This window comes from Haemaphysalis longicornis, unplaced genomic scaffold (assembly GCF_048455015.1).
Source record: "Haemaphysalis longicornis isolate Haplotype H1 unplaced genomic scaffold, Haemaphysalis longicornis Haplotype H1 scaffold_16, whole genome shotgun sequence".
Classification (NCBI taxonomy): Eukaryota; Metazoa; Arthropoda; class Arachnida; order Ixodida; family Ixodidae; genus Haemaphysalis; species Haemaphysalis longicornis.
The window spans coordinates 21,435,263-21,557,035 of NW_027526266.1; the positions used below are offsets into that span (position 1 = coordinate 21,435,263).

At 46.7% G+C, this 121,773-nt stretch overlaps 3 protein-coding genes across 4 annotated transcripts; 2 read left to right on the forward strand and 1 right to left on the reverse strand.

The window, feature by feature from the left end:
• The first annotated feature begins 4,173 nt into the window (after positions 1-4,173).
• LOC144166167 (chymotrypsinogen A-like) lies at positions 4,174-33,067 on the forward strand. Its single transcript, XM_077695768.1, has 6 exons — positions 4,174-4,638; positions 16,603-16,801; positions 18,531-18,666; positions 19,258-19,402; positions 28,995-29,134; positions 32,717-33,067. The coding sequence occupies exons 1-6, from the start codon at positions 4,467-4,469 to the stop codon at positions 32,921-32,923; spliced, it is 999 nt and encodes a 332-aa protein (XP_077551894.1). The 5' UTR covers positions 4,174-4,466; the 3' UTR covers positions 32,924-33,067.
• A 12,105-nt stretch (positions 33,068-45,172) lies between these two features.
• LOC144166168 (chymotrypsinogen B-like) lies at positions 45,173-81,620 on the forward strand. Of its 2 annotated transcripts, none has more exons than XM_077695770.1 (6): positions 45,173-45,365; positions 49,146-49,417; positions 71,893-72,022; positions 74,264-74,402; positions 76,973-77,112; positions 81,272-81,620. In XM_077695770.1, the coding sequence occupies exons 2-6, from the start codon at positions 49,320-49,322 to the stop codon at positions 81,479-81,481; spliced, it is 717 nt and encodes a 238-aa protein (XP_077551896.1). In that variant the 5' UTR covers positions 45,173-45,365; positions 49,146-49,319; the 3' UTR covers positions 81,482-81,620. The 2 variants fall into 2 exon arrangements, with proteins under 2 accessions (XP_077551896.1, XP_077551895.1); XM_077695769.1 differs by having other exon boundaries at positions 49,225-49,417.
• Positions 81,621-83,173: 1,553 nt separating this feature from the next.
• Positions 83,174-94,440, reverse strand: LOC144166169 (chymotrypsinogen B-like). Its single transcript, XM_077695771.1, has 6 exons — positions 94,286-94,440; positions 93,313-93,493; positions 92,534-92,663; positions 90,013-90,157; positions 85,193-85,317; positions 83,174-83,442 (listed from the first exon to the last, which is right to left on the reverse strand). Exons 1-6 carry the CDS (start codon positions 94,344-94,346, stop codon positions 83,233-83,235), a joined length of 852 nt encoding a protein of 283 aa, XP_077551897.1. The 5' UTR covers positions 94,347-94,440; the 3' UTR covers positions 83,174-83,232.
• Positions 94,441-121,773: the final 27,333 nt, after the last annotated feature.

Consider the following 121,773-nt stretch of genomic DNA (forward strand, 5'->3'; position numbering starts at 1 on the left):
ATCCGAGGCTGACGATTCAGACGACATGTCGAAAGCGCGAGCAAGTGCGGACCATGTAAAATCGTAGCAGACGATGCGGCAAACGTTTCTGACGTCACTGAAACCATGACGTCACATTCTCCGTCCTGCATTTGAACGGCCGTTTGGCGCGCGACGACCCAATTTGAAAGTGATTGGAATTTATCCGTTTTAATTAATTCTACGCTGGCGGCTGACCGCTTTTGGTTCGATTTTTGTAATTACTGGACCACTATGTATTCTTTACAGCATAAGAACCGAAACCGAGAAATTTAGTGCCAGTACTTCTTTAACGATCGGAATGTTTGCTTTGCTATTTACAGTGGCGGTCATTTTATGTAGCACATGGCAACAGCAACGACGCTTTTATTTTGCACAATAGACCACTGGGGCGTTCGACCCAAAGAAAACTGTTGTGCACCGCGTACAGCAATGCTATATTAGGGGCTCGGGCTATCGGCCTCTCATGTCGTCGTTTCATGTCATCGTCGATGTAGTTACGGTGCTAAAATACCGGTCCACTAGTTGTCGCCTCGCGCCAGTCACGGTACTAAAACAACGGCGCACTCGTTTACGCCTCGCGCTAGAACGTAACGCGTACTAAAAGAACGCACCAGGACACCGGTTTTTCAACGCGTCACGCCAGAAAGTTTCATCTCCGTTGGCTGCTTCATCTCCGTTGGGAAAACACCAAGGCACCAAGAATACACTAATACACCACATGCTTCGCCCCTCCCTACGTTCCCGTTAGGGGAGATGGTCCGGGGTTTTTTTCGTTTACGCACTCTTTCGACCAGCTCTAATCAGGACAAAGCCAATAAAAGGTATTGCGTATGCGCCTAAATTCCGATTTATGCGAAGCATCACGTTCAACTCGGTGTTTAAGATTTGTAATTCCTTATCTTTCTTTATACTTTATTTCCCTTATTTTTTTCTACACTTGGGTGTACTGATTACCTTCCTTTGGTTTTTAAGCCTGTTATGGTTGTGCTTTTTGTTCTTCGAGTGCTCGGTAATGCATTGTTTGGCGTTAGTTTTGGTATGCACTTCCCGTTTCTAAATTGTTGCATTCACTTACAGCATCTATGCTTTTATTCTTGTGTTCTGACGAGGAAAGGTTCCGTACTTGCGTATGTAACCCAACAAAACTCCCCCCTATAAATTGGCCTCTGGAGGCTTCGGGGTTTCTAATTAAATGTCATAAATAAGGTAAGGCGAGTCTTGCTATTTCAATGGCTAGATTTGTAGCAGCAATAGTCATTACTTATTTCGTATACAAAATAGCAAAAACATTGTGCCCGCACAACTTAAGTCACTGTAAACAAAACTGTTCCCGTCAAAGCAAGACATACACCAACAGTTTTTATGTAATATTTTATATGTTTCACACCGTACTAGTACCCAGGCCTAATGATTTGAATAGAATAACTGAAAACTAAGAAAAAAAAACGATTGTAACGGCTTATTTTGGTTACATACTGCCGCTACTGTAGCATGAAGATTGCAGTGAAGAAGTCGAAACGTTGAAGAGGTTTTAAAGGTTAACTTGTTTAATTTACTGATGACATTGGTGACATTTAGCACATACGCACTTGAAACAATTACACTTATTACATAGATGAAAAAGACGGTCAAAAGACTAAGGGTACTTAGCGAAACATGGTTGGCGGGCGAAGGGCTCCCGGCGGGAGGGCACGACGACGGGCGGCAGAGTTTTTGAAGTGACCTAATGCAGGCCGCCCTCTCGCCCTCAATAGCCGGAGACGCCGCGTTATATTTGCTTGAGGGGGACGTATTGGGGGAAAAAGCGCATCCTAGAGTGTGCGGACGCCCGGGAGCAAGTCTAAGGCACACCCGCAGCCAACCAGGAAGACGCTTCTTAGCTTCATGTCCCCGCCATAGTGAAAAGGACCAAAAACACAGACACAAGGTCTCGACTCGAAAACGCGCACTCGGAGAACCACGCGTGTAAAGAAAGTAGTTTAGAAAAAACGCGCTAAAGTAAACAGGGGAAAAGGGAAGGTCGTCGGAAGAACACTGAAGACACGGAGCCCGAACGCGACCAGCGCACACGCCACGGGGGGGCATGGAACGCCGCGGCCGCGGCAACAGAAGCCGAGACGATGGCTCGCTGCCGGCAACAGCCGCGACTCTCCGTCTCTCTCTCTCTCTCTCGGTCGGTCAGCGCGCAGAGATCCACTCCGCATGCGCTTCTTAGAAAAAACGGGGCTAGGCGACCGAAGAGGGATACTACAAAATATAAAAAGCAAACGGGACGGGGGCTTCGCGACACGATAGTTCCCGGAACAATTAGTGAAAGCGGGGATAAAGTGCATTTATATTAAAGTGAAGCTTTAGTGCCCTCACTGATGCCGCTGTGCGCAATATACCCTGCAGGAGAGCCAACTTTGTCTGACGATGATGATGAATGACAGTGGGTGAAGGGAAAGAAAAAATGGCAGCATCTCCGCTCCGTGGATGATGGCGAGGGTGCGTAGTACGGGGTCTCGAAATGCCATCCAAGTTGCGCCCCGAGTGACATCCGATTTCCGCACCGACCGTCATTCGATTTGAGCCGTGAGTTGCACCTTCATTATTCCCTAAATGAAACTGCAACTCACGCCTCAAATCGAATTTCGCTTGATTTTCGCTTGATGGTGGTGTGCGCACGGATGGACGCGGACAGACATTGGGAGGTCCTACAGGATACTCCGCACCGCAACAGGCGAGGGCGTAAGCCGTTTGACTCTCGGGTGCTAACTCATGGTCGTAGCCCAAGGGGTAAAACAACTGACGCTAACTCTGTCTGGTCTACCCGACACAGGCTCGAATCCTGCCGGTGCCTGTGTCATTTTTTGCGATTGTAAATGCCATGCGCACGGACGTGGACGGACACTGTGCGGTCCTAAGGTACTGCGCACCTAAAAACAGTTGCCGTGGCCGAAATTGAACCCCGGAACCTCGCGTTATGAAGCCGGCGTCTATCCGGTTGCTCCATTTCGACATGGTCAAAGCGAGCGACACGCCGCAGGTACGGATTCACACCACACGCCCCAAACCAAAACGTAAGGCCTACGGAGTGCAAATGTGGGAGCTGCAGTGGGTATTTTATAAACGTTTTGCGAACCTGCATAAGTTGCACATACTCGCAGTGCGGGATTGACCAACCCAAAAATCGAGCACGAGAAAGGTTCGCGTTCAACCATCGTCGTCGTTAGACAGAGGGGTGCAATTTTTAAACTGCCGTTCGCCCTTAAGGTTATTCGATAACTTTTATACTTTGAAGCACTTTCTGAACACTTCGCTAGAGAGAGACAAACGCAGGGTAAACGTTGTTTCGGCTAACCATTCCCGAATATTCGACAAGTATTCTGGACCGGCGTGATTTGGGACGGATATATCAATCCGAAAGACGCATTACTGACTTGCGCGGGCGCTCTTCCGTGCAAGTATTTAGGCATCGTCAGCTTCAAGAGCTCCTCACGACAAGAAAAGAAAATTTAAATCGCCGCCGTCCGAAACACCGGAAGGGTAAACGCAAAAAAGACATCCCCCTCGCGAGGGGCACGATCAAATGCACAGCATTTCCGAGGGGGTGCGCCGGCAAGTCGTATCTCTTGATCGCGGGACCCGTGTCGCCATCTTTTGGAAGCGCGGGACAACTTGTGGCGCTTTCGAAACAAACGAGAAATGAGTGAAGGATATAAGGCGCGTTCGGTGCATTGAAATCTGTGTCGGTTTCGTGGCTCGGTCGGTTGTGCGCCGGGCACCTTGCGTTCCGCCCGCGGCGTCATGGGTTCGAAACCGGGCGCCGGAAACTGTTATTTCTTCCTGGCTGCGGACTACGACAGGGCGCGCATGCGGACTACGACAAGGCGCGCATGCGGACTACGACAGCGCACGCCAACGCCGCGTGACATTGTGAGTTACTAAAATGCTATGCATTTAAAAAAACAAATAACCTGCGCTAAGGGTCGCTCATTCTCTGGCGTCATACAGAACAGTCCTTCCCCCTCCTCTTCCCCCCACTTCCTCGGCGGCCGATAGGAGCGGTTGCACGCGCGGGCCCTGCGCCGGCTTCGAAATACGGGAAGGCGCCAAAGCCGGCGATCCCACTTATCTCGACTCTCTCAAGACGCTTCGCCAGCGCGGTATCGCGCCCCGACCTTAGTTAAAAGCCATAAGGCTCGCAACCAGGGAGGTCAGGCCGCGCGCCGAATAGCACCCTCCAGACCACGCGAAGAAAAAGGCAGCACGTAACACACGGCTCACGAGGGCTTTCATTCTGAGGACCTGCTAGGTCACCTCGCCGATATCTGCTCTTCTTTTCTCTGGACCACGTAATACACGCCGGGTTTTTCTTCCCTCGTGGGCGCAGCTTTACACTGCTTTGGCTTCCGCTTAAGTGACCCGCTGAAAGTAATTGTCATTTTTTAAGAGTATTTTCAATGGCTAGAAGGAGAGGGCATTGCTGCTTGGCACGAACGACGTTTTCCGCCGGAGTGTTCGCACCGGCAGCGTTCCATGTGTTGCTACTGGCGTACTCCACTGGCCAAGTTCAAGCTGCCGCCGTGATCCCATCTCCGGCATCCGAGATGTCGACGACGGAGCAGGCGACCGGTGAGTGTTTCTAGACAGGAAACCCTATACTCTCTTATATTTGCAAGTCAGGCAGTGACTCTCGTGGCTTTCCCCAGTAGAGAGACGACGCTGAAACCTTAAGAAGCACGCGTCTGACATGATGTAGGCACACGTGTTCTCCACGTGTTTCTTCCCCGGGATAAAGTTGCTCACTGGGTAAATGTAAATTGTTTTGTGGTCAACTGATAAAGGACGTTTGCTCAATAGCAGACAAGATATGTAATATATCTTGGATATATTTCATATATGTTAGAAAAGCGGCGGAATGTGAGCGTGCAATGGACAATATTTATTTATGAGCAACATTGAATTAGCGCTGCCACAGCTATATTAAAGATGTTTTTATGCTAACGAGAGACCGGATTTTTTAGAATGTTGTATGATGCTAGGCGCTGTAATCAAATGAAAAACCATGACGCTGTTATATACGGAAGTATTCTTAAATGCTCTTCTTTTGTGCGGATTTCGTAGTAAAATTCGCACTGTGAGAAAAAAAGCACATCTAGAGCACTGCTGACAAAATGAATCACATTTAACGGGAAGTTGTCTAAGTATTTATGAGTCAGTGTACCTTTTTTTATTTTCAGCATTTTATTGCCATAGCCTATAAACTTCATGCAAACAGAAAAAAGGCATTCGTTATTACGACAGAGGAAATATGACACGAGCCGTCCGAAATAGAATAATAAATTGCCTAGCATGTGGTTGTGGTGCATGGTGGTGGTGGTTGTTATTCTGTGGGATCAGGCGGGGTTAGCCTGGCTGGATATGCCGGCAATTGCTCCGCCCATACCTATCATGCATTTATTCTGCATAGATTCAATATACCTAAAAAGAGTGAAAACTACTATTCTCAGAATCAGTGGCCCTATATTCCCTTGCACAGCGTGAACCCACAAACAAGTCCTTTATCGAAACCTTTCGCGGAATATATATGTATTAGCAGTTGGGTATTTCACTGCATGTTGGCAGAACTTTATTCCCAAAAGGTTGCTTCAAACTTAAGTCTAGAAATACTTTATGGACCTATTACGTGCAACACTGCCACAGTGCAAGTGGAGCTTCAATTATTTTTTCTTTAACAACGCCTTCGATCAAGAAATGCATTGACATCTCTCCCAACAACAAAATTATTTTAACCTCTGAAGTGTGCCACAAATCTTCGCACAATGCATTTTTACCTACCAGAATTGTACGTAGGCCAGGCTACCGGCGATATGAATTAAAATCATTCTGACATGCTGTTTCGAACTTCGAAATCACACAAGAACAGCAGGCGTCGAACCTGTATCCGGGTAAATATGCCTGTGCAATAAGGTGCAAAAAAGTTGAGTTAACACACCAAAGTATGGGCAATAGGTCCCTCAACTAAATGTAAAACTCTTGTGACACCTGTTTTTTAACTATGCTGATATACCTAGTTTCTAGTGAAATTGGAGAAACCAGTATAATCATACTAACCCAATTTAAAGATTGTTTCGCCATTTTAGAAGCAGGGCATATTAACAGCAGGCGCACTTTTTGCGTTCTTTTACCACGTGTTTTGTGGACGTTGCTTACCTGAAATTAAGCCCTGTTGGTTTCAAATTCTTCAATCCGACTACGAGGAATCAGCATTCCTAATTTCATTAAATTTTTAATGCAAAGCTTTCTAGCTCTACCAGCCAACGGTTCTTTCGTGGCATGCGGGACAACAAAAGCCCAACGCACCGGAGGCGGTGACGGGGGGGAGGGGGCCGAAGGGTTTCACTCACGGAGCACACTATAGATTGCGCGGCGAATTACCCAGCGTTCCCCGCGCGGAAGTTCCTGCTCGCCGGTGGTGGCGTCGGTGGTACGGCTTTGTCGTCTGCTATAGCGATGGTTGTTTTGGGCCTGTTCTGGCGCAGCTTCCCGCCCATTGAGCGCTGCCTTTGCACGGCTTGATTCACTTCTTCGACAGCACCTCCAGGGTAACCGGCACACGACGGAATTACGTATTTGTACGGCAAACATACGTTTAGTATTTGTCTGCAGGGCGGGAAAACAAAATGTAAAAACCACATGCAGATATCTGACCGCTAGAGAAACGCTACCTATTGCGTACTGCTTGTTACTAATGGGGCTCCGTTTTCTAAATTGGTGAATGCCATTTTAGTTGTGTTTTGAATGTAGCAACTGGTTTTGATTAATAACGATTATAAAAGTTCCCTCAGCTTTTTCGCAATTCTCAAACTTACTAAACTAACGAGTTTAAATTGGTATAATTGGGAATCACTAAGCTCACATGCCGAATTGTTTCGGTGTCTGTGCTTGGGTCGCGCGGTGGTGTAGCCCCAAGCTAACACATCAGGACGGCTAGTTTCCGTTGTCTCACCCTTCGAAAGACGCTCCTCTCCGTTTTCTTTATACAGACTCAAAGCGGTGGCGCCCGCCGCACAAGCCCGGCCATGGCCGACGCCGCTGCTGTGTTCGGGGTGCCCCTCCCGCGAATTCCAGTAACGGCTGGCACAATCTCTGGTTTCAGTCTTTGTAGAGCCATGTGTGTGTGAATTCAAGTGATGTCGCATCGGCAACTGTTGGAGGTGTCTTATAACTCTTTGCTTTCCAACCACCTTCACAGCCTGGATTGGAGCTATTTTTTTTTTCCTGTAGTACTAACGTGTAATCTCTTTACACTCACAGCTGTTCGAAGTGAGTGCTCTTAATGCTACAAAAGACGTTGTCGCAACCATTTTTAGCGCGACAACATATAATAAATGAAACGTCTGTCCGAGGCAACTTAGCACAGGTGATTGTGGAAGCCTTCATGTGTCATTAAACACCCACGACGCTTTCTTTCCACCTCGCGTTCTCGATGGGCTTCGTAATCTTGCTACTTGAGATGCTTTGCTTCAAGATCTGCCTTAACGCTCTCGTGCGGCTTTGACCTGTCTCCTACGAGTAGCCTCCGTTCCTTCAGCCCTGTAATAGGCGAGATGCTGCTCGGCTGTTCGTTTGTTTTGCTGTGTTATTTCGCCACCTTCATCTGTCTTGTTGTGAGGGGCCTACGGCCACCTCTCGCTACTTCCTTAGTTAAGCTAGCGTTATAGAACGCCGATGCCCATTTATCGTTCGATAAGTCACTTATTGCTTTTACAAGAAATGTATCCAAACCAGCTTAGAATAACACGTTTTCTGTACTAGTTAAACTCATGAATTCAAGCACCTCGACCACAGTACGTTGGAACAATCACTTCCGCACCCAAACCTGACAGGCTATTCACCGCGTGCCCGAGTGGCAAAAAATGACAAAGCTGACAGTGCGAATCGTCTAACCATGCGCGTAGCAGTCCAGAAACACGCGTGGCGGAGCTCTGTTTATCTGCGTTATAAAGGTCGACGCATTCAACAGAATGCCCCGGTCAAGGTCGGCTGATTCAGCGTCGGAATCGTGGGACAGAACACGATCTCTGTGGGAGTAATGCGGCCTCCGAAACATGATGTGGCGGTCAATGAACATGCATATTGCATGTACATTCATCTGGACTGCGCACGAAACTTCAGTGTCACTGGAGTGCGTCAACTAGGAGCTATATGCAGTGATTACAAAGCGGCCCTTTCACGCCGAGCGACTGCAGCTAAACATTGCTCCACTGCTGAGTCAGCTGAATGAAGTGTGCTGCTTGTTATCCTGTGATCAATGTGGCGGAGAATATCTGCTTATCCATCCTGGAAACCATTCATATACAAAATGCCTGGGTGACATGCAAAAATCATATGGCCAGGCTATCCTTGACAGTAATTTGGATTTTGGCGAACACCGCTCTGTGTAGCTTTATACGGCTTTTTTTTCACTCTTGCTGTACTCTGCACAAGGATTGACACGAGGTTATTATCTCCTTTTTTTAGTTAAACATTTTCATGATAGAAAATTCTCATTTTGGACTTGGTCGAGAGCACAAACATTAGGCCGAATTCAGCCTATTAGATGTACTGGAAGCGCTAAACCAGTTGAGAATGGTAAAATCAAATCAAATGGTTCCCAAGAATGTGACAACACTGAATCTACATCTCTAAACGAAAATGATGTGACCCAAAATTTCTATAAAAATTGCGTGCAAGAAATCGTCACCAGCAACACTTTGTACGATTACACAACAAGGGGCTTCCAGTAGATTTACGTGCAGCTATGTCGCAATGAACTTTCTCTGTGGCAATGGCATCGGAGTGTTGTATAATCATTTCAGGTGATAATAATAAGGAACACGATTCTCGCTTTAGAATTATTCGCATCACGTCGAGTTGATGATCATCGAGGGCGCGAATGATTTAAATACCGGGCGACTATAATAGCTTAAGGAGCGGACTAGGCCTTTATGAAACTTCCAAGAGAACGGGAGGCAGCGCCGGCAAACATTTGTTCACATGAAAAAATTTCCCCGCATTTCCCCGAGGGGAAGAATGTGAAAGTGCGAATGCAGGAGTTGAATTTGCGCGGTTCGGTAATGTTAGCGAAAGAGAGATCACACACACACACACAACTACAAAGAAAGAAAGATGCATTTATTCACAGACACCTATTTGTGTTGTCGTTGTACTTGATTGCTAGAGCGGATCTCAGCTTTGAAATTTCGTGTCAGTACTCCTTTAAGCGGGTGCATTAGCCCTTCTCACGCCCGATTCCTGGCCAATCCCCCACGTGGGTATGTGCCATGCACAGACACCTATTTGTGTTGTCGTTGTACTTGATTGCTAGAGCGGATCTCAGCTTTGAAATTTCGTGTCAGTACTCCTTTAAGCGGGTGCATTAGCCCTTCTCACGCCCGATTCTTGGCCAATCGCCCTAAGTGGGTATGTGCTAAAGAAATTAGGAACTCTTCTTGGCCAATCGCCCTAAGTGGGTATGTGGTGTGGACGGGCGGACGGCGGTGGACGCGTGATTCAGATTACTTGGCCAATCGCGCTAAGTGGGTATGTGCCAAAGAAATTAGGAACTCTTCTTGGCCAATCGCCCTAAGTAGGTATGTGGTGCGGACGGACGGACGGCGGTGGACGCGTGATTCAGGGTCGCTTAAGACGTGCATTCGCACTTAAAATGAGTAGTGGGAAAATTCACTACAGACACCACTTTCAAAATGATGGTAATCCCCGCCATCATGGTAATCCCCGCCCCATTCAAATAATGCCTTTCCAAGCACAATTTTTGATGCATTGAGTTCGCGGCGTTACCATTCTTCTCCTATTTTTAGTCACCACCCTTGGAAGCCATTTAATTCCACTGGTGGCCCATTGATTGTCAGTTGTCCGCATAGCATCACCATTGAATGCAATATCTTTCTCTTTATTTGAGTTGCGATATCTTCCACCCGAGTTTGCCCTCTATTCAAAGGCACTCGGTTCGTATCTCTAAGGGCCACTCTTATCATTGTTCTCTCCGTGAGCCGTTGAAAGAGATGCTGTAATCAAAAGGAGGGTATCTTTTATTACGTACAGCAGGAGGGGGTATCGGTGGAAGACCACTTACTAAACTTCCACCAAGTGGACATCACCCCATTGGAAACGGCCGCAAAGGGCATGACCTCTTTATTATAAACAGGCTCTTGTCGGTTGTATGGGCTCATTCGAACTCTGCCATTACTGCTACGTCAGTGGAAACTATAACGCACAGGAAATTCAGTTTGCCTAAAGCGAGTACACACTAACTTTGTAAAATTCTGACCACTCAAGAGAAAAAAAACTTAGGGAGGATTTTGCAGAGATATTAGGGTTCAAGAGGACCTTGGCAGGTAATTTTTAGCTAGAAGGGAATACTGGATTACCAACTGCGATCCTGCAACCACGCTCTATGATGTGACCTCGAGACAAACAATTGATCAACGCAGCGAAAAACGGCTTGTTGGCAAAGGAGTCTTCATTCGAGCGCTTTGTACTCTTGGTGGCATTTTTACCCTCGTCTTGCATATTCCTTGATAGCTTTTTATTATCCCAAGGCAAACATTTTGTTCCACCACTATAATTTAGCACATATTCTGCTGGAAACATCATCGTCAGAATTGTTAAGACTAGGATAGTATGGTCTACGGTTGCCCGACCACACAAATCTAGTAGATCTCCCTGTAATTCACATTGTAATGCACATTATGGTCAGGTAGTCAAACAAGTAGGAGTGCTGGAAAATTTTGAGAACACAATTTGATACTGCAGGTAATGTCCCAAGATACACCAAGTTTTTCACGCATAAAGCTCTAGAGAAAAGATTGTTCTACGTCGCAACAAATTCAGCGTATTTTTCAGACATTCTCCTCATATATACACAACTTCCTTGACACTTTAAGACGGCAATTTAACACTTCGGTACCCTACTGGTGATGATTTAGAAGAGATTTAACACCATTTGGAGGAACCCGAGAAAATATTTGAAATTTCAATATTAAAAATAAAAGCCATGTGTTTTAGCACTGACGCTTGAAGAGGCGCTGAGATAAAAATTAAACGGTATTTGCCAAGGCATAACCGTTATGTTATGGGTGTAAATTAAGCAGTGTGTCTCGTACAAGCACTTTTTCCTGTAGTTTGTGTGTGTTTTCTTTTGTTTCTGTGGACCTCGTTTGCGGCTGCCAAATGGACCCAAAAAAGGCAAATAATAATGGCCGAAATATGCCCAGCTGTCAATAGTTTAACTAGACATGAATACTTAAAAATAGGAATTCTTCAGAAATATGGCCGTATTTTAACACCTTTATCGGCTAGAATATAATGACATTTGTACAGCAAGTTTTTTAGCTGGAAAGCTTTCAGACATTCTGGCCTGGTTGAGCGTTTTTTCTTCTTTTCACCGTTGGTAAAGTAGTCGCACGGATACCACAAACGTCCAGTAAATCATAAGTCGCAGTTCAAATGCGGGTGATTGTCCAGAATTGCCGCCCGTAAATGTTCCTGTTTTATCGTTTTATTGTGGCAACATCTTACCGCCACTAAAAAATTTTCACAGCTAATCTTCAGGGAACTGTGGACATCTCTAATCCACAGGTCCATCTTCCTTCGATTTCTACTTATTACGAACAATAAAGTTAAATTGCCTTCGATACATTTCAACCACTATGCTTAACTTCAAAATGCAGGGTTGGATGCCGACATAAACATTTCCCAGTCGTTTCTACTCTGAGCTTAAAAAGTTGGTAAAACTGGCGCACCTTTCGCTAGTGGTGCAAGGCTGGAGGAACAGCAGAGCTGCGGGCCGACCTAGCCTCTCCCCACGCTGACAGCGGATCCAAGGAGAGAGACAGAGCAGCCGGACGACAGCACTGCAAAGTCGTTTTTGACGGCACTGTAAAGCAAACACCGATAGGAATGTACAGGGATTTATTCAGTAGCAGTCGTGTCCATCCCTTCCGTCTTCGTCTTCCGACGGCACAGCCGCGTAGGGCGAATCCTCTGGTAGTGAGTCCTCGCATAGAGTTTGCTAGAGGAAATTAGCATAGAGTTTGCTAATATATGCTAGAGGAAAAACTGGCGCCACTGTCTAGGGGAGCCGCGCTTCGGTGAACGTTTCGTCATGTAACGGGCAGGCACGTTGCACTTGTCCTTGGCATGGCTCATGAACAGGCTGGAAAGTTGGCTCTGGCTACAAAAAAGCAACAATATCACTGCAGAAGCAAAACAGCAACAATGTTACTGCATTGTTTTGTTGAACCTCCAAATTCAACCTCCAAAAAGAATATGTTAGTGACCATGTAGAAGCATAATGCACGATGAACAGAAAAAAAAATTTACCCTTTTTTGTTGGTTTTGGCTTCCAGACAAAAAAGAAGCTATAGGGCTAGCTAAGCCAAGTAAGCGAGGAACGTCGCTAGCGGCAATGGCGCCGCCCACGACGGCCCGCGACTGCAGCGCAGATTTCCCTCTAGTATATATTAGTATAAAACTCTATGCCTCCTCGCCTCGGTTCACATCCACTTCTTCGTCAACTGGTCCGGTGGAAATTTGCTTGTACCGAGTAGAGAAAATTCCTTTGAAAATTCCACTGGATGATAAATATGAAGAATTTTTTTATGGCCATGTTACAGATGCAAGCCACGAAATCACTGTTCAGCAAATATAATGAACTTCAGAAAAACAGTTGCTGTTCAGTTAGCTACCGGTTCATTTTGTGCAAGCAGCTCCATGATGAACGTAGGAAAGGGGGGAAAACTACACAATCAAGGCAAGTAAACGAATCCTATACAGCACAAATCACGTATCACGATAACCCCCCCCCCCCGCCCCAACTTGAACATTGAATCAGCCTTGACATCGAAGAAAAGGAATTGGCATTCTAAAGTGTGGGCATATTTAGGAAGCAAGTTAATATAGGCGACGATATGGACAATCTAATGCACATAACAATATGGTCGCACCCCAACGTAACGCTTGCAGCAGTTGCTCAAGGTCATAATAGTGCTTCCTACTAGAACGATTATTATTATTATTGCATGATAATTGTTCGGGTCCGTTCACAATTCCGGCTGGAGTGACAAAAGAGGCGCGATTTCTGTCGCACCAGCCAACCACCATCGTTGCTGTCGCATCGCTCAAGCAGCTGTTGCCTACAGGTCTCGAGCAATTCTTGTCGACGCGGCATCAGCGACTTCAGCAATGCGAGAAGAGTGAGAAAATTTGCGTCGCCTTTGTCGCTCCAGTCGTACGTGTGAGAGGGCCTTTACAATGACAGCTGATTTTATACGGCGACGACAATCATATGATCATGATCTTGATGATAAGCATGAAAGTTGTTATTGGTGCTTCAAGTATACAGCTGTAGTGATCTCGAACGGCAATTTAGAAGGCATACCCAGAGGGTGTATTTCTGGTGCAGGCTTACACGAAAATCACCTGCGCGTAGGAAATCTCGGCGCATATTGAATATACACAGCGGCTCAAAGCAATCCACCCCCTTCCACTATTAAAAGTCTTATACAGGAGTGAGACTTTTGGCACCACCCCGGCGGTTGTACTGAATATGAATTTCGGAGGCACCGGCCCGTTGAGTTTGTGAACAGCGACACTGTATGGCGCTATTTGTCGAATCAAACATGATACAATTAGGCTTCACATGATGTATTTGAAAAGGACAAAATTTGCTAATCTCCTTTTGACTTCCTTCGTAAAAACCGCGTCTGTAAAACGGCAACCCCAAACTCAGAGCTTGCTTATTTAGGCAATCTCAGTTTTTTATCACGCGGCAATGCGCAGGCTAAAAAAAAGCTTTGTTTTGGACCTATATTTCTAAACATTTTGTAATGTCCGCTACCATTAACCTAATACGCGTAGCAGGTGCATTGTGCTTGAAATTCCAAGAAATGCGTGCAAATGATTTGCGTAATTTTTTTATATAATCCGCAAACATGGAAAGTAGCATGTGTAATTAGGCCGGAGGTATTTTCTATACGGTGCGCTGGGAGACTCCATCTGTGTGTTGTTGTTTTTTTATTATTCTCTATCAAAGTTACCGCGCCATTAAGCGCGAAAGGGACCAAAACCGATAAGATAAAAAAAACCTGAACATAATATAATAACCGCAAAATTATTAGCCAGGATGAGTGCCTCCGAGAGAATTGTCGAAATTTCCGCAGCTAGATTGAGCAGCGCCGTAAGGGAGCCGCTGTATTGCCTAACAGCGTGAAACTTGTCGCTAGGAGAGAAGGAAGCCCTAAGGACTTCTTAAGAATTAAATGCTCCACTTAGCGAAAAAAGTTTCGTTGCTTTTGTCGTTGTCCGGTGGGAAAAATGGCCGCGCTATCAAGAGTAAAGGATTACACATGTGATCCGATGGAATTTGTACCCTGGATATGCACAGTTACCATCCCGGCGCTTTTCCAACTGTGCTATCTCCGCACACTTCCAGTGCAGAACAAAGTTGCTGTCGTTATTGTTTCTTTGTTTGTTGCGCGCACACGCACACGCACACACACACACACACACACACACACACACACACACACACACACACACACACACACACACACTATTAAGTATTAGCTAGGAATCGGCAGGTTTGTAAGGTAGTATTCACGTTTTACAAACTCCACAAAAATAGGCATTTAAATAAAAGCTATTTACATAACCACTGTTATGGCGCTCTTTTTCCGAGTTTGCTTTGCGCCATTAACATCCAACCATCATCCCCGAAAACTGTGTACAATAGTACGTGACGCACACCTGAACGTGGTGGCACATGACTAGAACGCGTTCAACCCTGCCACGCAGAACCCTGATTCCAAGGAAGCGGTGGCACGTGACAGTCTGCTTGCTGACGTAATTCGTGCTGTACGGCGAAAAAACGAAAGCGTAGAAAGAGACGCACACACGGCGCAGAACAAAAAAAGGCGGTATAAATTATTCGCACCAGAAGGTAAACAAACAAAAGCGAAGAAAGAGATACAAAGACGCTGTACCAGTAAACAAGTTGTTAGTAAGCATCGACAGGCCTTCGCCTTTACCGCACATAAGGAGACTTTTGAGTCTGAGGAGTTTTTCTTTTTGCAGGAGATGTTGATTGCAACGGTGACCTTGTTCATACAGTGGAGCCGGAGCATTTGTAAGAGTGAGCATGTGACTAACCAGCGCAGCTAGCCAGCGATATCTCACGACAGTCGCCAGCCCAAATTGTGACACTGTGCACGCACGTTATTCTGCTTATCAGCAAGATTGCGTAGGGAGTTATGAAACTGACGTCAGCCTCACAGGCAATCACCGCCGCTTGTAATCGTGAATTTTGGCACGTGGTTATCAGTAAATATCGCTGGTAGTACCACGCCATGGCATCTGGCGTCTTCACCGTCGAACACATTTTCTGTGCAGAAAGCCTAATCCTGATTAACTCAGTGTGAAGCACACGGACACGCTTACATGAACAGCCAGTTTCACAACACAGCGCCACTTTAAATCAGTTCGCTTAGTCTGCCCTCCATAGGCGGCTATTTCAAAAGAATTGCAACACATTTTAAAATATTTTCATGGTCTATAAGGTTTTCTGAACGTAGCCAACAAACGCATCTAGTCCTTAGATTAGGTAGTCAGAAAGTTTCCAGCAATGTGGTACTGTCTATTTTGATCAGATAACTCCGAAACTTGATTAAAATGTTCCGTATTTTTCTCGGTCTGGGCATTGTTTGCAGTCTCGAATGACATGTTTTAGCGATGTCATGGCTATTGGGCATGTTGCTTTAGGCTGCAGCAAATAACGCATTCCATGCCACCTTAACGAAATCGCAACAAAAGCAAAGAAGAAACTGGAAGACGTATCAGATGTGACAAGAACATGACGCAGTGTCGCACCATGCTTGCGATAACTGTAGATTTCATAGTGCTTCCAGGTTTGAAAAAAATAGTGGAAGCGTTTGTCGTATGCGTTTTGCAGCATCCCTTTATTGTGGCAACTTAGAACTAGAATTGATCGGGTATCTCTATTCCGGCCGTTCTAGGCAGAAAGCGAGGGAGAGGAACACATACTGAAGTGTTTATTTATCTTATTCGTCTAACGGTGCACCTTGCAACTTCAAACGTGACATAAGAGTAATGTAAAATTTACTGAGCCCCAGAAGAAAAATGGCATTTTAATGTGCAACGAGGAGAGCGCGCATGACTCCCACACATCCGAAAAAATTCCCACACATTCGAAAAAATTCACTCTTGCATACATGCTTTTCCGGGAGGTCACCCTGTCACCTTCACGTATTTCTATGGATTGTTTCAGCCGACATTCAGTAAAATATATACCGCAGCAGCGCATCCGTAACACACTCTTATCACCTAGGCACGCACCCAAAAGTAGTTTAAAGGTACTCCCACTGGTTGAATCTTCCATAGAAGCGTGCAAGTGCTTCTGCTCAAATTACAATAATATTGCCCTTACAACATCTGGCACAACACGCATGTCCTGCTTTCGAGGTCCAGCAGGTACAATGTGTCATAGCGTTCCACCGCGCCCTCTCTATTCCGCAGATGCAGCGGCACAGGCGCTATGCGGGCGTCCCTCGGTAGAGCCCCAACTGGAGCCCGAAGACCGAATCATGGGCGGCCAGCCTGCAGTTCCAGGCTCCTGGCCTTGGCACGTGGCCCTCCACAAGCACACCACGGGGCACAGCTGTGGCGGCGCACTCATCACCAACCGGCACATTATAACGGCTGCCCACTGCGTCTGGTGAGAGAACCTTTTGATCGCCAATGAAATGCCCGGTCTTTGGTACGACGACGCGCATACACCTCTACGGGGGCCTTGAAGCCACCATTTGTATTTCAGCCGAATAGGCACAGGCTCAGGAACATATACGCCTGTAGGTGCATGAACAGAAAAATAGTGGACAGACGTGGACAAATGAAATGCGGACACAAAAAGATCAGCCAGAATACGCATAATTGAAAAATACGTGGAGGACCCAAAGTGGTGCACTGTTGGTTTAATTGGAAAGCCATATTTCCGACCTTTTTTGCCGTAATGAAGCAACGGGATAATATGTCTTGCATGGCAATAAATCACGCTATTTGTGTGTTCTGCTTCATATTTTTGTGATCGCCTTTCATTTGTCAATGACTGTTCAAAGAGACGCAAGACGAGACACCAGGCAACTCTGACGGTCCCTTAAAGTTTATATTCTAAAACGTGGGGTTTTAGATCAGTGGATAAGAAATGACGTATTGTACTAGATTTGGCACAGCATCGCCGACAGATTCGCGCACACGTGCCTCGGAAAATTGTAGAACTCTCCTCATACGGGCTGCATGAAACCACCTAATGTTGAACGACTGTCTGGTGCTTCAGACGTGGTTTTCTTTCGGTAAAGAGTAATTTTAGGAAACCTTTAATGCACAATTTTGACACCTTCAGCCATACGTTATATCTCTTTCCAGCTTCGGTTAACCACCTCTCACTTAGTTATTGCGGCGTTATGTCACATGACACTATGGCATACTCTGAAATAAAACAAATTACTAGTAATTAGTCTCTTCCTCACATGACGTCATGAGAAGTTACGAAATTTATTACAATATACTGTCACCACTTTCTTTCATTCTAACTTATCTTGATAAAATGGCATTTCCTGCTTTTTACTTTATTTGGAAGTGTAAATTTGTAATGGCCAGGCTCAGGCTTTTGTTGAACCTAGACGTTTTTGATGTAGACACCACCCTCCCTCTATATCGAGGAACCATAGTGCATATCAACTCGGCGGGTGAGTCAGTTCCTGCAATATCGTTCTTTGCCACCGAAATGAAAAACCGTCTTTTTAAAGCGAAGCTTTCAGCCTCTCACTGCCGTCGCCTCTAGTCCGCCGGAACCCACTGCATGAACACCAAATTTCCTTAACGATGGGGATGGTCGTGGGTGAAGTGACAAAAATTTTATTCGCTTCCCGTAGTCGGAAACGAACCTGGGCCCGTCAGGTTATAAAGCAGACGTCTATCCGACTGCAGAATTCCGGCTCGGTCGAGGCAGTTTGGATATGGAGAGGGGTCATAGACGTGCAAAATTTAAACAATGCACTTTCCCGTCTAACAACGACGATGGGTCAACGCTAGGGAAGACTATAAAATGTCTTTATGAATAAAGCACTAGAGAGCACAATCGCAGTGCAGTAAACCTTCCTTCACACCACCTTATGTGTATGATAAAGTGGTGTGATGCGGGTCTGCTCGTTTTTGGGTTGGTTCGTTTGGTGTTGGACTTGATTTTCGAAATCTTCGAGTCCCCCCATCGTTATTTTTTCGAAAAAGGCGTAGTTCATTTTTAATAATAGACTCCTTTAGAAGTCGTGAGAGCAGTTATTTCTTCGCTTGAGACTTAAAAACACCTAGCATCTTCCGTTGACGAATCATTCCATCGCGTTGCTTCGCGCCGCTGCGGAAGTTTCCATCTTATTGTTTCTTCTCAGGGCGCCGCAGCCGGGCCAGCAGTACATCAAGGTTCACTTGGGTGCCCACAGCCGGGACGCTGTCCAGGGAAGTGAGATGTGGGAGGAAGTCGAAGAGATCTGCGCGCATTCAAGCTTCAAGCACAACCGGAAAACAGTGAGCTATTCGGCACGAATGCTACGTGTTTTAAATGAACGTGTAGTGTGAGCAGGAGGTAATCAGGCAAAACATGTCGAAATCCGTAAAAATGAAGGCACAAGATTGGAAGCCCCAGTCGAGTCGTGTACGCGTTTTGATGGTGATTTTTTTCGCCTTTGCCCACGTCCCTCTTCCAGCTCCGTATACTTAATGCAAACTATTTTTGTAGTGTAAGTTTTTTCGAGCATTGTGAAACGCAGATGTGAAAAAAGGCTCTGGGTTACACACGTAAATGGACGTTTTCGGTCTGCTCTCCAGTTTTTATCTCTTCTTTTCATTGCGTGGCTTTTGTTCGCGTTTTTTCGCCTAAATTAACACCTATATTAAAGCATTCCTTAAGTTTCAACAATTCGTTGTTTCCAACAATCGGCAAACTGTTGTTGTTTCTTTGTTTTCTAACTTATGGCACGCGTTCCCCGTACTGTATTCGCTCTTACACAGTATACGGTCAAAATAGGCACTTAGAGCACTCGAATTTTACGACACCTCTGTAGTTCTGTTGAGTGTTTTGACACTCCCAATCGCCTCCTCCTCGTTGTTTTTTCACAGAGCTTCCGCGGTGATATTGCCATTCTAAAATTGAAGAACAAAATCAACTTCACCAACGTGGTCCATCCCGTGTGCCTGCCGGTGAGCTACGAAGAAATTGTTGATGGCTCTCACCTATACGTCACTGGACGGGGACTTACAGGCCGTGAGTAATCCTGCGTAGAGCTGATAAATTTTAGCGTGCAAGTTTTGACGTTGTTTCGTAGCTTGGTAGACTAACGTGCATACAGCCCGAATACGCAGAGAGGTAAAGTAGGCGGCGCTTTCGGGCACTTCTGAATCACATTAGAAACTTAATCCAAACCAGATGACGACGCCAGTTAGGAATCGAACCAGTTTCGTCCCCTCGTAGGCATATTTACATTGATAACTTCAGTATAAGAGACAGTATATGAATGACGGCCTACAAAACGAATGAATGCGAATTATCGGCGCTGTATGAAAACGTCAGCATTTGGTGGGACGTTAGAACGTAAGGTTACATTTATAAGTATCCATTAAAGTAAAAAAGCGGCAACACCATATGATATCTTGACATAAAACAAAAAAGACGACAGACGTGAAGGGCATGCCACCTATTGCACGCCTTTTCCTAAAAGCCGTTCTCGTTGTTTATCCTCACTGACACACTGAAATATTGTTCAAATCCGACCCACTTCGCAGCATTGGGAGATTCATTAGCATCCAAGCTCGTTATGCTCACCTACACAAGTGTGAGGATGCGTAAGTTTGACTTATAGCACGCATAAGCTACAAAATGACATTTAGGCACACGTTAAAGACCATAAGGTAATTTAAATTAACCCGTAGATGTTAAAGTATGACGCGCCTCACAGCCTCGATATGTAGCGCATCAAAAATATTTTTTTCGGAGCCCAGCATGCTTTTGATTATCCAACCGCCTATTTTCCTGCATGTGAAAAATACTTTACACAGAAATGAAAAAAATCAGATCGTAATTGCAGTAGAATCGTGGCGGAATAGCAAAAGCCCGCTGTTGGCGCTTTACTTGCTTCCGCTCATTTGTTTCTCGAACAGAATTATCTCATGTAAGCGCACGCTGGTGATTCGTTACGGGGTGCATATTTCTCTATACGTTTAGTTATGAGAGAAACGCTCTGCGCCACAATTCATCCTTAGTTCTGTCTTAAAGCGAGACTTTGTATGGCTACGCGAAAGGAACATCCTGCGGTATCGTGTACGCAGAAAATTCTTCCGGTGCAACCACATGCGCATGCGCGAAAAAAATGAAGATGCAGCGGAGTTAGATATAACGGCGGCAGATATAGCGTGGTTTTGTGGATGACGTCGCTACATAAGAAAAACGTGCTGCTGGGCGAGTTTGCGTAAACTTTGCGGCATGGTTTTAGCGTTAAAATGGACGAACACAAGATGTTAGAGCGTAAGGTTACATTGATAAGTATCCACTAAAGTAAAAAAACAGCAAATCCGTACGAGATCGTGACATAAAATAAAACAAAAAATCGCGCCAATCCACCCCGTGAATGTGGTTGGAAAGCAAAGCTGTAAACGACACCCATAACGATTACTCATGCGACGTTACTTAAAATCACTCACATCGCTCTACAAATAGTAAAACCAGAGAGAAGTAAAATGCACTTAACCACACCATTTATTACTTCAAAGAGATATTCTTGGTAAGGTTACATCACGGCATGATGCATGAACGGTATTTGGTTGAGTTGTATTGGTGTAGAAAGAGTGGAAACTTTTTTTTATAAAATAAAAGTAAGCGCCAACGTGGTGTTAGACGATCTGACTTCTCCGTCTCTGCGCCGCGGACGGAGGCGACGAGACTTGCGGCTGAGAAGGAGGAGGAAGAAATACTTCTGTTTAGATTTCTGAACGGCCCAGAGTGCAGCCTTGGGGAGTGATTCCTTCTTCTGTGGGGCCAATATGCAGTCCGCGCGGCCTGTGTTCTGTCCACCCGCTGAAGCTGGGTAGGTAGAGAGGGCCTGGACAGCAGCATCTCCCATTGCTCTTGTTGGGTAGTTGACGGAAAGAGAGGAGGGTGCTCAGGGCTAAAGTCGCACACCCCGATTACGGGGCGGAGTATTCCTACTTCTGAGAAAAGTTTACATTCAGCTTCGTAGCGATTCGGATGCATTACGTGTAGACGCGTAGGCTGTGGGAAGGAGCCCGGATTGTATGAGCCGTAGGGTTCTCTCTGGAAAGGTCAGGGTAAGGCGAAGGTACGGTCTGTCTCAGAAGGCGATAATGCTGGATTATCTCCCTGGACGTGACAAGCGGGTGACTGTCCTCGTGCAGCTCCATAGCATGGGAGGTAAAAGCGCAGGCTTGTTGGGTGGGCGTATTTGTTGCCCTCCATTGAAGCGTGAGGCGGCGTCCAGATGAGCTGAATGGAACCGTTCGGGGAGTGGTTTTTTAGCACGCACAGTGCAGGTCAGGACACCCAACCCGACTGGTAATTCCAGTAGGCTTGCTGGGAATCGGTGACTACCCTCCGAACCCATGGTTGAGTGAGAGCCAAGGTGATGGCTGCCTCTTCTGCTGCCGTCATTTGTTGGGTCCTAAGCGAGGTAAACGCAAGGAGGTTGGTTCTGGAGGTATCCACGATGGTGGCGTGTTGCTGCCCTCGATGTTAGGAGAAGTCTGTGTAGATAACTGCATGAGCCCCACCGAGGGTAGTGTTTAGCGCTTGAGACCGTGCTTTTCGTTGACGCTCGTCATGTGAGGGGTTCATATTTCTAAGGAAAGGGAGCATCTTTAGTTTTAGTCGCCAAGAGTCTGGCAGTACGTCAAGCAGAGTGACATTATGGGCTGCCCAGCCAATCTGGCGAAGCATGCGGTTACCTACCGCAGTTCTGAGTCGGACCTTCTGGTTAGAAAGACAGCCTTCTATCAGCTCTTCCACCGTGTTGTGGAGCCCGTGCTAAGCAGCCTCAGTGTGGACGCACTCATGAGAAGACCAATGGCCTCCTCAACCGCCTTTCTAATCATTATATAAAGCATCTCTATGTCTTCCTCGTCGAGAAGAAGATAGGGGTTTGTCGTAAGGAACTCTCGAGAGGACAAAAGCTTCAATTAACCGAAAGGTACGGGATTCTTTTAGGCCTCGCTTCTTGGTTGCAACTCGCCTGATCATGTGTATGATTACATTAATGCTGTTTTTGAGGCGCTGCAAGGAGACGTCACTCTTGGTGTTTGCCTGGAAATGTAGGCCCAGGATCTTGATGCTGCGGTTTGGAGTGATGGCCTGGTCATGAAGGAGTATTTGAATGTATTCCTTGATGTGGAGTGAGGGCGGACGACAAGGAGCTGCGATTTTTTACGTGAACACTGGAGGCCACAGGCTTTAGCACATTGGCGTACTAAAAGTGAGATTCCTTGGATTGGTGTGAGCTTCCTTTAATTTTTGTAACTCTTAGCACATGAGCAAGGTGCGCACAGGGCCTCTAGATGGGCGTGAGTGGTCGTGTGACGCCTTCACGTGGCATTCAACGAGAAGGCAGGGGGTAAACCCGTAGATGTGCTTGGTGAGTACACCATTTGTCTTCCCGTGGTCGCGTGGGCTCGTAGCTGAATCGGTAAGACAACGGGCTCTCGCTTTGTTAGGCTATTAGTTCCAGGTCCGATTCCCCGCGGTGCCAGTAAATTCTTTTATTTGTTCGCTGGAGTTTTCTGGTGACACCAACGGTCGCGAAAGAACCCTTGGGGGGTAGAGGTAGAAAGCTTTGCTTTAAAACGACCCACGTGAAGGCCAGGCCAGCAAGAGGATAGGACTAGCGCCTGTTCTGTCCTCTTTCTTGTGTTCGTCCATGTTTAGCGCTAAAACTATGTCGCGACGTAGCTTCACTTTCGCATCTGCCGGCACTGGTGAGAGAGAACGTCGCAACCGAGACAGCAACACTGAGTCTCTCTTGCAGGAGAGCGCGCGCGCAGCCAGATAAAGCGGAAAGCACACCTCAGGCGAAAACGCCGGGCAGGGGCGGCGGTTGTTCGATCAGAGCAGCGCCAACCTGGAAATGACAAATGACTACAGCTTTTCCGGTTAACTACCCGGGAGCATTTTTGCTTTTTTGTGTCACTCTGGCTATCATGAAGAGCTGATACCGACGACATAAATGGCATTTCTCCTGTGCTCCCAAGTTCATTCATACATCGGCGATTCACTAGAAACATCAACATTTGCCTTGCATTCTTCTTGTTCTGCTCATTGCCCAGAATGCTTGCAAAAATTTGTGCCAATTGGTATGAAGGCAGCCATAAAATCAAGTGCATAAAAAATAGCTCTTGTGCTCACTGGACCTAGCTCGGTTGCTCATTTGTACATTGCTCAGCTTACTTGGGGAGTACATAATTAGAAAAGAAACCACCCAAGGAGTAAGAAGGTGTTCTCGGGTACTTCAGGCATTTTCGTGCTCGCTTGTTTTGAGTATGTCTGACATTTCCGTCGTGTTAAAAAACTGCTGTAGTGTGGAATAAATCGGCTATGGTCGCGGGACAGACTTCATTTACCGACCTTGCGAAAATAGTTTCCTGCTCCCCTTTCACGTGCACGCTTGACTGTACTTGGACCCATGGCTAACTGCCTCATGACCAGCCTTGCCACTTTCCTTAGCATTGATATCTGTGTCCTAAGAGGCTAAACGAAATATCTAGAGGCGTAAAACTGCGCAGAAGCTTCCTTTTTAAATTTTTTTGTTTTGTTCACCCATGCGAGATATTCATACAAAAAGCAAGAGATCTGAACCTATAATTTTCATCAAAACCTTCGTCTCTATGAGAAACAAGATGAGCACAATTGGTTCTTGATGTCATTCTGTGCAACGCTGCTCGGGTGCGTAAAAGCAAGAAGAGGAGAAAAAATGGGGAATGAACAACATGAGCAAAATAAGCAAACTTTAGATCTACGAATTTTTTGCTCGCTACACAATTAAAAAAAAAAGCACTGTTCTTCCGTTGTGATGATGAGCAGTTTGTTCAACCATTTTGTAAACTGATTTTCGGACTACTGCAGACATACTTGCCTTTATTATATTATAATGCTGCGAAATTCTCGTTCGATGTTTTATCTCGCAATCTTCCCCATCACTCTCATCCTATCTACTTTGGTTCCGGCGACGAAAGTGAGCTATACATTGAGGACATCAGACGGCGTTGTTGACACAAGCGAGGCGAAGGGTTTCACACAACCTTGATCTGATTCCCTAGTTAGAAACGGGGACACGACATATGTGGCCTGTTTACGACCTCATCGCCACACACTCAGGAGTAACAAAGATGCAAGGGTTGCCTCCATGGAAAGCAACGAGAGGTTTCAGTCCCGCCCAGTCCGATAGCTAGCTCTTCATCTTAGCGAATGGGTGCTAATGTAGCGGCTCCTAAAAAAAGATACGCTACCGGTTCACCAAAAACGTAGAATAGGAAGCAAACATTGTCATCATGCGTTCCAAGTCCCGTACGTTGGCCATCAGCAAAACCGTCCGCGCTAGAGGATTTTTAATATTTGAGTTAGTGTTCTTGCTTGTTACGGCTGACTGGACAGAAGAACCCGGTTCGTGAAGCAGCAGTGTACTGTATACATGTATAATTTGGAACTTGTAACTCTTCATTAAGTCGGTAGAAGGTATTTTACGAACCTTGCTTTGCAGAAATGTATTCTGCAAAAGCAAGAATGCTGTCCATTATAAAAAAAAACTAACACAGCATAGGTGGGTCCCGTTACTATTTACAGCCCCATTTCAAAATAATTTCGCTATTTTCGTTTGCCTGTTGAATTGTGCAACTGGAGGCACTCCTGTTTCTAGGTAATATTAAATATAATGAACCCTCCTTGGAATTTTATAAAGGTGCCGTGGCCGCACAACGACTATTACATTAGGCTCATACTCATGTAACTTTTTCTAGCATGTTGAAGACTTCATAGAAGGAAGATGATTTCGCAGCAGAACGTTAGCGTGTGTATTACTGCTTGCAGCGATGCTTATCCAATTGAGACACACGATTATAAGTGCTAGTTGGAATCGCACTTCTGCCTTTTTATGGGAGAGTTTCTAAACACAGCTTACTGCACAGAAATAGGAAAATTTTACACAGCCACTGCATTAGGAAGAGAATTGCAGTAACAAGCACCATGCGAATCCTCTGTATATATTCTTACTTCATGGCATTTGCCTTCTTTGTGAGGCAAAGGGAGGCTTCAAAAAATAATGCGTAAATGTACTAATTTGTACGGGCTAATAATGTACGGGCTGAATATACGGGCTAATGTACGGACTAAATGTACGGGCTGATAAACAGATTCCTAAGTAGGTGACGAAATACTTTTCATGCAATGGGCACCTATTACAAAAAATGAGGGCATGGAAATGAAAGCGGCCCCTAGTGCACTTCTTATTTCTGGAGCTTGCAACAATCTAAAAGTACCAAAATTTGTTTGAACACAAAGGAAGATACGAAATAGTAACCCCCAAAATTAAATATTTTAATATTCAACTGTGTCTAGGACACAGTTGAATGTGTTAGCAGTACTGCCCTTCAGTACTGCTAACACATCTTGATTTACGTCATCGCCTTCTAGAAGCGAACCTTGTTGTAATGAATATTGATATAGCGAAATATCGGCGACCGTACTAAATAGGGATTATCGTTGGTCACGCTTAATTTAAATGTCAGGTATCCTTTTTATAACGAAACCGCCATAGCCGGCACGATATCGGGTATAAGGAAGAAATATTTGGTTGACGCGAGGCTCCCAACTCGAAAGCTAGCTTTAAAACGCAAAAAAAAATAATTAGAAGATAACTGTTTCTAAAACTAGAAATGTAGAAAAGGCCATTTCGGGCACTCACACTGCGGCAACGTTCATCCTCCAGTGGTGTGAAAAGCTTCCAGACGAAGATCATGTCCTTCTTCAAATAATTACGAATTCAGGCATGCATTGTCAAACGAACTTTGATCAGTGGTTATTTTACGTTGTGATGTTTCGGACCATTTAGTTTGAAATGCCACAAGGTGCCATGGAAGAATTACCTTGTTTATGGGGGCTTCCAAGCCTAGAATAATGCGTTTTTGTATCTAGACTTCCTGCGAGAGTGATTGTGCCAATGTGTTGGAGGAGGTTTTTACCTCTAGTGTTACAAAGAATATTGGATATAGCGAACTAATTTACTGCCCCGATATTACTTCGCTATGACGAGGTTCGACTGTACAAATATACGAATATTTTGCCGCAATGTAAGAAAAGAACTACGACTTGTGTCTTAGCTTGTCGGAAAGTGATTAAAGACCGTAATAACGGGAACAGCAAACGTAGAACGTTTCCTTTATTTATGATCATGAATGAGCACGACGAATAGGTTTTCACACGAACAACTCCAGAACAAAAAGGCAAATTATTTTAGTGATAACAGGAACATAATGAGTGATTGAACCATTCTTACCTCACCATCATTGCCTCTGACATTCATAACAAAGACAGAAAATCTCGCGAGAACCAAAGGAGCAAGTTAAACTTTCCGCATTTACTCGTCCTGCGCAGAGCACTAAGTGAATAATTTTTGGGGATATGTGACAACTGCTCCGTAAACATTTGAAGCTACTGAAAGTTCAGCCAAAAACAGCCACCAGCTTTATCCGACAGCCGTTGCAGTCTGATGTTACTCTGCTCATTCTAGAGATTGTAGGTAAGATACCATCATGCGTTTCAAGAAAGCACTTCAACATATTATTTCACACGCCACGTGTTCTGGCTAACCTTTGTTTGTATACAGTAGGGGCATTCGCTGTGAATGGCTGGAATTATAATCTACCGCTTAAAAAAAGAAACTTCGTTTAGTAAGAACATTTAGCACTACTTGAATAACCGTAACAAACGCCTGTTTGTATTATTTTTCTGGGAAGTAACAGCAGGCTTTGTTCAGTAAGTAGAACCAGCATTTCGTGTTATAGCATAGCACTTATACATGTGCAACGCGCAGGCGACGTCACACAGTGTTTCGATATGTGCTCCTTACCATAAGCTTGTTTCTGCGATGTATTAAACTAAACAAAGTTTGCTGGTTCAGTCAAGACTGAGGCTCCGTTTGGTAGATAAGGTCAGCAACGATGCAGATTCAGTATTGTGTTTGCGTAGCTGGAGCTGCTCGACTAGTTTCGTAGCCCTTACTCTCGTAAACATAAAGATTAACGCAAAATTTACTTTCCCGGTTGGAAGTAATCTAATGTTACGGGAGGAAGGCGCATTATATTTCACTATTTGCAAGGCAGTCGTGACGGCCGCAGGATCTAACGTCAAGGCCGCTAGTATGAACCGCTGAGGCCCACAGTCAACCTTCGCCAATCATCATCATTCGTCAACCTTCCTCTTTGTGAATCATCAGCTGGACGTCGAAATTGTATAGAGATGGAAGACTGAAGAGGGAGATTGAACACCTTACTTGGGATGTCCCTCAACGTGCGTCGTAGTCTTTAAAATGCACTGGCTTGCATTTCAGCTACAACCTCAGTTCAGCCCGGGTTGTCCTGATCAGACAAAAATATTCATATAAAGCTGCTAGAAAACCAGCCAAGTAGTTTTGCGAGAGAACAGTCATGGAATCCCTTTCACCTGCTAACAACCTCCAATAAATGTCAAATTTCAATTCTGAACGCCAACGAGTACTGTCGGTTCATAGTGGTCGAGGGATGCATGCCGATATTAAACAGGGCGCGCGGATACCACATACCGATATTTCATACATGCTACGAGATAACAAGGACCTTAAGTTAAACATTTCTCTGCAGCGTTTAGACAAGCAACACGAAGTCCCACTGCTAAAAGTTACGCGTTCAACAATCGCCGGACCTCTCAGCGGTTTTAAAAATTAAAAATGTATGACCGCCGTTATTCTCGGAATACGATTTATTAAAAATATAATATTGAAGTACGGGAAAGGTTCCTCTTTGGCGTGATTACCTATCTTGTACTCGGCAGAAGAGACGAGCAGAGAAATTTATAAAGACTTATAAAGAGACTTATAAATCCAACCAAAAGGTGCGAGGTTGGAAGACAAATGTTCACATTATTATCCCAAATATTCATGAACATAGTATGGCTGCCAAAGCAGAACTAACGAACAAATTGCCTCTGAAGGATTCCTTGAGCGGACGCTATGTGCAGACACAATTCCACGTACACGTGCATGCCTAATGAAAGATATGGAAACGTGGGATTGACATATTCGCAACGCCATTACATTGCTAGTATACGGTAAGGTGATCTGCCATTTGCCTATGCCGACATCCATACACAAGACATATTTCCACGATCTTGGTTTTCCTCGTTTCAAAGTGGTAACTTTGGCATAAATTATGCCCCGAACATCCATCATAATCGTAAATATGCATGGGAATAGCTATCACTATCACTGGCGGTTACGGAACATTGAGGTGCTCTTAGTTGATTTTTTTAGTATTCAAGCTTCTGAATTTGCTCTATTTATGAGTGATTACCCTAGGATTATGTTTCACCAGTACCAGACCCGGTGACATATTTTAGAAAGGTGTTTTTCTAAAATGCTTTAGTGAGCCTACCTGCCTTTTTGTGGCTAATTTGATAAAATCAAACAACAGAAAACTTTTCTTACGTAACTTTTCACGGTTATTTCAGTTGCCCTTCAGTACTGCTCTCACAGTCAATAATGTTTGTACAGAAATGACGACAATATCGGCGCACGATGCACCGAATTATTCCTGTTTTCGTTTTCCAACAGGTCCTGGCAAGAGTGAAACCACAGACCTAAAGCAAACTTTAACGAAAGCCATGAGCACAGAAGCGTGCCGAGACCACAGCGGCCGCAACGTTCCACCGACAATACTCTGTGGAGGACATGATTACGGATCATCCTGTGATGTGAGTCAAAACGTATTGCCTCGTCATGGTTTCGGCTGTCAGATTTGAATAGATTTTTCAACCTTTTGTCTTTCGCGATAGGACGGTTATCGCGTCTCAATTTCTGTATGCATATTTCTCGAAGTTGCCCACTATGATTTACAACCCAAGCTGACTCTTGTAATACTTTATATCGTGTAGCAATTTTTTTGTTTCAGTAATTAGAAACTTCGCAATGTATGCTTGGCTGTTTTGTGCCTCTAAATTACGTGTATATTATTCCAAACGTTCAGTATCAAAAAAGTGCTGCCTGGCTCAGTACTGTGTTCGTCCAGTTCACCACAACCGAAATTACTATAGTTCATCGATTCCATTACGAAATTTAGGACTGTCTCCACTCCCGCCAGCATCGTTTTCTTTCACCATTACGTCTTATTTATAAAGAACAAGGTGCTGTCCCGTTGTGAGTTGGGATTCTTGGCTTGATGGGTGTTACTGGGAGAAGTGATTCGGGGCACCAAAAGCGTTGTCATTTGGGAGTACGCTATATACAACCCACCTACCATTACGTCTTATTTATAAAGAACAAGGTGCTGTCCCGTTGTGAGTTGGGATTCTTGGCTTGATGGGTGTTACTGGGAGAAGTGATTCGGGGCACCAAAAGCGTTGTCGTTTGGGAGTACGCTATATACAACCCACCTACCGTTAACTTCTCCCACTGACAAAACTATCATTGGGCGTTACCTTTAAACGGTAAGATAGGAAGTACTCAGAGCAGTGCCGTTGAGATGTAGTGTCAGCCGCGCGCTTCACCCTGGAGTTTGCTTCAAAAAATAGATCTTGCATCGTAGCAAGACTTGCCAGTCAGTACCAATTAGTGTTTCCAACTGGTGTTGTGCCAAATAGTACATTATTTATACAATAAGAAAGCCCAAACTCGCACGAAAGACTGTAATAAGCAAGGTGCAAGTGCTCTATCCACACTTCTTCCATCTGTGGATTTTCTACTGGTGTGCAGTCTTTTAATAAAAGCGGAGCTGTTTAAGCTTCAGCTTTGTCGCGTGCCGTTAGCAAAAAAATACCAAGAAAAAAAACTGCGTTGATTGTAAATGTTGTACAACCAAAGATAGGGTATTATAAAAGTGAAGCTGGCTTTCGCACCTGCTCCAGTGGGAGTACAAGGGGCATATGCGTAAGCTCACCCATTACTAGGATATTCTAAAAGCGACAGTTTTTCTTTGGCTACTAAAACGGAAAACAAAATGGCGCAGCTTGAACTACTGGTGCAAAGCCGGAAAAAATGCGGGGCTGCTGGCCGACCTGGCTTCTTCCAGCCTAGTATCCGCTGTCAGTGTGGGCGACACACTGGCACCGCCTTGTGAAATCCGGCTAAACTTGGCCTGACACCTTAAGACTTAGCCCAGCTAAGCACGAAAATCACAAAACCTAACAAAACTTAGCAAAACCTAGCAAAAGTTATCAAAACTTCGCAAAACCGGAAGAAGCTAGGCCGACCCCCAGCTCCACTGTTCCTCCAGACTTGCATTACTAGCGCAAGCTGCGCCATTTTCTTTAAATCTCATATACTCCGTAAATAAGAGATCTCACCTCTAATTTAAAAGACAAATAATATAATACTTCGGACGTGTTGCCCTTTTACGCCATGGTTGTTCTTCCTAAGACTCTTCATGAACATGTTACGATGACGCTCATGTTCTCACGGTACAAACAGTCATCAAATCATCGTCAAACTGTTTTGACGCAAGCTAGAGGCAGACGCGTTTCTGCCTCCGTGCACCTAAACGTTTCTCTTCTCTGCTCCCAATTACTTCGATTAGGCGAAGCCTAATAACGTTTCTTGCGAATAGGTGCAGATCCCCAAAAAATCTGCACATTTACTTGTTTTTTTTTAGGAGTTTGTTTCCCCATCCGCCATGTCTGCTTAAGCCCACTGAAGCGTTGGGGTTTTCTGCATGGCGGGGGATGGTCGCCGGTGTCAAGGCGTTGACCATGATGCGAAGAAGATCCCACTGATAAATTTCGGGCCATTTACCTCCGTCACCTAAATGTTCTATCTTCTTTCCTGATAAAACGTTGGAGAAAGTAAGGGGTCCGGAGTATTTTCTCTATGAACACAGCAACTTGGTAGCTATATCCGCTGTTCACATGCTAACTGAAGCGCTTTTTAAGCCTTTAGCCCGTCTGATAGTCTATTTCACGAGATGCTGCAGCAGGATGAAAGCAACAGGACGATCAACAAAGTCGCCAAACAAGCGCATCTGACTTACCGTTACGTTCTAATGAGGACGGCAGCATAATAAAATTAGGCAATAGGCGTTGCGGCCCTGGAAGGGCGTATCCGTACCCTCGCTGCGCTGGTGGAACCAATTCGATGAGCGCCGTACTAAGGCCCTCCTGCACACGGCTTGCGGAATGAACTATACATGCGATCATTTTTCTGGCGTTCTACTGTAATTATCACGCAGATATCCGTTATTTACCGGCCAATTGTCGCGATGTACACCATGATATAAGCTGGAGCTGTGAAGTAGTGCCGGGAATTAAGCGGCCTCAAAATAAACTGCCCATGTAGAACACACTTCAGTCACGAGCAGACACATTTTCTGACCAATCGTGAGACATAGGACACACACCTTTCGGAGTTTTGATTATTGGCGGCGAATAGTTTTAAAAGGGGCCACTCGGGCGGAGCGATTTCCGACAGACCGCACAAGGCTAGGCCCGCCAGTTGCATAACAACTCATTTACTTACAATACACCATATCTGAAAATCCATCAACGTTCCTCCCAAAAAAACCCCAGCCGGGGATTCTTTTTTACGGTAACTATACATTGAGTTTTGCTGCTGAGGGGGGGGGGGGGGGTGGAGAAAAGGAGGGTTAGACCTTCGCTGTTCTCGCGTCTTTCTACCCAACAAAACTTTTACCAAATGCCGTCTTGCTGTTCTCTGAACAACGCCTACAAATAGGTGGAGAATTATTCCGCACTAAATCGACAGTGCCAGTTGAACTGCGCCAGTTGCTGAATGGAAATATCAGACAAGCAAGTTATTCCTTCCACAAATTTCTTTCTTAAAACGTTATTTATCCTTGCGATGTTTCCAAAAAACTAACTTATTGGTGGGTTGAATGCTAAAGGAATTACCTAACCACCAAATTTAGAGCACTTTTTTTTTCTTGCAGAAAATTACTACTCGAAAGCCATTTCTGAGGGTGAAGCATTTGTGTACCAATCATTCAAAGTTTTTCTACATTTAATTCGTAATAATCAAGAGCATCGAGTTTCTTCAAAAGTGCGACTATTTCTTTCTTTCGAAGCGCATTAATCATTCGTTCATGTCATAGGTAATTGCAAAGCAGTAAGGTTCAGTTTCTGACCACAAACTTGTTGAAGGGTGCTCCGGATCAGGTGAAGGATTGTTTATCCCCCGCTCCTCAGTGTTGTAAGAGCAACAAAATTTGTTATGTTCATTGTGTTTTGTGCCGCGCCCACCGTGCGTATAGAAAAAAAACCTTGCACATGCATTTCCGTAAAGGCTTCTCATTGTTTTCAACATACTTTTTCCGGCTTTTTTATCCCTAGGGTGACAGCGGAGGTCCAGTTGTGCACAGGAACAATGGAACGTGGACTCTGCATGGCATCGTGGTGGGTGGGCCACAGCGGTGCGGCCAAGAAGATGAGCCGCTGTACTTCGCCAAGGTCTCTCACTATGTCCGAAATTTCATCGACGTCTACGTGAACGCCAAAACGAGCCGAAAGACATTACGCAAAATATGCAACTTCCTCTAGGTAGTGAAGATGGTATTATTGTTTATTCGTATAATATTTGTGCGCGGCTTCGACGGGCATATGCATTTTTGTGTGTGAAGTGCTATTACATTTTTGTGTTTAAAAAATCACCCGCATTCATTGCTAATAAAATCACCAACATCAGTGGAAACTCCGCGTTCTTACTTTACCCGAAGCTCGTTTTCTTACGTTGGTAAGGACCAGTAAAAATCATGAACAAGGCAAGAGAACTCAGACTGGCTTGTTTATGCATAACGCATCATTCAAGCGCCTTGTAAACAAAACCGACAGACGAGAGAGAGAGAGAGAGAGAGAGAGAGAGAGAGACGAAAAAAAATACATTGCACTGCCTTTTTCTGTTGCGCTCACTCTTTGAAATGATTGGGATTATGACGATGGTGAGGATTATTATGATGGCGGTGGTGATGTTAATGATGATGCCCGGGATGCTTTTCGCTCGTACCCATAAGGGGGGATTGGTCAAGCTTAAATCATCGACTTTACGTCGACTGAGCCCTAAAAGATTAATTTATTCTCCAGAACAAAGGGCGGGAAACAAATTCTGCTATCATAAAACACCAAATTACCCAATAAATATAGATTCCTTAGCAATTTAGCTGACGTGTAGTAGAGTGATCAGCCTAAATACATATACCGATCTCTCGTAATGCCTGCCCCAAATCTGCTTTCCCAAAAATTAAGCTGAGTGGGATGGAACTGGTCTGCTCCATATGCTCAATGGGCTCCTTCAAAAGCACCTGTCGAGCTGCCAAAAAGCGGCGGCAGTGGAGAAGAAAACGTTTACGGGACCTGCCACCGTACACACAGTTTAGAAGCGGAGAGTCGGGGTGGAATTTGTCTTTTTAGATCAGGGCTTTCCGTTTCTGGACTGTGTGAACGGCGGCTCTCGTTTAACACCGGAGTGGGGGCTCGGCCGGTAGCTTCGGGGACGGTCCTCAGGCTTACAAAGAGTGGGGTAGCCATGTTGCTGCCGCCAGTGTCCGAACTGCACCTTCTGTGTGGAGATTCTGCACCGACACCTCAATACAGGGGCATAAATTGTGCTCGAAAGTAAATGTTTCATATCAGAGCAAAACATTTTGTGCTGGCAGGTTGATAGCAAACGGCACAGCCATCCGCTTCCACCATTCATGTGACACTCTGGTTAATTTTTATCCAATGTATCTTCCAATGCGATTAGCGCTTCAACAGCTGAATATAACTTACAGCATCAGCTACAGCTCCTCGGTTTCACTCAAAGCTATGACGGCAGCGGCCGGCCGATATCAACGATACCAGCCATCAAATACCCATCTTCCATCGGCGTTGCTGATTTTGGCATCGCAAAATTTCAGGGCAACGCTGCATCTCGAACTCACCATTCAAACGCCTTTTGAATTCTGCTAAAGGACGAAATAATATTTCGCACTCTGTACAATTAACTTCGCAGTCCGAAAATCAATTTTCTCTAAACACTCTGGTTTGGGCACCCAATGATGTTCACGCCTGAGGAAAAGAAAAAGTGTGTTCGTTGTTTTCTCCATTTATATGACAGGGAAAGTGATTTAGAAAACATGCCTTCACTGCAATAAATTTTAAAACCGAAGCTACTTCCTTCTTCAGGATTACATGTTGTTGATGAAACAATTGTAAAGAAATGTCTTTAGCAGGACCTAACCTATGTTTAAAGTTGTGTGCGTGTATGACAGATTGTGAATGGACATTTTGAGTCTAAATTAGAATTTTTGAATCCCTAATTTTGCATGTTGAACCAACATCGCAGAGTTTCACAATCAGGAGCTACCAGGTTGAGACGATGTTAGGCTATACGTTACCTGGCCGCCACTTCAGAAGAGGCGCCGAGCCGAGCCTACCGAACCTGTGCCGAGAAAGTATTGGCTGCAGGTATCGCTACCGAAGCTGTGCGTGTTTTCTTGTGTTCCCGTGTGTATGCCTCGGGGTGTGTGCGTGCGAGGAAGAGGGGGGATTATGTTCATGCATTTTTAATTGCCTAAGCTTTTCATGCGGACTCACCAAGGAAATCCGTCTGTCCGTCGGTGACGTTTGGTATTTGACACTGTCGCTTTGTACGAAACCGCTGTAAAAGTAAATATAAACTCGCATATGGAAAAAAATCTATGCTTAAAAATTTGCTGGTTATGCTTGAAAATTAGGTTTGAAAATTTTCAATGATGTGATTCGTACCCGGGACTGCTGTGTCTGAATACAGGCATCTTAGCCACTACACTGCCGGGTCGTTGTCTTAGGCGGCGCAAAAGATAATCGTGGTTGTACCGTTGGCTGCCAAATGCGGCAACGATGATACAGCATCTCGCCGCAGTACACAGGAGCGACATTGAGTCACGCGGAATCTTAAATGATTGAATTCCCAGCGTACTGGTTCGTGACTCGCCCCAGTCCAGTCGGGCTTCACCTTAGCGTCTCCCCGCAGGACACAGCCTGTTCCATAACTGGAACGTTCGATAATCTGAAGAGGATCGCCTTTTTTCGGCCACTTAAACCAGAAACGTTTGGTCTGTCTGTATGTCTGTCTGTTTTTTAGAAAGAGTTTATTTGACAATACGCACAAACCTTACACTACAAATTTACAGGACACAAAACATACAAGCAAAATTTATACAGGCCTATAAATACACTGGAATGGTCAGAACAATCACGTTAATTAACCATTTGCAGTATAGGAGGAAAGCTATTGTATAACTATACAACCATATATGTCACTTTGTCCTTCGATTCGGCCTTCAGGCTAGAAGTTAAATGAATACTTGAACGAGATGTTTATATATGCAAAGCATTTCCAAACAACAGAATCTGGAAACGCATTTCATACTTGCCAACATTTTTTAGCAAAACGAAAACATCAGGCATATTTCACACAAGCTATCAATAAATAAGTGATATTCTCAGTGCTCATTCAAATAAAGCACTAGGTTGCTTGATTTTTGCGATAGCAAATAAAATGTACACGTTAAAAATAATTTTTTAACCAAAAAAATACAAAAAGGCCAGCGCTGAAGGCCGTACCTTGTGGCGTCGTTCCAAATACAACCGTAAGTAAAGTTCCAATAAGTGTCCAGCAAGGCATGGAACGCGGGAACTTCGAATTGATTTTAGCAAACCTCCTCTGTTTTATCGTTCCAGGAGCGAGACAACAGGGGAAGAACGTCAGAGGTGGGCGGGGGATAGAAGGGAGGCATTTACGTGGCAGATGCAGCAGAAGACTATCGTCTTTCGGTGACATTTGCAGCGATGCGAGCAGATACGCGGACATGTTTTTTCACCACGCGGTTCCGCCGTGGGAAAATGGACATCGCCGACCCGCGTTACCAGCGAACGCGTCCCGTTGTCTACCACACTAAGCCACCATTAAATGAGAACCAGGATGCTGAAACCCAGAAAGAAAAGGTGCGTATCCAGTGCTGAAGAAACAGCAAAGGGAAGAAACACAGTGTCGAGGTAGCTGCCAACTCTAACGGAGCCAAAAAAGATGAGGGCAGCATTGTAATGCATACAGACCGCGGCGCTACACGGAAAGCCGCCATGCACCACAAGCACTACAAATACAATCGCGTGGTTCTGAATGCCGTAGGCAACAAAGAGTGCAGTTGTACGAAAAACAGGACAAGAAAAAATGCCTCAACTACGCCTAATGCCACCGTCAACAACGCGCCGACACCCATCGTCTGAAAGAACAGTGATAGCCCATTTACAAGTTCTCTGTGGACAAGTTCCTTAAAAAGGTAATCGGAAAATCGCGTAACGTCAGTGGTAGATTGTGCTTTTGTATAAAGCGGTCATGGGCGGCGGGGACACGAACCGTAGCGCGTGCTCTTAGAAATATGGCACGAATGAAATGAGCGCGCGGGGGTTGTGGTTGGCGGAAGAGGAAAAGGAAAGGAAAGGCACTGGGGATATTTTGAGCTCGGCAGGGAGCTCACCTGCATACAACCCAGTGCAGGGGAAGGGAAGTAGAGCGGGAGTGACCGGGAAAAGTGGATAGAGGGAGAGGGAAAGAGAGAGAAAAAGGTATAAAGAGAGCCTCCAGGTCTAGAAAGCTGTCAGCCCGAGCGCATCAGTCTGGGCACTACACTCCGGGCTACAACCGCTGCGTGAGGCCGGTTATCTCCAGGTAATGGAGCAGATGGGCGAAGACTTCCCGTTGGGTTGTCTCAGGCCCCTTCGGGAACACAAGGTCCTCCATGCCGCCGCTGGGCAGGCCTCGACGCTGGAGCGCTCGGTGGAGCTCTGCTCTCGGACTCGCCTGGTGGGGGCAGAAGCAGAGTAGGTGCTCCAGCGTCTCTGGTTCCGGGGAGTCCCCACATTTAGGGGACTTCTGGCGCCCGTGTCGGTGCAGACGCTCCGCCAAAATGCAGCAGTCGAGCCGCATGCGGAGAAGCAGGCAGTGGGCATCCCCGCTAATGCGTGCCGGCAGCGGCTGTGGCGCCAGGGCACTCACAACGCGGAGGTCGAGGTGCATTGACTGCACTATGCGGGCCATGGCAGTGAGGGCCTCGATGAAGGCGTAAACGTCTTGGGAAACTGGGGCGCCCTTCTGGTAGGCCTCCCTGGCTCGGGCGTCGGCACCCTCGTTTCCCCGGATGCCACTGTGGCCCGGCCGCCAGTGGAGCCGCAGGTCGCAGCCTCGGGAAGCCACAGTGTGCAGCTTCGCTGCAAGGGAGCGCTCCGGGTAGCCGCTGCTGTTGGTGGGCTGGTCGGCTGCGTGCAGCCGCTGCACGGCAGTCCTGGAATCCGTGAGGATGGCCGCCCCCGTGTGGTTCTGGGGCCCCCTCTCGAAGAGGAGGTCGGCGGTCAGGTGCAGCGCTGCCAGCTCCGCCGGTGTGGAAGAAGTGGGGAAAGGCAGGCGGCAGTTCCGGCTGGCTCCCAGCTCAGGCACCACGCACGCATCCGCCCCCTCACCCGTGCTGTGCTTGACGGAGCCGTCCGTGAAGAGATGCAGGTTGCTGGTCAGCTCGTCCTGCAGCAGGGCGGCCGCCTCATGGCAGATGGCCTGGGGTGGTGTGGTCCGCTTCTTGCGGACCGCGTGGGGGGTCGTGGTGATCTGCAGGGCCTCCCCTGCGTCTGGTGGTGGTGGCTCTAGGCGGGGTCGGCTCGGCATCTTAATGCCCTACCCGAAGATAGTGAGCAGCACTCCCATGTGCGAGTTGGGCCGGCTACGGAACCTCTGCAGGAGCGCAGCCCCGTCGAGTGCGGTCATAAGGCGCTGGATGTGCCGCAGCCCCGTCTGCACGGCCCGCATCTCGATGGGCCAGGTACCCGCCTCTGTGTAAGTGCCCGCCACCGGGGACGTGGAGCGGAGGCCCACGCAGAGGCGGATGGCGCCGTGCTGGTCGATCTCCAGCTCCTGCCAGCGTCGGGGTCCCAGGTAGGCGGGTGGAAGCCCGTACAGCAGAGCTGCGGAGGCCATGCCGTGGAACATGCGCGGCGCCACTTGGTGTGAGCACCCATTGCGTCGAGCCAGTAGCTGCCGCACCCCTTGAGCACCCGTGCGCTGCGTGCCCGGAGGCCCTTGACGGCTGGCAGCCATGTGAGCCGGCAGGCGATGAGCAGCCCCAGGTACTTCACGGTCAGCCTCCAGGGAAGAGGCCGTCCGTTGAGTGTGATGGGCGGTGTTGCCCGTCGAGCCCTGCATCTTCCCGGGTGTAGCATAAGGGCCTGTGTTTTGGCCTCCGACAGCTTCAGGCCATGGCTATCGAGGAGGACTACAACTGCTCTCAGAGCCTCCTGAAGGCACCTCTTGACTGTGTGGCAGTATTTGGTGGGGCCATGGGTCCAAAGTGCCACGTCGTCAGCATACACCGCCACCTCCACCGGGTATCGCAATCCTGGAGGGTTGCAGTATGGGGAGGATCCAGCACCAAGTTGAATAAGAACGGGCTCAGCACGCTCCCCTGGGGCACCCCGGAGCGGACGTTTCGAACACTGCTGGTCGCCCGGCCGACCCTCACCCGCAGTGTCCGGTCACGCAGGAATGTCGGGATGTAGCCTCCGAGACTCCCCACAGTGCACATGCCGTCCAGGGCCTCCAGTATGGCCCCGTGGGCGACCATGTCGAATACCGACCACATGTCCAGCAGGAGCAGGAAGGCCAGGTCCTTGTCGTGGCGGGCCTGTTCCAGCATGGAGATGATGTCCCCCGTATATGCACTCAACCTGGTGGGCAAGGTGACAGTGCCTAGAGACAAGCCAGCGGCAAAGCATTCACAACCGAGCCAGGCTCCTTTTGGCGGCGGAGTTCAGTCGCACATTAATGTTTTCACATCCACAACTAATAATATATATCTTGGATGGCCTCGGAAAATTTTGTTGGTTGCTCTTCGGCATTCAGGTTTCAAAGCAACGTTTTACGAATCTTGTCGGGCATTTTCACCGTCGCTGTAAACTCGACCGCCTTTTCACCGCAGCTGAGCCGTACCATGGGCAACGCATCAGATGACTCGCCGGCCGCGCTCCACCGACGGCCGCTTTCATCGATGGCTTGGCGCATGCGCTCTCCGCAACTGGTTCGCACCTGACCACGTGACTCTCCGCATGCATGCGAGCTTTGCAATGAATGAGAGTGTGGCCGCGGGCCACCTTCCCTTGTCTCCAAACGGTGTCTGACCATTACGCGGATGACGCCCGGCATGCCGTTTCAGTTTTAGTTTCAGTTTCAGTTTATTGTTGCTCGGAAAACATCGCAAGCGGGACCGCAAGAGTAAACAAAGTCATGCTTTGGACGAATATTACAATATTACAGCTAAAATCAAAGGTTAGCCAAATAAATCCGAGGCTTAACCAGGCTAAGCAAAGCTTTTGCTTTTCATATCCAAGGTTAGCTGAACTAAGCTGCAGCCTTTTCTAAGTGCCGAGGCCGAACAGGCGAAGAACTCAAACCGGATGTCAAGCCGAATAGCGGCACCGTAGTACCACGGCATCACCTTCGGAAATGTCAGCAGTACTACCGACAGCATTAAAATGCAATTTTAGCCGAACTGTTTCCAAAGTCGCCGCGATTCGCCACCTTTAGTGGAATTGCGATGGCCTCACGAAAATATTACCAAACACCTTGCATGTGTCACCAATTTTCAAGAATGGACTTTACCAACAGCGAACACGATAGCGACATTGTTGATATTATGACACTTCGGTTGCGAGGCGGCCATAATACCACCTTAATAGTTGTTCCCTTTCTTCTCCCCAGCAGTCCAAAGTCCATTGTCAAGCAATTGCTACCCCTCCTTATTGGTGGAATGCATGTGTGCGTCATTACCGGCAACGAAACATGCGTCCAGTAAAGTCTCACGTGCCATATACATTTACCACCAAAAAACAACGTCATGGAATTGTCGGTTATTCGCAGTATCAGCCCTCAGACAATATAATAAGAAAACACCAACATCAGTACGTGAAGTAATACCCTTCAGAAAGAGGGTGATGCTTTAGTGCTCGGAATTATTCAATACCGTTGTTCTAAACGGAACTTACGGCAAAAAAAGAAACAGTAATTTGCTGTACTCCTTTGCGACCGCATTAAAAAAATAAACTAGTTTAAGTCAAGGTGAACGCTGTAAAGTGCTGAGCAGTGATTCGGTAGAGGGGCTGTGGCGTCCTATATTGACTAGCTTCAATGCAAGCTTGGTGTTGATATCGAAAGTAGTCAACATAGGGCTTCGCAGCCCCTGAAAACGCCCATAAAGAGGCATTGCATTGAGTTTTCATCTATTTGGGGTATTCATCCGTTATAATAATATTTTTGTTATTTTATGTTACTGTGCACTTTTTTGTGGCCTAGTAACGGCAGCGTTCGTGGCAACGGCATACCTCATAGTTCACCCCGACACTGTGCATATGAGCAACGTGTGCCTCTCTTTCGTTACACGAGGGACCCAGGTTCAATCCAGACCAGGGGAAGCGATTATCTTTTCGAAGCCTTTGCCTGCATGAAGCCGTGATCCCGGACGAGCTACAACGACAAGCCGGGCTCCCAAAGTGCTCCGCACTCAAAACAACAATAGGATAGCAAGGGTTCAGTGTGTAAGTTCCTTATCTGGCAAGATTGTGTGTCCCGCGTGGCATTAACTAGCATACCGCAGCTCCCCAATAACGACGCCATAGAGAAAGAACGAAACCCTCTGTCTGCCGTGTGCCGAACAATGCGGCCTTTCCGGCTCTTTCAAAGCGACGCTGAGGGGAGTAAAAAACACGTGTGTATTTACTCTAGCGTAATAACTTAAATTGAGGACGACTCAGCGAGAAATGGAACGGAAGATGATAGGTGTAACATTAAGGGACAAGAAGAGAGCGGAGTGGGTCAGGGAACAAACGCGTATTAAGGACATGTTAGTAGAAATTAAGAAGAAGAAATGGACGTGAGCAGGACAGGTAATGCGAAGGCAAGATAACCGTCGGCCATTGAGGGTAACAGAGTGGATCCCGAGAGAAGGCAAGCGTGGTACAGGGTGGCCGAAAGTTAGATGGGCAGATGAGATCAAGGAGTTTGCGAGGATAAATTCGTCACAGTTAGCACAGGACCGGGGTAATTGGTCAATAATAGGAGAGGTCTTTGTCCTGCAGTGGGCATAGATAGGATGATGATGATGATGATGATGATGAATAACCTATCAGATCCTTATAGTCTAAGTAGTAGTAGCGACAGTGGAGAACTTTATCTCGCAGATAATAGGTCTGTTTTCTTAGTCTAGAAGCCCTAGTGACAATTTGGCAATCTTTGCCCGGGAGAGCAGCAGATTCTAGGTGTCCAAGTCACCACTGGTCGTCAGGTTTGCCCACACAGCTCCGGAAGAGCAGAGAGGAGGAAAGAGGCTGGAGGGCTGGGCGCGTTTTACAGGGATGTGTTTTATGGTGCCTGGCTGAGAATAAAATTCACCTTCTGCGAGATACTGGGTTAAATTAAAGGCAATTTAGCCATTGAGGGTGATAAAAATTGTTCCTGTGAATTGGGAAAGAGTAGTTTCTTCGTAGTTCAACAGATTAGAATGAGGAAGAGGGTGATATTGTTACAGGGCGTGAATGTGTAAGCTATGGTCACACTTGGTTCGTTCTATTTACTCGCTTTTTAAACAAGATGCGTACGAAAACGACGCTTTCCTCGCACTGTCCTCCCCGCTGATGTTAACACGTCTGTTATGACTACGCACCAACATGCTTGCAGGGTTACGTTCAGCCTAATGCTGCCCCGTTCGGCTCTTAGGGTCTGTGCGACAACAAAATAAACGTCAATATCTAACATAACAGTCATGACATGAAAATTTTAGAAGCTGAGATCCCAAGAAATTGCAGTGCCAAATAAAACGACTTCGTTACGCTAGTGGCTGTGAAAGCCAGGAACTACGCATGTTGTTTATGCTTCTGTCACTAATTACATATAAGTAAAGTTTGCACACTTCACCTAAGCAGGGGAATTATTTATTATAGAAAAATAACTATACAACGCAGCAAATGACAACACACGAAAATTCATTTCAGTGTCTTTTTACGTCCCTGACACACATTGGCGTCTTTATATTTCGCCTGGCCCCGAAATCACGCACATCGCGACCTGTTGGGTTATATGGAGAGCGGTTCCGTTCCACTAAATGTGAGCTGTCGGAAGTGCAGAGCAGTGATTCGCCATAATCCGCTGCAGTGCGGTTATCCGCTCACTGCTACCATTCATCACACTTTTCGCCGCCTTGTCTCACTCCTGTCTTGATGAATGAAACGGAGGTTTGTCCAATGCAATTCAAATTTCCCGCCTTCACAGTGCTCGCGCATCCCCTGCCTGAAACTGCGACAACGTGAGTTCTGTTCTTTTTGTGCTTGTTTTTCCTCCCGCACGTTCCGGCGTTGGACTGCCACTTTTTTTCGCTAAGACCCAACCCTACGCGCGTTCCTAACTAAATTAACCCGGGCGCGGCCGGTTAATTACGTATATTTGGCATCAAATGTACCTGCAGTTTTCTTTGTCCTAAACAACGGTGTATGACAATCGGCAGTGGTTGCCGAGTTTCGAACGCTATGACTATATAAACCACTTGGCTTACGGAGGCTCTGTGGTACGCCGCGACTACAGAACGCCGTGTGGCTTTACTTGGCTGCAGCGAGCGACTACGATTACACGGCGAGCCCCTAAAGTGCTCTGCACTTAATACAACTGTCTTCATTTTCGCAGAACTCGTCTTTTGTGACTACCTCAACTCCATTCCACCAACAAGAGACGAGTAAAAGGACGAAATATTAAAGAAAATTGAAATTTCGCTGTACAGTAGCGTAATGTGGGCAGGAGCGGAGTAATACAAACCAGCACTAAAAACGTAGTTATCGGTGTGCTAACTGCCCTTTAACATTTAAGTGATACAATCAAACGGAAGTATAAATCACCCTACAATCACCCTGACATATTTCCTAGAGGTGGTTGCCGATCGCACAAACAACACCCTGCGACGCTATAAAAAATCGCCGGAAAGTTTGTGGGGAATCGTCACTGCATCATATGTGTTCCTTATTACCTCGACTATTTGTCTCAAATTTGCGATCACATTAGTATCAATATTATCGGGACAAATCGGTTTTTTAATGACCAAATAAGGCCGAAATTACCGAAGAACAGCACACAAAACATGGCCGACTGCCCAAAGACACGAGGTTGCTTTCCTCTTGAAGGACTCTTGGAGCGACGTTTTACCCGGTGTCCTTCCCGTCCAGGTGCGCGCACGTTACCGGCGGTTCCCCTTTTTTGTTTAAAAGTGGGAGGGGGGAGGGAGAGTACACCCGTGAGCTGGCTTCACGCGCTCAGTAAAACCTTACGGCCTGTGTACGGCTACTGGATGAAACGCACAAAGTGCGGCTTGCCACTTGCGCAACATGATTTCAGCGCACTAATTACACTGTTTGCATAAGGCGAGTAGCAAATTATGTCCCCGCTAAATGTAATTTTTGCTTGGCAATGCGTATACAGGTGTGTGCTCAGTTATAGTAGCCGAGAGAAGAGACTCAAGCTGTAAAAGATTATAATAACAATGAGACGACATGCGAGTTCTTCAATTCGTATTTTCGCAATAACTACGGCATAAATAGTGTTTGAAAAACCATGCAGGCAAAACAGGTTTGGTTCATTCGAAAAAAATACCTCGATAAAAATTTGATTCGAAAGAGTGCCTCGTTAAACCATAATGACAACACTTTTAACACATCCTTCGCTCAAATAAGCTATATAATTGGGAAAAAAAGGAATGGCCAAGCAACCCACTAGCTCATTTCCCGCAACAGAACCTATGATGTCATATGCGCCCAGCTGCGCGATTGGCTGAGGCCGGCAAAAGCAAACGCGAATTAGGCACGGCTTACAAGCTTGCCTATAGCGACCTATTTGCGCTTAAATGTAAGGCGTATTGGTTTTACAGCAGTAATAACGGTGCCGTAAACAATGAAAGTTACGAAAATACGCATAAACATAGAAGTACCGATGCGCACTACGCTTGTTCTAGCTGCACAGCACTCCGCCGCTTTGGAGTTGTCTTACACGACACTGGCCGATTGGCGTAAGCGACGTCGTCTTACGAGACCCTGTTCGTCGAGGATACCCCATGTTTCACGAAACGATTACTTCCTCCAGTAACAAAGACAAGCCAGGTGCAAATACGGTCAAAAACAAAGTCACGGTGGACGACGGTCCGTGATGATGATGATTGATGATTGAGGACTGGCGGCAAGCAAGGGTGCAGAGCCGAAAGACGCATGGGAAGTTTGTTTGAATCGCGCACTTATGACTTCATTGCCAAAGTCGCGAAAACACGATTTGGCGGGAGAATCAACATTTTAATTTAAACGGACTGATTTCTCAGTGAATACAGCATCATTTTCTGCCGTAGAAGCGCTAGGGACACTATAAAACACTAAATATTTCGAATAAAACAAACTTGTATTTTGTCCGCATGGCCCCTTTAAGTGTTCTTGTAATTTTGAGCTGTTTTCAGCAAAACACACAGAAAAATTTTGGATAGGCACTGAGTGCGTGTGTCAAAAAATCAGTTACATAGCCGCTAGCCATAGGGAGGGAAGGAGTCCTGCGCAATAGAGATATGGGTTGCGCACATCTCTGGTCACTGCCTCCCAGGGTGGTTCAAGTTTCAGCTCCACTACGTCAACGCCGGGTCGAGTTCCGTTCTCGAAACTTGCGATTAGCGCTCCTCGGCGATTGGCGCCACCGCATCAAGTCGAAACCGCGTTCACAGGCGAAGGAGGAGCAGACAGGGGGTTGCTTTGAGTTCCACAGTCGCTTCGCAACTCCGGCGTACTCATTGGGCTTGTTGACATAAGCGTTCAGCGCCCTTGGCCATCGTCATGAATTTGTTATCACTGACGATAGCGACACTTTTCGTGGTTCTTCTTGGCAGTATGACTGTGTCATCGCAAGAAACTGGTAAGCGTCACTTACGCCATTGCGTTCTTTTGTTGACGTAAACGCGTTGGGCTGACCTTTACTTGCAGGGGTTACGGGTAACGTCCGGTTCAGACTGTTGCGTGCCGGTCGTAATATTTTTAAACCATGACATCATCTCACGTCTCAGCCAACAAATTTGCAGAAACGCCATTTCCTACTCTATAGCTCCCGTTATGTCTAATGCGTCAGTAGACCAAAAATCACAAAGGAGAGTTTGCCTATGTTATGTACATATCATGAAAAAATCTCCCTCGTAGCTTCCGCAAATGGCTGCTTGCCTATCTAAATAGGCTTTCGAAAGCGAGTGATATGTCTGTGCAACAAAGTATATTGGGCAATATTACGTCCTCCGTTCCGTTGTGCTTAGATAATGGATGCCGAAAGATTACCGGTATCTCAGGTCACAAGATGTGAGGCGCCTGCTTGATGCTAGATAAGGTCGGTAACTGCATAGCGATTTCTGCACATGACGGTTTGGCGAGTTTTAGTGCTGACTTCCCGGCTACAGGACTTCAAACTTTTTATTATTAAAACAGCAGTTTCTGCGCGCTTTGCGACCACGGGTTGCAGTATCAATCTTTTTTACGGATATGATGGAGAAACACCTCTTATTTTCAACTATATTAATTTTGTGCTGTGCCTTCACACCACTGTAGAAGCCGTACGCTACACTTCGAACGAAACCAAAGCCGTTCTAATTATTGTCAGCCATCACGGTGAAAACAAACGTATAAGCTCTTACGTATTACTGATGTTAGAAAAAATGTATTTTCATTGAGCTATGTGCACTACTGTTTGCATCTTTATACGTTTCGGAGTGCGTGTCAGGACAGAAGAAAGTGCAATACGGGATATTCGTTAACCGCATTCACCACATTTGTTCAGACAATTGGCGTTGCCCACTGTTAGGTGCATTTTGATGTTATCCAAGCCACAAAAATTTACAGTATAAATTGTTTCATATATTACTAAATAATATTCACAGCAAGGTGCCGCACTGCGACAATGCCGACCGAAAGCGCAGAATTAGAAAGCACAGTATTTTCCGATTACCGTCTGTATGATGTTATTTTGTGATCCACTACTGACTGCCGATCGATGTTTTTACAAGGAGCGCCTACAGCTTAACTATCCAGGCTGTTCATGAGCAAAGTATCCTGCCTGTAACTGTTCATTAGCAAAGTTAGCGGGGTCAACTCTTTTACTGGAATCTTCAATCTTTACTGCAATTCCCAAACTCCGTTGAATTGCAACCCACACTTTTTCGCACATTTAACATTATTTTGGGGGCATTCAGGGCAACGCTCATAGGTGCCCCACACAATATATTGGCAAAGCGGTCCCATCCACATTACAAAACGTTCTCGCCTAGTGAATAGGCTTTGTGCTCGAAGGCGTAACCATTTGCGCGGCGTGACTGCAGCTGTGAACCAATCAGATGTACCTGAGAGATTGAGCCAGTGCCTTTATTGGAGGCAATGACTTCAGACGGTCAATTTAACTCGTCGAAATATAGGCGATAAACCGTTTGCGTTTCCAGCAAAGATGCCAGCAGTATTCCCTTAGTATAACAATTGAACTACCGCGTAAGACAGAGCAATGTTTTATGACCTGCGCGGTCAATACGTCCAATGCTTTTTCTTATACGCGGACCAAAAAAATCGCATCAGAAAAAAATGTCACGATTTTTTTTTATCAAACGAAGTTACCTCTTGCCTAATTACACAACTCCATTTTTCCGATACCACTTTCTAAACATACCAGGTTTACACGTCTAAAAAATACACATTTTGATTTTTACTGCTGTGGTTCACTTTACAGCGACAAACTCTTATAGAGGGCAGGCGCAGGGATTTTCTGGCGAACAAAATTTTGAATAAAATTAGATTACAGTCTCGTCATTCCATTCTCGCTGGTGTTTTCTTCTTTTTCTTTTTTCGAAAACCTTAAATTAGGCTGTTTGAAAATATTCGGGATCCACTGGCCACAAACAACATTGTACGTGAAATGACCAGAGAAACTGGACAATGAATTGCATATCCTCCAAGGTCAATCTGGTTGTGACGTATAGCGTGATAGTTTGACTTGTTGGATCTTCACGTGGTGTCCCGCACCGCAATTTAGTTCTATTTAATTACCGTCGTGTCATTCGTTCTCAAACGAGCTTTGTATTATGACAACTTCTTGCTATTCGTAGACCTAATTCATAGAATTCCGAATGTCGCCCCACTAACGTCGTTTACAATCAAAAATCGAAACATTGGGTGGTGTGTTCGCTTTTCAGGTTCCTATATCCCGACAACTTGTAATGTCGCCCGTTTTCCACAAACGCAAACTGCTGTTCAACATTTTTTAGCAATAGCGGGATACTTTCTGGCATAAGGTGGTGACGGATCAACATTTGGGCGAGTTGGTACTGGTTATGTATCATCTTGACGAAACAGCGTAAAAAACGGGGACACTAGGAGAGAAAAACAGCGTCGTCCTGTTGTCTTTCTCTCCTAGTGTCCCCGTTTTTTACGCTGTTTCGTCAAGGTGGTGACCACCGCCTCAAGCAAAGCGCTCATCTCTCGAATAAACATATCTCCGTTCTTCCAAGTCAGACTCTAGAAGGTCTACAAGAACGACAAACTGAGTGAGTTGCTACTGGTTCCTTGTAAAAAAATTACGTCCACCTCCCCTCGCGGGAACCCTGGTGTGATGCGACGCTGAAGGGGGTTCCATTGTGCGTTTCCGTTGGGTCGATTACTCGAATTGCGTGAGCAATCGTCGGGTAATGCGAGAGAGAGAGAGAGAGAGAGAGAGAGAGAGAGAGAGAGAGAGAGAGAGAGAGAGAGAGCGTAGCGCTGACGACCGTCGACTGAGAGACCGGCCGGAGCACGGCACTCCGCTTGTATGCGCAGCGCGACCGCGGAGACAGAGGGCGCTGCACATGCGCATAGCGCGCTTGCGCCGCGCGCAGCGTGCAGCGCCGCCCACCGGCGGAGTGAGAGAGCGGGCCGCACTGCGCGCGCCACAGATGTTGGGGGAGAGGGCGCGCTATCACGGCGAGAGGAGAGGGAGTGAGCGGAGGAGAGACGCGGCTGAGACAACGACGACGCAGGAAGGACAGGGCCGCCGGCAAGAGATGCTCCTCTCAGCGTCGCATCTAAAAAATACTGCGCAGAAAGACACACACAACAAAAGAAGAAACATACCTGTGTCGTATGTTTATTCTTCTGTTGTTCGTGTTTCTGAACAGTTTTTTTATATAAAAGGTCAGGGTAATATTGGTAGTTTAAATTTGAGATTTCAACCTGGCTTAGAGTTCCCAGTAAACGTTTGCAACCCGCAAACATAAGAACAAGCAGGGAGGTTTTTTTTTCTGAAAAATTTCTGTAACAGTCTTTTGGTCAAAACTCCTGTCAATGCCGTTGGATGAAACGCTTGCGCGAATCCGGCGTGTTGCCTTTGAAATATACACCGACAACGTTACTAGGTCCCCAACGCCGAGACGGGTAAAAAGACGTATAGACAGCCCCAAACGCTGAAACCGCAATACTCACTCATAAAACTAAAGTTATATTTACTGTATAACCCTGGTTGCTAATTGTTACGCATTGCATTATGGTGTAACATTATATCCAGGGCGGCAATTGTTACCACAACTGAGCCAATAGTCCAAACATGTCGTGTATCATACTTTTAGTGCGAACAGGTGCGCAGGTCCCAATGGGTAAGCAAGCTCAAATGGCACAAGTGAACAAAATTATGGTGCAGCAATTCTGCAGGAACGATACAAAATGGAGAGCATGGATCAGGGTACGAGCCCCGCACTGTGGGCGCCTTGTTGGCGCAGCCAGCGAATGCGGCCGCCCGGTGATCACAGCGGACGGTACGAGGACCTCCACCAGTGGTGAGCCGCACGACGCCGACCACGGTGTCTGGCCGTGGATGGCAGCGCTGCACCTGAACGCGCCGTCACAGAGCCACTTCTGCGACGGGATACTCATCGGCCAACGGCATGTTCTCACCGCCGCACATTGTTTGCAGTGAGTGCACATTCTTTACAACTATTTTGTGCGAAAAAAAGTTGTTTGGTTGGCGTTTTATAATCCTTGTTATCGTGCCCACTCTAGCTGAAAGCGGTGTTCAGACTACAGTTCTTCAACATAAACCATTTGCGAAACTCCGCTTCGGCGTCCGGGCCGTGCGGGTACCCTGCTTCGTCGTTGAAGCTGAGGAGCAAGTGTATTGGTGCGGAGCCTAGCGGGCCAAAACGTAACTTTGCTCAACATCACAATTTGCTCAACATCACAATCAGCACAATTTAATCAAATAAAGATTGCATTTTAAATATATAAACATTAAATACGGTATTGTTTACTTACGGGTCTGCAAGGTTTTTCGTTTGTGATTTACGTACAACTTCAACTACTTCCTGTTGACAGATGGCAGGCTTCTCAACTTGCGCCAGGCTTCTACACTGGCGCAGACTCTCCCTCACTTCCTCATAAAAAGCAAGTCGGGTTGCTTTCCTCACCGGAAGGCGCCGCTGGTGCAGCGCAGTCCGCATCCTTTCGCATAGCAACCTTCCAACTACGAAGGTATAATGCTGTCACAAAAAATGGCTCCAATCTACACTGTGAAGGTGGTTGGAAAGCAAAGCTTTAAACGACACCCACAACAATTCTTCCAGCCGTTGCGTGGAATTCGCGGGGGCGGCGTCCCGAACGCAGAAGCAGCGTCGGCCACTGCCGGGCTAGAGCGGCGGACGCCGCCGCTGTTGCCCGGCCGTGAGTCGGGAGAAACAAAACGGAGAGGTGTGTCTTTCGAAGGGTGAGATAGCAGAACCTAGCAATCCTGATGTGCTAGTTTGGGGCTACACCACCGCGCGACACAAGCGCAGACACCGAAACAATTCGGCGTGTGAGCTTAGTGATTCCCATTTATACCGATTTAAAGTAGTTCGTTTAGTAAGCTAGAGAATTTCGAGAAAGCTGAGGGAACTTTTATAATTCCTATTTATCAGAACCTGTTGCTAGTTTCCAATTTTGTTATACCTCTTAAAACAAAACTGAATTGGTATTCACCAATTTAGAAAACGGAGACCCATTTGTGGGGCTCCGTTTCTCGTTCCCGAAGAGAAAAGCAGCGTTTCTCTAGCGGCCAAATTTTTGTATTTGGTTTGTACATTTTGTTTTCCCGCCCTGCAAACCAGTCGTTAACGTATGTTTGCCGTCCGACCATTTAATTCCGTCGGGTGCGGGTTACCCTGGAGGAACTGTCGAACAAATAATGAAGCCGCGCGAAGGCAGCGCGCAATCAAAGCGAAGCCGCGCCAATTAAAACAGGCCCAAAACAACCGTCGCTCAAGCAGACGACGATCCCGCGCCGCCAGCGCCTCCCCCGGCGAGCACTCACTTCCGCGCGGGGAACGGTGGGTAAATTCGTCGCGCCATCTGCAGTGTGCTCCGTCAGTGAAACCCTTTTTTTTTTATTTGCCCGTATCGAAACGTCGTGGTTCTTTTTCCCAAGAGTGGGCTCTAAAAACCGGCCGTACACCAAACTTACTTCAATGTGGTCATAAATGCTGCAGAAAGGTAAATGCAGTTTTCACCCAGCACTACTGCGCAACTGTCCTCTCCAAAGCGTCAGTCTCACCCAAAAACATTTTCATCTTGATCAGAACGTCATATGGTTTCACCAAGCTGGGATGTGCGTTCTGTCGCTACTGATGTTTTAAAACGCTCGTGGTTATTCGTATAGAAAGAATGCCCTCTGCCTCGATGACAAACCACCGTTAAACGCTTCAAAGAAAAATACAAGCGCATGTTAAAGGTAAAGTTACGCCGCGCACGTACAGTCCTCGACAGTTCAAATGCGAACCTCGGAGTGCATGGCCGAAGATACCCGTGCCACGGGGCGGCCTCTCTAGCATCCGCCGTGGTCCCGCGTAATTCGCAACAACAGCGCCAAATCCTCCCCTAGTAGTACGTGGCGTCTGAAAAACGTTGTACTTATCGTCATGGCAACGAGTGGCGAGGGGAGAAAGGAGGTTGGTGACGTCGCGGACGCTGCTGACGTCATTTTTCCCGTGGCAGCCAGGCCGGGCCGCCGCGCGCCGGCCCCTGAAACCGTCGCTCGCCCAACTTTCGCGCCTGTCGCTGCCTCATGGGCCGCTCGGCAATGGTACCAGGCGCGAAAGTTGGACGAGCGGCGGCGATGACTCGAAATGGCCGCCGCCCGTCGTTTGTTATGTGTGCGGTAACATGTTTCATAATTGAACGAAGAAAATATGTAGGTAATAGTATGTTTTCTGGTGTCGAATTGTTGTCTTTGTGGCGATATTGATTGGAGTGTTACACAAACATTCTTTTTGCTTTGCGTTTATTCAAAATTCATATGAGGACGTCTTTGATTCGAAGTCATGAAAACACATGTACTACACTTATATATTGCACATACATTTTATGTACACAGTATTGAACTAAGCAAAAATATGACATATGCAAATTTAGGCATACCATATTATAATAGGAGAAAACGTGCTACATACACATTCACAATAACACGGTTAGGCGGGCTGGTTGGTATTCTGAATTCATGGCTGTAACTTTAGCGCAACTTTAGACGGAGACAGATACAGGTCTTCGTGTCCCTTTTTGTGTCTGTCTCCGTCTAAAGTTGCCCAAAAGTTACAGCCATGAATAAACATTTAGGTACACAATACTTGATTACGAAAGAACTTCGAAAGTTCTATTCCCTACACACGGGAGAAGAAATAAACTTGAAAGTTCCACTCATTGTATACTTATTTCTTGGGCTCACCTCGAGACAGGAATGTTCTTTAGACGTTAAAAAAATTCGTTTCAGTTCAGAGACAATAATTGGGAACCTATATCTTAAAAGAAAGCACGCACACGTATGCTTCAAGCCCTGCCTTTCGGGCGAGTTAACGCAAACTCCGAAAGAAAGCATTGACCCGCCCATTAACCTGCATACAACTTCCGAGAAATCATGTTCACACCAACAAAATGCAGCCATAAAAAACTGTTACAACACAATTACCGCACTGTAGACACTCATTGCTGGATTATATCTACGTACAAAAACAATGCGCGACCATGTGCACGTCGTAGAACACAGAACACAAATCGGAAGCACCCGTCTTTTCTTTTAATGACGCGTGAATTAACAGTCTGCTTACGGGGGGTGGGAGGGAAGGCGGAGAGGGGGGGGTGCGAAGACACCCAGAAAAAAAGCTTTCCTGTATTGTAAGCCGCAGATATCGGCCAGGTTGTTACAAGCTACCCCCTAACTCGTGTCTTGGCAGCGCCACTTATCTCACCCTGTCCGATACGGCATGACCATTCTAACCTATGGAACACCAAACCCACTCGCGATAAGATGACAAGGCGCGGGAGCGCAGTTTAGAATGAACAGAAAAGCCGGCAACGCTACTTGGTTTTATTTTTGATTTTTTTAATGAGCGAAACGCTTGCAATGGCGGCTGCAGACAACGCATGTATTTCGGTTTGGCCTTGCACTGCTTCATGTGAAAATCGACTTGCATTGAACACCGCGGTGTTACGTCAGATTTTTCGGAGCACTGAAGCAACGCTTGGCAGTAGTTTCGCCGCAAATATATGTTTTGGAGCAAGACGGCGGAGGAAAAAATGCTTCGGGCGCAGCACCTCCCTGCCACCAATCGCTGTGGTAGTAGGTACGCCGTGAACGACAAGAAGCGCCTACAGTTGAGCTTGCCTTCTTTGTGGGCAGGTGCGTCGTGATGACATTGGATGGATTGAGGAGAGTCACCGGAGGAAACGTCCAATGAAGTCGCAAACCATCCTCGACTTGGGGCCCAAACCTAGAATCATACCTGCTGCACGAAACAACAAAAAATACCTTGATAACTATACTTAATTGACGTTCAAGCAGTTACTAAGGCAATCAAAAAACGGCAAGGCCACCACAAATTGATCTTGCGAGCAAAAGTGTGTGCCAAAGACGTGTTTACTTCTACTAAAACTTTGCGTACCTGCACAGCTGGGATATATTTGCACATTAGTTACCACTTCAACACGAGTGACATGTCTCATTAACTTCACGTTACATGCGCGAAATATTTTAAAAACAGAAGAGTGCAATCGGTTGTATTTTAAGGAATTCCCTATAACTTGTACAAAGCTAATTTGCTTACCTGTCGTCTTTGGAAAAGGCGAGAAACTTGCCCGAACTGTACCGCCCTGTGTTGCTGCACCAACGCTCCTTCCTCCGCTGCCCCATATTTAGAATACATTCGAATGTATTTTATAATGCAGCGAAACTTTCAGCCCGTGGAGGGCAACCCGCGCAACCCTTCGCACGCCGGCTCGCTCACGCACGCGGTACGTACCGAACTGGCCCGCCGTGCCCACCGAGAGAAAGCAAAAAAAATATTGGCGCCGGTGAGCTGTTGCGCATGCGTGAGGAGGCGCGGAAGTGTTGACGGTGTGGAAAGAAAGAAACGCTGAGGGAAAGGGGAGGGCCACGCCGCAGCACCGTGCCGCTAGGATCGCCACAATTTCGGAAACCCAAACTAGCCAAAGTCGCCGACCAGTGCCCGTGCCGTCACCTGGCAGCGGCCGTGGAAAACGCACGGACATGCGCAGTTGAGATGGCGGGAGCGAGGCTGCGTGTCCCACTGCAATATGTTGCCCTCTCCTCGCTCGCATGCTTGCCTTGTCGCCATGCCGCAAGAGCGCTGCGAGCACTGCAAGTACTACCGCCGCTGCAGCTGAGGGTGTTGGTCGCGGTGAGAGCAATTCGGCGCTTAATTGCTTGCGGATATGGCCAGTGCTTGCGTGGGAAACACGTGCACGCTCTCGCAAGGCATACTGTTGAGCTCATTATGCTTTCTTGAAGAAAACCAACGCGCATAAATGGAGACAAAAATAAATGCATGCCACCTAACTTCTGATGGCACCACATTGTTTTGCGTTCGTGATGCAGTTGCTCGGGAATTGAACAATGAGCTGGCCGCCAACGAGAATGCGCTTTTGTGCGACGGAGTCATGGCTGAGTCACTTGGCGGATTCAGTGCTTGTAGGAAATAGATATACCACACGAATTCGTATCCAATCATATACATTAACAGCAAGCATTGTGTGAGCTGGGAAAATCACTGGCAGGATTCTAATATTCACAAGAATTTAGAAGATATGCAGGTTCAACCATTCTATAGGCCCGTTGCCCTTGCACATCAATTTTAGCGGCCCGATTTTTTCCGTTTTTTTTTTTTTTTTTTGGCAAGCACCTCACTTCTTGTAGAAATCCGCGGAGCGGGAATTACTGAGCATGGTGTGGGCGTTACCCAGGTGTCCATCGTTATTTTATCAAGTTACTGCCTTCCACATGCAAAGCTATGTCAGCAATGTGATGGCGCTCGTGTGAGCCGAGCACACCGTCGCCGCAGATACTATCTCGCGCCCCATCGCTAACAATGTTTTCAACGCTCTGGCGGCATGGCGACAAGGCAAGCATGCGAGCGAGCAGAGGGCAACATATCGCAGTGGGACACGCAGCCTCGCTCCCGTCATCTCAACTGCGCATGTCCGTGCGTTTTCCACGGATGCTGCCGGGTGACGGCACGGGTATCTTCGGCCATGCACTCCGAGGTTCGCATTTGAATTGTCCATGACTGTACTTGCGGCAGCCATACGTGTTGTTTTAAATGCGGAGCATTTCTTAGGTTCGCCTGGTCCTCCGTCGTTGATGGCGGCGCCGTCCACACTCACACTGCGCATGCGCAACTCTCCTCCTTACACCCACAGCTCCGCGATACTACAATATAAAAAAAAGAAATAGTTAGCGGCGCCCGGTTTCGATCCCACGACTCTCTGGCCGCAACGGGAGGTACGCGGTGCTCTTCCCACTACGCTACAAATCCGGGACAGGAGCAAGTGCTACGAACGCGCCTTATGTCCTTGACTCATTCAAACTACGTCAAGAAGCTACTGATACAACGAAGGCACGCGAAGCTGAACGTCAACGGAAACGACGAACTGAAAGCTTTAGAGGGGGATGCTGAATTTCCCGTGGGAAAGCTGTGGCGGGAAGCGCCACGCGCCTTGCAGCTCAACCAGCCCCGTCCGCAGCGCCTCTGATGTTGATTGTGGCAGGATGCCCCTAGGGATTGGCCAACCAAAGAATCCATCACGAGATAGGTTCGCGTTCAACCACCGTCGTCATCTTCCCGTAGGGGAACCGCCGAAGAAGAAGAAGAACGAGAAGACAAAGCTGCGAAGAGGAGGGCGTGTACATTGCTCTCAGCCGGTGCACCAATGTCAACAACCTTTACCTCACCAAAGCTGACGGAGACTACCGATTCTACCACAGAGACAACATCGACAAGAACATGATGGACGAGTTTCGGCGCCTCGAGAACCACCGCCTACTCACCGTAACACAACAGCACTTGCGTGCCTTTGCCACCGGTGTGGACCCGGACGCGGAATTCCCTCTGGCGCTAGTAAAAACCAGATCACTCAACATAACGGCAACACAATGGAACCACACGGAACCGCCACGATGCTTCGCATCCTCATCAGGGTTCCCCACGGGAAGATGGTGTAATTTTTTTTTCCCATTGTTGCAAGACTACGCCACAAACTTTGAGTCGCGAGTTCGCGAATAGGGGCCGCAATTCAGCTCTACTAGCCCGCTACTTCGCACTGTTATTAAACTGTGATTGCTGTGCGTCGTTTGCCACTCATTTATTTATATTCATATTATGTCTACATACACAAACGGCTGTGACATCTCTGCGAGGACCAATACTTGACCGCATGTGACGCCACAACCAAAAACTTCCTCCAATTGCTTCAAAAGGCAGTGCGACTAAGCAAAAGATCTAATCCAACAAATTCCCTTATATTACGTGTACTTACTTCAGTACCAGAGGAGTAACGCCCAAAAATACTCCACAGAGCGCTAATATTTAGAAAGGCGGAGACTTAGGCATGCTGGTATCTTATTGCTACAGTAACTACATAGGAACGAAAAGATGAGACACGGGATGAGGTCACACCTAACTTAAATCCAGCGTCGTCCTAAGTCTTTTCTTGTCCATGTACAGTGTTTTGCTGGTAACCACGCCGTACTTCGCCAACGGTTCGCACCTAGCTGCTGCCCACTCAGTAGGGTACACAAGGAAACAAACCACGCAATTCGAAAAATAAGACCAGTAACTTTCGGTGATACCATAACTTACGGAGTGCCACCACGCCTCGACGTCTACGAAGCACTGTACATGATGCCTTGCTAAAGTTTCCCAACCCACCGAAAGTCAGAAATCAAGTAAAATTAAATGGAGAACCAGTGAGCGCACGGATCCATGCAGAATGCCCGTTCGACGCAGAGATATGGGCTAGTTGGTCAAACGACGTCGGCATGTTAAAAAAATTGGCCGCGTATCTGCTCCTTTCGTTGCAAATGTCATCAAAAGACGATAGTCTTTATCGGCTATTGCGAAGTAAATGCCTCCCTTCGCTTTGCCGCTCACCTCTCATGTTGTTCCTCTTGCGTCGCGCTCCTCCCAAGGTAAAGACGCCAAAGGTTTGCTTAAATCATTTTAAATTTCCCGCGTTATACTGCTCCAAACCGGGTGTCTCGATGCGAACGCTGCTGTACGGCGGAGACGCGCGTTAATCGAGGCGCCCTACTTCAACGTTTATAGAACCGCGTTTCCCTACTCCACGTGCGTTGCAAGCAGAACGTGGAACCTATCTAGTGGAACCTTGCGTAACTGTTGCCGGTTGATTTCTTAAAATGGCGCAAGAAGCTATAGTGGCGCGGGCGACAGTAGGCGACGGCGAAGTGAATTCTTTTTCTGCAGTTGATGAAGTATTTAATTTCGCAAAAGCAAGCATGTTTGATTTTTTTATAAAGGAACACTGCAAATATCACTTCTGTATTGATTTGCTGTCTCATATTTGCGTAATGTCTTGTTCTTCTTCAACAATGGGGACAAGTATGAACCTTACACCGGACATAGACGGGTAGATTTAGCTGTGACTATATAAGACTAATGGGCAGGCATTGTTTTGCTTTGGCCGGGTGGCTGAATCGAGTCACAGACAGACAGACGGACAGACATACAGACATACAGACATACAGACAGACCAAAATTTCTGGGTTTAAGGAGCCCAAGAAAGACTATCGTCTTTAAAAGCGCGACAAGACGGGGACACAAGAAGCGACACTTACAGGGACACGTAGCGCTCACCCCGTGTTAGCGTCCCTTCTTGTGTCCCCGATTTGCCACGCTGTTTAGCATGTGGAAATCGACTGCCCGTTCTTTCTCCCACCTTCCTCTCAGTCCTGAATCCGCCCAGTAATGCGCACCCAGCTCATATGAAGGGAAGTGCATGCATGATATTATTGTTTTTGATTGTGGATGCACGTTGGTAAGGCAGACATAAGCAAGCATGATGAAGCCTGCAGCCGGAACTCTCTGTGGCCCTGGTAGAATTTTTGGTTCTGGCGAGATTGGGCGGAAGAATTTGAGCTTATAAATTTGCCTGTAGAAGTTCTATGATTTGTGAGCTATGATTTGTGAGCTCGTAGTAGTTCGAAGCCCATATTACTTCTGAGACCTACGAAGTGTGAACCTGCGTACTTGTTAGGTCATAAGAGTTCTGAGTCCGCATAAACTATGATTTATAGGAGTTCTCAACGCATATGCGCTCTGGGATAATATGTGCTTTCATCCCGTTTGCGTTGAGTGCCGAATGGATGCATGGGAGTCGTGAGCCCAAGGCGAGTTGTGAGTCCGCTTGAGTTCTCAGAAATTCAATAGCTCGCCCCGCCCTGCCTGAGTTCGAATAAGCGCGTATGAGAGTAAAAGCGTTGAAGGTGAGCTTGAGGGAACTGCGTGTAACTCGCCACTACTGAACTTGTGCGTGAGTGACACGTAATTTTAAAAAGCGGGAAAGGAGGCAACTTTTTTTTCTCCAACGTATATTTGAGATTGATGACCTGCATATCATTTTCGAGACATACGAATGTTCAAGTTCTTTTGAGAGTTACACCAATTATCCCATTAAGTAACTACAGCACAGGGTAACCTTTACAATACACCAACATCAATGCCCACAAGTAACACATCAACAGAGAGTTATTTCAACATTGTTTTATAGTGCAGTTGAAGAGCTACTGCTTAATTAGCTGTTGTGTCACGTTACTGCCCTAGGATATGAAGCAACAACAAGATGGGAGAGCAAACGGCGCTTTATATGGTGGCTAGACAGCGTCACAAGCATTTGGGCTAGGTCAAGGTAGCGGCAGCTGCCGCGGGAGGAGAAACTGCGCGGCCGCCGCAATCGCCACTTCACAGCGCTGCCCGGAATAAATTATTGTCGCTATTATTTCGCACATCAGGTGCCACTACCCTCTCCTTCGCCGCCGCAGCTACTAAACTTTGTTGTCCGCGTTGGGTTTCATTGTGCCATTATCTGGTCGCTCGCTCGCACATGCCGCACTGGGTCGCTTTGCTTCGTATATATATATATATATATATATATATATATATATATATACAGATAGGTCAGCAGTCTACGACGCCAAAGGCGTGGGTTCGGTCCCCACTCTGGGCGCGTGTTTTTCTTTCTTTCTTCTGTATATTTTAAAAAAAATGTTCACTTCGTTAACCGTAGTAAAAAAGAAAAGAGCCTAACCACACCCTTATGCCTCCTTTGGCGTCGTAGACTGCTGACCTATCTGTATTTCCTCAACGAGCCCCTCATTTCCTTACTATATTATTCTGCGAAACCCTAGCGAGGGTCTCGGTTCTGGCAGCCTTGATGCCTAGGTAGCATAAGAGGGCTTCCCACCAGTTACCCGCTCATGACAGGCTGTAGACGTTGGAGTCACGCCCCGGGGGTTGAAAAGAAGGTCCCCTTCTCCCCGTGTAGTCATAGTGGCGCTGGCTACCACCCTCAAGTGTCAGATACTCTTCTAGTAAATATAAATAGCCCAGAAAGTGAAGGAGAACACAGTCGCCCAGATAGCCGAATTGGTAAGGCATTCGACATGTAATCGAAAGGCGTGGGTTCGGTCCCCACTCTGGGCGCGTGTTTTTCTTTCTTCTGTATATTTAAAAAAAATGTTCACTTCGTTAACCGTAGTAAAAAAGAAAAGAGCCTAACCACTCCCCTATGCCTCCTTTGGCGTCGTAGACTGCTGACCTATCTGTATTTCCTCAACGAGCCCCTCATTTCCTTACTATATATATATATATATATATATATATATATATATATATATATATATATATATATATATATATATATATATATATATATATATATATATATATATATATATATATATGTACGGAAATGAGGGGCTCGTTGAGGAAATACAGGAAGATAGGTCAGCAGTCTACAATACAACGCCAAAGGAGGCATAGGGGTGTGGTTAGGCTCTTTTCTTTTTTTTTCTTTTGTTTTCACTACGGTTAATGAAGTAAACATTTTTTTTAAATATACAGAAAAAAGAAACAAAGAAAAACACGCGCCCAGAGTGGGGACCGAACCCACGCCTTTCGATTACATGTCGAATGCCTTACCAATTCGGCCGAATTGGTAAGGCATTCGACATGTAATCGAAAGGCGTGGGTTCGGTCCCCACTCTGGGCGCGTGTTTTTCTTTCTTTCTTTCTTCTGTATATTTAAAAAAAATGTTTACTTCATTAACCGTACTGAAAACAAAAGAAAAAAAAGAAAAGAGCCTAACCACACCCCTATGCCTCCTTTGGCGTTGTAGACTGCTGACCTATCTTCCTGTATATATATATATATATATATATATATATATATATATATATATATATATATATATATATATTGTGTTATCTGTCGTGATAGGGAGAGCATTCCGATCTAACGTGAACAGCCCAGAATAATCTTCTTGGATCTACTATGTTCTCCATGTGAATCGACGTTTCGAGAACCACGCGCGCCGAAAGATAAAAAGCCTGCAGTGCGGACGCCGGAGCATTCGATTCGACGACACTCGCCTGTGCAAGTCACTTTGTTGACCGCTGCTTCGCCGCCTCTGTATTTTTTTGAGTTGTTAGGGGAGCACAAGTTCGCTCCAATAAACGTGTTTCTCATTCAAGACAACTGCATCGTCCTTCTCTTCAAGACATCTGGTGGAGGTACTGGGTACTAAGTCTTTATGCCCTCTACGACATCTCGAAGCCGCCAAGCCAGTCCAACCAGAGAAAGCCCCCGACTGCAAGGATTGCTACCCGAGTTCGGTCTTCTGCCAGAAGGGCCCAAGAGAAGGAACGCTGCAACCAACACCATGGTGCAAGAAACAACGTCGCCAATCATCCTGCAGCAGCCCCGAGAACCGCCATCGTTCCAGGGAGCCCCCGCTGAAGATCCAGAGGAATGGTTGGAGAAGCTGGAGCGCGTGCGCATCTTCAACAGGTGGGACGACGAAGAAACTTTCCGGCATGTCTTCTTTTACTTAGAAGATGCTGCTCGAACTTGGTTCGAGAACCATGAGAGCTCTTTGACCGACTGGACTCAATTCAAAAGGGAGTTCCTTAAGACTTTCACTACCGTGGTGAGAAAACAGCGAGCTGCGCTTTTGCTTGAAACCCGAACGCAGCACCCCAACGAAGGAGTCGTGATTTTCGTTGAGGACATGAAGCGACTTTTTCGTCGTGCGGACCCTGAAATGACCGAGGAAAAGAAGCTCAGGTTTCTAATGCGAGGAGTGAAGCAAGAGCTTTTTGCTTGTCTAGTCCGTAACCCTCCGAAGACAGTGGCGGAATTCGCGTCTGAGGCGGCCCCGATGGAGAAGACGCTAGAAATTCGAACGAGGCAGTACGACCGCCCTGTCAACGCGCTGTTCTCGGAGACCATCGGTGCCGCAAATGGAAGCTCCGATACATTGCGAGAGACCATCCGAGCAGTGGTCAAGGAGGAGCTTCGGGAGCTTTTTCCAACGACGCCGCAACCTCAAGTGGCTTCCCTGACCGACGTAATCCGAGAAGAAGTCCAAAAGGCACTGGGAACTTCTACGCCATCGGAAGCACCCCGCGAACCACAAGCCATGACCTACTCCTCGGCTGTTCGTCAACCCCGCCCTGCTCCAACCCGTCGTCAAGAGGCCGAGGCATACCGCCGTCCAATGCCGCCCGCCCGACGCCTTGTAGACCAATACCAGACGCCAAGGAAGACCGACGTGTGGCGAACGCCCGATAATCGCCCGCTGTGCTACCACTGCGGAGAGGCCGACCACGCTGTCCCTACAAGAGGCTCGGTTTGCGAGGGTTCTCCGTCGACGCCCCACGCCCCCGATACGGCCAGCGCCCTGCTGAGATCGAAGAATACATCTCCAACACCAACCGAGGACCAGCCCACTTCAACCGTTCACCATCGCCCTACCCGTATCAGTCACCGAACCGCCGCAGCACTGCTGACTTCTCACGTGGAAGGTCCCCCAGCCCACGCGGGGTAAACTAAAAGCAGCAACTTCGGGAGGTAAAGTTGCACAACGGCGGAAAAATGAAAACCCTCCAACGACGCAGCGACTCGCTGAAGACCATCATTCACGACATGCCCTCAACCCGACAACCCGACCTAGCCCTAACGAGACTCCTGAACACGACGACAGCTACACGGCGCGACGCCTACCCGACCTGACCGAGACGTCCGTTGAGAAGACGACGACAACGACGATGCACAGTGCCCGACCGTCAACACGTACGAGCAGAGATACGACGCCCCGACGAACCCGGAACTCGAGGAAGACTGCATCTGACGTCAAGGTGTCCATCGACGGCTTTGACGTAGTCGCCCTCGTAGACACGGGAGCTGACTATTCGGTAATGAGCGGACCATTTGCGTCTAAACTGAAGAAAGTTATGACCAGATGGGACGGTCCGCACATACGCACAGCAGGAGGTCACCTCGTGACGCCAAGTGGAACGTGCACATCGCGCGTCACCATAGACGGCACAACGTACCCTGCGGCGTTCGTCATTCTGCCTAACTGCTCCCGCGACGTAATTCTTGGAATGGACTTTTTGATGGACAACGGTGCAATAATCGATCTGCAGACCAAGTCAATAACTTTTTCCCCCAATCACTCCATGACGCCGGAACCGAACCCCGAATGACGTGCTGCTGTAAGGATTGCCGATGATCATGTCACCCTGCCACCCCCCGCAAGCTTGATGGTCGCAGTCTACTGTGAAGATGCTGCTCCTGACGTCGACGCTATCGTAGACACCGATCAAAGGGTGCTTCTCAACCGTGGTGTGTCGGTCGCAAGAGGCATTGCGCGCTTCAAGGAACACCAATCCCACATTTTGGTTACGAATTTCACCGAGGAGTACCAGCATTTAAACAAGGGCGCGGCAATTGCATTCCTCGAAGAAGCGCAAGAAGCAAGTGACGTGATCGCGGTCGCCGACTTTGAACACACACCCGTAGAAACCTTCAAGCTCCCGCAGCCTTTCGACGTGAATCCGGCGCTACCGCAAGAACAACGGAACAAGTTATTGGCTTTGCTGCGTCGCTATAGCGAATGTTTTTCGTCGAGCGCAAAACTACGTCAGACCCCTCTAGCGAAGCACCGAATAATAACCGAAGATGGAGCCCGACCCACCCGACAGTCACCGTACCGCGTCTCTTCACACGAACGGGAAACCATCCGGACTCAAGTCGACGACATGCTCAGCGACGACATTATACAGCCCTCGAAAAGCCCCTGGGCTGCGCCCGTCGTACTCGTAAAGAAAAAAGACGGCACATTAAAGGGACACTGAAGTGAATTTGTCAAGCTCCCGTTTTAAGTGCGAATGCACTTTATAAGCGACCCCAAACCATCCACCGCCGGCGTTGGCGGCGGCGTCGGCGTCCGCAGTGCTCCTCTATAAAGAAGCAGCATCCGGCGCCAGGTTTCGATCCGCGGACTCTGCGGCCGCAGCGCGACGCTCTACCGACCAAGCCACGGACGCGACGTGATATCAGCGTTAGTGACGCGCCTTATATCTTTAACGCATTCAAACTACGTGGTCAGCGGCGTGCGTTGGCGACTCAGCGGCGTTATAGCGGCTTGATAACTGCGTGGTGTACACGTGATACTACAAACCCGATGGAAGAGATGGAAGAGAAGGCGGCGAGGCGGTGGGCTGCGGGGGCCGAGCGCAAGCGCCGCAAGCGGGCCGACAACCGTGCATTCGCACTTTCACATTCTCCCTCTCGGGGAAATGCGGGGGAATTTTTTGCTTGCACTGCGTAGACTGGCTCAAATTAGCACACTTTTCATCGTTTATCCGGTTGACAAATCGGTAATTATTTTACAAAGCGCGAAAGAAGAAAAACTACCATGCGCGGTTTGCGGCGGCCGCACCAACTAAGGCTGTGACGTTGAGAGGAGGGGCGCCGTGATTGGACGATGCCCAAGGTTAGCAATCACACAAGTTTCGGTTTCGGTTTCGGTTCTGTAAAACATAACCAATGGCTTTGTTGGATGGGCATTCTCAATATCTCAGTAATCATCGTACCGCGCTTCTGCCATGTTGTCGGCTGTAAAATGCACAAGATAAGCCTCCCAGGACGGCTTGTAGTCGTAGCATTCACTAGCCGAGACCTACGCAGCTCCTCCGCGTACCCGCAGACGCCCAAATGTCATGCGCTTTTCCCCCATATTTGGAGCTTGCCTCCCTCATGCCTGTATCGTAAAAAGCGTGTTCGCACCAGGCCAAGGGTCTGTTCATTCTGACCTGTGCCCACTGCCTGCAAGCAGTCGGTGCTTATGGCAACAGCACGCCAACGAGAACTCGCTAGCGCGCCAGTGCCAGCCTGCGCGCGTTTTGTGAACTAGTTCGTGTAGCCATGAACGTTGCGGCCCCAAAAAAGGTGAACTCAATATAGAAAACATCGGCAGAAAACAAAAAAGTTAACTTACAAAAAAAAAGCACGTTCCCGCGGGGATTCGAACTCGTGACTCGCAAAACATCTGCGGTGAAATCCTAGCGCCCCAGACCGCTAGGCTACGGAGCGGGATGCGAACGCCTTGCTAATATAGGGTATATATTGTACAACCGGTTTACACTTTTATTTAGTTTTGGTATTTCAAGCCGCTTAGGTGACTATTTGTTGCACTGCGATCGTGCAGTAAGCGTCGCCCGAGTTTCCACAGTAGCTCACGTCTAGCAATTGCATTTCGTAGACGGAAAAGCGTTCGCAGATGCGTAGTCGTGCTGCTGACCGCTGTGCTTGTTCGCCCAGCGCAAAGAAGTGCTTCCCGCGCCCTAGTTTTACGCTGTACGGTAAAAATATCAGTTGATTTTATTTCCTTAGTACCTATATTGACTTCGCTGACTCTTCTCCCGCCTTCAAGAGGCCTTATATTTTCCTACTGGCGTACCAGTCAGCGAAGCGTCGCATGTGCAGCGCTTGTGTGAAGCCACCTTGACTTGGAGCTAGATACAGTGTACAAACAAACCAAGTAAAGAAAGGCACATTCTTCCATTCACAAACGTGTCCTGGCTTCGTTTCAACTAAGCGAACGAATTGCGACCAAGCAATTTTTTTTTAACCTCCTTGATTGCGACGACCCGCCGGCGGCCGGCGGACGAGACGCTGGGCCGACTGACTCTGTCGGCAGGGGAGCCGTGCAGTAGCGAAGCCGTGGCGCAGCCAATTGCCAGCTCATCCCCTCCTGACGTCACACGAAAACGCCACAGAAAATGGGCGAGCGTAAAGAGAGGAGGACAGCGTTTTCGAATTAGTTTTTATACAAAATAAAATCGCGTAAACGCGCCTAGAGTGGTCGAAACATGGCCTGGGGACTCCGGACTACAATTTGCGCTAGTAATCCCGCAATGTTTACATTTCACTTCAGTATTCCTTTAAGGTTTTGTGTTGACTACCGGCGACTGAACAAAATCACGAAAAAGGACGTGTACCCCCTCCCCCGAATCGACGACGCCCTCGATCACCTCTGCCACGCGAAGTACTTCTCATCGATGGACCTAAAGACCGGCTACTGGCAAATTGAAGTGGACGAGAGAGACCGAGAGAAGACTGCATTTATAACCCCAGACGGCCTATACGAGTTCAAGGTGATGCCGTTTGGGCTGTGCACAGCACCAGCGACGTTTCAAAGAGTCATGGACACTGATCTAGCTGGCCTTAAGTGGCACACCTGCCTCGTATACCTCGACGACGTAGTGGTATTCGCCCGGACTTTCGACGAACACCTTGCAAGGTTGGAGTCTGTACTCGAGGCCATTCGTACGTCGGGGTTGACGCTGAAGCCTGAAAAGTGCCGTTTCGCATACGGGGAACTCAAGTTCTTGGGCCACGCCGTCAACGCCGCGGGAGTCCTACCTGACCCGGCAAAAACTTCAGCCATTGCGAACTTCCCAAGGCCGAAAGACAAGAAGGGCGTGCGAAGATTTCTCGGGCTGTGCGCATACTACCGGCGCTTCGTCGCAAACTTCGCACGCATTGCAGAGCCACTCACGCGCTTGACGAAAGATAGCACCCCTTTCAGCTGGGAAAACGACCAAGAAAAAGCATTCTGCGAGCTGCAAAAACGCCTGCAAAGACCGCCCGTGCTCGCTCATTTCGACGAAAATGCCGAGACGGAAATGCACACGGACGCCAGTGATATAGGCTTGGGTGCCGTCCTTGTCCAAAAGCAAAGCGGCTGCGAAAGGGTAATCGCCTATGCCAGCCATGGTCTGTCGAAGGAGGAGAAAAACTATTCTGCCTCTGAGAAAGAGTGCCTGGCTATTATATGGGCGATTTCAAAATTTCGCCCATACGTGTATGGACGGCCATTCAAGGTTGTAACCGACCACCATGCGCTGTGTTGGCTCGCCAATTTGAAGGACCCCTCTGGCCGTCTTGGGCGGTGGAGCTTGCGCCTGCAGGAGTTCGACGTTACAGTCGTTTATAAATCCGGCAGAAAACACTCCGACGCCGACTGCCTGTTCCGCGCCCCCGTCGACCCACCACCACAAGACGCTGACGAAGACAGCGCGTTCTTCGGGATCGTGACGGAGAACGACCTAGCCGCCCAGCAGCGTGCCGACCCCGACTTACGCGTCATAATCGAGTACCTCGAGGGATGCAACGTTGCCGTTCCTAGGACCTTCAAACGCAGCTTACCAGCATTCAGCCTGAGAAACTCCGTCCTCGTGAGGAAGAATTTCAGCCCCGGAACAAGAGCGAATTACCTTCTCGTCATCCCCGCGCACCTTCGTGACGAAATTTTGGAAGCGTGCCACGACGACCCGTCTTCCGGACATCTCGGCACAGCGCGCACTATTGGAAAAATCAAGGCGAGGTACTACTGGCCCGGCCTTACCTCTGACGTCACCCACTACGTCCGGAGCTGCCGTGACTGCCAGCGACGAAAAAAGCCGCCGACAAGACCCGCCGGACTTCTGCAACCGATCGCCGTCCCATCGAGACCATTTCAACAGATTGGAATGGACCTTTTAGGCCCGTTCCCTACGTCACGATCACAGAACAAGTGGATTGTCGTAGCGACAGACTACATGACGCGCTACGCAGAGACCGCCGCTCTTCCGAGGGGGACTGCACAAGAAGTGGCAAAGTTCTTTATAAGCCAAGTTGTGCTGCGACATGGAGCCCCGGAAGTCCTAATCACCGACCGCGGAACGGCATTTACTGCGGAGCTGATGCAAGGAGTATTACGCTACAGCAACACGGATCACCGAAGAACGACGGCGTACCACCCCCAAACGAACGGACTTACAGAACGTCTGAACAAGACAATCGCAGATATGCTGTCAATGTACGTTGACGTTGAACATAAGACTTGGGACGAAGTGCTCCCGTATGTCACGTTTGCGTACAGCACGGCTATCCAGGAGACGACGCAGCTGACGCCGTTCGAGCTTGTCTACGGTAGAAGGCCAACTACGATTCTCGACGCCATGCTTCCGCACGTAGAAGACGACGACCTCAACGCCGACGTCCACAGATATCTTCAACGTGCGGAGGAGGCCCGCCAGCTCGCTCGAGTTCGTATAACAGACCAGCAGCTGGTGGATGCGGGCCGCTACAACCTCCGACGCCGAGACGCCGAGTACCAACCAGGGGATCGTGTGTGGGTTTGGACTCCCATCCGACGACGCGGACTCAGTGAGAAGCTCCTGCGACGGTATTTCGGACCCTACCAGATTCTACGACGTGTCGGCCAACTTACCTACGAGGTGATCCCCGATGGTGATTCCGGAACATCACGACGACGCACGCGGCCCGAAGTCGTTCACGTGGTTCGCTTAAAACCTTTCTACGGACGATAACGAATTTTATTTTTATTTTTGGACTGTCGCTTATGTTAGCATCGGGTCGATGCACTCTTAGAGGGGGGGTAATGCCGCGAACCATACATTGGGTTTGTTTATTTGTGTTTTGCTTTTACCGCCCGGCTGCGCCGGTCTGTGTTATCTCTGCGCCAAGGGAAGCGCTTGTTCCATTCTTTCTTTCTGTGCCGCATGTGTTATCTGTCGTGATAGGGAGAGCATTCCGATCTAACGTGAACAGCCCAGAATAATCTTCTTGGATCTACTATGTTCTCGATGTGAATCGACGTTTCGAGAACAACGCGCGCCGAAAGATAAAAAGCCTGCAGTGCGGACGCCGGAGCATTCGATTCGACGACACTCGCCTGTGCAAGTCACTTTGTTGACCGCTGCTTCGCCGCCTCTGTATTCTTTTGAGTTGTTAGGGGAGCACAAGTTCGCTCCAATAAACGTGTTTCTCATTCAAGCCAACTGCATCGTCCTTCTCTTTGCGACAATATATATATATATATATATATATATATATATATATATATATATATATATATATATATATATATATATATATATATATAAGGTTAGAGAAAGGAAATCCTCTCCCTGAAACGTCAGTAAACTTATTTTTATTTTCTAAGTCTTTCTCGTTTGTCTCTGTCTCTACTAACCTTATTTTTTTTGCGCTCTGTGTGAGTTTTTATCGTTTCAGTCTATATATATATATATATATATATATATATATATATATATATATATATATATATGGTATATATATATATACATATATGGTAGGGGGGTGGTAGCTAGCGCCATACCGACTATATATATATATATGTATATATATATATATATATATATATATATATATATATATATATATATATATATATATATATATATATATATATATATATATATATATTGTAAGCGCGAATCTTAAATGTCCCGTCATCAGGCTCAGTATTATGACAGGCTCAGTATTATATATATAGCTCAGTATTATGACTGGCCAATACCGCCTTCGTGTTTCGTCGTCGTCGCTGCATTGGGTGCGTCCATCATCATCTCATCGCTCGTCGTCTTTCTCGGACGCGCCATCATCGCCATCGTGGTTGATCCTGTTCTGGCCAGGGTACCGCTCGTCGAATAAACGTCGTCCTCCAAGTCTCCTAGCATTGCCTCTCAATATATATATATATATATATATATATATATATATATATATATATATATATATATATATATATATATATATATATATATATATATATATATATATAAGGGTTAAAGTAAGAGTTAATGGAGAATACCTCTGCAACCTCAGATTTGCTGATGACGTTGCCTTGCTAAGTAACTCGGGGGACGAATTGCAAAGCATGCTTTCCGCACTGGGCAAACAGAGTAGAACCGTGGGCCTGAAAATTAATATGCAGAAAACTAAAGTAATGATCAATAACCTCGGGACAGCACAGCAGTTTGAGATAGGTGGCGAGGCAGTGGAAGTGGTAAGCGAATATATCTACTTAGGCCAAGTTGTGACCCCAGATCCCAACCATGAGGCAGAGATAATTAGAAGGATCAGAATGGGGTGGGGTGCATATGGCAGACATTCTCAGATAATGAATAGCAGCCTACCATTGTCGCTGAAGAAGAAAGTGTATGACAGCTGCATCTTACCGGTACTCACCTACGGGGCAGAAACTTGGAGGCTCACTAAGAGGGTTCAACTTAAATTGAGGACGACTAAGCGCGCAATGGAACGGAAGATGATAGGTGTAACATTAAGGGACAAGAAGAGAGCGGAGTGGGTCAGGGAGCAAACTGGTGTTAAAGACATATTTGTAGAAATTAAGAAGAAGAAATGGACGTGGGCAGGGCATGTAATGCGAAGGCAAGATAACCGCTGGTCATTAAGAGTAACAGAGTGGGAGGCCTTTGCCCTGCAGTGGGCGTAGATAGGCTGGTGATGATGGTGATGATATATATATATATATATATATATATATATATATATATATATATATATATATATATATATATATATATATATATATATATATATATATATATATATATATATATATATATATGTTACGTGGCGCAATAATGATGAGATGAACCATGATAGATGAGGTGATGATTTAATAGGCGTCAGCCATCTTGGCGCGATCACGGCTAAAGCACACACTGCGCTTCATCTTTTTCGAAAGTGGCCAAACATGGCGGCATGTGTAATTGTCCACTTCGTTTCTTACTCGTGACATTTCCCCCTGGTCAAGGGCGACCGCCCGGGTCGAGGCCGCGGTGTCGTGAAGAATGCGATAGACAAGCGATGCAATTCAGTGAACAGTGAGGAACTTGCCGCAACACTGGACGATGATTTCGTGGATGATGCCTGTCCCAGCTACAACGATGTCGTGAAGGCAGCGACAAAGCGTCATGTGTACTGGGAACCAGATCGGACGAGAGGGCTCGGGACACGGCATCATCGGCTTGCCTCGTCTGGTCTGAACTCATCGCGGCTGGTCTTCACGGGCTGGTCACGGGCCGGGTATACGGGGCGAGGGACGTGGTCGTTCTAGTGCTGGTCGCAGCGGGACTGAAGCTGTCGGACATGGCTCGCGTACCTTCACAGATCACGGTCAGGCCGAGAAGGTGCGAAGCTGGGGCCAGGATGGGGTGTACGCCGCACCTACACCAAAATGTTACGTGGCGGAATAACGACGAGTCGAACCGTGATTAATGAGTTGACGATTTAATGGGGGTCAGCCATATTGGCGCGAGCACGGCTATATCACACAATGTGCTTCCTCTTCTTCGAAGGTTGGCAAACATGGCGGCGTGTGTAATTCGTTTCTTCCTCATGACAATATTCTTGTAAATTTATCTTGTGGCATCTATGTCACTCAAAAAGCTGATATATATATTGAATGCGTTCTTACGGGTAATGACGTACGTGACAGAAACTTGGGGTCTCACTAATCGACTTGAAAGGAAATTAAATCGGCCCATGTGGCTATGGAAAGAAGAATGCTAAGGGTCACGCTTACGGATACGAAATAGCTGCATGGATTAGGGAACAAACTCATGTCTCGTCTGGACGACTTTCTGGCTCAAATTCAGCGAAGGAAATGGGAATGAGCGGGTCACTTTATGCGCCTTAGGGACAGCAGGTTGGCCATCCGTGTAACGGAGTGGCTGCCAATAGACCGCAAACTCAATGGGGGTTGGCCAAGGGCTCGATGGAGGAATGAGCTACGAAAATTTTGGGAGAAAGGGTGGACTCAGCTAGCACTCAATGGACGTGGCTGGCCATCTTTTAGAGAGGCCTTCATCCTGCAGTACACACGACCATTGTGATGCTGATGATCATGGTGATGATGACGATGATATATTCACACTTAGTGGCCTAGTGTCACCGTTGCTTGTACATGCAATGTAAAAGTGCACGAACAAAATGTACTCAGCTTTACTTACCAAATTATTGCCAAGAAACACATTACCGTGTATATGTTCGGCAACACAAGAAGAAATGTGCATAATGAGTAATGTTTTGATACGTACTTGTCGCAGAACCTCCCACTCTTCAAAGCTTTTCTTAACTGATTATTTACTGTCATACTAATAACCAATCCGAAATCGGTATTTTTATAGTCACAAGGGATTACGAATACATAGTAGCATTACATGCTGCAAATGCTTTTGCACACCTAACCTACAACTCACCTGTCAGACGCTTTATGGTACCTTTACTACATTTTAGACTGTCCTCACAGTTTGGTAACAAGCCTGAAAGCCTCATACATGAAGACAGTTCTGCATTCCCAAGTCGTAAAACATACCACCTTCACGAATGCGGCTTCAGAACGTTATTTCGCAAACTGCAGCACTCCATGGCCGCGACACAACCTCGGTGAGTGCCACGGCAAGCCGGAGCTGCATGTATAAATAAAATCAAACATCTTCATCGAAGTCGAAATCAATAACCGCCTTCGAAAAAATTCGTCAACAAAACTCTGAGTGCGATGTTCTTTATTTAAAAAATTGTACCGTATAATATTTGCATACTTTATTTTGGAGGTCTCGTATTCCCAGTAGTACTGTTGGCTTGACTAGAAAACTGTATTGCGGTTTCCTTTGCCAGTAAAGCAGTCTGGATTATTTCTGTTTCAGCGGCAAGCTGTCCAGCGAGATTCGCGTCCACCTTGGCTCTCACTTCACCAACGTCAGGCTGCCTGGCGAGCAGGTCATCGAGGCGTCCCAAATATGCCTGCACAAACAATTCCGGATCGGGCAAGAAATGGTAAAGATAAATGTCACAAACTCGGTCCTTCTGGTAAATTGTTAATTATTACCCTGACAGTATATATATGGAATGGTTTTGTCACATACGAATGAGCTCACCACAATATGATGCTATCAGACCAGTATTTTACCTTTTAAGTGCGTTAAGGACCGAACTTAAGTTTTTCCATAGCCGCTTCAAAACTACTTTCGTCTTGCGGTACTGAATTTTTGAAGTTTTTCTCGCTTGCTGAGTTGTTGCGGTTTGCAAGGAAGGACCTGCGTCAGGAAGAGCAAACTTCTTTGTTCCATATTTGAAATTTTGAACGTTGTACCGCTGTGAATACTTTTAATAGCAAAATGGATTCGCAATCCCATAAACAGTGGTCTCCTCCAACCTTTATCGTTAAACTAAACCTAGATATGCTTGCTTCTGATATTTATTGATTATCCAAACAGACTCTGGGGAGAAAACCCACGCTCAAGTTTTCGGGACTGGCGAACCGTGGTTCCATGGTTTTGTCTGTGAAAGCGCGTTTCGATTTTGTTGCGCGTCGAAAAAAGTTGATAAGAATATTTTTCTCGGGCAATTAGGTTTCTCAAAACTTATGCTGAGCGCCAGTCACTAATAGGCGAACCAGTTCATCCACCATACCTGCGGAAGTCTACGCACCAGTTGTTGACGGCAGCCATCGACTAGCACTTTCTAAATAATGAGTTTTTGGTAAATGTATTCAGCAGTATCCCGCCTCACAATTTGTTTCTCCAACCCTGCCTCTGTAAACGTTCCAATATATATCGCACACCTTTCTATAATGCCGCGAATGTTCTCCCGCTCCGTATATATTGTAATGGTATCTTTAAAAAATGGCGAGAAGTAACACGCAAATTATACATTTTCGTGAAAAAAGAATGCATTAATGAGTCCAAAAAAATGCTTTAAACGTTCATGTTTTTGCAACATACGACGAAGGAAGCCATATAGCGTCGACGTTTGTCACTTTGTGAGGAACTCACACTGTCACTAATATGTTCGAACCTTCGTTTACACCAGGCTATTTTAACACGTTACACGTAATTGTTTCCAGACAAGCCCGCTTATCTTCCTGATATTGTGGTGATATTCTGCTCCTTCCGACGAAGACGTGATCTTGCGTGTGCGCCTGTGCTTTGTAGCCAATCTGTTTAAGGTGTGACATTGACGCGTCTGTTATTAGTGCCAATGGAAAGTTTCGCTAGGTGCAACGATAATATTTGCAAAAAACAGCAAACCTGGTGTCTGACTTACTGATTATGCAAAAAAACACACTGCAACTAATACAGACTAACCTCGTTATAACGAACACTGATATAGGGAATTATCGGCTATAGCGAAATAAATACGAACTTTGGTAGGTCATCCTTTATTTCAGTGTCACTTAATATTTTTATAACGAAACCGAAAGCGCGAGAGTCGCGCCCGATATCGGCTATATAGCAAAAATACTTGATTCCCCCGAGGCTCTAAACTGGAAAGCTAGCGTTAAAAAGCAAAAAGAAGAAAATTAGAAGATAACAGTCCGCAAAAGTACAGTCGAAAAGGACATTTCATACGCAGACACTGTGAAAAACTTCCTCCTGCAGTGCTGTGAAAAGCTGCCAGACAAACATCACATCCTTCACCATCACATTCTTCAAAAAAATAAGTGCGCAGGCCTGTTTTGACATGCCAGCTTTGTTCTGCTGTAATTTCACGTTGTCACGTTCCAATCCATTTAGTTTGAAATGCCACAGAGACAGATAAGGATTACCTTGTTATAACATGTTCGAAGCCTGGGATAATGCGTGTTAGTATCTAGGATTTTTGCGTAAGCCAGATTGCCGGTTTCTTAATTAAAGCCGATTGTTAGCTCTATTACTGTCACAACCAATATCGGATGTAACTAAAAAAATTTACTGCCACGTTACTACTTCGCTACAACGAGGTTCGAGTGTAATGAAATTACGCGGTTCTTATAATCATACGTTCATTGAACAAGCGCCGCTGACTCATATGGGTAAGACGTAATTAGGTCGAATGAAGCTCGATATAAGATACTCCTTTTCAACTTTCTGGCATGCAAGAAGCCAGGCCACTATGGGCACCCATCTCATCCACTGATCTCCCGATATTCTTGAAAGTTTTATATCAAAGTTGCCTAAAAAATGTACCAGCTATTTATTCTGCTCTTGAATACAAAATGAGGGGTATACGTATTTGCTTTCATTTTATATCTTTCAGTATGACATAGGCATGCTAAAACTGAAAGAGGAGGCCTCCTTCAGTCGCACAGTTCAACCCGTATGTCTACCTGGAAACGATGAGGAGATTCCTGACAACTCGCAGCTCTTCACAACTGGATGGGGAAGCGCACCGCAATGTGAGTTCATTTCAGCCCAGGAATGTTAAAATAAACTGCGCATCTGCTTCGGTTTCTGCCTTTGGCTTATTCAAAGGAGTCGTACGCTTCTCAACGTAGCAAATATGTATTGCTCTTCCCAAATTAACAATGAAGCTTGCGCCTGATAAGCACTTTCTGAAACGCGTTTGTGTAGGTCAGGCAGCCAAAAAACTATCGGCATAAGCTCACTTCTGAGAAACAATCACTGTAATGACGTCCCGTGATAGTTATGTACAATTTATTAAATGCAACAGCATGTATGGACGAGGCAACGGGTACAAGACATGCCAACCACGCACTCCCTGGCGTTTTCGGGTGAATTGACCTCCGCAATTATTCAAAAACTGTCTCCCTTCAATCAGCGGAACTCCAGCGTCACAAGAGTTCACAACTACGAAGAGACACCTTGCAAAGAAAGGGCGGCAAGAAGTGAATGAATGACGTTTCGTCTTCCTTTTTATGCTCCCAACAAAAGAAAACTTACACGGGGCATTTAGGTCTGCTTAGGTGTTTGAAAGCGAAAGCAGTTGGTTTCCCTTGGCTATACTTGTCGAATACTCATTTACCTGCTACATCGAGTGTGAGTGTCCTTCTTCGTTCTCCTTTCTTCATCTTCATTCGGCCAGCGAGATCAGTCCGTTTAGTATAGCTGCTGCACCTGCATTATTTCAAGCCTGTCCTTGTCGTGTGACAAGCAATTCCTTTGCGTACCTGGTACCCGTAGTATGCTACAAATAGGGGAACAGCGCAACACTGACAGAACACAACAAGAAGAAGGTAACAACCACGAGCGCTCGTGGTTGTCACCTTCTTCTTCTTATGTTTTGTGTGTGTTGCGCTGTTCCCCTATTTGTAATCATGCACCAACTCGCCCAAGCCTTAACCCTTGCAAGCGTAATATGCTAGATGCTTCAGCAATGTCGCACCCCAGCAGGAACCACTGATGGGGATATTTTTCTTGCTGACTGTTTCTTTGAGGAGAACCTGCACATCTGAAGCTTTTTCCATACTGTCGCCTAAGTTTGAATTTCACTTCACAGCTAAGACAACTGGCTTCTATGTCACCACACCAATACATTTATAAATACTGATAAAACTGAATAGCAACACAAGGCGCGACACCTTAAGTTGAGCCCCGGTCCCTAATCGTACGAGTAATGTAGACATAGATTAACTTTCCGGTAATGAATGCCCTGTTCACATTTCGTTTTCCCAGCTGAAACAATTAGCAAAAATACAGTTTCGCTGTATGGAACAGAAATATGACTTGAAACATCGTTCTTTCTTATAGGCTTACCATCGTTTCCTACCAGGTATTATCACTTTGCTCGAATTTTATTTGACATTGCGGCAGCGGCAACAGCCCCCCGATAACTAGTAAAATAAGACGTATTTTGTGTCGTAAGCCGCCTATTAGCGTGTAACTTGAAGCAGTAAGCAGTGATCGAGGCGACCACAGCGAGCACTCAGCGTCCCTCCCACGTCACACCTATAGGACCATTCAAATGCCCATTATCGCCGTGTATTTCAGACTGCGTCACGAAAACCAGAATATCTATTTAATTTTTCATATGTTTAGTCATGAGACTAGAGCGAAAACCGAATAAACGCTGCATCTGTGTGGTAGTTTTGTGTTGGGCATTGCCCTTGTGGGCGAATTCCCAAAGTTTGTTATTACGCTATGACAGCCTTTATGCTATTATATCATTTACATGCAACTGGGGCAGAATTTGGAATTTTGCTTTGGAGTGATAAGAGTGTAAAATGCGGAAATGTGTAAAAAGGCAGACAAACACGCTGCGATCAAACGAGCCAGACGATAAATGCGCTAGGTATGTCGGAAAGGTTCGAAGTTGGGCGAAGTACAGCGAGTGAAATATATTCACTTCTTTGTGGACGATGCCCGAGCAGGGTGGCCAACATTCGCTGACTATTACGTACACAACAGCCAAAAAAGAACAACTAGGTATCCGAATATTGTTCCTTGCCGTACAAATAAAACACGTAACGAACTTTTGTGTACTTGTTTAGTCATAAATTTTCACGTTCGCGACAATTTTAAGTTCTTTCTTCGATGTTCCTGGCATCGTAGCTCAATTTTGGACGACGAAGGATGGCTAAATTATTGTTTCACAATCAATGTATTTACCATTTCGATGGTCATTACAAAATTACTGTAAAAATTTGGTAACGCGGACCAGTTGGGACATCATGCTTAAAGAGAAAAACAACGCTAAAGACAGGACAAATGGCAGCGGTGACTGCCAACTAAAGATTTATTTAAATGAAAGGGGTGTTTTAAACAAGAGTATCAGAAAGAACGTATACGAAAATAATAGCAGTACTATTAATTATAAAGTGACAGCTAATCTCCTTTTACATTAACTCCAACGAAAGATTGTTGATGCAATTCTTCCCCTTTTGGTGTATGACTAAGGCTTCGAATATCTCTCGCATGCACGTCTTGTCTTCCCCTTGTCCTGTTTTCAGCGCTGTTATCTGTTTAAAAAAATTACTGTTTAATATTGAAAACTTACCCGTTTTTGCAGGTTCCAACTGTTCCCGGGCCAAAACGCTGAAGCAGATGACAACACATTCTATAGCGAACAACCGCTGCTTAGATTACTTCAACAAGACTGCGGATCCATCTATCCTATGCAGCACAGTGCAAGAGGTGCCCTCGCTTTTTGTAAGTGCCATCAGACACCCATGTGCACAAAAAACGGAGCCGGCACCCATCGAGCCCTCCTAGTTTTTCACGGCGTTGTCGGCCTAGGCGCCAGTTAACACTGTAGTTTTTGGGGCTATGGCAGCTGTTTTTCTCGATGGAAACGTGAAGTAACGATAGAAACATCGACAGAAACCTGACATAAAGCCCGAGATCTTCAGGAGGAACATTTTGCGGGCACGTCGTTTGTGTAACAACAGTTTCCCTTCGCAGGTAACCTCAAGGTGTTTCTCGTATCCGCACCAGTGCGTATCCTAAGGGAGGTTACGAGGCTATAGCTAGACCCAGCCCGACTGAAATGTGGTCAGAAAAATTTTCAGTTGGAAACGTTTCTGTAAAATAAAACGTAGGTCCCCTTCCGCTCAACATGTACCGAGGTTCAGGACCGAGGTGCGCAAGACGGAGGTTCGTACACCAGAGGCGTATTCAGCGGCAGAGGAGAGCGGGAGCGGGCAGAGCAGGCCTCACGCCCCTGCCACAGAAAAGGGGAGACTAAATTCGCAGTTTACGCAAAAACCGAGCGTAGGGCCACTTCTGTATCTCACGATAGATTGCAATCAAGGGAAGGTAGAGCAGAAGTCGTGGTCATCCATACAGGGTGATCAAAGTTAAGTCGACAACTCTTTTTTAATTGGGCGCTTAGATCCGAGGAGACAACCCCTAAACTAAGCTTATGCACCCAGGGGACACAGAATGGAGTCGTAATTATTAGGGTTGCCGGCTTAATTACTTAAATTCAATAATTAACTGTTTAGTGGCTACCGTACGCAGGCTTGTCGGTACAGAAAAGTTAGACCCAATCGTTTTTCAACACGGTTTCATTTGGCGGCATTCTTTAATCACATCCGTAATCGAAGATATCGAAGTGCGACGTTTAATTGCCCTCCCCAAAACAGCACATGCAACACAATGAGTACCGGAGCGTAGCTTCTCCCTTTTGTGGTGTGTCTGCTGTGTACGGTGTTTTCTACACAGCAGACCTCCACAACGGGGTCTATGCCTCCACAACGAGGTGCGGCACATGCAAAAGTGATAATTGGCACCCTTTCAGTCTTGACTTGCCTAATCGCAAACTGCAGCTCTCGGAACCGCTATCGAAACACGGAACCGAGCGGCCTGTAATGATGGTAGGACCGCCACAGAAGCGAGGTGCATTGCCCCGGTCCTCATTACCTTGCATGCGTAGTCTAGCGAACGGCAATTTAATTTTGCAGCTCAGTATCTCGAAGTACGGATGCGATGGAAGAATTCTGCCAAAGGAAACTGTGTAGAAGCACGATTACGTCTAAGTTTTCAATACAAACATATCTGCTTACTGCCGCCACTAAATAGATAATTATTCAATTTTCTACATATCTACTGAGGCCTACAGGAATAATTCATGCGTGCTAATTACGCAAGTAAAAAAGGACGTTTACGCTGACAGCGTATATGTAGAGCGAACGACGGAGATAGCCCAAGCCGTCCCATTACTTAACCAGAGAGAAGACATGAAGTCAACGGGAATTGATGAGAGTGATGATAATGAGCGAACACAATACATCGGTACTGTGTCTATTTAAATGTACCCTCGGCGACAAGTTATGATTTTATGAAGTTACAATGCCTTCATCATCGGATTTCCTAAACTAAAATGTAATGCACTCCTATTACGAACTCTAAGCAGTCCTACGTATCACTTTGCATTTTTTTCTTACGAACTTGTTAAACCAAACTGCACCCTCATGCGCACGTCGTTTAGTGTGCAGTGTCCGGGATCGTAAAGCTCAGTATAGTGGCAATACCACGGCAAAAAAACTACAAATCTCGGCATCATGGTCAACAATCTTGTATATAAGGCGGATATTCCTTTGGCCCACAGTGACTAAATAAGACTATTGTACTACTCGGAAGTCGCAGCCAACAAATTCACTAATTCGGGGTTATTTCGAAGAAGAGCAGCAAACAATTTTAAGATTGTTGACATTGAGGCTACATATCAGTATCTGAGTAATAGCCCCTACACTGGCTCGCAATCCCTGAGCGAGCTTAAGCCATTCAATACAAGCCAGAATTACGCATCTATTTCAATGGGCCCCCTACGTCTTATACAATGCAAGATTTAATTCATGGTTCTGCCTCTTAGCACATGACAAAAAAACGCCTGCGTAACAAAAAAATGCCGGGCCATTTCAACTAACTGGAAAACTGAGGAAGGGCGAAGCGTGAAGTGTATAAGTGTTTTCAAAGATTGTAAGTTTCTCTCTCGCCACACGGCGTGAGCTCACTGGGCGCCGGAGAAGCGCCGGTGGGGAAAGCAATCGCGCGCTTGCTGAGGCGGCGGCGCCGTGTCTTGTGTTGAACCAGATTTAAGCAATGAAATGAGAGACAGACTGGCCGTAAGTTGCCTTCGTGTCACACGCCGCAGCATGCTAAGAAGTATGCTAAGTAGCGCGAGGTGTTGGGAAACAAACGACTGTCCCGGGGTCCCTTTCAGTACGCGTTTTTGTCCATGGATATGAAACGTTCAAGCGCGAGGCCTCGAAAAATGAGTGTCTCGGTGTATTCTTTTAGTACGCGTTTTTTCCCCAAACATTATAGTATGAGCCGTTGAAAAACGAGTGCCCTGGTGTGTTCTTTTAGTTGCCGTACGTTCTAGCGCTATAGGTGTTGCAAGACAAGTGTCACGGTGTTTTAGTACCGTAACTACTTGAGACGCCCGCAGCCCGAGCCCCTAAGGTGCTTCGCCCGTAAAACACCGCCTTTGCTGCGGATGAAAAATGGGGTCGCGCGTTGGCGGTGTGAGGTAACACAACACTCGGAGGAGCTTTCATCTGTCTACAGTCCCTGGCACTTCTTGATGCCCTACCCATGAAAGAAGACACTGCTTCGCGCTTAAAGCGCTAGGTCCATCCCCGCGTGCGGTTGCTTGTTCATACTGCCACATTCGCTGTTGCGACGGGATTTGCGATATGTCTCGGTTATGCGACGACACATCTGGGCCATGCGCTGGCAACTCCAGGTGACGAGGAGAATGCCTCAACATGTCCGCCGATTTGACCGACCAAAGAGGAAGGTGATGCGGACAACGTGGTTGGTGATCGCGTGCTCCCGACTGCCAAAATATACCACTCCCCATCGCTTGCTTCCCCGTCACAACATGCTGTTAAGCAAAGTGAACAGCTTCTAAACTTATCCGTCAAGCAAAACTAAGGATAGCGACCTTGCTGTGAGTAAACATCTTATAAGCTTTACGGCGGAAATGGGGGATTGATGTGCGTTTGGTATATACGACAAGCAACCCCTTCTTTATGCAATTGAAATGAGCACCAGGACCTGAGAACTTACTCGAAGTTCAACGCACAGTCTTTCACTTTTACTGAAACATCGTTCGCGGGAAACGTATGCCTAGACCGCTTTGTGCTTTTCTTAAAATAGCTCTTCTAGTGGTTACTAAACCTCGGTTTCTCCTCTTGCCCCCCTGCATGCAGCCATGCTTGTTTATACAGTTCCGGAAAACTGCTAGAACATCGAGATGTTCCTTAATTTTTTTGTGCAGCTGCCCGTAACGACGGGCAAAGATGTGCCAGATTTTCTTTTAAAGCGGAAGCTTTCTTAGTGGGGTTGATGGTGCCCTGCGAAAAGAACTAATGCATTTTTCCATGTACCCGCTGGTCCATCGAGAAGACCTGATCAAAGCTGTGGAAACACGGCGCGTGCGTGAAACCGGTCTTCCACTGGGTGAAAACGGTTACTCGAAAATTGCGAGGAAGGGACGGCTCTAGATAGGACAATACACGCAACCATCATGATTAAGAGTACAGTAGTATACAGTTATCTCATAAACCACGTAATGGTATATGTTTAGATCTTTCTTAGATGCGTTTTACTGGTGCGTGAAAAATCATCTAAATGGGCTTGTTCTTCGCTTGAGATTTCGGTGTTTGAAAGTTTGACGATCGATTTGACACACTTTTAGCGGCGGCTTTTATGCACGTTTGATGCACTTTTGATGTCAGAAAGCTTTCCAGCTTCTCTGAAATTTCTTTCGGAAGGGGTGGTAGAGGTTTTTTTTACCTAATTCACGTGTACTGCACACGTGCACGCTGTCTTACCTTAAATACTTGCAACATTTACGCAGGGTGACACCGGCAGCCCTGTGGTGGGTTTTTGCGCTCCCAACTACTGGGTGGTGTACGGCATTGTGTCTGACGGTCCGCATCAGAGTGACTTCGAGCACTTGCCGCTCATCACTACAAAGGTTTCCCGCTACATGGAAGAATTTATTCAGCCGTACCTGGATGCCATTGACCGCGCACACTTCCGTCGACTTTGTGGCAGTGGACGTTAAGGTCATGTGTTTATTTCTGTTTGTATTAGAGCTGCCTTCTATAACTTGCACCAGTAAATTTATCTTGACGTTATAAGACGGCCGAGACTTGAGGAATAGAAAGGTGTACACCCAATAAATGCAAACTACGAGGTTGTCACTTTGCTGCTTCTTCGCCAATTGTATACGAATGTCATTACCCATCCCATGAGCAGAACGGCCGGCGCAAAGCATGCCTGGTTAATCAAGCAGCAGCCTTTTCGTAGGCTACTGTATTACTGCGAGAGCTCTAGATGCGCCGTCTGTGAAACCTCCTGGCCGAAGGAATACACAGCCTGCAATGAAAGTTTACGGTGTGTCTCCATTGCTAGGCAACGCCCAGTTGCGTTGCGCATGCGCAGAATGGCCCACCTGCTTAGAGACATGAAGCCGAGCTAGCAAGAGAGAGGAGGGCGGGGGCCAGCCCTTCGTTCCTGGAACTGCACTGCGAACTCGCTTGGCTGTCTCTCCTCGAAACTGTACGTGTTGTGCACGTGTGCAGAGGTATTGGTGCAGTCATGAATAAAGCAAGACCATCAGCTCAGCGCTCAGTGGGGCGCTGTGCGAAGAAAGCAGAGCAGCAATGACAGCGGCCGCCACGTTCGGGGCAGTCTTTGCTTGTTGCTGCACCTGTAGTATAGATTGTTTGCATATGCATTAACCTAGAACAAGGTTTGTGCTGTGGAAATTTCGTAGCTAATTCGTGCTTACGTAACTGCCTTTAACACAACTATAACCTTACCTAAACAAGAATAATCAGGAATAACAACGCCCCGCTCTCACTCTAATTTTGGAATCGCCGTGGTAAATAACTCTAATTTTTGTCTGCCTCTACCCCGTTAATCCCAGGAAACCAAGGAAAATCTGGACTGTTATACTCATTGATTATTAAACTTCACAATATAGCGTAAGATGTCGCAGAGGCAACGCTTGCCCCTCTCGGGAGTTCCACGCACCAGCTGGCGAACGAAGACGCAACTGGAAGTGCGCGCAAGCGCCGTCACTGTTGCAACGCGTTGACATGGGAGGTTGTAGCGGTGGCGCACACGAACAACATGGCGACTTCTGGGATGTTAGCACGTGAGACTGCGACTGCGCGCTCTTCGGTTGCTGTGGCAGCAGTGCGCATTTTCTATTTTCTTTTGTATTATGATGTGTTATACCTGCATTCATTGTCTGTCCGAAAGAAATTGTATTTTTCTGAATTAAATTTATTAGCTGATTAATAAACAATAGAGATGCTAATGTTTCTTCAAATAAAATCCTTTGGGTGACGTAGAGAAAAAAAACAGCGCACATGTTAACAGCAGCCGATCGTTTCAGCCACGCTCGTGTCTTAATTAAAAGTGAGTCTTGCCAAGGGTGCCGCCTATTGTTATACAATTTGCAGTATCAGGGACCAACAGCGCTCACTGAGCTGCCTATGTGCCGACCACAAACGCTATCACCTGCCTCACAAAATATTGCTTCATAGGTGTCCAATAAGCCTACTTTCTAAACAAAATATTTACTCAGAAATTTCACTGGCAAGAAAAGACAACTTCTGTGAGACGATTTATGCGCAAGCTGGACAGCGGTAACCACAACTCCAATATTACTTCCATAAGCAAAACACCGCAGTAACACTGCAAGCACACCAGACTGAAAAAAACCGGTGAAAGAGAAACAACTGTTCCAGTTCTTTTATTCGGATGAGGTCGGGGAAGAGACGGAGGTTTTGGTGCTTGGTTAAATCAGGATAGCTTACACAACTTGCTAATTTCCTTAATCGGAGTCTTAGGATTTGTGTAAGGCAAAATGAAATTCTCCATGTAGTGGGCCACATCAGCAAAGAACATTGTAGATGATGATGCCCTGGCAGCAGTCTTGGGAACACCGATCACGATGCCGAAAATGGTCCAGACGTCATTTCGGCGATGCACCACTGGACCTCCGCTGTCACCCTTGAGGTGTAAAAAACAATATTGGACTATTCTAGTTCTTCCTTGCCCCTTTTTTTAAAGGTTATGAAATCCTACTTTGACATATCGTCAGCAATAAAGCAGACCAACGTCCGAAAAATGTCATTGTGAAGCCGTCTTGCAAGGCGATTAGCCATTAGGTTCCATGACGTTGTCGCTCTATAATCGTTGTTTGCAGTGGCAGTGGCGTTGTTATGGCAGTGTAATTGGCAACACCGGGACAAAAAATGTCTTATCCACAACGTTTCATTTCTTTAAGTAAAACTTTTGTGGAACGTGGAAGCATTAGGCGTGCATTTTGCAAGACGGTTGCCTACCACTGTGATTGATGAGGCCTACGTTGCCTTAATTTATTAATTCACGAGCATAGTTATTGGCACAAAAGTAATGTTTCTAAATTGTAGAGTCGTGGCCGTGTACTTTTAAAATATTCACAACCACAAAAATCCCTCCGAATAGCCGACTAGACCCTCTTTCCCACGAATGGTTTATTTTGGTTTTACCTGCCTGTAGACAATATCGGCTTAAATGAGCCGTCAACTTGAACCACTAATCATATTTCGTCAAAGGAATTTTCAAGGCTGCTTGCCTAGAAAGCTTTCCACCTCCATGTTTGCACGTATTCCTTGTTTTTACGAAAAATGGAAACCTGGAGATATAGTAATAGATGTAATACAATAAAGCACGCCAAGCTAAAGCGAAGAATCTGCAATGACCACGCGTGATTCTTTTGGATGATGAAGCACTATTACTATTACGGATGTAGAAAAGCATGTCAAGTAGAAAACAACCCTCAGTGACAACGGCATAAAAGCTTTTTCAACTAAAAAGAATAGCCCCATGCCACCTAGACAGAGTTTTCGTTTCTCTTGAGCGGCGGCTTTTAGCAAAAGTTGTAGGATTATATTTTTAAAACCAGCAGTCTTCAGCAGTGCTAAACTGATGTCCCTTTGTCACCATTCGGCGTAACCCCTTCAAGCAGAAGCCTTATTATTTGGGAATGTGAGCATCTGGCTCGCAAGCTCCTACTACTAATAGCGGAGGGAATACGGCTGGTCACTTATGGCCGGGGCTTGTCCCTCTTGTAAAAATTGTCGCAGCGCAGTCAGCAATGTCTGTTCCCCACGCGACCGTTCAACCAATGAAACAAAAGCATGTGAACTATAATTAACACGGCGAAAATGCAACGCACAAAACTTCCCGCGCAAATCTTTCGAACTAGAAATATATGTGGAAATTCCCGAGTAATGATTGTCGCATAGAGCGTGAGCATTCCCTTCAAGCGTTAATCTGTGAGCGAACACCTCTACGTTTGCCTGGGGGCCCGAGATCCTAGGAAGCAAGGCATTAAAGGGCCTTGTTATAAGTACTCTATATGTCCCGCATATTGACGCATCCTGTCACGCGTTCTCCGCGTACATAGGGACCGATTTTTCGGAAGCAGTCGCCTAGAATGATAACACATTAAAAAAATTGAGAGTTAATTTGACACAGCGCTAGTTGCCAGCATTTTCTGTTCTGAGGCTCTGCTAACTTTAGAAGCTATTGGTCACGCGCTTCCTTCCTCAAAATGCCGTTTTTTAACATACCTGAAAATTCCTTCGACAGAGTAGGAATCGCTCCTTCATGGCGGTTAGACTGTCGTAGAAATTCTGATCTGACTGCAGGTGGCTGAACTCTAGGCCCTGCTAGCACTTTTTTTCATTTGGCGTCATGATGGCGCAACACTCACCAGGCCAGATGATGCGTAAGCACGACTTCCGCAGAGAGCTCCCGGATATGATCCACCTCGAACACACGGCACCACCTCTGTCAAGCCTTGCATAAGCTCTGGTGACTTCTCTGACTCAGTATCAGCTGTTGCAGAAAAAAAATATCGATACATTTTTTTATGACGTGTCAAATTTCATTAGAATATTATCTCAGAAATATAACTCTCACTTCACTTTGATACAGTGCAAGTGTAACAAAGTAGACTTTGTTACTCCTCCTGGAAATATTAACGTGCAGCTCTTATTTAGCTGTGGCCTGGTCAGACAGTTTCTTCCCTTTCAAAATTAATCAGAGCAGCGATATGTAAGGAAATCAACTTCAGTGGTTTAATTCCCGGTAGGTTGCTCTGCACGCAAATATACAGTAATAAGCGTCGTGCAATGACGAAGCTTTTTTGAACTATCATACAAATTAAGTATCAACTGTCAGTTGCTTTCTTTACTTCAGCTCACGGCAGTTATCTATCGCGCTCCTCTTCATAGCGGGAGCAATATAGATAGGATATATCTGGGAAATTTATTACCGTCAAACAGTCAACACAGAGCAAAATATGAACGAAGAAGGAGCGAGTACTTCTGGAGAAGGTCAATGCGAATTTCTCGAAGTAATCAGACAGCGCCCTCTTACTCTCTTAACGATCTTCCATTACAATCCGCACTCTCTTAGAAGTATCTTTGTATTAATATAACAAACAACCGTTCACGACGCCTACATGTAGGAAGCGTAACATCCAAGGCTAACCGAATTCTAGGCTACCTCAAAATAAATTTTTCTCTCCCTCCGTTGTCGTTATTTTCATCCACAACACCCGTGTGCCTTAAGTAGAATATGCAGCATGTATTTGCGATACGTCTCACACAGCCTTAATATATCGAGTAAAGATCGAATAAACTCACGCAGACTGTTTTACCATTTAACGGATAATCATAATCATCATCATCATCATTATCACCAGCCTATCTACGCCCACTGCAGGGCAAAGGGCTTTCGAATTATTCTCCAATTATTCCGGTCTCGTGCTACTGCGACCAATTTATCCCTGCAAACTTCTTGATCTCATCCGCCCATCTAACTTTCTGCCGAACCCTGCCACGCTTGCCTTCTCTAGGGATCCGCTCTGTTACCCTTAATTGGCAACAGTTACATTGCCATCGCGTTACATGCCCTGTCCACCTCCATTCCTTCTTCTTAATTTCTACTAGTATGTCCTTAACACGCGTTTGTTCCCTGACCCACTCCGCTCTCTTCTTGTCCCTTAATGTTACACCAATCATTTTCCGCTCCATTGCCCTCTGAGTCGTTCTCAATTTAAGTTGAACCCTCTTAGTGAGCCTCCACGTTTCTGCCCCGCAGGTGAGCACCGGTAAGATGCAGCTGTCATGCACTTTCTTCTTCAGGGAAAACGGTAGGCTGCTATTAATTATCTGAGAATATCTGCCATATGCACTCCACCCCATTCTTATCCTTCTAATTATCTCTGCCTCATGGTTGGGACCCGGGGTCACAACCTGGCCTAAGTAGATATATTCGCTTACCACTTCTACTACCCCGCCACCTATCTCAAACCGCTGTGCTGTCCCGAGGTTACTGATCATTACTTCAGTTTTCTGCATATTAATTTTCAGGCCCACGGTTCTACTCCGTTCGTCTAGTGCGGAAAGCATGCTTTGCAATACATCCCCCGAGTTACTTAGCAAGGCAACGTCATCAGCAAATCTGAAGTTACTGAGGTATTCTCCATTAACCCTTACTCCCACCTGTTCCCAATCCAACGTTCTGAATACTTCTTGTAAACATGCTGTGAATAACATTGGATAGATTGTGTCTCCTAGTCTGACACCCTTCCTTATAGGTATTTTACTGCTCTCCTTATGGAGGATGATGGTATCCGTGGACCCGTTGTAAATATCCTCTAGTATTCTTACATAATGCTCGTCTACATCCTGGTTCCACAATACCTGAATGACTGCTGAGGTTTCGACCGAGTCAAATGCTTTCTCATAATCTATGAAGTTAGTTTACTAACATAGTTAGTAACATAGAACAGTTAGTTTGACAAAAATAAAAATACCTAGGTATTCCGCACCTTTCGCATCACCCTTACGTGTTTGCCTCTTTCACAAAACGTATGTCCGTACATTCACGTAGCGTAATTCGTGGAATTATCCTGTACCTTACATATCAGCTGGATGACGTCCCACACGTAAAATACATCCAGCTCAATTTAACGCCGTCATGCATCCCACATCATTCTTTACAAAAGTTTGCAAGGACTCGAACAATCTACCGAGTTCATTGCAACGTATAAAAGACCTTGTTCGTTTTAGAGGTGCTTTAAATGAGGCACAGTAAGTTCGCCACTGTGTGGCTGAATTGTACTTCCTTTAGTCCTCTGCATGAGTGCTCTGTTATTGTTTAATTACCTGCAGCCATTTTGTTCACTGATGTAGCCTCTTCCTTCTGCACGATTCCTACCCCGAGGGGAAAATAAAAAATGAAATGAAATACAATTTATAGCGCGATTAGCCATGCACCGAGAATGATTGGAGACGTAAACTAGCCGAGCCTCGAGCCCGAAGTAGGGCCATTGGCGGGGAGGCGCTGCGCTCGCAGTATCTATGGGGGCGTCAAGTCAAAGCTGTGCCGGCTGGCTTCTCTCTGCCAGACACGTCTATCGTGCGGCTTCTCAACGCGTCCGACAACCACTTGTGCGCGTTGTAACATGGAGTGCGTTCCATGGTCTCTTTTTTTTGCCTGCTCAAAGCAGCTGTGAGCCTCTCCAAGCAGCTCCGTATTTTATTTGCCCATAGAACGTCTAAGGCAGGACCAGTTTTGGGCTGCTTGGAGATGGTCAGAGCTGCTCTGAGCAGGCAAAAAAAGAGACCTCCATTTCACCCTTTAGACGGCTTCGTGGCCGTCTTCGCGTACATTCCGCTATATTAAGCCCCGTTCGAACTCGAACGAAGCAGTCAACGAAGTCTGCTTCGAAGAAACAGCATCGAAGTCAGCAAAGATGCAGGCTACCTCCCCGTATAAACTACTAAGTGACTCCAGCGCTACCTTTTTGTCTACTAATGTTGCGACAAATTAACTTGTTATTTTTATTAAAATATTCAGTATAATTTAGTAGCGGTGACAATGCTTTTCTGTAGTTTTTAAATTGCGTAATGTTTGTATAATAACGGTAACATTATTTGCGAAGCCTGCGGCTTGCGTTCCTCAACATGTCTGCTACAGAGTTGTCGTCTGCGTCGGTGACCGCTGCACCTTTCTAATACTTACTTTAGACGTCTAATTGGGCTGCATTGTAACCTGTCTACCCAGCTGTCCGCGAATTGTAACGAAGCCATGGAGTGCGATAGGAGTGCAGAGGTGAACAGACGACAATACAGGAGTGACCAGAAATAACGGCGATGGAATTCCCATGCGGGTGGACAACAAAAGGATCGCGCTAAGCCCATGCCGCTGCTAAAGCGAGCAAACGTGAACACTGAGACGGTTATAATTAAAAGCATGGTTGGCGCGGTGTGCTAGGGGATTAGGAGTTTCACCGTGTTCCGGGTTTCTGGAGCCAGAGCAAGGCCTTTGCAGCGGCCGGGTCTCATGTTATCCAGGAAGAGAAATAAATCCTCACGTCTTTAAACACAATTGTCTTTCATGGGCAAATTAAGAGGGCAATGTAACAAAAACGTTATTAGGGCAAAATATTTCCGAACAACCAAATATAGAAATATCTTAATACTTGTCAGAATTGTTGTGAAAAAAGGAAACATGGGCATCTTTGAGGCAAAACACCAATACATAACTGGTACTAGGCAGTGTTCTTTTAATTAAAACTACATGTGTGCTTGACACTTGTGGTGGAAAATAGCAAGAAACGTGTTGAAAACCTTGTTTTCGCCGAAAATTACAAAAAAGGTTTGTGCCCCAGTTTAGTCATCATGGCGGCATTTCAAGTAAAACAACCACGAAAGGTTCTAATAGATGGCGCGCGAGCAGCAGAATGCGGGAAAATGCATTGACTTGAGCGAACCTTCCTAGTAGCGTGGCAGGAAGGATACGCGACAGTAATAGTGTTAAAAATTGGCGGGGACAGAAGAGAGACTATTGTTTCTTACGAAGAGAGGAAGACCATTGTCTTTTGACATTTTCAGCGGAGTGAGCAGATACGCAGCCAATTCCTTTTTAAATATCCACTAATAGACCTTGAAGTAATTTTTGTACGTGCGAGGCTTTTTTGGCAACCAGCAAACCCTCCTCTTATTCTTCCGCGCAAATTTCGGAAAACGCTCATTAATTTTAAGTGGAAGTGTGATGACAAATTACGGGAAGCAAAAATCCTTATGACGCTTCACGTCACATCTGCGTGTTTCCATCACCGGCGCTTTTGGAGACCTTACCCCCAACTGTAGCTCTGACCGCACAACAGTCCGCGAACCCGTGACTAACCACAACTATCACGTAGTCGCATGTAGACCAGAACACTCATTTGCAACATTACTTCTGCGTTTTGTTCTCAGTTTCGTAGCTTTTACTTTGGCCGAAGCAACTTTACTTTTACTTTTGGTAGTTCATAACGCTTGAGTTCATTGCATTAGGACACAGTATCAGACTCGAACGGGCCCTCATATTTAAGGGGAGAATAGAGCTCACCCAACTAACCCAATATTGAACCTTATTGTACTAGCCCCCAGCCTTGCTCGCAGAAGATGCTCAGTCATCAAAGAAGTATCGCACATTCGTGCGGTTTGATAACACGATTGAAAAACAAAAACCCACCTGCGGTTGCACCCCACCCTGTGACGTAGAGCTTCGATCCGGCAGGAAGCTTCTCTTGTTTGCTCGGAAGGCAAACTGGCGATATGGTGCTAGTGTAGTTGACGCTCTCCTGCAGCTTTATGATGGCGATATCGTTGGCCGGTGACTGTGCCATGAAAAGGGACGAAACATGCAGACACACCCCGTAAATTGTAGCTCTAAGCACTTCTGCCTTGCCCTGCGGCACATCTACCTAAAACACCAATATCACAACCGAAAACTCTCTAGTCACCCTCTGCAATAACGATGTTTGACTGCCTCCCAAAATGCGTCCCTAAACAAAGGAATGGGGTGTTCATAAAAAACTTTCAACCACAAAACTACACAAAATATAACACAATCCGGTCGGTTTTGTCTCTTTACCAAAAAATATGTTAATATTGTGTTTTTCCAATGCATTAAATACCTTCATGACTGGATGCAAGCTAAGCGCCAAGAGGAACTATAGAATGCACGTTATTTTTTATATGATTCAGCGACTTACTTCCAACCCTGAGGAAAGGCACTTCACAATGTGAAAAGGTCTTGAGCACAAACGACAACAATTCAGGGCCTTTTCATTAGTTATAACGATGACCAGCGATGCTGGGAGCAGTGCAAGGAGTGGGCAAAACAAAACACGCTTCTTTGGAATTTCTGGTTAAACATACTTTCTAGTCAATAAGCTTAATGAAATTGGGAAAGAATAGATTCATATTGTACAGGACAAACAAGAGGCAGCTCGCTTCCCTCCCGTAGAAGGCCATGTACTGACTGCAGGCGGGAATTCCACACTATTTACAACGACGTTGCGAACTGCGTAACCCCGAAAAGTAGATGAAACTTGGCACAGCCTTAGAGCTGTCTTACCGGCTCGTTGTCGTGTATAGATTTTTTGATACAGTATCTCCAAAACAACAGTTACAGACCATTTTCTGTAACCATACTCTCTCCGTATATGGCCGTGTATTTACAGCCGACAGTACTGTTACGTTTACAACTTTGTGAACTAATTATGTCAAGTAAATAAAACTCGTCGTAAAGACAGAGTCGTTCTAGCGGCCTGTTTCAGTATGACTTTTTTCGAATTAGTTTGACTAAGCAAGTGCTAGAGTCGCTTTCTGTAACCATAGGCTCTCCGCGAAAAGCTTTGTTCTACGCCGATTCGTGCACGCACGATTTATTTTATGTGGAAACCGTTAGGCATATCTCCGCTGTAACAACTGCGGAATAGACGCCTGACTTAGTGTTGAATAAATGCACAAACATGGTGATATTATTGTGATAACGTCTCAAAGCGACCTCTTGCTCTGGCGCATTCTAGCCCTGGCTTCTTTCACTAAGCGAATGCGCACACGCTTCAGGGCGTTTCCGGAAGGCACGAGCGCTCAAGGCCCAGTGATACCTGCGGGCTAATTGAACTGTGCGGCTCTATCAGCTTCTTCCGCCGGTGCTAATCCTGGCGCAGAAAGAGGGACTTCTCTTTTTGAAGCATCCGAATCGAAGGATATTGCCGCCTCCTATAAAGTTCGCTTTGTCACAAAGCGTTCCTGCACGCGACTATTTTACGAGGCCAACATTAGACTGGGCCAGCTCCGCCGTGTTGCCAAGTAAAGTTTCGCCAACGCAACCTAAAGCAAATTCGATTTACCAACCATAGCTTGATTCCAATGAACCGTTACACTTACCAAGGAAGGTTACGTCGGAAACTTAATTTGGTGACTTGATCTATGCAAACACGCCGAAATAGAAATTAAATTTATCGAACGGGAATTGTTTGAGCGTCCAGGATAACGCTCAGAAAACATCCTTTATCGTCGTTCTGTTATCTAAAAAGTGATGCTGTCTGCCAAGCCATACGCAACCGTCCACATGGCAATGTCAACACTCTGCTGCAAAGACAGGGACTGTGTGAAGACAACCAAAATATCATCTAAGAAAGGCCCACATTATGTGTTGCTGCTATAAAACTATCCGGCAAATCCGAGCAGCCCAACACTTTCCAACACGAATTTGAGTACACATCTCAATAAGGCGCGAGAATGGTCAACTGAAGGAAAAATTCTCGACGTCATGGTTGAACATCATGATACGTTTCGCAGATATCTCCTAGAAGCCTTATATACAGCTAAAAGCAGCAAAACCTGTGTAAGCAAGCAGACCAAAACAAGCTTATGGGTGCATCGGTATAAAAAAATCATGTTTTTTGTGGCTTCGCAAAATGGTACAAAGCAGCTTTTGTGCACCGAGGACTTCATGTGCTGCTAAGGTTTATATATGTAATTCACATCCTCAAACAAAATTTTCATTTTTAAAAGCAGTGTTGTTCGTTTTTTCTCTCGTCTTTTCTCTGTCTGTATTCTGTGTAGATTTCCGTGAAGGCAAATTTCATTACATAGAATTCATCCGTTTCTGTATCCTAGACTAAGCAAGAAAAAAATATCTTCAAAGTTTTCCATGGCCAAAACTGCACCCAAGTGGCGTAAAAAACTTTTGTTCTTACCCTTTTGGCACCGTATTTGTAACCCGGATGAGAACACACTTCTTTGACTTTGTAGACCACTTCGGTATCGTCCGTGGCCAAGCGTGCATATGAGCCCAAGTGAACCCGCAGAGTTTTGGACTTCTTCTCTCTGGAAAGTCATGGTATAAAGGTAGAGACATCTCAACATTCGCGAGAGGGATCAGCGTAAATGGGTAGCTTCCATTCGTATCAGCGCCAGCTGTCTCTTCCCGGAAGCAAAACAAATTATCGTATCATAAGTAACGTGGAATTGTAGCTGTAAAGATCAATTTTTCTCAGAACTTCCAAGAACATATCAAGAAGAAAAGAGAGGCACATTTACAGGTTTCACGGAGCATGATTTGTTTTCTCAAGGAATCAGAATTGAATTGACACCCGCCGCGGTGGCTCAGTGGCTAAGGCTTTGTGCTGCCGAGCACTAGCACGCGGGTTTGATGCCCGGCCGCGGCGGCCGCTTTTCTGATGGAGCCAAAAAATAAAAACGTCCGTGCGTACGAGATTTTGGCGCACGTTACATATCCGCAGGTGGTAAAAATTACTCCGGAGCTCTCCACTACAGCGCGCCTCATCATCACCTGCATTGCGTCGCCGCGTTAAAACCTGCAATCAATCAATCAATCAATCAAAAATTGAAGTGACCGGTGTATAAGAGCTTATAGCTGAATAGGGATTCCAGAAAGCCTTAAGGCAAACAAAAAGTCAGTTTGTAACTTTAGCAGGGAAAACAAGTGAAGGAAGTAGCAGAGCAGTAAACTTACCCTACGCAGTGCGCTGCGGTCAGCACGTGCCTGTCGTCAATGAGGGCGCCCCCGCAGAAGTGGTCAAAGCGATGCGTGTAGATGCCCGCCTGCCAAGGCCAGCTACCAGGCACGGCGACTTGGCCGCCGTAGATGCGGTCAGCTGAGTCGAGTTCAGGTGGAATCGCTGGGGCTCCGCATCCTAGCGGACAATGAATATAATTAAAACACCCGTTACCCGCGCGCATAAGATCCGTGTGATGGCCACCCTGCCGCCACTTGGCGTATGGTTTTTCATTCCAGCGTCACTTGATGCTGGGAGGCGACTCAGAACTCGTGACGGAACCCATGAATCAAATTACTCCTACTGGCGCTTCCATACAACGCCATTCGAAAGCTATCACAATAAACTGTCATTCGGCACATTGCTTGCCCTCGCAGAAGGAAAGTGAAGCCAATCAGGCCGTAGCAAAATCTTTATCCGACGCATCCCGCACTGATCGCTTCGAGGCGAGCGCAAGCGACGTTAAATTGCCACATGCCAACAGCATCCCGAACACCATGGAACTGCTCCGCCTCCTTCCAGACGAAGGCACTAGCTGAATTGTGACTATGATAAAAACAAAGACAACGTCGACTAAACAAATCGCTATTATTGAATTTCCTGAGCAAGGTAATTCAATAATACTCCCATTACTGCGGACTTGGCACTCTACTGAGATTGTTGTTTCGCGAATAACGTGGTATAGAGTGGAATCTAAATGATGTCATAGTCCTATCCTATAATATTTTGTTTTTTCTTGACTTTTGAGAAACATAAATAATGCATAAAAAGAGCGTACTAATTCAACCAATCTATTACAGTAAATAACGTACACGTTGCTGTGTACCGATGCAACACATCCCTTCCTATGCCTGTTCGTTCGGGTTTGCTTGCGTTATGCGTTTGAAATAAGAAACCCCTGAGGAGAAGAAAGCACAAAAACGCCCTTACCAGAGTTATGTCCCAGACCTAGGGTAAGGATGGAGGCCAATATCCCAAGTAGCGTCCACATGACGACTGGTACTGTTGGATGCAAGAAGCCAGAAAAAGCCCGTTTCAGGTGGTGGCAATGAATACTTCGACTTGAGGCGCACTAATTATAAATCTAGGAACACAGCCTATCGGCACCGCCCACGTAGTTTTCAACAAAGGCTGTTCTTTATGGAGAAACGACGTTTGCGCAATTTAGTTTTACCTGCGCCCCATATTAAGGGCCCCCGTGAAGGATTTATGCATTGTTCGCAGAAGGGTAGGGGTGATGATAATGTGACGACGCTTTATTGCCATTTTCATTCTGTAGATTTCAATCCGCGGGCACTCTGAGTGGTAACAATTAGAAGATAAAGCTTTATCATCTACAGCAAAAAGAATTGACCTCGTTCTTTCGCTCACGGGATAGTGATCGCAGCAGCATGTCGCATGCTCGAAGGTCCGTCGTATCTTCATGCCCTATATGAGTGCCTCGTATCGGTAGAACCTCATACAATACGTGCACAATTTCTGTTCCCAGAATGCTACTCAAAAGGCCAAACATCAAAGACTGCTTTATTATTTGGGGCAATCAGCCCCTCGTCTTTCGCGAACATCCAGCGATATATTTACTCCACTATGCCTTGAGGCTCACCACATACCACACCGCTTCGTCACACCTAACGCGCTCGCGTAATTCATGCCCCCGACCACACCCCAAAGCACTGGTCGCTTTTGTTATGAACTGAGCTACACCAGAACTGCAGGAAAATTGTCTATATAGCACAATGGCTGTTGCGTCCAGAGCTCTGCGCTATAGCTGAAGATGTCTTTACAATCTGCGTCTCTCCCTGCACTACAGTCAAGCTGTTAGCTTACAATTTGTCAGTATCTTCTGGGCGCCTGCATGCGCGCAAAAACACGCCGACTGTCACATCTCCGCATGGCAGCACGCACTCTTCTAGTGTGTTGATTAAGGCCCTCCTGGGATTTTTCTCACTCAGGGCCTAACGTACGCTTTAAGGTTTAACGTCAATAAATGTACCCGCGTCTTAGAAAGCAAAAAGGCCCATTGTTAGGCTAAACGTCACGACTAATATATTGTTGGGTATAACAGGGGCCATTGGGAATACACACACGGGCGTATTGGCTAACGCTTACCACAGTAGAATGATTTGAAACGTTCGTTTCGACGTGGTTCTCTGCTTACGCCATGCAGTGGACAGAGTTTGGGGAGGGAGGACAGTTGAAGTACAGCAGCGGAATGCTGTCGCCCAGACACGGTGTGCTTTGGACCGTCGGTATGAACAAACAAGGCTGAAAACGTGCGCTGTCTTCCACCTCAAAAGAAAAGCAGCGGTGAGAATACTACTTGGGGCTCGAGGGAAAGGAAAGGGAAAGAAAGTGCACTGGGGATAGTATTGAGGGCGGCGGTGAGCTCACCTGCGTACATCCCAGTGTGAGGGAGGGGCAGTGTATTGACAAGGAAGGAATAGAGCATGGTGCTAAAGAGATAAACATGCAAAGAAGAACAAAAAGGTGGAGCTAGGTGAGGCTAGCACCTTCGTCCGTCCGGGCATGTCAGTCAGTACCACGTCAGTCCAGGCTACAGCCCCTCCGTGAGTCCGTTGGTCTCCAGACAGTGGAGAAGCTTGCCGAATACTTCAATACTTCCCACTGGGTGGCGGCAGGCCCCTTCGGGAATGGTAGCTCATTCATGCCAGCGCAGGGAAAGCATTCACGCTCAGGGTTCTGTGGAGTTCTACTCTCGGTGCCACGTGCTGGTGGCAGGAGCAGAGTAGGGGCTCCAGAATCTCTGGTTGCGTAAAGTCTGCACATTTGGGGCCGTCCTTACGCATTTGTACGTGTAGGCGTTGCTCCAAGCTGTAGTAGTCGACCCTAATTCGTAGTAGCCGGCAGCGAGCATCCCTGCTGATGCGCGCAGGCAGCGGCAGCGGTGCCAGGCCAGTCAGTACAACTGGAGTCGTGGTGGATCGTCTGCACCACGCGGGCAGGGACGGTGCTTGCCTCGTCGAAGATGGTGACACCCCGGGAGACTGGCGGAACTACCTGCACAGGGTGTCGGCGGCCTCGTTGCCCCGGCTGCCGCAGTATGCCAGTTGAAACGCAGGTGGCCGCCTCGGGAGGACGCCCTGCGCAGCTTGACTATGAGGGAGCGCTTTGGGTAGGTGCTCGTGTTGGTGGACTGGTCGGCCGTAGCAGGGCAGGACTAGAGTACGTGAGGACAAGCACTCTGGGGTGTCTCAAGGGCCCTATCCTGAGGAGGCAGTCGGCGGCCAGGGGCCGTCCGCCCAGCTCCGCCTGTGCTGACAAGGTTAGGAAGGGCAGGCAGCAGCTCCGCCGGGATACCAGCTCAAGCGCCATGCAGGCAGCTGCCGCCTCGCCCGTTCTTTGCCTGGCCAAGTCGTCCATGAAAACGTGCAGGTAGCCTCCCAAGTCATCCTGCAGAAGGGCGGCCGCCTCCCGGCGGATGACCTGGGGTGGTGGGGTACGATTGTTGCGGACCCCGGGGAGAGTCGTGGTGATCCCCAGGGTCTCCCCAGTGTGTGGTGGTGGCGGCCGCACGTGGGGTGGAGCCGACACATCGATGCCCCATTTGCAAGTTGGGGTGGAAGCAGAACCTCAACAGGAGGGCAGCCCCGTTACGTGCCATCAGCCGACGCTAGACGTTCCGTAGGGCCGTCTGCAACACCCGCATCTCGATGGGCCAGGTGGTTGCCTTGGTGTAGGTGCCCGCCACCAGGGACATGGAAGAGAGACCAGGGCAGGGGCGGATGGTCCAGCGCCGGTCTACCTTCAGCTTCCTCCAGTGTCAAGGCTCCAGGTAGGAGAAGGGCAGCGGGTACAGCACAGCCGAGGTTACCATGCCGTGGAACAACCACTGCGTCATTTTGTGTGTGCAGCCATTACATTCAACCATAAGCTGCCCCACCTCTTTGAGCTCTCGCGCTCCCTGCTTCCTGGGGGGGCTTGACGGCCGGCAGCCATGTGAGCTGGTAGTCAATGACCAACCCCAGGTACTTCATGGAAGAGGCCATCCATGGAGTGTGAAGGGCGGTGTTGCCCGTCCAGTGCTGTCGCCCTGCGTGCGCAGAAGCTGGGGCTGCATTTTGGCGCCCGAGAGCTGCAACCGCTCCCACCACCTCTTGAAGGCAAGCCTTGACTCTGGCAGTCTGATGTGGGGCCGTGGGTCCTGAGCCCCACGGTGTCTACGTACACCGCAACGTCCACGGCGGGCCGCAGCCCGACAGGGATGAAGACGGGGAGTGGAGGCAGCACCAGGCTGAAAACTAACGGGACTAGCCCGCATGCCCCCCTGAGTCACCCGAGAGTTGGAGGACTGCGGTTCAATCATCCAAGCTTCAATCGCCGGGTGCAGTCGCGCATAAATGCCGTACGTAGTTTCCAAGGAACCCCACCACATCCATGCCCTCCAGGCTGCTCCAGGATGGTTCTGTGGGAGACCGTGTCAAAGGTTCACTGCGTCTCCATCAGCAGCAGGAAAGCAACCTTCTTGCCTTAACGCACCTGCTGTAACATGGAGATGACATCCCCAGATAGTCAACCGCGCAGCGGTGCCGCCTCAAGCCACTCTGCTGGTCCCGGAAGATGCCGAGGTGGTCTGCGATCGACTTGAGACGAGCCAGGGCTGCGCTCTTCATGACCTTTCCGGCAGCGAACTTCAGGACACCGGCCGGTTCCGTTTGGGGCTTGCTTACCTTCAGGATCGGCAAGACGAGTCCCGCTAGCCAGAGTGGCGGGACTCACCATGGACCGTAAGCAACTGGGGCCATGTTGACTGCAACACTTTTAAGGGCGGCCCGCACATAGATGGCTGCCGGTGACTTGCTGGGTCGCCTCAGCGCGTCGTGCCTCACCTCCGGTGGCGTGGAGGCATGTTGTGCTGCTACAGGACCTCAGGCGGCAGCTGGTGCCGCTGAGGTGGCACACGTACCGCGGAAGGCAGTGTCTTGCCCCATACGTATACCTCCTGCAGCGCCAGCATGAGGACGGGTTCCCGTAGCAGCTGTTCATCAGATCCGCCCTGCAGTGGCCCATGTCGCCCGGCTGGCCCTGGTGCTCAACCTAGTGAACAGACTGCCCGCCCAGGACCATGCAGGGCAGGAGACAACGGACGCCCTGGCCCTCCTGAGCCCCCCGCCTCCCCCCCCCCACTCCACCCACTTCCACGCAGCCTAGCAGACCATGCGGTACAGGCCAGCCATCACGCATCCTGAAGTGGAACAGAGTGATTATGAGGTTTAACGCACTGACGCTACAAAGGCGATGAGGCGGGCCGTAGTGGAGGGCTCCGGATTAATTTTGACTACCTGGGGCTCTTTAACGTGCGCCGAAATCTCGAACACACGGGAATTTCGCTTTTCGCCTCTATCCGAAAAGCGGCCGCGGCGGCCGGAAATCGAAAACACGTCGCTGGACTCAGCGGCGCAACGCCTTAGCTACTGCGCCCCCACGGCGGGTTGAAGTGGAACTAGAGTGGTGAGAAAACTGCTCCTTGTGGGGTGCCGGTCGAAAGATGAGTTATCGTATTAGAGGTGATTCCACCAATTTGGAGTATTGCCGTTCCACCCATTAAGGAGTGTGTGACATAATTGTACGTGAGATGTGGCCGTGTTCGTGATTCCAAGTTGAGGAGTATGGCTAAATAGGGTACTCTGTCAAAAGCCTTAGTGAGGCTTAATGGGAGTGTGGCCGCCGCATCGACCTTTGAGGCGGGGTGATTATGTCATGGTGTAATGCAAGATGCCCACCTTGGATGGAGAGCCCTGTCCTAAACTATGTCCCTGTCCTAAACTATGTGTTTGATTAATCGTGCGTGGACGTGATGTTCCAGCACTTGGCCCAATCACGAGGTAAGGGCAATTGGCCGTAAATTGTTCTGGCGGAGTGGCTTTCCCGGTTTAGGATTTAGGCATATATTAGCATGCTACCACGAAGGGGTAATATTCCCGTGGACAGTAATGATAATCCTGAACGAAGTGAAAATCATGGCTGCTCTGTTTCATGCCTCGGTTACATCGAGATCCCACACAGTATTGCTTATCTTCGAGAGGGGGTATCATAAGAGTGACTGGGTCCTAGACCAGGACCAGATGAGTCCTGGTTTTTGTAGAGGTTTTGGATTTGTACTTTGAGTTCTTGATTGGTGCCTGGGGCGTTTTGGATTATTTGTATTAGTGGATGGTGATGTTCGATTTTTTTACTAATTAGAATCACCCATGTGTCGGAGTATGGCCCAGGTACGACGCATAAAAAGCTTACACCACATTTCATAGCAGAATTTACCCAATTGCGATTTCATCAGCTTTGCGGTGGGTGTCTCGATGTTTTGATGAAGTTCTCCTTTTTTAGATGGATACGCCTATTGTGCTTCAATCTTGCTCTGCTAAACAGCCCTCGGCAACTCAGGCAGATCCTTAATCAGCATGTCAACATCTACGCTGACCACATTAAAGTCGGTGTCTGGGGCAATGGCGGCCATTGAAAGACACCGTTCAAATGCTCTCCGAAAGTATCACTGACGAAGCTCGCATGGTTGAGTTAAAATCCCCCCCCCCCCTCAAAAGTCATAACTTATTGTCGTCCCAGCTAAAGCACGGACAAAAGAGCCTGCCACTATAAGGTCCATATTAAAAATGTAGAAGTGTCAGACCTCCCTAGCATCAAAATTCTTGCACTTAATCTATAGCGTAACAGCGCGAACACCTGCCAAATGACTTACTAGGTTAACGTTCCAAGTAACCGAAACCATTCTCATAATACACAGAACAGCCAAAAACAAGGTTCTTACAGAAGTTGAGTAAATACGCCTAATTGACGGATTTGTAATAAGTCGCATCACATACTCTTACCTGAAGCCATATAGGCTGAACAACCTTTGCTGACTACCTCTCATCATTGCGCGGAGAAAGCCAGGCCAGTTGGAGAAGCCGGAGGACCGTATTGAGAGCTGATATCTATAAAAAGATGCGTTCGTCAGGAACAGGAGTTATAAAAGAAAAACTGAGGGAAACACAAAATTGATCTAAGAACACCTCTCGACGCCAAGACATTCTAGGTTGCCCGCCATCATTTTCAGAAGTAGCAAGACTTAAGGGAATGAAATCTTTCGGAAAGCAGGGAGCAGAGATTTGCTGTCGTCCGCGTCACTTCTTGGGCGCTCGGCAGTCCTGAAAGCGGGCAAGGCGGCGAAAGCACCACTGGAGACAGAGATAGACAGACAAGGAGACAGACAGATAAGGAGACAGGGTTCGCCAGTAGCTTTCCAGGTACTGGCGAACCGCAAGCAATTTTCAGGACTTTGGACTTATTGTTTTCCTTCCATGAACTATTTTGCACGCCAAGAAAAATGTGAAATCGCCAGCCCGGTATGCGCGGCGCCGCATGTAAAACGTTGCTGCTTCACAGAGCTCCATAAAAGTGTATCCTCACGTTGAAGCTATGCAGCGGTGCGGAGGTGTTCGAAACGCGTGAAAGCGAGGCATCAGCGCGTAGTGATTACCGGATTCCTGATTACCTGCAAGACTTTCTACGCGTGTATCATCCGAAGAGACACGTATTAGAGGACCATGTTGGAGTTGGCCAATACGCGGTTGCGGTGGCAGCTGGAGAAGCTGCCGACTAGCCAGCAAGTACGGTGTTCGGTACAGCGCTTATACGTAATTCGGGCAGACGTTAACGTTGCGGGTGCATTTGTGTGTAAAATCTCCTGCTGGCATACGACAATCATCATCATCATCATCATCATGTCGATGTACCGTGAGATTAAATGTGTCATCTCCGCTCTGGGCAGCCGTGGCCCCGGTCTCACTTCCGTAATTCTTCCCTTACGTGTACTTTGCCGCCGTATTTCAAAAATACCGCACGCTGTCTACATACAGGACCAATTAAAAGATTACTTCATGACATGTCATAACCGAGTCAGTTTTCCTCCTCTTTGTCTTGTCAACATACATGAGTATTCTCTGTTAACACGCCGCGGTGCCTCAGTGGCTAAGGCGTTGCGCTACTGAGCACGAGGTCGCGGGTTCGATTCCCGGCTGCGGCGGCCGCTTTTCTGATGGAGGCGATAAGCAAAAACGCCCGTGTGTACGAGATTTTGGCGCACGTTAAAGATCCCCAGGTGGCCAAAATTAATCCGGAGCCCTCCACTACGGCGCGCCTCATCGCCTGCGTTGCGTCGGCGCATTAATCCCTACAATCAATCAATCAATATCTCCCAAGCAGAGTTTGCCGAAAATTAATTGCTTCATTCCCCAGATAGACAATACGACCTTACAGGCTGCAACAGCTGGGCAGTGTCCACAATCACAGAGGAATTAGTCAAGGACCATAGACGCAACCAAGAGAAGCGTCTGTGGACAACGCCCAATGTGTCGGCAGAATATGTTGAAAGTTCGGCGGAATTTATTGAATATTCAAAACATGCGATTACCTGATCATAACTACCCCATTACCCAAAGAATTTACGCACAACCCTTGCTCCATCCTCTCCTACGCAGTTTTTTCCCACGGATACTTGGCCACGAAGGAGTGAGATCGCACACTCCACCACACGCGACCACACACACCAGGCATTTCCAGAAGGGTAAGACGATGCACCGCTCTCCGAAATCTCTGGTCCTGCACCCCTCCCCTAAGCCTAGACGGATGCCTTACACGACTACACAGCCTACAGCGTGACCTTTTTCCTCCCGACCCCTCCGTTTCCACAACGGACGCTCGTATTTTGACGGCGTCGGCTAAAACATTCACACTTACAGCCACCACCCCCAACTTCATGGAATCTCACCCCCCCTCTCACTTCAACGACTGCCCAAACTGCCCCGACTCTCCTCACACAGATCACTTCGTACCACGTTGTCCCGCCAATTACCCCTCGTGCTTTCCTTTCTCCCCCGAACATTAGGAGAGCTTGTGCACAGCAGCCGTATTGAGGACCAGGAGTTCCCGATCTTTCGGCCCAGGACGACTGCGCAGGAACACGGCATACAGGAGTAGGATGGCCACCCAGATCAGATTTCCTTTCTTCTCCCGTTTCCTATTCCCTTCATTTCACTAACAGTCTTCCCCACTACCTCCTATACTGCTGATCAGGGCCCCTCAGTCCTTTCACGTTCCAAACGTACGACCTGTGCGAAGAAAGCGCTTTAACTCACTCGCGGAGCGCAAAACCGTACCGGAGTCTGTAATGGGCATTATGCACGCGTGCACATTATCGTGATTAACATTGTCATTACCACACTTTTTGTCTCTTCATGTCTCCCTTTCTTTCGATGGCTCCGTTTACATCTATCAGGTGTAGTAAGCTTGGCGACAGGCCGTTATCCTTAATCTCGCTATGTTGCACGGATCGCCACCTACTCTACTCGCCATTGGAAGCTTTGATAAAATTTCTCTCTGTTTATCCATCTTGCTCTCTTCTCTCTTTGCTTGCGTGTGCGTGTGCGTTTTTTTGCGTGTGTGCGTCGTGCGTTCCTGTGGATGCGTGAGCACGTGTGTGCATGAGCGCAGTGAGTGTGTCGGATCAGTTGATATAGGCTGATGGTAAAACTGAATGACCGCGAGCTTCGGCCGTTCCCGTCGCCTTATTTATATGGCTTTCTCAGCCGCCACAGCCCTCCGGACGATGTCAACTGTGGAAGACTCCTCAACCCAGCCAGTGAAATGTAAGAGCAGCAGCAAAGACAAAATCGTGAGCGAAACAGGTTTGAAGTACCAGTAAAATAATCACTACAGGTTGCGCCGACTCAAGTAACCTGCACCACACTCTCCCGTCAACTGACGGCTATCGGTTTCGTCGAGGCGAACACAATCCAACACCTTCCCTGACCCCGTCCTCTAAAACCGACGTTTCCCAGAGTGACAATGTTAAAAAAATGTAAGTTGTGGGTATTTGTCTCCCCTATCTACAGCGATTTTATTTATTTATTTATTTATTTATTTATTTATTTATTTATTTATTTATTTATTTATTTATTTATCGTACCCTCATGGTAAAAATATATTGTAGAGGGGACGAGCAATAAAAATTAAAAAAAACTATACAACCATAAACATGCTTCGAATGGAACCTTAGTGAAGGACATCAAGTTTGTTCAACCCTGTGCACAATTGACAAGTAAAGAAAAAAACGGCACTTGCCGACACATACAATCCTCTGTAGACCGTTTACAGCGAGCAGTTGGGCTGACTCCCAACAAGTGACGCCAGCTCCGCGCTCGCCATGACTGGCCTTTATCACGGGACGGTTTCGGTTTCCGCAGTGCCATGGTCCTCTGTGATGCACGCAGTTAGAAAATGCGGAAGCAGCGAGGAAAAACTTGCGCCGTAGCCGGATGTACCGACTGCGATCGGGACCTCAATGTGGGGGACAAATTGCCATAGAAGTCTCGCTGGCCCCAACTTCATAAACACTGTCCATGTGCGCGGTCTCCCGCAATGCACCGCATTCCGCACATTGAGCGCTACACGGAGACCCGCACCCGGCTGCGCTGGAACACCAATTTACAAAAGAAGAATTTTGTTTTAAGAACATCGGTACGGGTGGCTTTTTCAGACCGTAACGGGAGGCTGCCGGCAAGCGCAGTCTAGTGCACAGCAATCTGCCTCGGCACGCTTTTTCTAAAGCATGCCTCCTGTTGTGTTTACGCGTTGCGTGCGGGTCGTCGCGATTAAACGAGTCAGCCTGGCTGTTGAAGCTGATCGGAGCGGTGGCTCCCAGATTCTTTTCGAGTCCTTGCTAATGGATATCAGCAGTAGAATATCTAACCTCGCGTTACTTAAAGGGCACCAAGCGCCTGTCATCGCACCGCCGGCGTTTCCGGAGTGCCGCTAACTCATCCTTCCTCCTCCAGACGAGCGCACAAGCCTGACTTTAGTAAGCATTTCATGTGTTTTGTCGCACTGCATGCTTCTATTATGCATGTTCGCGCAACAATGGAGCTAAGCCGTAACGGCAGTTCCCTTGCGCCGGACGCTGCAGCTTTCCCGTTATTTCCAACTCTGTTAATAATCCGTGTGCGAACGAGTCCGTACATTATCATGAGATAAAAATGGGCCAACCACCGGCTCAAAGCCGTATCATTTACATCAGGGGTCGGCAACCTTTCGAAGTGGAGGGCTGAGTTCCATGACGCCGACACGGCAAAGGCTGGATAGTCAGTCGGGGCAGAGGGGGGGTGGGGGGATGTGGCGGTGAAAAGACAGGAAGTGAAAACGTCATGTGGCTAAGTTTGGAGATGGGTGGCAATGCCAACTGGAATCTATCTTGCTTTGTTCCATTGTAACCCAATTTGATGTTAAAATTGCCGTGTCTACCTTCAGAGAGGACGTGACAAGAGGGGAGGAAGGGATTCTGACGTCGTGCAGGGAACCGCATCATTCTTCCACCGCGGGCCCCAGGTTTCCGACCCCTGTTACACATGGTTGCTGTGCAGGTATAAATAAAAAAAGATGCCGCCAAATAGCTATGAAACGCGTGAACATGAGCTTAGGCGATGGACGCCAATCAGATCGACGCTTGACAAAGCTTTATGGGTTATTTTTCGGACTACGTAGCCTCTAAGGTTCACACTCAATATCTCGTCATCCGATAAATGCCCATGCACAGCGACACTGGAAAAAAAATTGCGCCCACCTCCCCGCGCGGGGAACCCTGTGTAGATGCGTTCACTTGGTGTTTCCGTTGGATTGATTCTGAAATCGCGTGAAACGTGTCGGGAACGCGTATGATTATTATGTTTTATGATTATTATTATGTTTTATTGGCCAATCTTGGTCAATCTCTCTAAGTGGTATGCTTGGGGCTTCGCTGTCGCAACGACCTTTACTCCATCATTGTTGCTGTAAGTGGGAGCTTCTTTTCTTTTATTGTAAGTGTTAATCATTGCCCTATCATGCGTTGTATCAGTAGCTTCTTGACGTAGTTTGGATGAGTCAAGGATATAAGGCGCGTTCGTAGCATTTGATTCTGTCTCGGTTTTGTGGCGCAGTGGGAAGAGCACCATGTACCTCGCGTTCCGCCCACAGGGTCATGGGATCGAAACCGGGCGCCGCTAACTATTATTTTTTTTTACAGTGTTGGGGAGGGCTGTGGACGGACAACGCCGTATGGAGGGACAAGGCGAGTGAATGAGATGCAGTCGCATCTACAATTGTAAAATTCGCCCATAAAGCCGCTCAGCACTCGCCGAGGCACCCCGGCCCCGCGGAAGGCCACGGCGAGAAACGCGTTCTTGAATGCAAGCAATGGCGAGTGATATCACGCCATTCAACATGGCTGCACCGGGGCTGCCGCACTGTAAACTGTGTATACTTCACATACCAACACCAGCACTTTCCATGTGGCGAGAAAACAAACCGGCGGCTAGCCTTTATACCGACAGCGGATAAACGGAAAAAATTACCCCACCTTCCCGCGAGGGGAACCCTGTGGAGATGCGACGCAACTGGGGGGTTCACTTGGTGTTTCCGTTGGGTTGATTCTCTAATTGCGTGAAACGTGTGAGGAACGCGTATGATGTATTCTTTATTTCTTTGGCTGGTGCTGGAACGACCGCGGCTATGACGCAACGTGGCTCGGCTATGACGCAACACAATCCAACACAGTCCACTTTAATCCAATCCAATCCAAATCGAAGCCAAGCCAAGCCAAGCCAGGCCAACCCAATCGAATCCAATCCAATGCCTCTCGCGAGAGAGTGTTCGCTATCGGAGAGGAGAGGGGGTGAGCGGCGGAGAGCGCAGCTCGCGCGGCGAGGAGAATGGGGGAGGCGTGTGGACGGACAACAACGCCGTATGGAGGGACAAGGCGAGTGAATGAGATGCAGTCGCATCTAAAACTATATAAAGGAACAGACAAGAGGCCCTTGTTTAGACAGCGCATGCGCGAACAGGAACAAGAATTATAAGAGCATCCCACACAACTCTCACGCGCGCACTGGCTCATGAAGCATCAGGGCACAAGAGAAACGGGAAGCGGCTTTGCTTAGCTATCACACCCACTCACAGCGACCACTTTTCCAACTGGCGGACAATGCCGCCAGAGCGCACGGGCTCATGGCCGCCATCTAACAGCGAGGGCCAGAGGACTCACAGCCTCTCGTCCCTTCCGTCTACCACTGTGGGCTAAAATAAGGTGCCTTCTCTCTTTATCTCTCTCTCTCTCTCTCTCTCTCTCTCTCTCTCTCTCTCTCTCTCTCTCTCTCTCTCTCTCTCTCTATCTATCTATCTATCTATCTATCTATCTCTCAATCTCTCTCTCTCTCTCACCAGCAAAACGATGCCCGCACGCAGCTGAAAGTTCCCTTCATGGCGAGTTACAGGCGAACCACAGGCCGCGTCAGGAATTTACCCACTCAAAACAATCAGTAAGCGACGGCTTCGTCTTCAACAGTAGAATATGTTTGTTTGACCATAACAACAGTCTAATTTTATCAGTTGTCATTAAGCTCGTCATGTTACCGCAACCTGTCGTCGTCATTGGGTACTAAAGCTGAGTACGTACGCGCCGATTTACTGGGGAATGACTGGTAATTCTCTTCGAATCCAGGTTGAGTATAAGTACAAGTGAGTACCGATTGAGTTCGAGTACAGGTAAGCACGAGCGAGTACAGACTGAGTACGAGTACAAGTGAGTGATATCAATCAATCACGATCAATCAGGTAATAGAGAAGTGCGCTAAGTATACTGAACATAGGCTTCATAGGCTTCATACATAGGCTTCATAGATTATAAGAAAGCATTTGACTCGGTCGAAACCTCAGCAGTCATTCAGGAATTAGGGAACCAGGGTGTAGATGAGCATTATGTAAGAATACTATAGGATATCTACAATGGGTCCACAGCTACCCTCATCCTCCATAAGGAGAGCAGTAAAATACCTACAAGGAAGGGCGCCAGACAAGGAGACATAATCTATCCAATATTATTCGCAGCATGTTTACAAGAAGTACTCACAAAATTGGATTGGGAACAGGTGGGAGTAAGGGTTAATGGAGATTACCTCAGTAACCTCAGATTTGCTGATGACGTTGCCTTGCGAAGTAACTCGGGGGAGGAATTGCAAATTATGCTTTCCGCACTAGACAAACAGAGTACAACCATGAGACTGAAAATAATATGCAAAAAAACAAAGTAATGATCAATAACCTCGGGGCAGCACAGCGGTTTGAGATAGGGGACGAGGCCGTGGAAGTGGTACGCGAATTTATCTACTTAGGCCAAGTTGTGACCCTGGATAACAACCATGGGGTGTAGTGCATACGGCAGATATTCTAAGATAATGAATGGCAGCCTACCATTTACCCTGAAGAAGAAAGTGCATGACAGCTGCATCTTACCGGTAATCACCTACGGGGCAGAAACTTTGGGGCTCACTAAGAAAGTTCAACTTAAACTAACAACAACTCAGCTTGCAATGGAGAGGAAGATGATGGATGTAACATTAAGGAACAATAAGACAGTGGAGTAGGTCAGGGAACAAACGCCCGTTAAGGACATATTAGTAGAGATTAAGAATAAGAAATTGACGTGGGCGGGGACGTAATGCGCAGGCAAGATAACCGTTGGTCATTAAGGGTAACAGAGTGGATCCCTAGAGAAGCAAGCGTGGCGGGAGGCGGGATAAAGTTAGGTGGTCGGATGAGATCAAAAAGTAGGCGGGGATAAATTGGTCGCAGTTAGCACAGGGCCGGGATAATTGGAGAATAATGGGAGAGGCCTTCGTGCTGCAGTGGACGTGGATAGGCTGATTATGATAATGATGATGAGGATGGTGGTGGTGGTGATGATGATAACGATGATGATGGTGATGACGACGATGATGAGAAGTTAGTGCAGCTTGAGTACGAGTACAAGTAAATACAGATTGGGTGCGAGTACAAGTGAGTCATGATCAGCCTTGTTTCCACTGCAGAGGAAAGCCTCTCCCAAAGATCTCCACCGGCGTCTATCGAGTGCCAGCTCAGTCCATGCTTTCCTCCAAATTTTCGTAGCTCACCTCTCCATCGAGTCCTTGGCCGACACCTATTGCATTTGCGGTTTATTGACAGCAACTCTGGTAAACGGGTGGTCCCCGTGCTGTTTTTCATGGGTAATGCGTGGCCCGCCCATGCCCCTTTTCTTCGCTTAATTTGAACTGCAATCTCTTCCATCTGAGTGAGTTCCTTGACCCGCACGGCAATTTTACTATTTCTCAGCGTGACCCCTAGCATTCTCCTTTCCATAGCCCGTTGGGCCGATCTACGTTTCCTTTCAAGTAGTTTAGTGAGGCCTAATGTTTATGGCCCGGACGTCATTACTGGAAGAATACATTGATTAAATACAAGTTTTTTGAGTGACATCGTAAGCTTACCAGTCAGAATGTTAGAATTCTTACCAAAGCAGACCACCCCATGCTTATTCATCACGTAACTTCGTTTTCATGGTTAAGCTCAAAACCTATGACTTGCATAAGGAAGGCGTAATCGCTTGTTGTTTCAACGACTTCGTTGTTTACCTTGAGGGCACGTCTCTTGACATGCTGACCGAATATTACCCTCGATTTTTTATTTATTTTAAAGCTTGTAGCCATACTTTCCGTGCACAATTGGCTAAGCATGCGCTGCGATTTCCGGGCACTTTGACTGAACGAGACAATGTAGTCTGGAAACCTTAGGTGCCTCAGATATTCCTTATTGATTTGAACCCCCGTTTCTCTCCACCTAAGCTTTCTGAGCACGCCCTCCAAACACGCTGTAAATAATTGCGGAGGTTGCAAGTGAGTACAGCTGAGTTGAGTACAAATGAGTTCGAGGGCTTGTAAGGGCATATGAGTTTGAGTACTGGTGAGTACGATTGCAAATGGGTATGTGATGAATGATTCAGAGGGATTTTGTGTGCGGACAAACGTCTTGACTCTGAGTTTGAGTGAGCACAGCCTGAAGGAAAAGAATTGATTGAGTTTGAATGAGGTCTTTCTGTTCGGCCATCCTATGCTAGAGACATAGGTACGGTTCCAAAAGGAAAAACGTACATTTCTAAAAACCGCGCACTGACAACTGCTTCGTGTAAATGAGGAAATAACATAAGTAAAAGAAACGCAAGAACAAGAAAATTTCGGCAGTAGGGCAAGAGCTGAAGCGACTAATATCTAATCTAACTGTTAATCTTAAGCTGTCATCAGAGGCAGGCTGCTACAACGTTAACAGAAAACTGTTAACGAGAGCTATAAATTTGTTAAGCCAGATTCTACACCTAGTATTCAAACAACCATAGCAAGCTGGGCGCGTACCACACAATTGGAAGGATGCCACATTGCTCTTATCTTTAAAACCGGTAACCGCTCACTAGTTTCTAACTACCGCCTGGTGCCCCTAACATATTTTTCCTTCAAACTGCCTAATAACATCATATCTTTTAATCTGACGATTGTAACGTTTCCCTTTATTGGGTCGAGTTCACTGAGTAGTCAAACAACAGTCCGGTCCCTGTCCTTTCACCTCCTCCTCTTCCTCCTCTTCTGGCTGCTGCCCGGCTCCTCGTCGACCTCTTCCTCTTCCTGTTACAACGATGATCCAGAATCACTCCACTATCTTTATCTTCACCAGTATCGCTTTCGCGAAGGCTACTTATCACACACCCAGCTTGAACAGTTCACGCACGAGGTAAACTACCCTAAATAAGCCAGAACTTCAAATGAACTCTGCATGTTGAGATCATTGAAAGCCTTTAGTCGTGTAAGTTATAACCACATAACCACTTACTCGTAGAACAATCGTTCCTAAACACTTCATCTTTCCTAAACACATTCCGAAACTATCTTTCCTAAAAACTTCACAACTATCTTTCCTAATTTCATAGTCGAACATTTCCTAAATGACGCAAACAATTTAGCTTTCCTAAACACCACCAGTCTTATTTAACCAACATAACATCTGGTGACTTGCCAGATAACATTACAATAAAACTCACTTTGTGCAGACGGCTGCTTTTTCTGCGGATCCATTTGCGCCACCGATGATCATTATAACTTGCCAATAAACGTCGTCTAACAACTGGCATTGGGCATTGAACCTAAAAAATTCCTATGACTGTCTTTTTTGCGGGAAAAATTCCTTCCCAGCGCACCAATTGCATCAGCTCTGTTCCGATAAGTGCTGTCACGTCTTTCAAATACCTCGCAGAGCTCTTGACCTCATTGCTAATATCGGTAACGCTAATCAATTTCATTTGTTCTGAGGCATCCCGCGCCTTAGGTACCTTGACCGCAATTCAAAACTTTCTTATGACGGAATCAAAATACCAGCTTATCTAACCTTCTGGATTGCAACACTGCAATACGCCTCAGCCAAGTATCATCCATCACAATTATACCCAAATTTTAAAATCAAATTTGTTGAAAACCGCAACCACACTCTTTACCACCTCGCAGTACTCAAAGTATGTCAGTTTCACCAGCCTCAAACTATCTCCTTCCACCTGTTCATTCACGGAGCGTCATGTCTGTTTATGCCTTATTCACAATATCTATCACTGGCCCCAAAGAAGGCATGCGTTACTTAGGCCTTCTCCCAAGATCTAGCCTTGCTTTTAAATCCCAGTTATCCAATAGCCCCACAACTGGCCGAGTGCCATCATTCAGGTCACCGTTGTTTTTTCCTAAATACTTAACAGTATGTACCTCCTTACCCGAAGACATAGCCACGTGCCCCGGAAATATTTCTTTGGGAACAAACTCGCAAATAATTTTAAAAATCACACTTAAGATCAGGCTTGAATTGCCACTATTGTTACTGCAGGGTGCTATTGTAGTTTCAACGTTGCTTTTTTTTTAAAGCGAAGCCTTAGTCTTCTCACTGGTGGCGTCTGCAACGCCAATACGCCCTACAGGAAAGCCCATTTTTTCTGACGAAGATGATGGAGGATTATGGGTGAAGTGAAAGGAAAAAACGACCGCCGTTGGTGGAATCGAACCTGGGCCCTTCGCGTTATGAAGCCGGTGTCAACCCGATTGCTTCATTTCGACATGGCCAAAGCGGTTTGGATTTTGAGAGGTGTGCATGAACGAGCAAAATTATATGGTAAAATCCTGCATCCCTCCGCATTAAGACGAAAGAATCCGTCACGAGAAAGCTTCGCGTTCATCCTTCGTCGTTGTTAGACGGAGGGGTGCATGATTGTGTTTCAAATATGTTTGTTTAGTATGTGTTGCTGAAACGTATTACCACATTGTAGTACCTTTAGTTGCTTTTATTAGTCATTTTCGTAGTTGTATTGCTTGCGATGTCATGTTTTCATGACTATTGCTGTCCAATTTCACCCCTGCAAACATTTTTTTCTAGTCTCTTATCCCTTATACCTCGAACAATTAGGGGTATAACAAACGGATTTAACTCAAATATGCTGGATACTTGTGAAAGATTCATGCCGTTTGTAAGTGCTGCATTTGAAACGGTTCTTCCGAAAACCGCATTTTACGTATGGTAATCGCGGTAGACGGGAAGCTGACAGGTTCTCCTTCACGCCCGATAACGTGGCAAATGCTTCTAAAATCTCCCAAGTAAGATTATCCTTCCACCTTTATAAAATGGAATTTTTGCCAAACGTGGCTTTAATCTTCCACCTCGCAATGCGTGCTGCTAAGTTCTCTGCTGCAGCCACTTGCTAGCATGCATACCCGTGCATACCTGTGCATAGCCATACGAGTCATCACAAGTCGTATGAGTTATCACAACTCATACCGGTGCATACCGGTACAGGCCTACATTCTGTTGGTACGTGCATTATGAATCATGTGTGCGTCGGTGAAAGCCGCTATTTTCGGTGCTCCCCATCTCTAGTGGTACCAAAATCCGTGACCTATGATGGAGTTTTTCTATGTTCAAGGTTTCATAACAGGCCGGACAACTACGCTCTAAAACTGCTCACGCGTAGTAAGCGTGAAACACGCTCCGTTGAGTCGTGAACTTTACTTTGAGCACCATGTGACTCAAAATACGCGTTGGTTTCTTCCATCCAAACGTGAAGCGGGTCGAAAAAACCCACATTGTTTTTTTCTTTAAACGTGATGGAAGATTGCGTGCGTGTGAACCCGAAAACTAACGCTTAGCAAAATCCTCGCCGCCTATCACATCACGCCTATCTTCACCACGCATACACATACCGTGATACATATCCCCAAGGTAGTCATGCGACGTGTTGCTGCATGCTGATGTAACTTCGCTTCTTTTTGCAAAGTGCAGTATTGGGCGAGTTGGTTATCCATCATTACTAAACAGCGCAACAAAAACACGGACTATAGCTGTGTACCTGTGTACACAGGTACACAGCTGTGTACCTCAGCTATAGTCCGTGTTTACCTCTATAGTCCCTGTGTACCTCAGCTATAGTCCGTGTTTTTGTTGCGCTGTTTAGTAATGTTCGCTTATTTTCTTTTTTTGCACGTGAAGGCATTAGAGGTATTTTTTTTAGCCTGCAGTGGTGCAGGTCAGTGCAGTGCAGTGCGGACCAGTGCAGTAAGGTCATGACGTCATGCTTCACTCGTCGTTTATCCAATCAAACGAGACGAACCGTCGTCTGCTGTTCCAGCAGACGACGACAATAAAATTGCGCCACTGCAGACATTTTTCAATGCAATAAAGAAAATGCAACCATCTTAAAATTGCTTTTTGGGTGTAGTTAACAAAATACATCCATTGAAAGGTGGCTCTCGCTCCAACAATTTTGACGGGAAAATGGAATTCCAGTTGTTAGAGGCATAGACTGAAGCAGGAGCTTTGTGAGTCGTGTCTGCCTGCCATTTAAGTGTGTGCTGTGGGGAGTGCCATCTTTCTTGTGGTAAAAAAATGGCGAAGAGAGAACAACCTGATGAGTAATTTGACATCGACCGCCCGCGTGGTGTGCCGCGTAGTAGGTGCGAGAAGACCGAGTGTCGTCTGCCGGGAATTCTCGCACGACATGACGCCGTTAACTTTACCGGCCGGATGGCGTTCTTACAGTGAGCAGTCAGCTGTCATGCACCGTCACTTGGAATGTCCAGATAAGCAAATTTATTTTCTAATATCCTTGCTCATTATATATTTTTAAAATATTTTCCGAATAATGACATTTTCAGTGTATTGTGTAGCTCTTCTTATTGACCTCGGAACTTCGTATTAGTGTCCGGCCAAGTTCTCTCTTTTGTTGCACACCGGTCATGCGGTCGACCGGGAAATATGACAAGAAAAAAAAGAAGGAGTGAGTGTCTTGTTGTCGTGGCTGGCAGTCGTTTCTCTCGTTCCCCGTCCGGTTTCCTTCAGGCTCGGCGTCTTGCGCTCGGCATCTTTGGTTCGCTGGCAACAAATTTTGCCGCCGTGTTCGCGGTTCGCGTCGTTGGCCATTGTCGGGCGAGGAGGCGCAACAACGCCGGTGAAGGAACCGCCTGCTCTTTCCGTCCTCCGCAGAGCACCTCGAAAATGACCAAAAATACTGTATAAATATCGCAAATTCACACAGTCGACGCGCACATTACTAAGCGTTGAAAATTGTGTCCCATTTTATAGACCCGCCGCCTTAAGGCCCCAATCCGAATGCGTGTGTTTGTGCTGCACATCGCGGCAGCAGTTTGTGTGTTGTATGAGAGCGCGAACGCATCACTTAAAGTATTATATTGAAGACGTTTTTTGTCTTTGCCAGGTTTCCCCCGTGTTTGACGGTGCACTGTATGACGCGACGTAAAGCAGCTGGCATGCTTAGAACCCAGAGAAATTGTGAAGTTCCAACTGGACACGCCCCTGGGAAAAGCCTTGGTACTGTGTTCGAGTGTGTCTTACATGTAGGACGGTACGTATCCGTCTGCTTTCGGGAAGTTTCTTCGATTCGTTCGTGCAGTAGTTACACGTAATGGCATCGAGGAAATTCCGCGGGCCCTCAAAATGCTCCGAGATTTGCTGATGAGGCTGCACTTCGTCTGAGTTACCTTCATAAAAAAGTTAAGGGGTTGCTTTAAAGCAGCATCAAGAGTTAATCTGGAGTCTATTTTACAGTTCCTGCTGTTCTTTCTCGGATTTCTCTGTATGGAAGCACTCTGGTAAGTTATTTTGAATAAGAAGTTTCACTCAGATTTAAATTTTGTTTATATTTCTTGTTCTGTGTTGTTCCTTAGCTTTAATTGAAAATTTCAGCCTTTGCCGCAATTCTCATAGACTTCTTCACTTTGTGTTTTTTTAACAAACGTATAGGCAATGGCGCCGAGAGAATGCACATCCCAGGACATCCCAGGCTTAATCACATGGGTCTCGCCAGGTCCCCTTCTTGAAGATTATTTATGAACGTTTGTCTTGAATGGCCATCAACGGCGCTTGGGTTTATCACAACCGAAATTCAGACACCATCCTAAACCCCCTTATTCTGCTAATACTACCAACATTGGGGCAGTGCATAACGAAGATTTAACGCTCCATTCGCAACGTGAGACTTATCGATCCGTGACTGGCGGCCTTACTAACACTTAGTGAAGGTGAAAAAGATGATTTGTTCTTACCCGATGCGGCATTCTCCAGCTGTGTATAAGACGCCTCTCTGACTGTCAGAAGTCATTTTAAAAAGCTGAAAGAAGAAAACGTTTGCTTTGCCGTATTTAATGGATTTCTGGGTGCTCCAAGCTACCCAGGCCATAAATTCGGCGAAGCAACTATTGTGTTCTTTCAGCTTTCTTATTATATGATTTCTGACGGTCAGAGAGGCGTCTTATACACAGCTGGAAAATGCCGGATCAAGTAAGAACAAATCCTCTTTTTCCTCATTACTAAGCATTAGGAAGGCCGCCAGTCACGGATGGCAAGCGTGAGCGCTTAACCCGATAGTTCACCATGCCTAAAACAAGCGTGCAAAAATATCCTTTACTCACGCTTTGCAAGCGTTACTCATCCCGCGAGTCAGGCTTAGGAAGCGGGATTTTTCAGCGCGTTGCGAAGTTGCCATCCGACCGCTGGCAACCAGTTCTTACATTCTAAAAGGCATCCCCAAACCTAGTTCCGTCACCTCCGTCAGGCGAGGTAGCGTGGTGGTGAGCGGCCAGCAAAGGTTGCTGCCTTGGTGACGCCGACAAGAAGCCGAAGGCAAACTCAACTGGTTTACTGCATGGCGAGCGATCAGCCGAAGCAATAAAAGAACTATGCCATTCCGGGCCAGGTTACCGTACAGGACTCGAGCCGAGCGACAGCATTGTTTCGCTGCTACAAAACGAATCAACTATCCGCCGAAAGAGCGGGTTTTATACAAACGCCGTGACTCCTCCGCGACTTTTCCAAACCCTTTTGTACACATGGCACGAACATAGTACAGCCACACACAACATTACTTTTAGAGTTCATGAGGGGCCGGAGTAGCGGCGCACGCTTAGTCTGAGAGAGGGGGAGAGGAAATCTCGGTTGCGGAGTCCGCCTCGCCGGTCACGTCTCAACACCCCGCGTTTGCAGTCACCGGAGTTTGAATCATGCCGACAGCAAGGCGCCCGTGATTCGGCCGTCCCAAGGCACGTTGCTACCTGTCCTAGGCAGCTTTCTTACACACCGGGGGATTTTGCAAAACTTGCAGCAAGCGCGAGCATGTTAGCGTCGCGCAGAATCGTGACAAGCGTGAAAGCACATCACGTTTGCAAAGTGTGAAAAAGTTTAGAGTGTAGGATATGGAAACCCCAATTATACCGCCTCCTCAGAGTAATGGTTACGAAGCTTCATCAGGCACCAGCTCCGGCTGGAATGATATTGCCCATTCGGCCGTTTTATTTCATTGGCAATGTTTTCAATCATAAATGAAAGAATACTTGGGAGAGGCCTTGACGTCATTTTTTTTAAAGATATTTCTGCAATGTTAGGACATCCACTGCGCCCACTACCCTTCCTGATTCTGGGCTGGCTGTCCACGCGATTTCGGTGTAATCCTTTGGGGGAATTGAAGGAGGAGCCTAAGCGTTTTCCCTGGAATCTTGCCTTCTTTGTATGCCCGGCATGCTGGCTTGACATCCTATGATAATCTCTTATGAGATTTTGATGATAGTAACTTGGTAATCGTTAATAAATACGTGTAATAATACATTCATTTTATGATTTTCCTTATATAATTATTTCATTGCTATAGCTGAGACAAAGATTTCGTCCTACTACCTTTCAGCCTGTAATACGCCGCGGTCGGATGGACTTTCAGAGGTTTTATAATGTTATATATCCATGTCGTACCCACTTTAGATTCATATATCTTCGTTTTCCTTTTACTTCAGTCCCCGTTTGCGGTCCTCAACTTAAGTACCACGCAGTATAGCAATCCCGGAGATGGAGAAAAAAAACTGCGCTTCATTAACATATTATGGCGAACCACATTGTCGAAAGTTTATAACAGGTTTTTGCCGCGGCATCATTCAGTCAGCTCCATTTCACTATATATGTGACAAGCGGTAGTACCCGGCGATTCCCGGGTGGGCCACTACACCAATGATACTAATGGGTATACACGTGCTGAGTTATTTCTTACTTACCACCTGCTGTGGGGGGTTTGACCTGGGCTTTATGGGAAACGACTGGAGGTGTTATATTAGAACTATCCTGATCCAAATTGTTCCGAGATAGTCTGCTTAAACGACTGCGTATTCATGGCGCTGCGCTGAAATGGCCATGGTCCACACCAAGTATTGGCTTTAGCAGACGATCCATCCCTCCCATTATTTTCCCGGGTTAGTAAATGGGGGCGTTTGGTCTCTCTGATCACAGCTACAGAAGGAGCTCATTACTCGAGCGGCTGAAGACGTAGAGATCCTCTTGGTGTCCCTAATCATCGGTGCCAATATAAGTTATTTCTCTCTCTCTCTACCCATGGCAAGGGTCATCCGAGTAGGCGTGAAGAATAAACATCACTCACACTTCTATAAAAAAATAGCACGGACCCCTACGGGAGGCGTGTGGTTACATAAAGCCCACAGAAAACGCGTCATATTCTAATCCGCGAAAATTCCTTTCAATTACACTTCCTGAGGGGTGTAGTTTTATAAATCCTGCTCTCTTTCTTTATGCTTCCGAGGACAAAATCGTGAAACAGGTTTCTGGAGACTTCAACAGGCAGCATTTTTATGTAAAGACGAGTTGAATCAGTCAACGGGCCCAATAGTTATTGAGCAATCTGTAAAAACGCATTATCTTTCTAAAATCCTGCTTCTTCCTATCAGGTGGCTGCGAACAGTTTTTAGACATTTGTATACATTATCTATATTCATAAACACCTGTTCCATGTCTCAAAGGGCCTGCGATAAAAAAAAACTGTAGAAAAACTACTTATCACTTTTCTTTCTCTCAGGCGTGTAACTTAAAACCCCCTAAGCCACGTTGAGCTGCAACACTATAATAGGAACGTAGTACTGAAATTTAAATCTTCTTGAACCAGTAGTTTGTCTGTGCGTTGACATCCCCTGTTAGTCGTTTTCGGCCAGTCACAGATGCAAATTCAAGAAATCCTTCTCACCAATTTAGCGCCGTCACAAAAATAAATCCTGAAAACGCTTTTGTACATCTGTATGCTTAACACTGATCAGCAAAAACCAATTGTATGTATCAAACAGTGGAGCATATAACGGGAAATTTAAAAAAAAAACATAGTTTGCTCGGAAATACAGATTCGCTCCAGTACCGTTGGATAAGACACAACCATCAAGCTAGTATTTTAGAGATCTTTAAGGGCTACATATATAAACAAAAATAACTTCAAAATATCAACGGGTGAGCGAGATTATAATAAATTTGCGAAAACACAATGTCCCCCTCCTTTAGGGCCAAATTTTCGACTATCCCGACTTAGTGAGCCCCGAGGCCTTCAAAGAAACGTACTCCGGAAGTTTCAAGTCCCTAGGTCCAGTAGTTTAGGCTTGGCTTTGATAAATCATTTATTCAATCGGACACTTGATTTTGTAGGTATAGAAGATTGCATATGGACCCAACATCAAACATGGACCTACGCCGCAGCTCCATAAAGACAAACTTGCCCCTTACAGCACGGCTCTTCAATCGTGAACCAAGTCTCATGAGCAGGTCGCACCACGGCAGGTATACCTTTCAAGATCATTGTGTTGCTTTCACTATTTCCATTTGTTCTCATTGATGCTGTATGTAAATGTTGCTTGTGTCATTTTTCAGGGAGTGCGTCTTTACTACAGCAGTAGTCCTGCGCAATTGGTTACTAGTTTTAAACCTGTAGCCTGTGGCCATAAATGCTTCTGCAAAACAGGGCTGCCCGTTTTCTCATTACATTTAGTACTTTACGATTTTTATGCATGAGTTTTCGTTAGTTTGACTGTACCCTATGTTTGAATGTTTGAAGCACTGAACTGAAAGTGTCAGCCTACGTTCATAATCTGGCATTTTTTGTGGATAAGAATAGGGTTTCCAAGTAATCGCGTAAACCAATGAATTCAGATTAGTTTCCGAGGATAAGACCTACTTTTCCTAGAGCTCTGGTTGTTGGTTTGTTTTACTCGTGGGCGCTTGCGCTGGATCGATACTCTGGCATTGATTTTTCTCTGTACCACTAAGCAGCTTGACGCCCCACCAGACTCGCGCAGGAACAGAGCGCGGTATTGGTGAGAACGCTCTGGTAATTATCGCCCTTAAAGGAGCCATGAAGAGAAAATACAACTTCGTTTAATTAGAAAGAACTAGAATTCAGTATCTTACTCAGCTCCATTACAGCCACAAAAGATGTTTTGTAACGAAAAAAGCAAGAAGTATTTAAAAACTTTCAAATTTTGCGCCACAGTGACGTGTTATAAGAAAGAATGACGTCATACGGGCCAACAATAAAACATAATTTTCAGTGCGTTAACTGCACGTTAGCATTAAAGTGATGCGGTCAAGTGGAACTGGAGGCCCCATTACAGACGTCCAGTCATGTGTCGTCGGGACAGGTCAGTTAGGCGGCCGCCAAGCGCACAAACAAGGAGTCCGTGACGTCATAGAAAAGTTGCGGGAAATTAGCTAGGGTGTCGCGACTGCTTCACACATTTTTTTTTTTAATATCTCCGTTATTTGTTCGAATATTGCGATGATATTGGTATCATTGTTATCGGGACTAAGCAGTCTTTCTAATAAACTTAACTAGTATTTTGTCTTCAAGGTTCCTTTAAGCCAAGAATCTTTTACCGCATTATCTCTGTATTTTGGCCAGCTCGAGGCGCGCTATATATATTTTAGAGAGCAGTTCCTAATTAAACACCCGTTCGAGAGCTGAGTGTCGTCGGCGTCGCCGTTAGAGTAACTTGCAAAGACCGCTGGGGAGGATAGAGAAGCGCGCACGTAGACATCCACGGAGAATGAATGACGGTTACAGCGAAGAGAGGAATGTGAGTAAAACGGAGGAACGTGCGGCAGAATTATGTTGACGAAAGCGGTGGAGCAGAGAACAACGATACAGTGGGGAGGAAACAGGAGTGAAGCATACGACGTGCTGACCTGGGGTATCCCGCTAAACGATGGCGCCACTCGCCGCGGTGGCTCAGTGGCTAAGGCGTTGCGCTGCTGAGCACGAGGTCGCGGGTTCGATTCCCGGCCGCGGCGGTCGCTTTTCTGATGGAGGCGAAAAGCAAAAACGCCCGTGTGTACGAGATTTCGGCGCACGTTAAAGATCCCCAGGTGGTCAAAATTAATCCGGAGCCCTCCACTACGGCGCGCCTCATCGCCTGCGTTGCGTCGGCGCGTTAAACCCTACAATCAATCAATTAAACGATTGCGACCGAGTAGTGCGCAGTAAACCATGTGCTTTTGGCCTCATCTAAAAAGCGTGCCGTGAAAACGCCCACCGACACTCTAATTGAAAAAAAAAAAACTGCCGCATGATTGGAGTAGTAGTAGTAGAAACCGTCTATTAAAGCAAAAGGTAAAGGGAAGATAGTATTGGCGAAGCGCCCCTAGTTCTTGACCGGGCCGACTCGATGGCCGGAGAAACCAAGGCCCTGTCTTGAGGTCTGTTTACTTTGTTTAAGAGATGGCAACAGAGGGTTTTGTAAGTAAACATACATTTACTTCTAAAATTCTCGGGCTCAATAAATTTCAATATCAAAACACTCATTGCTCCAAACTTCGATTTAGGGAGTGTCGCAATTAATCTTAAGCAATTTTTTGCTAGTTAATGGCTGTGCGTAACGAAAATTCCGCATTTACTTCGGGTTAACATTCGAAATGTTTCAGCAGCCACACGAAACTTTTGTGAAGTCTTCTACCGTGGCGCCAATCCTCTTCAGGCCTGTCAGTGCCGTTGACTATGCTTAACGCAACTCTTCGTGCAAGGAGTTGTTTCGCGCTTCTAGCATTCTCGCCATTTAACTAGCCCCTTTCATCACTTGCTCCTGCAAGTTTATCTCTAGGGTTTCACCTTTCCCTAATATTTGCAGACTTCTACATTTTCGCAGCGTCATTTAGGGGGTTTGTGTATAAAATCTACTTAGCAGAACATTTTTGGTACGCCTTCCCTCCAATTAATGTTATCATGTGTGGTGTGAACCTTTAAAAAGCTCCTATCTTACACACATCATTGCTCTTCACAGAACAACTCTTTAAGTCTGTTTATTTGGCTGGCTAGGCTCCCAACCATCTGCTCTTAAGTACTGCTCCCAACCATCAATAAAAGTGTTTTTATTACAGACGGAGATCATCACCTCTAAAACATTACTACCAAAAAGGGATGTATTCGTTGCCTCAGTGGACTGTCGCTCGTGCGGTGCTCCGGGAGCTACAAAACATGGTTTCATAACTTGTGAAGACGATGTATTTGTTTGGGACGTCCACTAGAGAGCTGTCGAAGAAGTTTGGATTTGAACCCTCATAGTGTGCGTTGTCTTGTTAGTCAGAAACACGACGACTTACCTTTTCATGTTTTTCATAGCCCTGCATAGCCCACAGAACACCTTCAATATAAGATTACAATCCCTACCAGCGACGTCTTCGAAATCACACTTCACCGAAATACTTATACACCTAGAAGATATATTGTGACCAAATTCACTCTAAGCTATATACGGTATCCTCTCCTGCGAGAGTGTTCATGGCTACATCCTGTTTTTGCATATTGTCATATTATTGTTCATGGTGTTCCATATTGTTTTTCGGCTTGTTCTTTCAACTAGCACTCAAGGCATCCTTTTTACGCAGTTCCAGTAAACAGCATTGGTTCCTAGATATTACAAAAAAGGTCGTTAATTCGAAATTCAATCTTTCCAATTTACTATACATCTAACTGCACGACTCGATCCGGCCAAGCTTAATCCACAAGTGTGCATATAGAAAAGCCCGCTAATTCGAACGCGAGTGGCTTCCGCCAGGGTTCATTCGAACTACGCCGCACAGCGCTGCAGCTCGAAGCCTAGCCTACGGCCAGCGGAACACTCCCGCTGCCTGCACACGAGCTCTGAAAGAACAGAAACACCGAGAAA

What these genes read in the sequence shown, in the direction of transcription:
- LOC144166167 (XM_077695768.1), top strand. Translation starts at nt 4,467, where the DNA reads ATGGCTAGAAGGAGAGGGCATTGCTGCTTGGCACGAACGACGTTTTCC. An exon ending in TCAAGCACAACCGGAAAACA is followed by an intron (nt 18,667 to 19,257) that starts GTGAGCTATTCG and finishes GTTTTTTCACAG; the next exon opens with AGCTTCCGCGGTGATATTGC. An exon ending in TGGACGGGGACTTACAGGCC is followed by an intron (nt 19,403 to 28,994) that starts GTGAGTAATCCT and finishes GTTTTCCAACAG; the next exon opens with GTCCTGGCAAGAGTGAAACC.
- LOC144166169 (XM_077695771.1), bottom strand. Translation starts at nt 94,346, where the DNA reads ATGTGGACGCTACTTGGGATATTGGCCTCCATCCTTACCCTAGGTCTG. An exon ending in ACCGCAGCGCACTGCGTAGG is followed by an intron (nt 92,664 to 93,312) that starts GTAAGTTTACTG and finishes ATGACTTTCCAG; the next exon opens with AGAGAAGAAGTCCAAAACTC. An exon ending in AGGGTGGGGTGCAACCGCAG is followed by an intron (nt 85,318 to 90,012) that starts GTGGGTTTTTGT and finishes TTTCTGCAACAG; the next exon opens with CTGATACTGAGTCAGAGAAG.
- LOC144166168 (XM_077695769.1), top strand. Translation starts at nt 45,287, where the DNA reads ATGAATTTGTTATCACTGACGATAGCGACACTTTTCGTGGTTCTTCTT. An exon ending in ACCGCCGCACATTGTTTGCA is followed by an intron (nt 49,418 to 71,892) that starts GTGAGTGCACAT and finishes TTTCTGTTTCAG; the next exon opens with CGGCAAGCTGTCCAGCGAGA. An exon ending in AAGAGGTGCCCTCGCTTTTT is followed by an intron (nt 77,113 to 81,271) that starts GTAAGTGCCATC and finishes ACATTTACGCAG; the next exon opens with GGTGACACCGGCAGCCCTGT.